Here is a 125,885-nt window from a genome sequence, read left to right on the forward strand (position 1 = left end):
ACCATTTTTTGGATCGAGAGAACGCGCAGTAATATACAAATTCGTCGAATCGAATGATTTAAATGAAAAGTCATGATATATCGACCATTTATTAATAATACATTTATTTTGCGAGTTTTATATGTTGGAAATATACGGTGCTGGTGCAATTTTAAATATTTTGATCATATATTTTCATTTATTATTCATGTATCGCTCAGAAAAGATTTTATTAATAATTCGCTCCGTGAGAAATCTTTCAACATTCAAAATGTCTTCACCAAAGTAATTAATAATAAGGATTTGTATAAGTAATCTCCTTGCACATGTAATACACGTGTATCTCTTATGCAATTGCAGTGCAATAAATCTCTCCTTCTCCTACTCGTAACGCTTTCGCGTTGAATTGCTTTTGATAAAGGTAAACAAATAAATCTGGTCTTCTAATAGCTCGAGGATAGTCTCTCCGACGAGTTGCGAAAATCGCGAAACGCACGGAACGATGCAGCACGCAGGCGCCCGCGTGGTTGGCGGCAAAGTGGATCCGATGAGCGTCGCGGCGCCCGGCGCGTTTTACTCCTCAGTTGACGTAGCCGCGTCGTCGACGTAACAATATGCTCCACGCTCTCGCGATTCCGGTGTTCTGCATCGCGACATGGGTAACCGCGCTGAACGATCCGTCATCAGGTAAATGTCCGAGTCAGATCATCATCTCCTCGCACTGCTCCGCACGAGACCCTCAACAGCGTTATATGCACGATATATTATGCAATTGTGATACGTTCCTTCTTAGTGAAAATTAGCTCGTAATACGTGACACGTGATCTAGAAATTCAGGATCCTCATCGCAATTTCCGCGATTCTTCTCTAGTGGGTGGACAGAGAAAAGGGGGTGAAAAAAGGTTGCGCTGTTTTATGACTGCTCCGCACACGACTAGGTTCTGCATGCGAGCATTAAATGCATTGTCGCGCGATCCCTCTCTCCCTTGGAGAAATTTTACGGGCGGCTTTTACGATTGCGGTTTGTTTATTACGCGGATGATAAAAGTCAGTAGGTGATTACGGGTCGGTCGTAATTTAAACGAATGAGATTGCCGCGATCGAGTCACCTATTTCCGCGCAACCCCAAGCCGTCGCTTGCACCGCGCTGCGTCGCATTGCTTCGCTTTGCAGGAGCTTTGCTCCGATCCCGCAGGGAACGATTGTACCGCAGTATCGTAACGCGAGTTTACGTTATTCCATTGATAGAGAACGTGGGACTGCGTCGTTCGCGAACGTAAAGCTCTTCGCGACGAGTTTCGAATCATAATCAACCGCGATTCTTCGTCTAATTTTTTTTTCGTCGCGACACTAGAACGGAACCCTTCAAATCTATAATTATTATTTTAGGGCGAATAATCTCTCTTACTATTGAAGATTTCCTGGTATCAATTAGGATCGCGGATTTGCTCGTAAACGCGAATAATCGAAAATAGATGCGTTCAGACGGAAAAATCTGAAGTCGACATCCCTCTGTGTCTTCTCTCTTTTATATATTTCTCTCTTATATTTCTATTTATATATAATATCTCTTCCAATTTGTGTTCTCTCTCCTCGGCATTTATTTTAATACCCTTCCTTTCGTCTGTTTTCTGCTTGCCAGTCCACCCTCGTCTGCAATCGCTTATACGAATCGCGGCAAGTATAAATTATCGCACGGCACATGAGTGTTAGTCCAACGAACCCTCTTTTCCCTTATCCTCTTTCGCGTGATAATAATTATTCTCTCTTTCTCGGCAAGTTGACTGGGAAATGGGTTCTTTAGCCATCGGACGGGACACTTCGTAGATCGTGCCGGAGATCATTCGTTTATTCTCGCGCCCGGGCGATTATTCCTACGTCCCGAGTGGCGAGACAAACGGCAGAAATTTCAAGGGGGAGTAATCGCGAGATTTCCGGACGCGCGGCGCGCGTCGGCACGTGGTATGCCACCCGGATTAGATGCTACTGAAATACGCCGGCGCCATTATGCGCGGCTTGCGCCGTAATCGCGCGAGGAGTCTAATGACTTAACGCCGAATTATCGCGCCGTCGACCGAAGGCTCCGTAAATCTACTTGGCTTCGCTCGCCCGTTAATCGTCCGCCTCTTACCTGCCCGAATTAGTCCCGAATTAGTTGCAAATCCCCGCCTGTGATATATCGGGGGAGGACGATGGAAGAACGCCTGGGTTTTTAATCAGCGTCTTCGGATTGTGTCAAGTTGCTCCTCGATACGGCGTGATAAGGTCCGTAATAAACGCTCGCACCCTTAAATATAGTCGTCACGTGAGTTACTTTCATTGCAAAGAGATATCGATAAAAGCCGCATACGCTTATACGCGAATTACGATTCTCAAAATTGTTACAGCCTTAATTTATGCACGGCCCGGCGGAGTAAAGCTATCAGCGAGAATTGTTATCGCGAGCGAATAAAATAGATAGATATCCTGGCCGAGTGTATTTTATGTATATTTTGCGAATAAATATAGGACTTCGAGCTCTATTCTCTGATGCATGAATTTTTTATTTTTATTTTTTTTTTGTATGAAACAGTTTATTTCGTGCAGTTTTTTTATGTACTATCGGAGAAGGTTCTCGTTCGACATTCGATTGAAATGATATTTTTGTGAAAGCTTTATATGTTCCTATCTATATACTTTATTAAAAACTAATATATTTTGTTTCTAGAATTGCAATACTTTGTAATGTATAAAAATTTTATACGTGAAATTTGATTTATAACATTTTATTATTATAAAAATTGCTTATATACTGATTTTGTGTCACAATTTAATTTTTATAAAAATTAATAGATGATATAGGCGCATCGGAAATATATGTTTAAAAAATTATAAAATACAATGAGTAAAATAGAAGTTTTTATTACTTATACTATAAAATTAAATATTTACTATTAAAGATATGAATATATTAAGGTAGTTCTATCGCTACAATATCAACTAAAAGTTTCGCCTCTAATCGATAAGGAAATTCATCGTTTATACAATGTTACCGTAGCAACAATTTTAGTTGAGTCTGTACAGTCTGAACCGCTTCACATAGAAACAGCTCATGTATGAATACACATCATCATCGCAATTTCTCTCCATGTTTTGTTTGGAAAAAAATTTATTTCTTTAAAAAGTAATATCTTTGAAACTAAACGGTGGAAAAAATTTATTTTTTTTTAAATAATCCCACACTCATATTGTATACCCCACTGGTTTTTTTATTAAAATCGTAAGATCCGTTCTATTGTTATATATTAAAATGTGTGATGAAAATGCCATCCTTTCACGTGGTGTATAGAAAAAATGCTATTTTTAATTGTAAATAACTGTTAAACTAAACGGTGAATCGACTTCAAAATTTCGTAATCGATAGATATTAACTCCGTCTACAACATATTAAAATTTCTAAAAATTCGTAAGAATTGTGAAAAACGATAGAACTACCTTAAGTTGTGAAATCCGAATTTCTATATATGTCTTATATATATAATTTATTGTAATTGAGAAAATGTGACATATAAAATCATAAATATTCTTTGTTCTAAATGACTTAGATTTATCATAGTTTTCAATAATGATTTATTTATTCATAATAATGCCGTTGAAAATACGGTTTTAATTGTAGTATTATCTCTAAATCTCATTTCTCAGTTCTCAGTCTTCATTCTCAATCTTAGTTTATCTCTGAAATTGCATTTATTATTCACCTTAGTCATAAAGCCGTTACTATTTTAGATCAATGTTAGTGTATCTATTCTCTACAACGTCACATTTATGTAAAGTTATCTTGTGCTTTACGCTTTTATTAGATAGAAACAGATAAATTAGATAGAGATATATAAATTAGGCAAGACCGATTAAATTTCTTAATTAATGAATTCTATAGACTTTTTCTCCTATAACTGCGTCGATGAGTTAATCATTCATTACATTATCTTTATTTGCCGTGATTTGAACTGATCGTAAAATTTTGTACTTCGATCGAAATGATGTTCGCAACAAGCAATCTGGTAATGGGAAGGCTAAATTAATTGCTAAAATAAGTGTTCCTCAAACACTAAACGTCAGTTCGCCGACGTTTACAAGGAGCAATTTGATTTGTTAAGTACACAGTTTGAGAGAGTGGAACAATTATCGGATATTTCCTATTTCGAGGTGACGGTTGACGGTGGCATGATTGACGCGTAGACGGATATTTTATTCATACTGAAAAGGACTTACGCTTTTATCATAAGTTACTTCCTGTCATGTTTTTATTAATACAGACTGTACAACTTTTCTTACATTATTTATTAATGATAGATTTCTTAATGAGTCTAAAATATTTTTATTCTTGTTCAAATTTTGATCTATAAGATGGAAAACTATTTTCATTAAACTTCAATATACAATAAAAATTAAATTATTAATTTTTAATAGATTGAATCTTGTGAATATAAGAGAATATGAAAAACTTTTTTTTAGTTTAAGCAGACATTTAATTGAGCTGATATTTCATTTAAAGCTTAAAGGTAAAGTTTTTATATTAAAAATTGTACAATATTGTGATTTTCTATAACATTTTAATATTTTGTTAAAAATTTGATTAATGTATGTAAAAAAATTTGACCAAAAGAATATGAATGCAACATAATATAAATATGCAATATAATATAAATATGCAGTGTTTATCAATTTTTATAAAATATTCGAGTGTTTGTATTTTTCAAATTTTTATTTTTTGTTTTTCACATTGTGCATAAAAGATAATAATCGAAAATAAATATTGAGCGCAATCCTTTTAGACGCGTATGATAAATAATTTTTAGCTTAGATGTGACAAAATGCAATAGGGAAATGCAATTACGGTGACACGTAATTACGACGTGTTCAAGAGTTCATCCTTTCCCATCTCAACGTGGCGAAACTGTCTTTTGCTAATAACGCATCGCGCCGAGCAATTAATTGCGGGAATCTGTGATTGGTAAATCGTGTGATATTTGCCAGTGTGATTTTGCGTTTGATTGCACCTAATTCGCAAACAGCAAACCACCGTCGACACACCCCTCTTGTGTATTTGCACGCGGAATCGGTATTAAACTAGCAACTCCGTGCTTCGCGCGCTTCGAAATCTCCGTAGTAGCGAACGCATACGTTAGATAAATATGCGCAGTCAACACACACACCTTGGCACACTCCCTAGCCTAGTAGGTACGTGCGGTTCTTAGTTTTTTCCTATTTTTTTCGTTGCACGCACCGTCATGTCTCATGCATCCATCTTTTGGCATGAGCAAAGGGGAATGTATAATGACACGCGCGGTCCACAGCCTCAAAGTGCATCAACGCTATTCGGTTACGATAGAAGCGCTTTCTAAAGACGACGATAAGCCGGAAAATTATATGTTTCTCATAGTTCATATTTAATCTGAAAATATAGTCCTCTTGCTTATATTTGCAATTAGCGAGTAGGTGACATTTTAATTGACAGAATAGAAGAACATTCACTAGTAAAACGTAATATAGTTTAAATTTTACTAATACGAATAAATGAAGTGCCTTCATTAATTTGAAATCAACGTAACATTTCTTAAAATATATTAAAGAAATATACTGAATATTTTAATTAGGATACTATAAAAATTTCTGTATTTCTGTATTTTAACGAATAAGTTTCGCCTTATGAAGTCTTTTAATTATTTTGCTCTCATCATAATTCACCGTTAAAGTTGAATGGTGCATTTCGAGAGCGGAATTATTTTGAAGCTGCTTAACTTATTCGACTTATCATTTTAATGCTATTGTTATGTAAAGTTTTATTCCCAAATTTAGGAATAATACGTGACCTTCTCGAATCTCTCTCTTTTCTTCTCTCTTTTATATTATTTAACTCTGTTATTTTACTATTCAAAATGTTAGATTTTTAAAAATTATACACAGCATGACTGCTCTGTAACTAAGAATATAAAGAAGCAATCAATTAACATAATAATAAAAACGTAGATGTAACATTTTCTATGTAGATGCAAATTCTAAGAACGAAGAACGATGTGATAGTAGATACGTTGAAGCCGCTCGGGAAACTCATTAGGATAGAGAGCAGTGATATGTTTATGCATTCGGTGCATCGTGATATATCGAGGGCGACTTCAAAGTGCAGCTCACAATTAGCTCGGGGCTATCGCGAAATTAATTTCTTTCACGCCCTCGGCGTGGGTGCACAACACGAGCGCGCTTAGACTCCTAAGCTAATGACTTAAACGAGCCCCATTGGCCGATAAAATCCTTCTTCTCTCATGCGTCTAACATTGTGACGTTATCAGGTTTTTTATTCAGGTGTATATAGAACGGCTTAGAGATTTACCATTTACTTTGCTTTTAAAATCCATGTGTAGATAGCATAATATATAAAAAAATTATAATTTTTATATATATATATATATATATATATATATATATTACTCAAGATTTTTTTTGTAAAAATAAAATTTGAATATAAAATAAAATTAATTAAAAAAAGATATTTGATTGTTTAAAAACTATCGATTGCGTATGTACACATGCAAGATGAAATCACTCTCGCCATTTTGCTTTTCATCAGTGTTATAATTAGTTTTCTAGATATTTTCAATTTTATTCCTCCACACACAGAATTAATATGATGACATTAATATTTAATGTATCGCATATCTTAACACATGGAAATTTTAACAACAATTAATCTTTTTAATAATTAATTAGATTTAAAAAATATGAATGATTTAATGATTCTACAATATCAAATATTTGGATTAATAAAATTACATGAGTTTTTATTAGGCTTTCATATTGGTCTTTTACAGAGAATTATCCGTTTGCCCTTTGATTGTTAAGAGCCAATATTGAATACAAGCATACAAAAAGCATATAAAATATTTCGAGCACGAATATTTTGACTAATTGTCAAATAGAAAATAAACGAAGGAAGAGGTGCAGTGAACTGAATAGTAGCACATCCCCGATATATTGAAATATATATCTTTTTGCATATTACAAAATTGTGAAACAATTCATGGATTTTAATATGTACAATTTATACTATAATATAATATAATATATTTATATACATCGAAAATTTATATTTCTTGCGTAAATTTATGGAAAAAGAAATGAAAACGTTAATATTATTTTCCAGAGCATTAAAGTGCATAATACTAATTTCTTCTTGTATTGCATATCGTAGTAGAATTAGTTAGATACAAACAACACGGCGCGTGGAAATTGAAGACTTACTCTCTTTTATAAACTCGCATGAGAGTTAGCTACGGAACTGGGCGGAGAGAGTTTAGCGAAACGTTTTCTCAAAGCAAGAATGGAATTGTTAAACAGCGTTTCCGTGCTTGCATGTCCTTTCGCGAGAATGCAGGCTAGACACCTGCGAGATGATACGATCTCGCGACGGGGTCGAGTGGGACACGGCCGTGTAAATTATGGCGGTGTTTTGAGTCCGCTGCCGCGAATTCGCAGCTAACGACCTTTTAACTTCTCACGGAGTGATGCCCCGCGTGTCGCGAAAGAGTGGCGCTTTTCGACGACGATGACAACAAAACGAATTGCACGCACCTCCTATATAGCTACATGTATTGGCTTTGGCTCCCTACATTTGTCTCCTTCTAATTGTCACGCAAACAGCCATCGCGCAAACGAATGGGGTGCCACATGCTTTTCTCCCACGATCGACCGATATGTAGAACACGACGAAATTGGATCGTTTCATTGAATAAGCGGAAAAATGCAGAACGTGCTATAACAGTAACGTTATTGGGAATCCTGCTAGGTGAACGTTGTCATCGGTTTTAATTCAATTTTACGGTTTCGCGACCTTTACAAACGCCTGTTACCGCAATCACCAATTTTATCATATTCTGCTCGAAACGATGTTCATAACATCGTGCTAGTTCGAATATACATATTATATCTTTGGATCATACTTCATATTACGTCTATTATACAGTAAAACTGCAATATAGCTGCAATACCCCGGAAAACATTTTTTATATACGATATAACAATATAAAATTATATAGAAATATATAAAATTATACACATATAATCGCAAAATTATATATAAAATATATTCATACATAATTTGATAAAAGTGCTTTTTATATATAATTATATAATTATATATATGTATATATATATATATATATATATATATATATTAAATAAGTATTTCTTCATATATATAAATATATGTTTCATATACATATATAATTCGACATGATTATATATGAACCCTTATAATTTATTAAGAAAAGAAGAAAAAAAGCCAGTAAATATAATCACAAGGATGAAAATTTTTGAAAAAATTGCAGACGATCAAACTGGACAAAAAATATATTAATTTATTATTAGATCTTCCTCATTACGTTTCGACCTTTGGTTCAGGTCCTTATCAAATGAACAAACGTTAAATATTAAAATGCAAGATTTTTTGATGTCATTATAATAAAATATGTATGATAGTCTATTATCACACTTGTTAGCTAAACGTCTCAGTAGACACACGTGTTTTCACACATATTCAATTTTATAGTAATGATTATCATACATATTTTATTATAATCACATCAAAAAAATCTTGCATTTTAATATTTAACGTTTGTTCATTTGATAAGGACCTGAACCAAAGGTCAAAACGTAATGAGGAAGATCTAATAAATTAATAAATTTAAAAAATATATTAATAAAAAATATATTAATAAATTAATATATTTTTTGCCCAGTTTGGTCGTCTACAATTTTTTCAAAGATTTTCATCCTTGTGCTTATAATTTATATATAAATTTATATAATTATGTATAACAATAGACATATTTTCCACATAAATTTTACTATTATATGTATAATTATACAATTATTTATATATAATTATATATAAAAAATTTTTTCCCGGGTATATTTTTAACCGGGTATATGTTAACCTCGAATAATGCAGGGTTCATATTAACTTATTATTATTAAAAAGACTTGATATAGTAATCTTAAATTAATTTATAGGTCATATCTATTAATTAATATCATGTGACACAATTTTATCAATGTGAGATAAAGCGCTATTTCTGATAAGACTTTAAACTAAATGCAGATGATATCTTGAGACCCAAAAAGACATTTGTTACTATAAAAGGATGGACATGAAAATAGATTTCTAGAAAAAAATCTGCAAACATATAACATCTTGTTAACTAAAGTCTTTTTGATATTCAAAAAATTAGTGCGACAATATTGAACATTGTTTGACGTAATGATATATAGAATCATTTCAGAATACTTATATTTAAATAGAAAGTATAAATTTGAATTTTTATGTCTAATAGAATACAAAAGTCAATGCAAATTTTATTATATGTTATTTGTTTTGGATCTTCGTTTGACAGGTATTAACACTGCAATCTGATTGTTGTTAACACAAGTTTAATGTTCCGCATTTTTTTCCCATATCTTTTACCCCTTATCGTTGTTTGTCGCGTTCAGACTCAGATACGTGTAATTCTTCATATTCTCTCAGTCATGCTAAGTACTTGTATGTTACGAGAGTTTCATGGCTAATTACCAATGATAAATCGTGGGGCAACGCTAACGACGTTCGTTCGAAGGAAAAAGGAGCATTTATCATTGCCGCATTTTCATCATCGGCCTACGACGTAATACCGATTCGTAATTCTGACATTGTTGTACTGTTTCTCTCGTTTTCCTAACGTATACGTTGCTTTTTATGACAGAGAGTGTTGGTTGATCTATAACGGACATTAGTTACATTTTGACGTTTTGTTTCATATGATTATTTCTATTACTTAAGAATTAGATTTTCATGTATTTTTGACAAATTTATTATGCGTGACTGTATATATTACTATTATTTGCACAAATCTGGCGAAATTTTAATGGTATTTTTATGATAAAACGTAGAGAAAAAGACGGTATGTGTCAACTTTTTATAGTAGATATATAAAAGTTTAATATCAATATTTATTATAAACTTAATTAATAATAAAATGTAATATTTTAATATTTTAATTAACTCCAAGAATAAAAATTTAACGTTTTAAAAATTTATAGATTTATCTATATACATGTGCACTCAATTATTTACAATTAAAAATACTATTGACATTAAAATAGTTTTATCACGCAAAAATGTAGCCCAAAAATTCATATATGAAAAATAGTGCTCCAGAGATTCGAATCAACTGGCTTATTTATTTTACCTAACTTTTTATGTTAATGTTGCATGCAAATGCAAATGTGTTCATGTAAAATAAATGGTTCTATAATGTTTATTTTTCTTATATTTAAAATTTGTAACATTGATTAGAAAGAAATATTACTATTTAAATAAATATCTTTGTATACATTCGCAAATCTCACCAATTGTAATTGTAACGAAATTTTATCCGCGATAGTGTCTTAAGTAAAATCTTTTGTCGTTCATCTTAAGTAAATAGCTCAGAATTTCTTGGATGCATTAAAAAAAGAAATTTCTCAATTAATAATGTAAAAGAGAAGTTGTAGAAAAATGGGTTACTCTTAAAAAATAATATATCGCTAACATTATATTGCAAGAAAAAATATATTGGCAGATATATTCGAAATTTGTTAATGACAGTTGTATTTTTCTCTGCATTACTGCAAATTTTATTAATTGTAAATCGAATACTATTACAATACATTACGTCCTAACCGTAATTCTTATTACTTATTGATGAATAAAACAGCAATAGCTATATCGTATATCACGCAAATTTATCGCTTGTCCGAACTAACTTCATCTTTGTGCTACTCATCATAGCATGGTAACTCTTTCGCGAATTAACAATCGTAAATTAACGATCTACCCGGGGAGAGATCTTGACAAATATATCCCACATTCTCTATCTCTCTCTCTCTCTCTCTCTTGTCCGCGTTCGACCGTCGCTCCTTTTCGCGCGCAATCAATCACTTTATTTCGTAGGCTGCCCGATGAAAAATCACCGAGGTCGCAATAAATCACGAAACCGAGTTATGAAAGATCCGCACGCTCGTTCGGTCGCTGACCGAGACGGCGCGTGATCGCGATAGCTATCGAAAGTGCGCGATCGTTCAATTTTTTTTTTTTCGCAACAAGCGTGCAGTCGGGATTTTTCGGGATCGAATATTCGATCCCGATTTGACGAGTTTACACGGGGCGATGGAGCGAGACGAATATATGTATGTATATACATGTAAGCGGGCGCATCTTTTAGCGTCAGTGCGAAAGCTCGCCTCGTCCCCTGCGTCAACAGTTGCGTTTCCGGAGCGCGGAGACGTTTGAAGGGATGATCGAGGCGTGAACAACTTTTGCGACGCTGCGCCGCACGTTCACGCTCGGGCGGACTTGGACTATATCTCGTCGTCATCGTTGGATTGTTCCCAAACGTTGTCGCCAAGTGTGGTCAAACTTGTCGCCGACGTTGATTCGAAGCTGGGAGAGAGCGAGAGCGAGAGAGAGAGATTCGCCCTTTATGCCGGCATTGAACGACCAGTTTGACAATTCGCGCGGACTATAACGACATCACCGCTCGCGAGAATGAATCTATTCGCGGGCGTCGTTTAGACGACGACGACGACGACGACGACGACGACGACGGCGAAGACAAGATCCCGTTGTTTTCCTTGACATTTTACAACTACTGCTGTTTACACGCTTCCGCGACCTGAGCCCTATCTGCGCTTTAGTCACGGCGCATTACACCTTTTCACGTGGTAAAGGAGCCGTGCGAATGAAGAACACTCGATTATTCATTCTTAACTCGCGAGAAAAAAGAGTGGCGACGTATCCTCGAGAAACTTACGAATATTTTTACAAGTGGATCGCGCGGATTGAAATAACGTCGGCGATAATTGCTCATCCAAACTATGACTTTTTTTTAACAAGACCCTATCGCGTGCAATTGATTCGATACAGTTTTATTGCTCCTTTAAATCAGAACGTCCTCGAGCGACAGTCGTAATTCGTGGAATCAAAGATTGTCTTAAAGAGCGTCTCTTCTCTCGCAGCACACGTAGAATCGCTATTGGATCCTTTCGAAACTGCCGTGTAAAGCTCGAATCGAAGAACTATATATAGACAGGAAATTTCCCGCGTTTCCACAGAGATAAGTGGAATCAGGAACTTAATTAACGGCATATTTTCCGGGTGGGAGTGTTTAAACTCGAGTAAAGGCTAAAAACCTGCTGAAATACGAAATTCTCGTGGCGCGATTAACCCCGCTGCGCCGTGAAATCAATGAACGGCAGCGGGAAGAAAGGTGAGCGAGATGTAGAAGCGAGCTATTGGGCCGAGACGAGGGACTATATAACCACCCATTATCAACCTCATTAATGGTACGATGCAGAGCCCTCTACTCTCTACCGATTTGGCTACCGATTCTCACAGTAGCTACCAAGACCTGCCTCGCCAACTTGTTCCCGATTTACGTTGCGGGCGCGCGCTCTCGCGAAACTACCGACACACCGAGTATTTTATAGCAGTTATATAGCCAGTTATTTAACCCCAATTAATTAGTCTACCCGTGCCGGTCCAACTTTTCTCTTAGTTGCACTCGGGTCTGCTTGAACAATCATTATGTGAGCGCCGCGTGCTGTCGGTATCACGCTACTTCGTTACAGATTATCACTTCAATGCTCGTGAACGGCCTCGCGCACCTGGTTTATTCTTGTTCCATTTGTCCGTAAATTTCGCGGGCGCGCGATCATATTTCACTGTGGTTAATCGTCGAACTTGTAAGGCGGTATACGGGGATGTTGGCAGTATTAGAATGAAGTCTTCAGTTCTCTTCTTTTTGCACGCTCAACTCTCTTGGTAATTTATGTTGCCCCCCACTCCTCTTTTTTTCTGATTTTATATTTTTTTAATCTTAGATTATATCTTAATATAAATTGTATAATTTGAAAAATTGACAAGCATATGGATATAATTATTCTGCAGAGTTCTCTTAAGCTTTATTAGTTTCCCCATATACATCGTCCTTTGTAGACTCTATAAACTAATTCATTTAGTGTTTCAAACTATCGGGTTATTGCAAGGAACCGACGAGTAACCGTCTACCGCAAAATTATTGTCCACCTGGTTAATTGAATGTGTTGACGTTAACATAAATCATGCTAAAGCGACAATCTATTGTCGTAACATTTATAATTAACTAAGTTGTAATTGATTTTTGTGCGTGACCAATAAATGAAGTATCTTCTTATAAATCTCGGAACTCGACAAAATTCTGCTATGCCGATTTGCTTGTACGTACATAAAACATCGCATTTCGATCGATCGTTCATTCACGTTTCACTCTTTATTCGCGACTACAATAAGAACAAATGATTTCTTTCAACAAAACAACGGATGCACACAATAGCGAGACGCGAATTATTTTTCTCGTGTCAAAACGCAGATGATGAAAATGAGGAAGAGCTTCCTCTTCGATCATTCTCGCAAAAAACCCAACAGTTCGAAAGATTTTGATGCACCTCGTGCGTGTGTGCGGTCGTTGATCTCTTCGTCGCATTCCTGTTGGATTCCTTCTCTTTGCTCGATTCTTCATCGAAGTTACCCCAAACCGTTTCTCGCCCCTATCTCTCTCGAGCGCGATTTTACGACATCCCGGAAAGTTCGTACCCTTTTTCTCCGCGTCGCCAATGCCTCATATTTTCCCGGCGTCGCCCTTCCTGTCGTGTCATTTGATTATCGTCATGAAACTCGCCGGCTATTTTCTCTCGAAACGCCCGTTTTCTTATTTCACCCTCTAAACGTATGTGGCACTCGGGTCTCAACGGCGTCACTCGCAAATAATCGCAGCTGGCATTTTCTTCGATCTCACCCTCCGACCGGTTCGTCCCATTTAATCTTCCGCGATATTCTGACCGTGTATGTATCCTGATCGTGATATACTATGTATGTATACAGCTCTGCCATCCGTGACTCTCGGTCGTTGAAAATCATTTGGAGTGTCGGGGTCGTTGGGTAGAATTCCGGAAATTTATTCACGAGCGAGAATTTTTTGGCCGATCTTCTCTCATTTCCTCATTTTGTTCTAAAAAAAAAAAACAATGAGTTTTCCACCGAAAAAACTTAATGGCAGTCAACATAGTGTAGATTTTTTATTATACAGATACACAAGCTGAGTTGAAGTTTATCGTTCGGTCAATGGTAGCTGTTTAAAGCTGTATTGCGTATATCTTTGTATTCTCGGGAAATGAGGGATTGTCTTGCAAAGTCCTCCTTTCTTTTAAAGATTACGCATGTCATTCGCACGAGATGATGGTCTCTCACCGTATTGTCGCGTGGGAAGTTACCGGGTTTACGTCATAAAGCGCGTCATTCTAAATTCTACGGCGGCATCGTGTGTCTTTGGTGCTCTTTTCCTTTATTTCTTTGTAGAGAAAAAAAAGGTGACAGCGAATCCGCCCGGAAACGCTTCAACGTTTTGTAGACGTTTAATATCCTGGCTTAATATTATAGGGGAAAAGAGGGCCGCGGAGAGTTGAGGAGGGGGGGGGGGTGGTCTTTGTCTCTCCTTCTCTCTCATTCTGATTGGTTCACCCGTTCTACTTTACGATCCACCGCAGCTGGCCACAGCTCGTTCTTCAGCGGCAGCTTGGTGTCCCGCGAACGATCGAAATCCCATTTTCCACTGTCACAGACCGTCCACTTTTTCTCGGAACGAGATTTCTGGGTTTGCGAGAGAGCGACGTTCTCGTCCTTAAAGTCTAATTTCGCCTGGATATTATACGACATCGTATTAACAAACGATATCCCCTGGATTTCAATTTGCAATGAAGAAACGATTTATTTATCTCGCAATGATGATTTTCCTTTAAATCTATTGTTAGATCTCGAGCGATTTGACATTTTTCCTTTTTTAAAATTGTCTCTGTTTCAAATATATCTATATAGGTAAAGTTAATAGATTAGAGTTAATAAGCAATAAAATATATATCACTCGAAAACGACTGACAGTGAGTGCTCAGAATCGCTTTTATAAATAATGGAAATTGGTCCTCAAAAATAAATTTTATTTCTCTCAACAGAAACTATATTAAATAGCATTGTATATTATCATTTGTATATAAATAATATTTTGATAACAAATTTACTTTTTCTCATTAAAGAATAATATCAGGTGAATGTTATATCGTATTATATAAATAAAGAATAGCAAATTATTTTTGAATAGGATATCGGATATCGGATATTATTAACATACAAAGTTCTGCGATTACTTTAGTATCTAACCGCTATATTAATTACAAATACTGTTACAAGTGGAATATTTAACTGTAAATTTGAAACATCCATGCTTTACGATTGGATAATTAATATAATATTCCGTGCTTAATCGAATTCCTTCGTGTATCTCACATTTAATTATTTATTTTTACTCTTTCAATTAAAACGCGCGTTTTATATAACATATTGAGTGCTATATCTTTTGTGAATAATTAAAAATGTCGTGAGGCAAATGAACTAGTCGATTGTGTCTATTTGGTGTATTTAGCGCAAGACATGAAAAAGTTATGAAAGAAGCCAGCACATTCGAACCAGAATTATTGGTACGCCAAACTGAAACAATCCGCTCGTATAGTTAGACCGCGGAGGCCCATTATCCGCCAATTAAACTCGTCATTAACGCAGATCAGTTCTGGCTGGCTGGCCCTTGGTTCTTATAAGGTCGAGCGGAAGGGCCACGTGCTCGCTCACCAGAGCGATCGAAAATCCATTTTCGCCATTTCGACACTGTCGGGCCGTTTCTCCTGGAGAGCAAGACAAGTGTTTCCAGGAGGATGGCGAACAGGAACGTTGGACATGTCTGGTGTGCCTTGATGTACCTCCAGAAGTCCGTTTCTCGAGTGCCTGTTCGTACACGACTTGTCACTGATTTGCGTATGTTCAAAGGCCAGGATCTGCGTGCTCGTACCGTCTAATGGGATCCTTTGTGCGAGCACACGCGACTGTCGGCCGCAATACATGTGCGCTCGTGCAATGTGTCTCGCACACCTACACATACATATTTGGGAGAGCCGTTCGTTACCTGCGACAGGTGCGTAAAATCGCGTCACGTGGTTCTGAACATTTTTCTACATTCTTTGTCGCGGTCGAAATATGTAAATGATCTTATTGAGATGGCAAAGAAGATAAAAATTGCTCGATTTTATTCATGAAAAGTGTGAGGTGACATTGATTAACGTTAACTATTTAAATGCGCGAAATGAGGCATGAATAAAATAATGATCATGATTAAAAATTGTTATCTTCACGATTATATAAAAATTCATAATAATGACTAAATATTAAATTGGATCTATCGATAAGTACATGCTAATAACGACATATTAGCAATTATATATAAGTATGACTATCAGCTACCCTTAAACACCATTAAATTATTAATGCTGTATATACAGTCATTTTCAACGAAGGTCGCGAATATATACTTACGGACGGCACACCGATCTTTAATATAATGCCATAAACACGAAAGTCGGGATTCTGATTCACCGTAAGAGGGATGAGAGGGTGCAGATAAACGCATGGTATGCGCGCATATGGATACCATGGAGAACTCGATAAAATAACCGAAACGTCTACGTGGCGCCAGTCAGATCCACGTGACGGCATCAAGTTTTCATTCGGTGCGAGATCGCGTGTCACAAATTACCGGTATCGCGGACTCCCCACCGACACGCCAAATCGATTTTCGTTCGGACGTTCGGATTTCCCTCGGTCGCGGCAAGGCTCGTTCTACGGTCTGCGCAACGTGCGCAGGTGTTCTTTCCGCTGATGATTGTAAGCGAAACAATGGACGCCTAAAATAGTTGAAATTGTTTTACAAATTAATCGTGGAAATTAATAGACAGATATATCCTGTCTCGATATAGCAAAATTCACTTTGCGCATATTGATAGACACTTGCGGATTTTTGCTTAAATGTAAGACGTGACAGATATATTTCCGAATAACCTGATTTTAATTCTTTATTAGTGGAAGATAATTTCGGTAAAATATATAAGGTTTGAAATACATCGAATTTTGAAGATGAATAAGACATGTCAGATTCAGAGAGATTTATTTGAAATGATTTTTTTGAAACAAGACATTTTTTTATTTTTACTACTTCGACTAATAAATCTTTTAATAAAATTGTAAATGGTGAGATCGATGTTTATTTTCAAAAAATTTTTGCTAAAAGTATTTTTATATTTTTGAGAATTTATAAATAATATGCTAAGATTATTTAATAATGTAAAATACGCAAAGAGATTTCTTTGAAAATAATACTATGAGAATACTTAATCGTTAATTAAATATTAGAATTAAACGGTAGAGATAAGATTTTGAGTTAAAATTTAGAAGATATGTGCGAGTTATTTTGGATATTTCGCAATTCAATTAATTAAATTTTCGACCTCTCTCGTATCAATTTCGTTATACTCATATATTTATCCTAATGATTGTAACTTCGTGCAAATAAAATTACAATAAAATTTGATGTGACTATTTTAGAATTGTATAATTAGAACTTATATCATTATTCGAATAAAATATTATTTGTAATTACACATTATCAGACATTAAAGTTAGTTTAACAAGAATTTATCTTTTGTAAAAAAAGACATAAATTGATATATTACATGGAATTATTCATTGCATCGAGAGAGTGCATTTAACAGGAAAAATAAAAAACATTTTCTTAAAGCTTTGCATAGTAATTACAAATAAAAATCTCAATTACTTTATCTTTTACAAATACTTGTAATCATTTTACGATAAATTAAACTCACAAATCATTATGAAAAAATATACCAAGCTTTACTTAATATGCACTCTGAAAATTAAATCTTTGCAAAAAAAACGGAAAAAAATCGGCAATAATATAGTAGGGAAAATATTTGAATAAAGAATCGCGTTCGAAAGAATACTGGTACGCGCTCTTAGAACACTATTTATTAAGGTAAGTAAATAAAGCTCGACGATGCTTGCGCGATGCGAAGCACAAGTGCCTGTTAATTGCTATGCGCCGGCGAACAGAATTTTTCTCCGGACGAGGTTTTTCCCAGAGCAAAATCTCAAGGCGGAAAGGATGCTACGTCGAACGAGTTTCCTCGCTCCACCTGTTTCCGCAAACTATCTTACCTATTCCGTCGTGGATATAGAAGACACGCTGTCGCTAAATTGTGTTTTAAGCTCAAACTTTACGTCGTTCTCCACCTCGAGATCTTACGTTGCTGTTATCCGTACTAAGTGTACCGCCAGGATGTTCCCCTTTACAAATCCCGAACTGGTGACACAACGCGTACTTCTATATATATATATATATATATATATAGAAGTACGCGTTGTGTCACATATATATATATATATATGTTACACACATATATATGTATATATATTATATATAAACATCTGTACCGGCATACACAAGCCGAAGCGGACGTTTCTTTGGTGGCGTGAAACACGCGGATCTCCGTAGTAATGAGATGCATTAAGTTTCAGTATAGTTCTCCGGCACATGGCGATTAATTATTATTCATATCTACATTACTTCGCCGCTTTGACGGTCCCATACATCAATACGTAAATTGGATATTCAGATGCGACCGTATTTTGTTACGGATGCACTTTGCAAGCTAATTGCTAATTAAGCTATATTTCACGCGAGTAAGGATATTCGTTCGACCGTACATGTAATTTCATTGCGCCGCATTGTGCATCGTAAATTTTTAGAAGGTCTGTCGGATATTCTAAATATACTAATATATTTTATGTACGATTTATTTTATTTTCTCTCTCTCTCTCTCTGTTTTTCTTTAATGTGATTTGCTTTGTGAACGACATAATTTTATTAGAACTTATATTAAAACTTAATAAAAAGGGAAAAAAATTGAACGACTCGATGAAGTTTCCCGCATCGTTGCATTTTCGTATTCACGAACGCAATTAGTCGAAACTCTGACAACTTCCCGTTCATTGCTCGGATCCCCGGTGGGATTAACACTTTGTTAAAGAGTCGGAGAAATTAAAAAGAAAATGAGAAAGGGCACGTTTCCCGCAGAGCGCGGCGATCTTTTCCCTTACGGGAATTACGTGGGAACGGTTTCGCGGCCTCTTAAAACTATCTTTTAATACTTTGGAACGGCGTCGTTTGTTCCGCGACGGTCGTTCGCATAAACCCGCGGCGAATTAATAGAATTTTTAATTAAAATACGCGGTAATTGTTCTGGGAAAGGAAAAATACATATAGGCGCACGATGGCATGAACAACGAAATTGTGTGCGGGATACAAACAAACGCTGTGTAGAAATGGAGAGAGACGCGCGTGGGATTTATAGATAGAGAGTTTATTACCTGGATCTGATTACGACACTCGTAGAGGATTTAATCTCACGACAATTTCGTCGTTGCAGGTGCACCACTTAAATTTGAATGCGTCGTTATTGCTGTTGACGTTCGTCAGTTGTATCGCATCAAGCCGTCGCGTCGCGCTTCCCGAGTACATTTTTTATCTACTGTCAATTTTTTAGTGCCAAACATTATAGAAATCTCTTATTTTATCTCAGTTATGTCAAAATTATGATAGGAAAATCCAACGTGAATGATGAAAAGCATGCTAATGAAATAATGTTCTCTCTTTAAAAACACTGCCAATGTAAATTATTATTAAACACAAGTAATATATACGTATAATAAAAAAGTATAAAATATTACAGGACATATATATGAGGAAAAGTTTGTTTAATTAAAAAAGTTCAATTGAAAAGAAATATTATTATAGAAAAAAGGCTTCTGAATAAAAATTTTTCAAGAATTTTAATAAATATTAATACTGCTGCGTAAAGTGCTCTTTAAAGTACGAAGCATTTCTATTATATTAGAAATGCTTATGCATATTTTTTTGAATATGCAAAGTATTAGGATCGACGTTTAATTTCACGAATTTATTCTCAATAAAATTATTCCGAGAATAATTTTCTCTCAATTTCGATTTATTTTATACATACAATAGATAGTCCGAGAATTATATAATTCGCAGCACGAGTAGAATTGTGCTGTAACGACGAAACTTTTCTCCTTGAATATTCTCCTGTTTCGTGTACGCAAGTTCTCGATGTACTATGCGAAGCGAGATTTATCGATAAACAATAGACCTCGATATTCATTAGTAAATTGCATTAGTAATACCCAAGCTTTCCCTTCTGACGAAGAGTTGTATCGTTCATGCTGAAACAACATACTTTATAGTCACTGTACCGGAAATAGTTGTACGTGGATAAATGATGAATAAATTAAAGCGCATCGCATGCGCTCCGTTAATTTATTTCGCCAACAATTAAGCCTCGTATCGTGATGGGTCAATTCTGAAAGCGACTTATCTTAAGCGCGCTTATAGATCACAATGATCATGAAAGATCCGCGTGAAATCTGACTTCGAAATACGTTTTTAGAAGTAAGTCTCAGATATTATAAATACCAATTGTGTCAATAATTTTGAATTTTTATTTTTCTATAATTGTGATTATAATATGGTAGCAAATAGTGTATTTCCGTGTATTGAAAACAATCTGAAATAATATTGTTAAAATTATGAATTTCTGAAAATTTAATATTATATGTATAATTAAATTCGAGATAAATATTTGAGGATTCTTCTTTCAACTGTATATCAATTTTATTTTTATCCAAGAATATATAAATGTGTAAAAAGTAACCAAATGCTCTTTAGATTATATTGAAAAGAATGAAATTGGACTCGTACGTTTTTATGACGAGTAAAGTGCAAAACAATATATAATACATGAACTTGTATTTGATGCATACACATACGCACACACACACACACACACACACACAACGTCGACGAATATTCGAAACGGAAAACGCAATTCCACAGATAGGAAGATAACAAAAATTTTCTGTAAAATGTGATGTGAAATCTACAAATTTTCTAAGAATAAAAGATAATGCTTTCCTTGCGATACAATCTATTTTACATTATACGTTTTCGGTAAGATTAATGAAACTTCCAAGAATTCGTCTGAATAATATAGTAAAACAGAAATCAATTATTAAAAGAGCACATTTAGTAGATGAATGTACTCTTTTGTGTTAAACTACTACGGAACTGGTGGTTTCGCTGCTATAGTTCCGTCTTTACTTTATCTATGAGGTACGAGGTGAGTAACGGAAACTTTTGGAGAAACTAGCAACTAAAATTAATAGAATCTCGATGACTTATTTCGGTAAATTGTTTTTATCATTATTATCGCGCTTGACTTATATATTATACTCTTCTTTTTTTACGCGCACAAATAATATGTTTAAAATTAAGTTTCCGATGTATACGTTAAATTTCGAGAATACAATTTTTGTCATATCAGAACGAAATTATAATTTACTTATAACATTTTTATTTCCAATATATAAACGCAAAACAATCTAATTACTTACATCAAACATAAAAGATATAACAATTATGGTAAAAAGTAAAGTGGAAGTGTATTAGTAAAAGATAATTTACTCAATTGAACTCGTCTAACTACATGAAATCACAATCGTTTACGTTCCCCGGTAGTCTTCGATCATTTCGATCTCGGTAAGCCGCCGATCGATGAATCGTCTATAACGATCGCAATGGCGACCGCGTTACGTGGTAGTCTCGTGTGTCTGCTCGAGAATAGGGAAACCACGACTGCTACAGATAGGTGCTGGCGAAAGACCGCGATAACGCTTATCTGCTTCCTGGATTTATTGCTGGCGCAATGAAAACGCACCCGCCAGCCGCTCTTCCCTGCCCATTCCGATGTTAATTAGCCGGAGCGTATTCTTAGGGTGTTATAGATTATGGTTACGACGTCTATCAGCGCTAGCGAGAACAATGCTGAAACGAAGTGACGACGCTGACATACTTTTGATGCCAACGACACGTTACGTGGCTGACATTATATTTACTCGTTCTACTAATACGTGCGCGTGCGACTTTTAAGAGCGCTCGAGCTTCGAAAATCGAAGTCTACGAATCAATGAAAAAATCGGATCATTAAAATATATATTTTATCTGAGAAATTATTGGGTTTGATGAGCGATTTTTCAATCATCCCTTATTCTCTCTGTTTACAGTCAAGCATGCGAGATCTTAAACTTTGACTGTTATATTGGTAATATCGGTAAATTCATATACGAAACGTCGTCAGTCCCGTTTATCAGCGCGGTTACGTTCAGCGAACGACCATCAAGGATTCAAACTATTCATGTTGGCAAGTTTATTACACGATTCAGCAGGTAACAATGTTGCGAATAGCTAGCAGCATAATCAGGTATGAGTCTCGAGCGCCGATTACGCAGTGGATCCGAAGCGCTTAAACTCGATTAGGCAGACGACAGCTCAGATTCTAGTTGCGATTAGGATCAAAGCCTAGGGTTTATAGGACACGTGAGATGTCTAGTTTAGTGCCTCGAGCTTCTCGGAATTCTATTTACTTCCTCAATCTCTTTCTTTCTTTCTTTCTTCCTCTTTTGTGATCACCTTCGCCAGCATATCTCGATGGTTCGCGCAGCCACTCGATCTCTCGGCGCGGCGAGACCTTATCGAAATGAGGATTCGTCTAAGATAGCACCATGTCTAAAATGCATGCATAAGTCATCATTAGGAAATCTTTAAGAAATCTTATGATATGATATCCCAAAGACATATTGAAAACATCTTAAAGATGTCTAATGGGTGCATTTTGGACATGGTTCTTCATTGGCTATCTGGGGTGCCTATGGATTTGTTGGCCTTCCTCGTTTCTCCGCGCCTACGTGCTAATTAATCTGATTTGCGTACGTGATACACACACACACACATACACGCGCGCACACGCGTCGCGAATCATTGTCGTCGCGCGAGCACGCATTTCCAGTTTACGTCGTCACGGCGTTATACGCAATCAATTTTCGTCCTCACGCCACTACACCCATCACAGTGGAATCTACACGTGATGAAACCGCTTCGCGCGTGACTTCCTTCCATATCCGTGGTCCGTCCGAGATCGAAAATCTCTGATACTCTCTTTTTTTTCGTCTGTTCAAGCCAAACCTTATTTAAGTACGCATTACCAAGACACGTAAATTATTCACTAATTATAAAACGTAGGAAACTTTATAATCGTGCTTTATATCTCACGATATAAACACTCGGTGAAATAAATAAGTATTATATCATTCTAAAGCTATTTTCATAGTTTAGTAATAGAGCGTTTACATTGATTGAATTGTTACTATTTATATATTTATAATATATGTATAAAAGAAGTTAAAAACAACTTAGACAATTAGAAAAAGTCAAGATAAAAATAGAGAGATAGATAAGGAAAAAATTGAGAGAAAGAGAACAAGAAAGGTATAATATTATTAATACGAACTGCACAGTTACAGCGATTTAATTTTTAATTACACGTTAAATCAATTTACAATTCGAGCATAAATTTACTCTTCAATGTCCTAGTTTTAATAGAGCTATATTAACAGTTTAGTTAAATCTCGGAAAGTTACTTTTATATCGTACCTCTCGCAGAAATTGGAATGCATGATCGATTCGATAGAAACGGTTCAACGTTCCTGAATATATTTTGACTTACTTTTCAAAGTTCATTTAATTATATATATACATACATACATACATATATACATACATACATATATATATATATATAATGTGCATAGATCGCAGAGATATGTGATAAAATATTTGGATATAGTTCCAAATGACTCCTGCTTCTGATAGGTCTGAAATATTAAACATAAGTGGTTTTCGATGTTAAATAAAGTGCGCGTGTTCCCAACTTCAAAAAATGAAAGGAAAGAAAAAAAAACATAATAATGTTATACATATAATTTATATATATGCACGCTTATGAGCCTACTATTTATAGGGGGGTTCCACTATTGAAAAACTAGACACATAGATTTGGATTGAACCTCTCTTCGCGTGGAAAATTACATATATATTATACATGTTATATATGTATGTACATCATATATAATTAATTTTAGTCAATAAGATTTTTTATAAAAAAATTGTTTTCTTTAATTTCCCGAAGTTAGGAACACACGCACTTTATTCTTGGCATCGAAAACAATTTATGTTTAAAATTTTAGGCCGATCGGAAGCAGGGGTCATTCGAAGCTGCACCCAAATAGTTTATGACTTATTGAGAAATGATAACGTGCGTGGAAAATAATTGATTTATGTTCACTCGATAAAATGCACGGCTGCTCGAAGCTGCCGCTCGATTGCGAAGATAATAGGAAATATTGCACGAGAAGGCGCACAGAAACAAAGATACAACCTTGCGCATAATATTCCAGAAACCGTTAACCATTTAGCTTGTTATATGCAACGAGTAAATTTCCGCCGAGTCTTTGTCCCTCTTCAACTTTTCCGCCGGCAGAGACGCGAGAGAGGATCGCACTTGGAAATAATTAAGCCCTGGAACGTGCTCCGGCGTGAAGGGAGGACACTGAGAGAATGCCCATTGTTATTCCGAGAAGGAGCCCGATGCTTCCTCCGTTATCGAGGAATTAGATGGTAACACGAGGAATTAAACAAGGGGATTGGAGAGGAAGGCGTAATAAAATCATTAAATAAGTGACGTACGGACAAGAGCTATCAGGGATTACGGTAAATGGCCAATTGTCTTATTAAGGAATTGTCTTGTGAAGGAATCGTCGATTCCAACACGTGGTCTAAGCACGTTTGACTTCATTAGGGAAAGTAAAACTGCCCTGGATGTTTTATAGTATGATTTAAATAATGCAGTGGAGAAAGAGATACAATTATAATTTGCTGAATATATAAGCGATACAATATTTATTATTCTATATATTTTATTTTACTTTTTTTATATTTTGCATATTTTTGGCTCTTTTAATGATTCATTTTTTTTTACATTTTTTGTTTTGATGACGTCAATATATACTGTTAAAGAAACAATATTTAATTGTTATATTTAATTATAATACATAACGTTTCATAAATTAATTATTTTTATAAATCGATTATTTATATGAGAGAATATTTAAGTATTACAATTTGTTCACATGTAATGACTGGATATTCTTATAAATTGTTGAATTTACTTTGAAAATATTGAAAATATTTAAAATTTTAATAGCATAATTAATTAGAAATTTAATCCATTCATAAATATATAAAATCTGTACAATCTACAATAATAAGCTATGGGCTTTTATATATGTCAACTGTAATATTGGAAAGATTCATTTTAATATAATTACCAATGAATCAATCTATAATATTCATTACAGTCGATTTTCACTCTCGTATCTTGATCAATATTATGCGTAATAATCACTTATTTCATATAACGTAGGTATATAATTGTGCACAGTATCCATATATAATATCGTACGATAAAAGCTGTGGATTACATTTTTGTTTGTACGATTTTTGTGCAAATTTATTTTTGAGGCATTTTTTTCTCGGGATGTTATATGACAAGCAATCCGTCACGTGTAAGTGACTACTTCATTTTCTCCGAGTGCTTCGGAGACATGGTTTTCCGCACTGTAAAGGAATCACGCCGACTGAGATTGTTTTCCAATTTAGGAGATACGATTTATATAACAGCTAGCGATCTCTCGAGATACTTGAGTGCAAACCTCTACGGAATCCCAATAGCCCTAGGGGCAAACAGCGAGGTGAAGTGCTGTGTCTACGCTCATTCTTTTTCTGGGCTTGAAACAGTAACGATATTATAGATACTAGACGATTTTTATATCCGCACGAATAACGGGAACTTCTCTAAGATTTCGATGCCATTCATCCTCGGACTGTCATAAATTTTCGACGATTAGTTGATCATCAGCTTTAGAAATGTCATGAAGGATGAGCGTGAGCCTCTATTAAAATATTGCATTGCATTGAATCGTATAAAATTATAATATACTTTATATAAACTAATATCTATAAATATAATTCTAATTTTTTACGTTTCCCTTTTTTCTTATTAAATCACAACTTTACTTAATTCATTGCATCGCGCGCTACATTTTTCAAATATCTTCCGTGCTATTTATCATCGTCGCAAAGTTTAATAGCGTATCGTAATAGAGAGTTACTTCACACCAGCAGCGCAGAGTTTGCACCACAGCAAAATAAAGATCGTAGTATCAGTTAATATCCAAGAAAAAAATATTTTGTAAACTTTAGTTTCGATATTTATAAAACTGATATGCAAATTCACATTGTTGCTTTTATCGATTAATTTATCTGTAATTAAGCGATTGCAATTTTTTTATTTCAGTACATAATTACACTTACTGATGTAATTTTATTTCATTTTTAATTTTAATGCATTAACAACATTATGCAGCAGAAGGTATTTTTTAAAGTTAAGATATACTATGCTAGCAACCTATGTTCTGCGATCCACAGAATAATTATATTCAATTATATTAAAGATGTTTGAAGTCGAAAGAGACAGTTAATTATGACATTTTTATTTTTCTGGCTTTTTGCATTTTTAATTAAAATCATATATTTAATTTGATGGTTGCTATTAACTTCTTCATCTTTCTCTTAAAAGAGGTTACACAAATATTTTTTTAATTCTGTTTAATTGAAGATATCATTTAATATAAATAAGTTGAGAAAAATATCTTGGTCATTTTTTAATTACATATGTAACTCGTTTTTAGTAAGATAAACATATATAAAACTAAATTATTAAAATGAAAAAGACGTTTAATCATTCCATTAATATATAATATTAGACGTACAGGAATTATACTAAAATGTATAAACATATAAGTGTATAATATCTTGTACGAGAAATGTAACGCCAAATTGAGATCCGTAACATGTATAATTAAAGAGCGACGAAATGTATTTTCGCAAATGTTAATGACATGACTATTAGCAATGCGTACACGATGGCCACAATAACAGCATTGCTTTGCGTGCACGCACGTACGCATTTGGTTATTAATCAAATTTATTGCAATAAAATATGAACATTCTTTTACCGTGATAAAATAGAAATTTCCATTGCGCACGTATAAATATAGTTTCAGACAACGCTGTAATTTAATGCTAAAATGTTTTCATCATATTTAATTGCTTTATAAAATATAAAACCAAAATAATCTGGCCCCGCATTTGGGAAATGGTTTTTATAATAAAATAAAATTGCGCGTTACGTTTTACGTAATCGAACAAATCAACTTTCGCAAAAGTCGAAATTCATATTCTTATTTAATTCGAGGTAAAAATTCTCGATACAGTTATAACATCTATTCTGTGATACCTATAACGTTTCCATAAATATTCTTTCAATTATTTAAGCTTATTTTAAATGATCTATAATTTGTAACAAAAATTGGAATAGAGTTCCATGTGCATACATGTTCCCTGTATTAGTGGTACAATTTTTGTTACGAATTATAGATCATTTAAAATGAGCTTAAATGTAAAGAATTAAAAGAATATTTGTGGAAACGTTATAGGTATCCAGAATAGATTTTATATATATATAGATGTATGTATGTACATATGTATGTATGTATGTATGTATGTGTGTATGTATAAAGAGAGAGAGGTGTGCATATATAAAATATATAATATGCTGTACAAGAATATATGGCACATAAAATTAAAAATAAAATTCTGTCCTAAATTTTGTCGCCAAATTATAAATCATCTAAAATGAGCTTAAGAAGAATGTTCAACTTTATAAGCTTCGGAGAATAGTTAAGCAAAATCATAATGAAAGTCACTATATACTATATACATATAGTTAATAATATAATAATAGTTACAGTAGAGACAAGTTAATTTATATGAAAATTTAATTTTGGTATATATATTTTTATTAATTATCTTGTCTGGTAAAAATGAACATATCAACTTCCACGAAAACTCAAGAGGTTGAGTTTGAAAAGTCAAACAGATGGGATCACTTGACATAGAATGACCTAGCTTTAGTTTCGAAGTTGTAGAAGTCACAAAGAGAGTTGCATAAGTTTTAGAATTCTTTTTGCTTTATTTGAAACAAGTTTGTTTGCCAAATTTGCAGAAAGTTTAAACAGGTTGATTTTTGAATGTTTAATGTAAATTTATTCTCATATTTCTCTCTCTTTTTTTTATCTCTCTTATTCATAACAGATATATTAAATGAAATTAAAGCGGTATAATCAGACAACTTATCAGAATATTTGCTGACGGATAGGATTCACCAAAGTCTTCCAACATGCACACACATATTTATGTTGAGATTGATTGATTCACAATTCAGTATCCGTTTATCTCGTATGCGCGAGATATATAGAAAAAGGATATAGGTTTAATCTTGGTTACCGATGCAAGAGGGAAACAGATCCATATTACATTTTCGAAATACACGGAAATCTGGTGTTCTTTTTACGTTAGGATGAAGGAATGATAGATAGTATCGCAAAACTTCCAGTTACCGGTATACGTGCAAGTTTGTCTCATACGTGGCCCGGCTTTAGACTGTAGCCACACCGACACGTAGGATTGATGAGCTTCGCGGTCGGATATTGTGCTCGAAATAAGAGATACCCGAATTCTGTCACTCGGCTTGGATGAAGCCGTCGAGTTTACGCGTCCCGCGGTCGCCCATTTCGCATCGACACGAAGCCGGATTAAGAACCCGCCGACGCTTGCATTGTTCATGAGTATAATTCTGGAAGCATGGTTTGATTGCGCTTCAAGACCAATCGGTTTATGGGTCATCGCGGCTAGTATTGATCTCGCGATCTTAGGACGGGATCGTTACGTTTATTTTCAGGAAGAACCTTGATGCCTCTATCAATGGTAATACGCGAACGTGCGAGGATTCAGGAACTCGTTTCATCCACTATCGTTTCTTCTTTTGTATGTCCCTTTTCTCCTTTATTCTCTGTTTATCTCTCTCGCTTTCCTCGCACGCGTTCGAATCCTCCTCCTCATCTGGATTTACATAGATCTCAGGTCAGACTGAAGATTACACGTGAGTCGGACTCTATCGCGGACTCGCCATGAGAACAAATTCACAATTGAATTGTTCGCGAATGTAATTTTCATTGCATATTGCGATGCAAATGGAATATTTAAAATCGTTACACGGGTTGTTGATAAGATTACTTGTGCTTATTGTGAAACAAATATCAAAAATTTATAAATGCAAATTATAAATGAATGCGAAAAAAAGAAACATTGTAAGAGTCGAATATATGAATTCTAGACAAATTTGATTTTATTCTCGAATTTATCGCGAATATTTAACATTTTTTTTTTTCTCAAAAACTTGATTTTTGCTTTAAATAGGAATTAACTTGGACCACCATTTATTCTCTAAAAACTATATTTTCCTTTTATGTTTATGAAATATTCTAGAGAATATTTTATACTTTTATGAACTTTTTTATAAAAAAAGTTTTCTATTATATAACCGTTTTATACAAGACTTTTCAGGCTGTACTGGAAAGTACTGCAGGGAAGAAGCATACTGCAAGTTTAATTACGTATATGTATAGAGTGGAATATAGCCGTTGTAAAGAGGAGATTTAAGTTCAATTAAAAGTGTATTACGGCTGTGTGTACCTTAAGCAGTCTCGCCGACTAACGATGGATTTTCTACGTGTTTCTTTCCAGAATAATTAGTCTCAATACGATTACCACGATACTATTGATCCGTAACATTTTTGTGTGCAAGTGTGTACGTGTTTATGCGCGTGCTGATCTTTATTTTCCATTTACTCGGTTTACCAGAAATCAGATTAGATGGTTATTTGAAGGCACAGAAGGGAGTGCGCTCATTATTTTTCATTTTAGTTCTTCGTGAACTGAGCTATATTAACACGTGATTTATAACATCAATTTAATCTTTACTAGTTTGCGGTGCACTCGAAAGATTACTTTACAAAACACGTCATATTGCTTGCAAGCAATTTTATCTAACTCCAATTTTGACGTGCAATCGTGTATTTTTGCTACAAAATGATCAACTTTTCTTATTTATCAAGAAATCTGCAACCATAAATAGACGTGTTTATATACTTCTTGCGTATTACATTATTGAAATAATTTGGCTTATTAAGCATATTAGCTCATAACCGAGAATTTCATTTAAGTTTTTAATCGAATTAGATATAAATTGCATTATTTATTTATAAAGACCGAATTATATAGATGCTAGTGCGCGCAATTAAAAAAATGAAATTTTTTAATTACGATCTAATGATCTAATGTAGTTACAATTGGTTGTAAACATATGCATATATGTATATGGGTATATAAATGCAGGAATGCATTGTTTTATTAAGCTTAAAAAGTGAAATTATTATTTTAATAAAACTATTATTATTTTAGTTTTATCTATGAAAAATTTTGTTCTATATGGTTTTTTGTTTAACAATTTGTGACAAAAAATTTAAGCTGTGTTAAATAATCTTATTAATTTGTTTTTTTAATAAATTTAAATTTTTTAGTTCTAAGTAATAATTTTTGTTAAATAGAAACCTAAATCATAAATTTGTATAAAACAGCTTTAAAAGAAAAGTTAAATATATAAGGTCTATATGTTATAAATCGGAGCATGGAGGAAGAAACTTACATAGACTTTCATTTAGAAAATAGATGCGTCCTAATGAAGTTAAAAACTTGTTTACACGCTTCCATTAGTGTAGATGAGAAATTTGATTACTTGAAAGTAAATAGCGCGCCTGTGTGTATTAAATATCCGCTGCTGCTTTCACAGAGCTTTTTTGAATGCAAAGATCTTAAGGATATACCGAGGAATCGACATTCGGCAGTCTTAAAATCTTGGTTTAGCAACTTCTTTCATTGCTTCTTCTTTCAATTTTCTTGCATGTAGATGTCTTAATCTTTTTTCCTGAATAAGAAAGAAATGTAGTTTGAAAGAGAAAAATCGTGCTTTTTCCTACATCTTGTCTTAATTTACATATAAACGTTATAAATTAAATATTCAAAAATATCTGTAGTTCGCGAATAAACTTAAAAGACTCGTAAATTATTTATTATTGAATTTATTATTGTATATGAGACATTAAAAAAATATTAATTATTAAAAAATATAGGTACATATACCATATATTAAATAAATGATATTTACGTTGCAATTATTAAATGCGTATAATTTGTGTTCTATGTAAAATTATCATATTCATCTACTACAGTAGCAATTACATTTATCGGTCTAAAGGGTATAAGAGGTCACACGGTTATATTTCTAAATGTGTACCAGTGACTGATGCAAGGGAGAGTGATATTCATTGCATTGACGTATGTATACAATGTACCTGTGGTCTGTTAACCGACTATAACTTGTTGCAAGTCATGCAAGTCGAGCAATTTGCAATAATTGATAGATCTTATTTAGCTTTTGATGACGCAAGAAACTTATATAACAAGCATTTAATTAATATCCACCGTACGGTTATATTTTAGGCATTTTGTAATATTTTAAGAACATGTAAATTAACTTTGACGTAACTATTACCTATATTTATAAATAAAATGTTCTCCACTTTAGCAACGAATTATAGGGTTACATTTAAATATATGAGTATTCAAAACACAGACGCGCGCATTTGTATGTATATTAAATTGCATGATATGATGACTGATAATAAAACAGCTGAAATTTTTACGTTTCACCATTTTACATATAGATTGTAATAACGTAGCTATTTGTTAGTATATTTGTTTGAGGTTATCACATTTGTATAGAACATCAGAATTTCAAATAAGATTCCACATTTCGAAATGATAGCTTCAATACGGCATACCAAGCGCAAAAGGTGAAGCTAGTTTCGCTTGAGAATTGCTTTTCGAAAAGATCCAGTCTGTATGTAACACTATAAAAGCGTTAGAATAATAAAAAATTACATATATAAATTATTGATAATTTAGCATAAAATTTTGACTTTTGAAAAGTTTTTAGAGAGTTCGCTCGCCGATAGATTCAAATATCTCACGCAAAATTGAGTATGCAAATATGATCTGGGATAACATTGATTCTCTATTAGATGAGAAATACTTAAGTACATATTAAATTCCGAACTAGCAACACGATGATGCACGTACCATACTATAAACTGTAGCTAACTTACTTCGTATCATCACGCGTAGTTTCGTAAGTATACTATCTCGTCTTGAAAATTTTCTTTGAAGTAGTAATTGGCTTGCTTGTTAATGGCCTCTTAGAAGTTTCTAAGTTTGACGAGTAGACCGTCTATAAAGCTGAGCTTAATGAAAGGAATTTTGTTACATATTGTACAAATTTAATTTTATCACTTTCACAATAACATTTATTTCATTACCGCGATAATGAATCTCACCGCAAGATAATTTATTAAGGCCAATAATGAGAAATGAAAACCAGCGAACGGTTTATGTGATATAATTATATTTAATCTTACAGTTGTTTTCTTATCATAAGATTATTTTAAAAATAAGTGTTTATCTCCTCGCATATGTAAAGAATTCATAATCTGAAAATGTATGTATTATAAAACAATGCAAATTTTATTTTTCGTCCGAATTTAATTAAAGATAAATTTATTTATTCATTTGCATTTTGAATATTCAAGGTTATTATATTCTGTAAGAACGATTGCGCACTTAAGTCGAGTCTTTCTGACTTACTTCATGAACGTCTATCTAAATTTTGTTGCACGCGGCAACGATAAACGTATATAAGATTGTTTTGAATAATTCTTTTTTTTTCAAAATCAAGAATACAAGAACACCGTAGAATTATAAAGCGCCAGGCTTAGTCCTAGCTTGACCCGCTTACGTTAACTCGCGCCATTCAACGCTGAGTTTCTCGAGTACTTTGCAAACTTTGGCGCGCACGTAGGTGGGCTATAAGTATAAGTACTAGTAAGTAAGTAAGTAAGTATGTATGTATACCGCTGGTTAACATAGAGTTCGTTCGCGCGATGGCGTGATACTTAAGTCGAGGACGTTCCGTGTTACAGATTTACCCAGGTTCGGCAAACCGTTGAACAACCTTACAGTCTCGGTGGGTCGCGAAGCCATTTTCACCTGCATCGTCGAGACTCTCGGACCATACAAGGTGAGAGACACATTATAATCCCTATCCTATTTCCACGCGCGGTTACAGTTATATATATATATATATATATATATATATATATATTGCGCCATACTGCTGCTGCAACTGCACATCGCGTTGTGCACACTAATGTCTCTTCGTACGATTGAAACTGGCATTGATAAGGGATATCGGACTGTATACATTTTCTCAGACGACAAAATTGCGGAGCGATATTGTCCATCGAAGTGATTCTATTTGCTCGAATTGAAATCAAGATCTAATAAGATTTTATAAAATTATTATCACTGTAGTTTTATAAAAGCTTATATTAATTTTTTAGGGATTTTATTAAACAAACACAAAAATCAATATATTTAAACAATTTTTAATATATATTTTTTATAACCAATTTCTTTTTTTGTGCACCTAAAGCCGTAGACGTAAATACGAGATGTGAGAATTACACAAGATTAAATCAAGATCTAATAAGAATTTTTTTTTCTCACATCAAATGTGCAATACGCAAGTACGAATCTCTAAATTATAAAATTATGCGGAGGGTATTATACTATTCTGTTAATACATAGATACGTTGTAATTTGCGATTTAGAAAATTGGCGCTAAGATAGCTCGAGAACTGTAGAACGACGTCATTACCGAACTACATTCGCAAAGTTCTACAGGGACGGAGAAGCTAACGAACGGTACAAATAAATTCGAAGCGAGGGATTGTGCTAGGATCACAGTGCATATCTGAGGCAACTCCATTTAAGTAGAAATAAAATCCCGTGGGGTGTGAGTTCAGCAGTTTGTTAAGCGGCTCCAGTCCTCTCTCGACCGCCGTCTTCCAGCCGATCGTTTCCCTGTCGTTCGTCTATCTTCCTTCTCTCGTTTTCTCCTTATTTTCCAGCCTCCTCTCGAAGGAAGTCTCGGGAACTCCTCCTGGAGAGAAATACCCTTTTCAATTCTCTCCTCTGCTTACTTTCTCTCTTTCTCTTTCTTTCTATCTCTTCTCTCTCTCTCTCTCTCTCTCTCTCTCTCTCTCTCTCTTTTACCAAGACCTGCGCTCAAACCGCGCGTATAGGAGTTATAGTTTTATAGATAACGTCGCTTCCGCGAAATGTTTTGGCGATAAAAATGCGCAAGATTGTTTTATGGCGCCGCAAAAATATATGTGTGTGTGTACGTGTGAGCACGTATGAACTCTGTGCGTTTTCGAACGGAATCGATGCATTATCCTTACGGGGTTGGTCAACGGCACCTCTCAGCGGAAATGAAAACGGCGAGTCATACGCGCCTGCCGCGATGCTCTCGCGGAAAGCGATGGTTGGCGCAAATAATAAAAAGCGCGTGCATGTATATATGTATGTATTTCACTTTGCTCGGGATACAAAGGAGTGCGCTTTCGATAATCGATGCCGACACGGTCGCCGCAAAATTAACGCTTTTTAGCGTAACTCCCTTTAGCACATGGCAGCCACACACGGCGCAGCTATAACCGATAGCTCGTGATTGGTTCTCTACGCTGGTGTAGTATCGCAATTCTCTCATTAATAATATATTATTAATTTTTTATAATGAGACATGCGCGATTAAGTAAAGCGCAAATTTATAGTTTTGTTAGAGAGAGAGATAAAGAAAGAGAGACGTAAGTATATACTTTCGAATGGTATAACGATACGAAGGGAGCTTATACTAGTGTTGACATCGAGTGTTTATTTATATTTCAAGTTGCTGCATGAGTAATGGTGGATTTTATGTATAGTGACTTGAGATAGGAAAGGAGTACCTCAGATACTCTCTGGTGCTTTGAAATAATAAAGCGTCTTATTACGAGTTGCGTTAGGTGTTACCGTGTTGCATAATATATGAGGGTACTAATTTTGCTAATTAATAACAAACATGTCATTTATGTGTTAGACTTTCTTCTTTGGGAAGTATTTCAGAAATTGTTTGCACTGATTTGCATCTTCAAGACAAGTTTAAGATTGCATCTTAAGATAATAAAGAAATATATTTAATAATTAAATAGAAAGATATGTAAAATTATTAATTCATTAATTATATTTTTATTTCTTATTTTTTAGCTACTTAAAATCCAACAGATAGAAAATGATTAAATATATAAAAATTGTTAAAATACTTAATAATTCGATATTATATATATATGTTTTGTACAAAATAAAGAGAACACAATGTAATATTTAATTATATTAATAATATAATATTATATTTCCCCAGAAAGCAGAGTTAAAATATCAGAAAGAGATATTTATAAATTTCAGAATTATTTATGAATAATTGTATTATAAAATTACATTATGCTTGTTGTTGTTATATTAAAATTATAAATCTATTAGCAATTATATATAATATGTGCAAAGTATATAAAAAGTGACACAAATCTTCATATAAATATATTGTATAAAAATAAATATTTTAAGCTGATTAGAATTAAAAAAAATAGTTTTAAAACTTTCTACTGAAGCTCTATATATTCCAAAGTTAATCATGCAGCTCGTCAGTGATCCAGTATCCTTACGCTAACTTACTGTGCAGATTATGCCGCATAAGTTACCGAGTAATCTACTCATTTTTATTCTTTGTTTAGCAAGCCGTACTAATTTATATAAGACTAATTTCTAAAATACCTTATTTATCAAAATAAAATGTTCTTATTTAAAATGCATTGCATAATGAAATTTATCAGTAACTATTGCTAAAAATTATTTTTATTAGTTGAAGTGTTGTAAAATACATTTTTTTATAAAAATATGTTTTACCATATATATTAAAACGTTTATTCCTAATAGTAATATTATCAAACCAAAAGATGATTACAAATTTATCATTAATATTACACTTTGAATATAAAAATATATATGTATAAATTAAATCATCAAAATCCATTATCATAAATTATATGCATAATTTTAAAAAATTAATTCTAATAAATTATAAAATAATTAACAATTGATAAATATTTTGTAATATTATTATGATAAATTCAGTTATTTTCCCTCAAAAATCGACTAATATATTTTTGCCAATTCTCTTATTGCACGATAGGGCTCATTCAATGCAGTTATAATATTTTCATTTCTTCCGTTCTTTCATGAAGTGCGGAAATAAGCTGCGTACTTCAAATATAAAACGATTTATGTATTATCCCGACTATGCGGCAAATTTTAAAATTTCATTAAAGAGCCGAAATTGCTTCCTGCGGAAGTGGAAGCAGTAAGGAAAGGAGGCACCCCAGCGAAGTATTTTTACGATCCTAAACCTAATTGAAGCTGGGTCCTTGAAACTCGCTGGGTTTCGTGGAGATTAGTGTTCGCAGACAATTTTTCTCTTTTTAAATAATCATAACTTTTAACATATTATATCAATGCATATTTTTATTTCTGTTACGCGGAATCGCGTATTATAAATTATTATACATTTATGCAATATATAAAATGCTGTTATATTTATTTATGAGACAATTTTCAGTTTGTGTTTACGGAACAATAGATATTTTTTTAAATTTAGCTTTTACATAACAATACTGAGAGATATAAATTAAATATACGCGCGTGTATTAGCGAATCCGTTCCAAAATATACAAAATTTTTAGTAAATTTTTGCAAGTGAAAAATAACGTAAAAAATTATGTACATTGATTGTTTTTTATTTTATATTATTTCTAGTTATCAGTATACAAACATATTTTTTCAATTTTGTATAATTATTCGGTTACATAATTTTTACTTTATGCGATTTGTATCTATTGGTTATGTTTGTAACTATTGGTAAAACGTCCATATGTTATATTGCAAGTGTTTCCAACTGCCCCATCAGATTACGAGTTTGATCTCGCAAGAGCCAACCGAGGTTGCCAAATGGTTACACGCTGTCATGTGACATCTATTACTATACTTCGAACAAAAGGTAATCTCATTCTTCAAACAAAACTTTATTTCCTTGAAAATGAATATTATAAAAAATGAACAGGATATCATAAATCATGCACATAAATACAATTATGGATTCATAATTAATCAATATATGCAAATTAAATAGACGTAACAAAAAAAAGGCACAAAGTGACATATTTTAATAAATTAAGGAAATTTATATTTATATATAAATAAAAAAGGGACAGTTTATGATTTATGTCAATTTTCAAATTTTTCTACGTAAAAATATTGGGTTCTAAAGTTTTTTGAGACTTTGGACTTTAGCCAAGAAATATATATATATATATATATATATATATAAAGTTGACGTTTTGTTTTCGATTACGATAAGGTGTCGAATTTAGCGCGACCTTATACGGGTTGTCTCACACACCAAGTAACGCTTACGACTAATATTCTCTCGAGGGAGCAAACTCTCGAAATCATTACGGTCTGTTGCAAAGGCATTGTGTACTTCCTCGCCGTAACATTCGGCAAATTGCGCATCTACCAGAGGCACGGTAGCACGAATATTCCACAATCCCTTGACGATCCTTGATTACCCAGCGGTCCTTACCGACACGACGCACGATTTCCCGCACATATCTGACGTCGGCCTTAATGGACTTTGGATCAAGGTGCTTAACGTTCGGAGAATGCTGGCGTATTTCATGTCTCGCAGTCAATAGTTGAAGCGGGAGAAAGCGGTCACTGACGCGAGCAGGGAGGGAAGCTCTCGGCTCTGTGATTGTTCGTGCAAACAAACCGCAGTATTAATTATTCGTGATACCGACGCGCGGCGGTTGCATCGAACCGGACAACAGACGGATATCTCGTAGAAGAAGCTCGTGTTTCGGGAGTTACTATCTTGTCGACGATAATTCCCCGAATCTCGAGAGAATGGATACGAGCCAGCTGAAATTTCTCCTCGCGAGAGTAACGACATGTCAATGGCCAGGGTCGCCACTTCTATTTCGCCGATCCTCTTTTCTCTCGTCTCTCTTGCCACCTTGTGTTTTCTCTATACGACCTATGTTGTATCCGTACACAGACACAAAAGTTCTACGTGCTTCTCTACACTTTGCGCTATCCCGATGAAGAGGTCACCGTCTGCTTTTTCTGCAGTACGTTTTAAGACGCCAAACAAATGATCAATTTGCCCTAAACCTAGTTCTGCGAGATAAAAGGTATGCCAAGTAACCGGCGCGCAGTTCCGACAAACTGTTCCACGACGAGTTAAATCAACACGGATGGAAAACGAAGACGAGAGATGACCGAATTCGAAATTCTCTGGTTTCGATTTAATCTCCTCTCTTCTCTATCTTGCTGCCTTCCACTGGTTTTCAAACCTGCCGCCCAATGCCTTTGCATTCTCTGGGGTTTGTATTCCCCATTGGCTACACACGGAAACGGACGTATTAATATCGCGAGGGCACTAATTGCCCTCCAGCCAAATATACGTAGAATTTGCGCAGGATGAGATACCGAGATGCTCTTTGCGTTACACTGTGCACATTGTGTGTTGCGCCATTGATCGAGGAAACCATTACATTTGGAGTGGATTATAAGTGAGCAAGGTCGGAAACGCGTTTCCTTCCGCTTATGGAATATCGACCTGGGATGCAAATTTGAATTTACCCTTGATTCCGCGTAACATTGCGCCGCGCTATACAGTGCTTACAATTTACCGTATATAATATAAGAATGCATTAAAATCGATGCGTTTAATACGCGCTTCATTCGATACTCTGAAACACATATAATATACATATGCGTTAGCAGCTAGTTAGAATCGGATATTAAATATCACGACGTCAAGTTTATGTTCTCTTTAATATCTTGTTCGCATGTGAATACTAAATAGGCGAGCACCTATTATCAAACCCATTGTCTTCTGACGATGTGAAATATTTGCTGATATTCGCTGAATACGCGGTTTAACGACCGATGCATGTATAAAATAAACCAAGCACGCATATGTATTTTCAGAGGTAAATTAAAGAAGCTAGCACATATTAGCAAAAAATATTCTCACTATTTATTTTAATATTACATATTATATATTGCAGAGGTGTCGCACAGATAATGTAAATTATCAGTTAGAAAATATATAGGGTTAATATCCGCGGAACACAATATAAAAGTCTCACTTATTTCTACAGTTGCCGCGCGACATAGAAAAAGACTCCAGCGTTTTCTTCTTGGCTCTCGCCAACAGATGATGGTACTTATAAAGTTCAAATCTTGTATAGCTGTTTGAGAGGGATCGTACTTTTATATAATCGGTCATCCAAAGTAACTGCTTTCAAGCGTCGTACAATATAGATATAATATAATACAGCTTTTGTTTTCTACAGGAAGATAAGGATGTTCTTTTTATCTCTATACATTATGTTTTTTCATAATAATGTTTACATATTTTCGAACTGCCTGATATTTTTTCAATAGAAATATTAAAATAATAAAAATATAAAAATATAGATTAGTAAGACATTGCTTTTATAAATAATATGAAAAAAGTACCAGTGGCAACAAATATAAATAAATAAAAATAATATTTTTCCTATATTTTATATACCTAAAAGAAAGTATGATTACTTTTATCTTATGTTTTTTTCAATTTAATAGTGATCGAACATTTGTGCGTTACGTCTGTTTTCGTTTCTTGGGATGTCACGTATTGGTTTGTTTGCGTTCTTAGGGAAAGCTTCTTTCTGTTTTCAAAACAACTTGTTGTCAATTGCTACGTTTTATTATGAATTTTTATATAAATAGTATGTAAGAATAACCGATACAAAAATATTTGCAAGCAGTAAAACTTACGAAATAGATACAATTTAATTGTTTTTTTATTTTTGAAAAATAGTACGTAGCTATTTTTTTTTATTTTCTTTAGATGCTGACATATTAATAACATACAATCAAAATATATAATATATACGCATCTTATACAAATAGACAAATTTTTAAATACACTTGTTTTTGGATCAGATATTGACATATTGATAACACGAAACGAAGATACACGCGTTATATATATATATAAATAGAAAAATTTTGAAGTCAATTTGTTTCTGGATATAGTAGAACATTTTTAGTATTTTGACGAGGTTCGGATTATGTCAAAAAAGATTTCTAATACTCGAAGCAAACGAAGCGGACATGAGCAATCTTCCGCTAATGGATCTGTGCATCGTTGAACACGCTGAAAGAAATTGGCCGTATTTGATGCAACCGTACTTATTGCAACGAAATGATATTATCGACATAAAATATTTGAGGAAACGCGCGCTATTTCTTTCCACCTCTTTTTCCGATGCGCGTGTGATAGGATATGCGCTTCAATTTCATTCGGTATCGTTGGGCTTTCTCGTGTGCATTACGATGCAGCATTCGCTGCAACAGCGGCAACTGCAACTTGTAATCTAGAAACGGAGAACCGTGAGAATCGAAGGGTGAAGATGAAGCGCGGAAGTAGTCAAGGAAAGTGGGGTAACGCGTTTCCTCGATGCATATCTATATACAGGATGCACACGCCTTTGCACATATGTGCACATATGTGTATGTGTATACGCTCGCACACCGACGTAGCTTGGACGAAAACAGCTGGCTTCGGAAGGAAGCTTACCCCATTTCCGACCTTTCATTCCGCTTACTGTTTTTCTCCGCTTCTCATGGTCGCGTCGTTGCACGGCAAATCTCCGTGTCGCTTCTGTCCTCGAATACATTCCGATTTGAAGCGGGCTACGCTGTCGTAGAACCATGCAACAATTGCGAGGAGAGTTAATTGGACTTTATCACGTCAAACGATTCGGCTCGGTGAAATTACTTCACGGTTGTTTAGTTTGGGATATCGCGTGGATGACTGGTGGAAATCGAGCGAGTGTGGTTGCTATCAATAGCGTTATATTCATCCACCGTGGATGCAGTATTCCTGCCTTTTTATTGCACGACCAGTGAGAGTCTTTCTCTGAATATCACAAAAAAACTTTATCCTCTTTCCAACATTGCCATGATACAGAAAAAAATATCGTGAGAGTTTTTTTATAATTTAATAGTTTGTAACAGGTGCACACATACACACACAAATATATATCAATTGAATTTCAACTATTAAATTATTAAATTAAAATTATTTAAAAAATTGGAGAATGTTATATAGTGTCTGCAAAAATTGCATATCGCATCTTAAATAAACATTATTTTTTGCGAAAATGTTATTTATATTTAATACACCAACTGCATTCAAATATAAAAATTAATTAAACTACAAAATTGCTACCTCTTTTTATATCAATTGGATTACTTGATATATGTACACTCGATATGCACAATATCGTATTAAAAAGAATTTATCATTTAGCAAAAATCGTATGTAAGTAATTTTAAAATTAGAATATTAAAAATGTTAATAGTATAAGTGGTTGTATTTCTTTGATGTAAGTTTACCACTGCTTTTAAAAAAATGGAGAAATTTGTGATATCTCTTCTTGAATTTGCAACAATATAATGAATAATAATTATTATTGTAGAAATTTCGTATTTTGACATATTTTTTTAAATTTCAACTGAGCAGTGATCAAGTCCGTTCGTGACATGTTGTTTTTGCCACCAACGAAGTAAAATATTAAATATAAAAATTATTTAAATAAAATTATTAAAAATAATAGTTCGAAAAATATAAAATGTCACTTGAATAAAATCGGTATTATATATATAATTGATTATGAGTAAAATATGATAAAAAATATGAAAAGATCTATTGAAGATATTTTTGCAGATAAAAACTGGAAGGATGGAAGTTTGTAAAGTAAGAGAAATGATCTTCGAAATCTTTTTACATACTTATTCTTATTTAATAAAATAAACATTATTTCGCAAAATGTTATTTATAAAACTTAGTTTAATCAATCTTTTAATGTTTATATACATATAAAAATAATATAATAATTTTTATATATTTATATATAACATTATTAACTAAAATAATAAGATAAATACATAAATAGCGCATTATGCAGCACGTACTGTATTTATTTAAAAACATAGATATTTATATTGCTGATTATTAATTGAAAATACATATTTACCAAAATAAATATTTACGAACTATCAATACCAACTAGCAATGACATATGTGAGATCGTGTTTGAAATATGAATTATTAAAAAGATATCATGACGCGTATACGCTGATATATCAGCCCCTCTTTCTCAGGAGAAGTCAAAAAATATATATCTGCGAGTGTATTTCGATTCAGGGTACGTCATACTAAGACTTCTCAAAAATGAGTTTATAATTATGTCATTTATGTATTATAAAATAAACTCGATATATGAAAAAAGTTATATATTGACAGTACATTATAACAAAAAAATAGAAATTATTTTATAACAAAGAACAAACTATGATTTGATATGTAATAAGTTTTGCTATTTATTTTTTGATTATAATAACAAATAAAAATTTATGTCGTAAATTCTATATATTATTATATATAGATAAATTAATTATGAAAAGAGAGTTGATATTATTACATCGGTTTCTGCAGAAAATTATTTTGCCAAGGTTAAAAAGATTGAGGAAGAGAAAGATTCGCGTGAGAAATAAATCTTCAAACAGTATGTGCGCGTGTAATGTGTATGTGATTCTCAGGATGGGTTACGCAGCAGGAGTAACAAGCGATCAAGAAACTGTAAGATAAATGTCTATGAAGAACATTGGGCAATAGATAACATGGCGATAGAATAAAAGATGGCCATCCAGTCCTTATTATTTCATGTTGTGATAAAAACATATAATAAAAAGAAAGTAGACACAAATTTTAAGCTTTGTATTCTTTACTTTGTTATATATACGTGATAAGTTAAATGGTGAATAGGATAAATCAAAGTAAAGTAAATAGTTGCATTTCGTAGCAGAATTTTAGCTGAAATAATTCAACAGAAATAAGTAAATGGGATATATGTCAGTTAATGTAATATATAATGCTCGTTATAAAAATTCTTCTCGAAAGAAACATTCAGAATATATTCAGGAAATCAGAGGTTCATTAGATCGCTATTTAAGATTTGTCCGTAAGTAAGAAGAAATTCAGTAGAGGGAATAAATTATTCTGTCAGATTGGTTCATTCCGTACGTCATAATCGTTTGATTAATGATTCGACCATTAACTATACTGCGTCGCATACGTATAAAATATGCTTATTGGTCGGCAAAATAAACGGCACACCGCCTTGAGCAAATTGTAACATCATCTGCAGGTCACCGCGCCGAGTTTCTGCATTAAGAAACTTCGTAATTTTTCTGACGTTTTCAAATAAATGCATTCTCCAATTTTGTCGTAAGGAGAATTAACGGTACCGTTTGAAATTGCAATTCATATTAATTTATCGCCACTCTGAGAACTGCAGATATCCTAGAGAAATCGATAAAACGCCAAATAATGGTGAATCTTTTATATTGAAGCATTTTATCTGTTAAAACTTTCGTCAAAGTATTTTTTCAATTATTATTGTCATTGAAATATATAATTACATAATTACAATATTCACACAAGTGTAACTTATAATTTAAATTACATTCTATTATTATTCGTTTTAAATTTAGAAAAAGGAAAGATTCTTATATTATATATTTGAAAGATCATTTACTCTTAGAAATTTCATTATTACTAATTAATATTGAAATCTATTTATTAAAATTGTTTATTTGTACAATTAAATTGTTACATTGCATTACTTTTAAGTTAGAAATTTTTCCAAAAATAAATTTATTCTCGCTTACTAATTATGCAAAACTAATGAAATGCTTTATTAAATTTAATTTATTCTTTTCTGCTGTACTGCATTAACTGACTTTTTTTAGCTTTCCGTCAAATATAGTACCTGTAATAATTCAACGATAATTTATTTCATTTGCTCTTTTCTTCTGTTGAATAAGAATTCTCATATTAAGCAACTCGTTGCATCTTTCTCTCATTTAACAAAGGCAAATATCTAAAACTCCTTTATCTGCGTGCCGTTTATTTCTTGTCTCCTCTCAAATACAAGGTGCATCATGCCGGCGGCATACCTCCGCAAAACGTATGCAGCCGCGCCTGAAAATAAACCCGGACTGAAGCGTAGTGAGCTCGAAAAATGCGAAACGACATTGGCTGGGACGGTAGGGACTTCGAGACGAAGGTATGACATTTTCGTAAGCTTCTTGTCGCGCGACGCGTCGGGTTCGCGGGTGACATTTTGTGGGTAAAATGGCAAGACGACGAGCCGGTGAGTAAAGTAAAATGTCATTGTGGGGATCTGTCGCACGATCATTGGGAAATCCTACGGGAAAGGACGCAAACGGTCAAAATGAAAATTTGTTAGAAAATAAAGATCCGTAACTAATAGAGTTTCGATAATTACGCAGGCACGATCTAACAAATTATTGAGCATTACTATTATTAGTGGTAGTTCTGGGTATTAAGATTGCATACGGGTTCCAAAGTAAAATGCACTGAGAGTTGTGTAAAATAAAACTGAAGAGAATAGTTAGCATGATTTTCTGCGAAGCACGTTTTATGCAATTCTTTTTTACATTACATCTTGATTAAAATATGAGCATTAAAAAATCTCAAGAGGCAGATTTAAATAAAAAATAATTTTATTATTTTTTTGTATTGCATTTTACGCGATATATACAAGTAAGTACAGAGTGCAGTGTATGTTATGCTGATTCACTTTTGTATTATTAATTAGATTCTAAATCATATAAATGTAAATTATATGTTATTAAGATTTATGTTATGTCACTTTGGTCGTCAGTGTTGGTTGGCGATTAAAATCGAAAATTTACATGTTTGAAACAATTTTAAATACAATATATTTTTATCACAAATTGCAGAATTCTTTGCTTTATTACTATATTAAGCATAATTTTTGACGAGGTTTTGAACAATCTAGATAAAAATATAAAGATAAAACTTAAATTATATTATAATTATATAAATTATATATGTGTACAAAATTAATGATATTGGTTGATGCACAATTACAACGGACGATTGTAATAATATTATAAAGAAGAAATAAATAATGATGGAAAGCTGTATTTATCAAGAGTCATTCGACGAGCAACAAATTAATTTTCTTGCTTATCGAAATATTGAATATAACATACGGTTTTTACCAAGAGAGAAACTTGATTGCATTCCATAAAATTATACCTTGTTTTAATGAATATGAAACAAGTCCACAATAAATGCACTAGCTATTAACCATGCTAGCAGTAATTGCCGTCTCCTTGTGAAATTTTGCGCGTCCGTGTCGTGCTCCAACTTGTCTGCGCGAGAGACAAATTAAGAGAGAACCAAATGGTGCACTAGTGGTACCGGCTTTTTTGTCTATTTATACTTCATTAAACTAGGATAACGCCAAAAACATCGCATACGCGCATTTATTTTAAAGAAAATATACTTAATATGTAAATTGATATTTTATTGATTTTCTTGGGCCATATGACTAATAAAATTTGCATGGCATTTTATTTATAAATGTAGAAGAAATATTTCGTTGAAAAAATTAATTAAGTCTTGTTATTCTTATATATTTTTATTGTATACGTTGTAAAAATAAAATTATTTTCAAGAAAGTATAAATGTTGTATATTTAATTATTATAATTTTATTAATTAATTGAAATATTGTGAAGTAGAGTACACATTTATTATTTAAATATCTGTTCGAAATTTGAACATAAATATAACATTTTCTTCATGTTTTACTTACTTTTAAAATTAATTTTACATTAAATGAATTAGAAGTTGAATAATACAGATTTCTCATTTTAGTATATATCTTTTTCTTTCATATATTTCCTCTCGAATAATATAATAAATAAAAGAAATAAAAATTATACATCGTGTGAAATTATACATAAATAAAATTGATAAGCGAATTTAAAGATATTTCTCTTACAGCTTTAGCCGATATACTGTGCATTGTATTGTGAATATTGCATTATTGAAAAAGATGTCGTGCGTGCACTGTCTCCCGCTTAATTGGAATATCATTCTCAGAGTTTTTATTTCGACCGCAAAACCCGATTTGGTTCATAATTCTGAGTACGTCGCACTACAAAGGCGCAAAAAAAGTGTCAGTTACAACGAAATTCCATTAGCGTCAGTTTTCATCGCTTTTAAGTATTTCCTTTGAATTTCTCTTGCGAAACCGGTCGGCTGCGCCGTGCTTGCACGGCGAGTTTACGTTCAAAGCAAAACGGAATAAGAGCAGATATATATTTTTATGTCTATCCGACTTTCCGCTACACGACGCAACCTTCCGCGCGCGCAGCATGCGATTACAAATTATTAAACGCTTAACGTTTCACGGTGGAATACATTCTGGGACCGGAGAGAAGAATGCTCGCGCGCGAAACATCTCCAGCGGACTTGGACATTAAGTCTTTGTTCTGACAAAGATGGACCGCATGACTAGTAAAGGAATACAAAACGCAATGGCCGCTTCTTCTTAGGTAGTACGTCATGCAGTTTTTCCTTTCTTGGTCAAAAGAGAAAATTAATGTGGACATCACGCAGGGAAATATGTATACACGTTTCAGTACAATCCTTGAGAAACAGCCATTTCACGACAAAATATATCACATTATTACAATGAAAAAATTATTTTTAAAATTGCAAATTTAATTAATTTCAGCTTGCACTGTTATTATAATAATACATTTTATAAATATAAAAAGATAAACGTTTCTCATACAACATAATTAAGAAAAACTATCTGAAAGAGAATATGCAAGAAATGCAATCATACAAATTCAAAATGTGAAGCTATTCACACAATCATAGATAAGTATGATCCAGTAACTATTTCAACGCAATTATGTTGTTTTTACATGTTTTATTTTTACGTAATCAATATTGTTTTTTTTTTTTTAATTTTCTAATGAATTTTATTTATTATCTTATATACCATATCATAAGTCATCCGACATCGTACCTGACTTAAACCAAAACTGCGACATTCTCTACTATGTCAACGTCGAGGGTATTATTGGAAAGCATTTTACGATGATGATCGGTGAGGTTGCTATGCGATAAATATCGAGATTGACCGCGTCTTTGGCACATCAAAGCAATTTACGTTACACGAACGGTTGCGTCGCGTGAATTACTAAGCGAGATCTTACTAAGGATTGTGATTCGAGGTTGAATCTCGGTTAGGAGGAAGGCAATGGACTGGAACTAGAGAATGGAATAGAGAGAGAGAGAGATTGAGAAAGAAGGGAAGACGGAATGACTAAGGGTGAGAGGAAGAGATAGCTAGAGAAGAAGATCGAGGCAGAAAACGTCGAACGCCTTGACGTTCGACGATTCAATCAACGCAGCACATTGTCGACGTCAGAGGTTGGAGAATGTCACCCCTCGGCGGATATTCTTGGGGGAGGAGGTTGGGATATGAAAAATGATGTCTGACGGACGGAGTGAAAGGGGAAGGAGGAAATAGCGGGGAAGAATACGCGCCGAGGTACGTCCTGGGACGCTTCCAACCGAGGGATGTTTGACAGGTATCTTGGCGCTATCCGTACGCGAGCGTGTTTTGCGGCGTCACGAGTTTTCGTGTAAAAGGAATATAAGCAGCTTGCATGTTCGTATGTATTTAGCTGGCAATACTAGTTGGCGAGACAATCCGAATGTTACCAAACTCTTGGTTCGCCTGCATTTTAAATTGATTTATCAGGGATAAATAAATCATAAAAGAAAGTGAGGGTATTTTTCTCTCTCTTTCTCTCACTTATTGCTTTTTGATGATCTTTATGGAAATATTTTCTCACGCATTAGCGAGAGAAGATTTAATCGATAATTGGTAATATAATAAATATTGAATATTAAACATATCCAGTTGGCCGAAATATTTCGCGGTCAAAGTTATATTATTCATAATATATAATTAATGTGTGAATTAATATTATTTTCAAATTACTGGAATGCATGCAAGCGTTTTGAATAGTGTCAGATTATTTAAAGATCGATCGCATGATTTATCTTGTAGGCATTAGGACTTCTCACATGTTACATAGGCGATTGAGAAGCTATGTTACTCGTATATTTTTTAGTGAAAGAAAAACTTTGAAATTTGTGCGGTCCGGATAACATGTGTGCACAGTTTCTTTATGTGCAGATTGTTTTTTGTTATTCGTGGCGGACTAGCTATAGCTTTTAACCGATAAAAAAGCATACGGGTCAGTTCATTTTTTTTAAATACACATAAAAACTAAAAGACAGTTTTAAAGATAGCTTGTCCAACTGTATCTCTGATGTAATAAAAATTAATTGCTTTTATTTTTTTATAGACGTGTCATAAACAATGTAGTCACTTTTTTCAAATCATGTACAATATGATTGCTTGAAAAAGACCTAGAAAAGGACACGTATAAAATGTTCTGTCAATGTCACTTTGCGCGATAATATATAACTTGCCTGCTTCGTGAGTTGACCTACTAAGCTTAACAAACCAATAATATTAGAAGTACAGTTTGCTTTCGGACCTGATAAATTTCGATCGTTTTAACGCAAAATAATCTGCAATCTTGAACAAAAAGAACGTTTGTTTTGAATAATGTGGAGAGTAGTCTAAAGTTTATTATAGAATTTCAAGTTTGTTATAAACAAGCAAAGATTTTCATGAGTTATAACTTAAGCACTCAACTTTTATGATATATACTTGTCCAAAGTACGAAGCACTTTTAACAGATTGCGGCAACTTAAACTAAATAGCGTTCACGAAGTAAAACTCATATATAAAATCTTTTATATATATATATATATATATATATATATATAACAAAATTCTTAATATACTTTTTTTATTTATCAATTATAAATAATATATCAATTATAAAAATATCAATATATAATTTGTATCTATTTGTGATTCATCCGACAAAGTTTTGTTTTCAGAAACAAAATTAATTATCAAACGTATAAAAATAAAAATGTTCTGTCGACATTTTTCACTTATCGTTATGAATATCATACGCGAGTGTGCGCGTGCGCTTACAAATTGTTCGATAAATTTTATTTGTGATAACAACTCTAACGTCAAATGTAACAGATGTGTTTGCGAAATACAGCGTCATTGCGCATTAATAATTTATGATCGTTTCAAAAGATATGCGACTGTTAACCGCAAGGAAGACACCAGGCAGATATATGTGCTATTTATTAAAACGGTTGTCTTTGCAATCAGCACGACTATCAGCGACAGGAGATGCACATTTCAGCTTACGTAAGTAGGAGGCACTTCTTCTTGCATATAATCAGGTTAATAGTAATGCGCTAGACAAACAAGTCGTAGAGCGCGAGCTTTAGAAATTACGTATCTGTCTGTCCATGGGAACACAAACGACCGGGATAGCGTTATCTGTATTTGACATTCGTTACGATGATTGCCTTTGTAATTAGCGCGTCCGTGGTTGACGAGCGATTACAATTAACAGGGCATTCCTTGTTTAGGCAAAACCCGTTCAATCGGCTCTTGTTGGGCTCATTAATGTGATCGTGTGTTTTGTCGGTGGTAGCAGCGTTTGATAGTGGTTGTAAAACATTGAACCAAAGAGAGAGGGCGAAAGAGAGAATAGGGTTGGAACGGGGGAGAAGTGGTTGAACATTTGCTGGAGGAAAGTGTGCGGGGGTAAGCCGCAGTAGACAATAATTATGCCGATTGTACCACTAGGTCTAATTATCCGTCTGTACAACTTGCATCGAATTCACCGACTATTTCGTCCTCTGTCCAGGGTAAACTTTGACGTTACGGACAGATGCTTATCTTTGAGTTCTCTGATAACATGTGAAACTAACCCGTAACCTGACCCGGATTAGATAGCCTTCATGTTGCTCGTATACTAAGGGATATGTTTAATAGTTAACCGTGTGCCAGTTTTTTAAAAACAAAATATCATTAAGTTTAAGACAAAGTTATTAAAGTTGATGACACATTGTCGTTTGAAATTGTTACATTTTAAAATAATTCTACTTGATGGCTTCTTTATTGCACAAATCGTAAACATCGTTTTTAGAGCAAAATGTAATTTAGTAAATGACATTTTAATTAAATTAATGTAGAATTCCTTTTGTCAAGCGCCGCATTATATGATGAGACTAAAGTAAATATTTTTATAGTAAAAATTTGATGGCGAGTCAAATCCATTTATCACCATTTTTCAATCTCCATCTCTGAAATAATAGCTTCCAAATTAAATTTTGACAAAGATATATTTGAAGTGAAATAAAATCTATTCATACGCATAAATATACACACACACATACACATACTAAAATTTTATCTATCAAAATTATTTAACTTTTAATCGCTTATAATACTAAGGTTATAATGTCGAGAATATGACGACAATTTCTATGTACATTATAGTCGCTTTTTATTAAAAATAATGGTTAATCTGATACAATCTATACCTGCTTTATAATTTGTGCAGTTAAGTCTCGTGAGACACATTCATGCAAAAAAATAAAATTTTAATTGCATCAAGGCAAAACAAAAATGAACACTAATTGAATCTACCTTTCGTACAAATGCAATAATTATTAGCCTGGAAATATGTACTAACCCAGCTTTTTTAAGCAGTGCAGTAATTATTTAATAATAAAAACATACAATAAAAAGCTGAATATTTTTTTTCTCATACAAAAATATAAGCAAAAGAATTAAAAATAAATGTTATCGCTACATTACGCGTATCATGTCCGTTTTATTTTTCTCATACGTTATTTTTTTTTAATTTTCGATATGGTCATACACATGTATCACGATCGAGGGGTGAATGACGGGCGTTAGACGTTTAAACCGCGAACGTTATATACAAGCGTGATTATTATTACCATATCATAGCCGTCCGACGATAACTGCTATCACGCTTAGAATTTTCCAATATTTGCACATTGGAATATTCAACGTTTTTCAGCATGCCACTAGAAAACTTGAATAACCAATGCTTGTTTTGTTGCCGGATACATTTAATATATTTGTCTTTAATAAACACGAACATGCGCGCGCGCTGACTGATTTTCAGTCCACGTTTAATGATGCTTTGTTTTACGAATTAGCAATATAACATATATTCGTCAAATATTGTGATACACACAAACATCTCTCTTGCTTTATACACAATGGTATTATTTGCCTTTAAACAAAGCAACCAAATTTTTTTCATTTGTTTTATAAATACAATATATCAAAATCAAAGAAATATAATACAGAATTTTAGGAAGAAATCGAGCTAAAAGACAAACGCAGAAATTAGACATAATTAACATGCTTTTAAAATCTTCTTTATTTAATTTAAATTTCAGTCCTTTCTTTGAACCTTTCAATAGATCGAATTAACACAAAAATTTATCTTGATTTGCATCCCCGTTTTATGCTTTAGAAATCTTCAAGACAATCAAAGACGAGACGAAAAAGCAGAATATTATATAATTATATTTTTCTAAATAGTTGGTAATAGCGTTTGTTTTTAAGGGGAAATTATAAATATATAAGATTCACTTAATTTCTATTGAAATGTAAGAATTTTATCTATATTTATCCGTTTTAAGATATATCTAAATTTATCTATCATTATTGATTATCTTTCCATAGATTGCAGTTGAATTGTAAGATTTTAAATAGTACATGTATGTAAGTATATTTATCTATATATATTTTTAGCACTTATGTGACAGAGAGATATTTTCTCATTCCGCGTTTATATTTGTCCTCTTTAAATTAATTTCTAATTAATTATTAATAAGATCGTAAAACGGGATTTTCTGGTTTTTAATTTGCTCTAATTGCAAACGAGAAATGCGACAATTATCGGAAACCTTATGTGTATGTATATATATATATATATATATATATATATACTATTAAGTTATACGAATAATTTAAAAATATAGATTAATTATTTATCAAACTAATGTATTATGAAACTTATTTTTATTTTATTTACTTGATCTGATTATTTTATTGCACGTTCTAAATCTGAATATAGATCTCTCGCTGAGAAGTTATACGATAAAGCATCGGACGAAATATATTGTAAGTATTGTGGAAATAAATTTGATTATGACATATACATTCAATCGATCGCGCGGGCTGATAATTACTCATTTTAATAATTATATGAAATGATCATGCATTTCGCATGATATTACGTACGATAATACAATAATGTATGAAGCTTTTACCTTCTCATTCGAGTCTCACTGTGTGTGAATGACAATAAGGCTGCGGAATGTATCGCAGAGTATACCCCTACCAACATTTCAAATATTTCGGCAAGGAATTTTATCAATACAAAATATTCGGCTTTGCTGTCGCTTAGCGCGCTATTGTTGACGTGCAGCGGCTCTGTCATTCGCGCGTCGACACTCGAATAGGAAAGTAGTGACGCTAGACGCTCCGTCTAATTTAAATTTAAATACACAACACAATTCAGATCAAAAATGCTCAGTGAAACAATCGAATCGCAGGATTGAATAAATAAAAGTAGGGACATAATTTCGATTCTTTGCAAGAAGAAAAAGTGTGCGTCGAATAGTTTCCTCTCTTGATTTATTATTATATATTGAAAAATTGCGTTGCTTAATAAGTCGCGCTTATTGTTAGTTGCGTTTGCATTTTGTTAAAATATTTGAAAAATCTTGAAAAATGTGTAGTTGGCTAAATACAAATCACTGTCTCTCTATTTCTCTTTGTAAGCCACGAATAATTTACGTGTGTTGTATATAAGTGCGATAGACGTTGGCGAGAACACATTTTTTTATATTTGTCCCGCTTGTAAAGACCATCTCTTTAGACGATAGCCAGGCGATATCGGAGAAACGCTCGCAATAACAACTCGTAACGTAGTTTTAATTTCACATCGTGCCGTATATCATGACATTATAGTACTACATGTTTATGCAGCTGTCTTTCTGTCTGTGCGCTTGACATTTTTATTTTCTCCTAATCATTGTAAACTATTGCAATATATAATGATGCTAATAGATAAACTTAATTTGATATTTGAAAAGAGCAATACCATTATTTTAAAGATTGTTTGTGTAAAAAGCGTGTAAACATTCTTAAAACAACATATGTATAGTTGTTATATTGAATCGTTATATTAGCATGTGAACACATATTAGCACATTATGCAATCTAATCATTCAAAAGCACTTGGCAGTAGCAATTGACACAATTTTGTATGTCCCAATTAGACAAAATAAATATAATTGTATCAATGTATTACTGCTGTTATAGAAAGTGCAATACTCAATAATAATGAATATTGATTTCATTAATAATTCTACAATTCTAAGATATCTTGTACTGCTATATCTAAAAGCAGCTAATAATAAGTCAACCAAATTTTGATATATAATATTAATGTTGTAAAATAAATTTTTTACAATATTATTACGATTTCAAAATATTTAATATACCTTAAGGGAAAATATCTTAAAGTATCGTACAAAAAGATATGTATTTCAAATTGATCTTATTTGAATTTTATTGAAATCTCGTCGGCATTATCGTCGACTCGAACTACTCAAACTCATCGCGCCGACGTTCTCACTTATGGTCGACAACGATTACGCGAGCGCACGCAAACGGAAAAGAGAAATCGAAGGAGAAAGGATGAGCGATCGTCCGGCGGGTCAGGACACGATATACTCTCGAGGGGAACTTGCTCGAATCATTTTTCACCGTGCGAATCCGAGTCGCGAAAGCTCTCGGCCCCCGAGAAGATATCTCGCAGAAATTAAAGAACACGCGCGGATACACACTCTTTTCCTACTGTAGGTGCGACTAAAGGATGAAGCGAGTACCGACTAGACTAGCGAGAGAGAGAGGGAGCGTTAAGAAAATAGTAGAAAAAAAAGAAGTAGGTTATACAACAGGTATCGCGTCTTGTACTCGAGCGAGTGACGTAAACGAAAATAAAGAGTCGCCGCCAAGTTCTGATTTCCTCTCTCTCACTTTCTTTCTCTCTCTCTCTCTCTCTCTCTCTCTCTCTCTCTCTCTCTTCTCCGCTCTCAACCACGAGCAGATTGGCTGGTCGTGTTTCTAAAGCGGCAGGAAATACAGTGCGCGAAACGCGAAAAAAGATAAAAAGGATGTAAAAGTGATGTTCCGTGGAGAGACACGAGAGGAGTAAACACGGCGGAAAACGAGAGGAATATCCATGTAGCGTTTATTCAAACGCGCGCGCACGCGTCCGCATGATTACGGGAACGCGCAATTACATCGTTATACCGCAGCGAAACGAATCATTCGTAAAAGCGAAACGTGTCACGCCGAACGAATATGCCGTATGCGTATGCGCTACCCCGGTTGCATTTCGACCCTGAATACGGAACTTGAGTAATTGCCGCGACAACTCTCGCGGTCCGCGAGGGATAAAAGAGGACGACTACGACGACGACGATGCGTTTCCATTACGTGTTCATGGAGCGTGTTCATGGAACTCGTTATGCATTATACGTAATAACATATGCATACACCGATATCGGCATGTTCTCGAAGAGAGAAAGGAGAAGAAATATAGTATATATATATATATATATATAATATATATATATATATATATATATATATATATTATATATGATATAATATAGATAGACGCGTGCGCGCACGTCTTCTCTATCAACCCCCGAGAGCTTTCGCACCCCCGTCTTGCGCGCACAATTTACAACCGCCCTTGCTCTCCCTGTCGTTCGCGCTCGGCTCCGGCACCTTCTTTTCCGCTTCTTTCTCGCGGCAGACGTAACCGCCGTTTTTCCACCCTCGTTCCTCGTCCTCGAGAGAGAAAGAGAGAGAGAGAGAGAGAGAGCCGCGCTCTTCCTGAAATCATCCTTCCTTTTATTCGTTCCTCGACTAGACCGTCTCTCTGGCTGTCCGGCACACACGAGGCACGTGGCGCTTGCAACTGTACGCGACACATATCGCCTACGGGCCGTGGAGAAGCTCTGGAGGAGCGGACGTGCGCGCTCTAAAACGACGTCGAGTGTATTACGACTTTGGCGTAACAAGTTTTTTTTTTATTTCCTTTTCTCGTTCTTTCCTTCTCTACCCCGCTCTTTACTTTCTCTATTCCCCCATTCTGGTCCTCTTTATGTTACGAGCGTAGTTGGTAAGCGTCGAGCACATTGTCGGTAGCACTTGGACGATGAGACGCGTTGACAGCTTCCGCGATGAGGACGGGAAAGACGGTAGTTGCGGGGATTGCTGAGAAGAGAAGGGGATTGGGGGAATATGAAAGACTCAGCGGCGGACATTCATAAATAAAACCGCGTGCGGCGTCGTTTCAGCGAGATTTTGATGTGTTCTTTTTTTTTTATCTTTTTTTTTACTCTCTTTCCCTCCTATAAAAAATAAGTACGACGAATGTGCTATCTACTTTTTTAATGAGATCTCTCAACTAGGTTGCGATGTAGATTGCAGTATACAAAGCGATAGGATGTGTTCTAAAGTGGTGCTCCCATATATTCAGCGCGAATATTGGATCAGATAAAAGAAGAATTGCTTTTATAGGCAATGGGGTACAAGACAGTGAAGCGGTAACTAGGTCGCGTACATTATTATGCCCTTTGATTTGGTTCCTGACAATGATAGCTTTATAACTTGACACTTGTAGCTATGATATTTCTTTGAATGTGGTATTTGGCTTTTAGGAGATATTTAACGTAATGAAACGAGTTCTGAAACATATTCCTGACTCGATATGTGTTTCAGACACTTTTTGTGTTATATGACATATTAAAGATCAAATTATAATTTTCTAAAAAAATTATGTTTTTTATATGAAGAAACGAGAAGACATGTAAAAATACTCTAAATGTAAATTGCTGATAATAAAAAAAGAAAATTTCTTGATTGATGTATTAAAAATCAACATTCGATTGCCGAAATATTTTACGAACTATAACATATGCATGTGCGGATAATTAAATTATACAAGCATTTCAAAGCATAGATAAATTATTTATTAGATAATTCATGTAGTCATGAAGATTTATACTCGATTATTCTGCGATCGGTTTACTGTGCATTATAAATTCAAATTATACATATTTAGATCGTCGAAAAAAATCTAACAATAAAACATTGGGAATAATATATTTGACATTAAATAAAAAAAAACTATTAATGTCCGGAGAGATCGGAACGAAACAATTAATTTATAATTTGGATTCCTGTCACTTCAATTTATACTTGTTTAAATGAATAAATTGCGCGAAAAAATGCGATTCAAAATCTATCGTCGTGATGTACGTAAGTTACACATTAATTATAAAAGTCAATTACTCCATTACTCATGTATTATCAAAGCAAATAGGTTTCCGATATTGATCAGCGATTGCGTTTAAAAAAAGAATTCGACGGAGAAAAACGTATTCTCGCACCATTATTTTCCTGCCAAATATCGACGTGCAAATGACAAGACAGCCTAAGTATGTCAATAATACAGAGCTAGACGTCATCTAGACGACCAGTTATTGATAATTTAATACCGAAATATTTTCATTAGCTATGGATATATGCGAAGTTAATTAAATGAAATTATACATGCATTTTGAAGTATTATTGCGAAGATCGCAAATAGATAGAGGACTTCTCTACCCGATTTAATCCATTCTATAATATCTGCACGCGAGGGATGCGGTGATTATTACCAGATATTCTATATATGTAGATGATAAAAATCTATGTGCATATATGCAGCAGTTGTACAATTTATATGCGATATTATTATTATTATTATATTATAAAGCTAATTTAAAAATCCATAATATAAAATTAATACGAAATTTATTTAACATGAAATTATAATGCGCTTTTGTCACTTTTCTTTAGTAATACGTAGCTTATTACGTCTAATGGAACTAGTTGAAAATTACTTTCCGAATGCATTTTTTTCATTCTCGTTAAACGAAACTTGCAATGTAAATCTGTTTTACACACGCTCGTATAATAAAATATTAACTCCTTTTGCGTAACCGGCAACAGGCGAGAAGAGCATGAAGTATCTACATAGCACTTGTCATTCTGGATATGTTGTGGGAAAGTTGGATGTATATACATCACGAAAATTTAATTTTGTACATACTGAAACATATGTTTCAAAGAGCAATTGTTTTTATTTTAAATAAAGAAGTAACTATATTTTATTTTTTTATTTATTTTCCTGACTCTTCTGAGATAGAAATTAATATATATGATTTCAAATAATAATAGCATATTATTAAAATAATTTTATGGAATTAAAAAATATATATAGTAAACATTTAAAGATAATTTCACAAATGCGTGTTAAAATATTTCTTTTTCATAAAGAAAGTCAATCAATATGAAAGACTTTATTATTGCAGACTAACATTCTTACTCTTTTATATATTTCTTCGATATTTTCTCCATTTTACTTTCCACAATTCGTCTGAGCTGTCAGTACGAATTGATTTATATCTAGGAAGCATTGCATTTCGTGTATATAGGTATTTACATAAAACTTTTTCTTGCTTTAAAACCTTCCCCAGAAAGTTCTCAAAATACTTGGAAGCAATAAGATGCAGTTCTGCGTATAATACGAAGCTCTTATTCATGTCGCACTTTTCACGTCGTGGATAGTAACTTTGAAATTCTATTTATGTTATACACGTAGTGTAAACTTGATATAAACTAACTATTATATGCATCAGAAGTGTTGGAATACAAAGTATTAGAACACAAAATCATAGACAATGATGTCATACCAAGTTTTACAAATAATAAATTAATTAAAATAATTAAATTATACTATATAATTCTTGCTCGTTATAATTCATTATCTAATTGTTGTGTTGCAGGTAGCGTGGTTACGAGTCGATACGCAGACGATTCTAACGATATCGAGTCACGTTATCACGAAGAATCATCGGATCGCAGTTACACACATTAGTCATCGAACGTGGGATCTGCATATAAGAGATACGCGCCAGAGTGACAGCGGTTGGTACATGTGCCAGGTTAATACTGACCCGATGTCCAGCATTACTGGGTTTCTCGAAGTTGTTGGTAAGGATCAAACTCTTTTAATTCTCCTTGAAAAGATCATTTTTTGTTCTACGTCCATATTAAAAACGTTAATAATTTTTTAATACAATATAATATTACACATATGTTGCGTACATTTAATATATTACAAAAGAGGATAAGCAATGTTATAATTACACTCACAATCAATATCATTTCAACTTCTGCGCGAATTCTAAACGCGAAGCGAGAAAAAATCTCAAGTAAAGTAAAATAGTTTCAAACACATAGCTAATATATATGCAATGTGCACAACATATGTATAATAAAAAAACAGAATTGCAAAAAGCGAATTAAAATTACACTGCAATATAAAAGTTTTCTAAAATTAAGTGTACTAAATAACATTATTACTTTAAAGTCACACATTATATAGGTACAAATATTAGAATTTTATTTATAAAATATTTATATATTATACATAATAAAATCTAAAAATATAACTATTTAATTCAAAATACACTATATAATTATTACATAGATTTTGTATTGAAAATATTATCACATTACCCGAATGGACGTTTATGACGTGTGCAATATAATATAACATAAATTTTTATTTGCACTATTAAACTCGGACGTTTTATTATTATATCAAACAAATGATAAATCAATTATTGAGTAAGCTTTCGTCGGGCAAAGCGTTACCACATTCGCCGTTGAGAGAACCTATCACACACATCGATTGAATATAATATCATGCGCAGCATTATTATCTGTTCGAAAATTACAAATGCTTTCTCTACGTTGCACTCCGCACTCAATACAGATTATCATGTTACACAAAGAAACTGACACATCCAGCTGCATAACTGGTGTAATTTCACTGATGAGTGGCAATGGAACGCGATCCTTTGAATATACCAACTCTGTATGGTACGTTCATTTGTTTTATAAGTGACAGGATTTCTTTGATAGAAACTCATCGCATTACAAGCCACTCTTTCTTCCGTGGTGTTATACTGTTCGCTAATTGTGAGCAACGTCAAAGGTATAAAGACTCTTTAAAGAGGATTGTATATACAAAGGCCTTATTAAATATAAAGTGATTTGTCTGTATTTTATTTGTATTTCATAAAATCGTTTCTCATTGTAATATTACATAATTATTATAACTTTGATAATTGAAAATTAAATGATCACAGAAGACATCAATAGAGGTATTTATATGAAGAAAATGTGACTTCACAAGAATTGGTTAATTTTGATATATATATATATATATATATATTTTTTTTTTTTTTTTTCTATAGCTCTTTTCTTTTTGGATACAATATAATTAAAATATAACTTATAACATATAATATAATTATATATATTTCACACGAATTATAAAAATATATAATTTTAAATTGCTTGTTTGGATAATTACATTCGTCACATTTACATTCACATAATTGCATTAGAAATCTTTTTGATCAATCAGTATAATATATGAAAAAATTATTCTCCCGTAATTATTGGTTAAAAGTAATTATATCGAATAAAAGTAATAGTACCACATGTTGTGTATATATAATTTGATACCGACATAAGTTTATATATATATATTGCGCGTAATTTCCGGCTTTTCGAAAGCCTAAAAAGCGGAAAATTGTGCGGGAAATGATTTAAGGATCGCTACCGACAAATATTTGCGAGCAAATCGTGCGTTCGGGATTGCTCGTGAATTTGTAACCCACGCCATCAGAAACTCTAAGATCCTCGACTAGTCGTTGCGAAACTCAACTAAGCACAAGGCGGATTCAGCGTTTTCCATGTATACGTAACTCGCGATTGTCCCGCGGAACACGTCCTTTGCTGGCAGGGCGCATCCTTCTTCCCGCGACTATGCATCAACTGATCCTTCCTCGAAACTTTCTTGGCACTTGGTACCACCGTCCCTGTTACCGCCAACTTGTCAAACTTCGCCAACTATGGTCGTCTTGGCGGACACCATAGTACCTCTAGAGGAAGCCGTGATTGCTACTACAAGACACCGATATTCAATCCTTGATTATTTGTTTCGCGGCACGCCAGGAAATATCATATACAACATTATGAGCCCTTCAAGGCTGATCTTCAACTTAATTAACCAGTTTGTAACCGGAAATATATTATCCTTTCTTAATTACATTTTATATAATAATATGAAATGATGACTTGAACAATTCAATTGTGTTATAAATTACATTATTACATTATTATATTTCTGTCTCTTCTAGAATTATTTTATTTTAGCTTTTATATTAAGTTATTCGTAGCAATTTTCTTCTTAATGTGACACGTTATTGATAAACAAATATTTGCTCATAAAAATAATAAAATTATATTATCGTTTTTACAATACTAAAGAGATTTGGATATAAAATACAGTTGATCTCAATAAAAGATTTGAATATTTTGCCATTTTGTATGTACATTGTATATTACGCTTGATAAAATTGCCCCGCGTCTTTATTAGATAGAATATTATTCAATCTTGTTTTTTTAGACTAACGAATATATCTTTTCCTCTACCAATTATCGGTTGACTTGACGAAGGTCTGGCACAAATCCTGATCTCTGGAGATCATTGGTCAACTCTATCGCATTCTGGCGCAATAGCATTCGGGAGATGAATATCGGACTGCCGGAAATTACCAAATAAATGCTGGCATTCTATACTCTTGTGGAAAGCTAATGTATCTCCATAAATACCTCAGCTGAGCTTACTGATTTATATCTCTTAACAAGCTCACAGATAGTATCCCATTGATACATTGCAAAGCTCACGTTAACTAGGATTTAAGTGAGATGGCTGAACGTTCATAAATGGACGTATAATTAAACATTTATTTTCACGAAAAATTGTTTCATTTATCGCGGAATATAATTTAATACCTTATTGCATACTAATGATACGGATATTTTATAATTTCATACTTTACGTACTAGCATGTTCTTGTCTCGATTTATTTAAAAAAATTAGATAAATTTGATAACGAGAAGCAGAGCTACAGTAGCAACAGCTATTATATTTCAATTATTATCTATTTAGAAAAGCCAAGATTAATGACGTTATAAATAAATATAAAATAAAAATAAGGTATATATGAATACAGATGGTTTAAAATAAAGCTTAATTGTATATAATTAAAATATTTTAATAAAAATGTTATAATAAATATGATTTAAAAAAACTCATCAATAATATTAATACATGTTTTACATTAATTATTTTAATATAGATTATGTGCAATTTATTTCTATTTGTATAACTATATGTATATAATTTGATACTTTTGTATATACGTTAAAAGAGAAAACTGTTGTGTTGAACTTTGTTATAAAAAATTTTAAACAACTTTTTGCACTGAACGCGAGAAAGAAGAGATTAAAGATTTCACACCTCAGCGAGCCCTTTCGGGTGGTTTGCCAAGATAGAGACGCCTCCTCGCGTTGCCCGCAACGACCTTCCGCGATCGGCTGGATTTGTGGCGACGGGATGCAAATATATGTAAAGTACGTACCTCCGCATCGAAACCTTTCGAGGGCGATTGTACTCTTGGCGGGCTATTAGACACCTTCTCGGCAATTCGTGCTCTACGTTCTAATAACCGGTCGACCTCCTCACGCCGTAAACCGCCCTCTAACCCGTAAAGGTTCTGTATAAGCGTATAGTTTAACCTCACCTGCAACCCCTCGTTAAGATTCTTCTTTATCGGTTCGGCCTATCGTCGACCATATCGTCAAGAAGAAAAGAAAAAAGCGATGTGCCGGCTTCATTTTGTTTTATTGGATGACACATCGTATTTTTCAGTAGTTTGCATCGTTCGGACAGGAAGGGACAGAAAATGGCCACCGATGCAAATCATTATGATAAGAATGAGTCGTAAAGTTTTTAATCATATAAATATTTTCATCAGTTTTCATTACTTTTTGTTTTGTCTGTTTTTGTTCTTTTTCTGGAATTATATTTTACAGTTTTTAAATGGACTTTGTACAATATATGACTTCAAATGTAACGATAAATTACTTAGTTTTTATCTAATAATAATCGTTACTGTATATTTTAGCTAAACGTGAGATACAGATAAAGAGAAAATGGAGAAATTAGTTGTTTATTTCTTTTTTGCGTTATCAACCATCGATCATATTATAATTTGCTTTAATTTGCATCTAAGAAGAAATGGGACGCAAGAAGAAAAATTATACTTGCACGAATTCGTTGTATAGTCTTTATTGCACATTCTTGAAACTATCGCGCACGTTTGCATTGTTGAAACAACGATATTGCTTCTTTGATGCATGCGTAATAAAAAATTTGTTGTAATTATATAAAATTAAAAATCAATTGATACAAAGTTTCGCTCGTATATTGTAAATACAACTAGTGATAGATAAAAAGGCTAACTTATCGAGCAATTATTAGAGTTGTTCTGTCAAATAAATTTTATTCCATGTATAAACTAAACATAAAACATTATGTAAAAGCTACAAACATTCTATACTCAAACTTAAGCGAAAATTACAATCATTATAAAATAAACGTTTCAACCGTACGCGGTTTTTCTCAGTATTATATTACAGTAATTATTAAAAAATACAAAATTATACAAAAATTCCACATAATATCGAAATATATAAAATTATTTTAACGTATGCGCGAGCAACTTATCATGAGTTAAGTGAAGTAACATTAAATTTATACTAATAATAAAGAAATTATTTTGCAAACTAACTACAATAATCAAAAAATATATAATAACCAAAATAGTAATAATTATATTTTTCTTTGTGCTAATAAACTCGTGCAAGCATACAATTTGTAAATCGTTTTTGTGCCTTTGCGATATAATATGACTTTTCGATAATTCAACTTGTTGAGAGAATTCATTCTCTCAGCTTGTTTAAAAATTCAAAAAAAAATACTGAAATATGGAAATAGTAAATATTGCATACAGATTCGATATATCGTTCAAAATATTTACTTGCAGAAATTTTATCATTGAATTTATTTTTTACTTCGTGCAAATTTGATTATTCACTGCAGATTGCGCTCAACATAGAGATTGCTGTTATATATGATATATATATATATCTTTTTTAGTCACAACTGTTCATTTATCTTTATACATAAACTTTATTCACCATCTTATACAGAGCTTAAAATGTTGTACATTGCAATTTTAGTTTATTTGATTTTTTGATGTATAAAATAAATTCAAGCTTATCGCATCTAAAATTTGTCAAAATTTTACCGTTTTGATCAAATTGCTTTGATGTGATATTATATGTTCTTACATATGTGATCAATTACTGAATTATAGTCTAAATCTTTTCTAATGTGAATATATGCAAATTTCTATAGAGTGCCTATAAATATATCGACCCGCATATAATTATTTAAAGAATATTTGGATCTTTAAAATTTGAATTTATATTCTTTCAGTAAAGAGAAATATTTATTTTCAAAATTTTTGAAAAATTTGTATTTATTCAAGAAATTTAAACTTTGCATATTTAAAGGATTTGATTCTGCGGTGTACAATCTCGACACAAGTTTATTGATTTTGTACATGTATCTTTTTAATTAAATTATAATAATTTACGAGAAATGTACATATATTTTTTGAAGTATAAAATGTAAAAAACTAAGAACGCTTTATACAAGAGAAATATTTATTATGAAACACTGTTATGAAACACTTATAAAAAAAAATAACTGCAGAAATAAAAGATTGAATATATCGCATTACTCGAGATTATTTCACGAGTGATGCGATAGGGTAGAGAGTTGACAGCGTTTTTACTGCATCTTTGCGTAATTCATTCTCCGGAGATTGGCGCGCATGCATCAATTTAGTATCACGTTGGTCCAGGTCTAAACGTTCGTCCGAACCGATCGAACTTTTCAAACGTTATCGGTATGTCGCAAAATATAGCGGCCATTCAAAAGGACACTCGAAGATATCGGCGGTATGAAACGCGGTGTGTATGTATAGTCTACGTGCGAATATATAAAACTGGATCCGTGAAAGCAAACAAAAACAACAGCGCGCGTGAAACGGTGCGCGGGCACGCGTGAAATAATAAATTCGACCCAATTGTTTTCCCGTATCAATAAATATACTATCTGCGGATACGGCGCTTTTTTTCGCCCCGTTTGCGCCCGTCGCAGTCCGGGGCAAAGCGCGAAATGAATTGCACGCCGGGCCCGGTGTGATATCTCTGTGACCTCTGATGGCGCGGGCGTAGAGCGAAGCTGGCGCGGGATTGCTTTTTGCTCGATGGCCGATGACCGCTTAATTCTTTGGAAGAATTCGCTTCGTCCCGCCGTACGCTATTTGACGATTCTGTTCCGCTGTGATTTGCTGCGTCGTCAGAGCGCACCCTCATTTCGATCTTCCCTTTGTTGAATCACGCAACATTATTGCGAAAATACCATTGCTTTGATCTTACTTAATTGAAAACGTGCTGCTGCTATATGACATCAGTTTTATTTTTATGTGCAATTATATTGGGATTTTCCACTTAAACGAAGATTTACGCCAAACTGTCATTTCTTTAAAAATAATTACAATTTTGACTGTATATTGAAATATTATATATGTAAATTACAATGTACAATTAAATAATAAGTAAAAAAATTTACTAAAGCAGATGAGAATAAAAAATTAACACTACTTTTTTTTTAAATTTTTATAAATAAAAATCAGAATTGGAACTATTAATCTTAATGTTTAAATGAAGAAAAATATAGAGTCTACACACATTTGGAACATAAAATAATACAATTATATATATATATATACACTTTAAAATTATTATGTTATCGCATAAAAATGAGAAAAAATACTCAGATATTTTAATGATTGTTTGTGTACTCGAAATAATCAGCGCAATCGAATGCTATGGATAATTATAGGTTTACTTGTTAATTATTAAAAGAGACTTGTTATTACTTTTCGTCAGCAGATAAACAGCTACATTTGCGTTTCGTCTATGTAGCTTTGTGTTTCGAATTTCTACTGTTATGCAATCGCAGCTCTCGTCTATCTTCTCCGCCCCGTCGTTAGTACACGGAAGTACTATTCACGTCGGTACTTTTTCGCGTTCGCGGAAACTTCGTCCTGGAACCTCTTTGCCTTCCGAACACGTCTTTCGTAACTCACCAGAGGGACGCGACGTCGGTCTCTGAGAGAGGACTATTCACGAAGGTAGCCTCTTTCGTGACCAAGAAAGAACTCGGTCCGCGTAAGCCGTGGGAAACCATTCCAGACCAGCCGTCTTTCCGGTACAAACTGCATGTGCACCGGCCATATTCCGGTCTCTATTCCGTTTCGAAAGCAACTCGATAATGAAATTTTTCGCATTGTTGTCGCGGAAAATGTATCAGGACTGGTGCTGGTCCCGCTTTATCCTCGTGCGGTAAAGATTATTTTTGCGAAAAAAGAGTGGGTCGATCATCGCGAAGTGCTGGCGATGACGTAAACATTGTTCTATATTCTATACACTGTATTGAGAAAGATCAGTCCCGTGTGTATGCGCGAGTAATCTTTGTGTTGCTAACACTAAGGTAAAAATGTTTACAAGCTACGTCAAAAAAGAGATCCCTTCCCGCATAAAGTGGTATAAAAAGATAAAAATACAGAGAAGAATTTGCTGATACAATATTTTTTTTTAGTGAGATATACCTTATAGTTTGTTATAGAGCGTATAACAATAAAAGTAAATAATTTATTATATTAAACGAATTTTATCTACGTTTATGAAAAATTCTCTTTTCTGCGTAGGAAATAATATATTTTTTATGACAATTATAAATTAGCTTGTTTTAATTGAAAAAAAATTATTTTTTTATTAAAATAAGTTCTTTCACGAATAATTAAAGACTTGCAATCTTAATAATTATTTTTTATTATTAATATAAATATAAACACTAATAGTACCTACATGTTTGTTACAAATATGTATGATACGTTATAAGAGAATTAAGTTTTATATATACACGTTTAAATAAAGCTTAAAATAAAGTTTAAATTTTCAACGAATTTATGTCAATATTTCAACGAAATAGTAAAAATAATTTATTTTTCTCCAAAACTTTTTATGACATGTTTTTTTATAGTTTGAAAAAGAAATTATTATTCAGAGTACAGTATTTTACAATTAGATGTTTACGGTATTTCAATAATTTATATTGTCATTTTGTCATCTTGTCTATCTTGTCATCTTGTCCATTTTGTTATTTTTGTCTATTTTACTTCTATTTCTATAACCATCTCTTCTATATTTCAGAGATAATAATTGATTTAACTTTTGAAAATTAGCGCGCAAATAAATTTGTCCTATAGGAGCAATGATCTTCCTTAAATTTTGATGTAAAAGTACAAGAAGAACTATATTTCTTCGGAACATTATTTTATGGAAGAATGCATATTATAAAACTTATATTATCAAAAATATAAAATTATAACAAATAATAATTAGATAATAAATAATAATTAGTAATAATATAATTAATAATAGAATAGAGATTAATATAATCCGGGGAAAATAATTCTTACATTAGTGATAATTTCTGCAATTAATTACGAAAAAATATAATTAAAATAATATTTTTCCACATAAAAGCGATTTTTCTTTAAAAATTTATTTGGCATAATAGAAAAATTTTATATTTTGATTTAATATCTATACACTTTTTGGATAAATATAAATAAAAATTTTAAAATAAATAGTATATACAATAATCTGATCAATAGTTTTATATAAATACAAAAAATCTAACCACAAGAGAGAGAAGATTTTTCTGAATTTTTGTTCCTATTGAGGCGAACAGTTTCTCTAGAATATTTTCTGCGTTTGTCAAAGCAAAAGAGAAAATTGAACGGTCCCATTCTCATCTGTTTTATCCTTTATATATTTTTCTACGTTCTATATTATCATATCTTTTAAAATGTTTATGTGTATGTAAATCGGTAAATAATTAATTTATATATTTTAAGACATGTTGAACCAGTTAACTTGGTGAACCAGTTGAAATAGAAATTATCGGTATATATTAAAATACGACAAAGAGGAATAGTTTTGATATTTTAGTTGATTTATTTACTTAGATTAGAGGAATAAGCATAGTTTCTCTAAACTATCAATTATATCTCCTAAACATACAGCAATCCGCCATATATATCCGACCATTATTTACTAACTCGGATAAAGTTATGCGATGGATTTACTTTGTATGATATATTGCTTGCTTATGCAGTTCGAGTAATTTGAATAATTTACTTACGTTCTCTTAGTTCAGATTCTCTGTTCAGATCATTTATATATTATATACAAAGATGTTACAAAATTTAGAATTATAAAATTTTCTCCGTAGCAATTAGATTTTTCAGATTGTCATATATATCAGCATGATATAGCAGATGTATGTAAATCTGATAAATTGTATGTTTAAATTATAAGATTACATAATTTTTTATTTAATTTACAGCTCTTTAAATTATATATATATATAACAGACAATTATATAATATATATACAATTATCTCGTGTTGAAACACAGTACATTTCTAAAATTGGCTCGTATAAATTTTACTAAAGTTTTATTGAGCAGAACTTGTGGTCTCGCGTTCAAAGACTAATATATGTGTGAATCGTAAAAAAATATATTCACTACTCTAACATTGTGCACCCTTTCACAACATCCTACAGAGTTTCCAGTTGCGATTCACAATAAAGCAACGTGAGTTACGATTCGTTAAGTTACACGCGCCGAAATCGGTGAAAAGCTTCTTCATGGGATAAAAAGATTTTATGGAATAAAAGGGTAGCTCACGTACAAAAAGCGAAGGCTGGCACAAGAAGAGGCGTTAGAGAAAGAAGGATGTTGGACCTAGATCGGGATGCTGCGAAGGTTCGAGCGAATTCGAGCTCGACGATACGAAAACGCGGGCACTGACGGGACGGAATCGAGATTTTACGAGCGAATTCGCCGTATACACGCGAAGCGAATGGGGCGCAAAGCCTCACGAAGGTTCGCGCGCGTGCTCTCGCGGTACGTTGTGCACGTAGAATATTGCGACACGGTCAGAGGGTGACAGAGCATGATCGGCCAGCGAGAGATAGCCATCTATCTGGCCGTAACTGGGCGCAATGTTCTCCATGTGTTGGCACGCATACACGCAATCTCCGGGACGTTCTCGTCGCAATGTGGTCATTGTTTCAGTGCCACCGGATATCCTGGACTACCCCACCAGCACGGACATGGTGGTACGGGAGGGCAGCAACGTGACGTTACGATGCGCGGCGACAGGAACACCGGAGCCGACGGTCACGTGGCGTCGTGAGACGGGCGGCGCGATCAGCTTGTCAAACTGGCAAGGTACGTGTATCTTTGCACTATTGCTGCATCACTATCGCTTCGGACGTGAATTGGTTATATTCCGTCGCGCCGGTTTGCCATTCCGGATCGAATCGCCGCGTCGCGCCGGTTCCGTTTTCCTTTCGCCTCGGTCTCTGCAACCCCTTTCAATCCTATTTCGTTGTCTCGTGTCTCTTCGCATCGCGTATATATTGAACGTAATCCGTTCGCGAAACGTTTGTGCTGCGAGGCTTTCCCTTGCTCGCGCTAAAAGAGAACGACGGAAAGTCGTCTCGTTTTGTGTTGATTGAATGGAACGTTTATTGTAAGTCCGCTCGGATCGTTGAGTGCGTTTTGATGAATGTGAATCGATACGAAAGAGTTTTGTTGTTGAATTTATTGTAGGTTTATCGCAATGGATGAGAGCAAACTTGCTTATTGATTAGAATTGATCCAATGTGGAAGTTAAGTTAATTAAAGTATAAAATGTCCTTGTTTCTAAAATAATATGATAAAGAAAGAAATCTTAAATAACGAGAAATTATATTAACAATATCGGATTATGCCATCCAAATAGTACAGAAAATCTTCAATTCATCAATAATTTTTTATCAACTTACAAATCACTATGTATATTATATTTCTTTATAATTATAAAGTTTTTAATTCTATTGACATTTTTTTATTGCTTCGACAATATAACATTCAACAATAATTTACTCTTTCACTATTCTTCCACTTTCTACCATCTCTCACAACTGGCGAGAAAATTTAACGATTCGTTACACAAAATCATTTCTTTCTTGATGTTATTATCAGCAAACTGCCGCCGGCGCAATGTCTATCGAAATAAAATTGCCAAGCATTTATAATATAAACTCATTTACTTAACCCATTCGACAAGAAATTAATTTTGTTTACAATTTTAAACAAATTTCTGTTGTTATGCCATCTTTAAGTAAAATCTAATAATCAACATATAATTTAATTTCTCAGTTGTTTGTAAATAGAATGCTATACAAGCGCGTTTGTGATAGAATATTTTAACTTTCTATTAATGACAATTCTACAAAACATAATGATTGCTGGTACTAAAAGTTAAACTATTATTATATCAACTAATTTATAACAATGTTCAAGCTTGTATGTAAACAAACATAATGATAACTTACTAAATATTACGAGGCCATGTGAAACGAGCAATCAAAAATTATTTTAAACTTGGAAAAATTTTAATTTAAAAAAACCAATTACAATACAAACTCTAATATTCTTAATTACAAACGTTTCGAACTATACTTAGTCTTCCTCAGTGCGCAATAAAAAAATAATAAAAAATATTCTAATAAAAAGTCGCAATACAATAGTCAAAATAAATTAGATAATTATGTCAAAATTAAAAGGCGAAATACGTTAACAATAAATTGAAATAATTACAAATAGTTCAACGCAAAAAGTCCCAATTAGAAGCAAAAATCGAATTAAAATAATTTATCCGGCTAATCAATAATTTTTTTAATTATTAAAACCTCGGAGTGGCACTTAAACATTCGTCCAAACCAATCACTCATCGTTAGTCGGCGAAAGGCTATTAGTTTGGCAATGACCGTGTCCATCTCCTCTACGTTATTTAATATTTGTTATTATAAACTGAATTAAAAAAGAAATTTTATATTATAAAATAGAAATCCACTTATGTATATGTAAAAATTAAAATATTTACATACAATATTTACATCGTAATATTTAGTAAGTTATCATTGTGTAAACTATTATTATATACATTTTTATATAATTTATAACTAGCGTAGCTAACATTTTTTCCAAAAGATTATAACATATATATATATAAATTTATTACAAAATAGTTTCAATTAATTCTTTAATTTTACGTAAAACTGAAATTGAGAGACACAATTTTATTTAATTTAAAAGCATCTTTTACAAATTCTCTCAAGATTTCTATTGTCACAATCCAATCACTCACACGCTTTTGGTTCCCGGCTTTATTCAATAGTATCTTTCTTGTTTTCCGCTTTGTGTCAGGATTGTTCAGATCTTTCGCTGACTAATTGCACAAGCAAGTGCCACGGGCACTCTTGATTGTAGTCTGCATTAAGTAGGGTAGCTGAAGCGTCGCTTTAATCCCTTTCTTTTTCGGCGCTACAGATTCTCTTCTCTCATCCTTCCATACTTTTTCTCCTTTATTTTATTTCTGTTCGCCGAGTATGTTACTGAGTTATGTACTTCGGAAACACTGACGCGACGGACCAATGTGCAGCACAGTTGTATTTTTCGTCCTTTCGTGTCAAGAAGTGCAAAGAAACATCTCGCGGTAAGACGTTCGTCGTGCGATCGTGTTTCCATCCTTCTATGCTTTATTCACTGGATGAACTTTTTTATTTTCCAGGACCGATTTTAAGGAATCGCTTTAAGCATTTTGTCACGTTCCGTTGTTCCTTTATTTGTCTCTTCATTCGTCTCGCGTTCGTTTTGCGGGAAGGTTCAGTCGCGATTCCATTAGACGATAAGTACCGGAAAATAGAGTATTCCATCGTACAGCTGTGCGCCATCGCTCTTACGATTTTCTCACTGAGTCCACCGCACTTCGTTTGACTCCCAATAATAGTTGAAGAGACGAAAAGAGGTTCTTTTATCCTTTTATTCTTATACGATAATCCATACTAAGCGAGTCTGCTTTCTGAAGACGATAAAAATTTGATGTGCGAATTTACCTTAAAGATCTCAACAGGTGCGCGCGAGGGAAAACGCTTTTCAAGATATCGTGCAGACGTTGTTATGCATAAATTTCATAGTATTTATTCAAATGCTACAAAGAATATGAGGGATAATATATAGTGTTAAATAAATAGGACAACGCGATGCTTTTAGAAAATTAATGGCTACTATAAATTTATTAAAATAAAATACACATATTCTACGCACATCTATTAATTTTATTAAACATTTTTTTATATAAAACATTTTTCCTACCATATATTGTGCACTCACATTTATATTTATTTTATAAATATTTTATATTGAAAATAAAGTGTTCAAATATATATTTGTACAAATTATTTTTAATATTATATATAATTATAATACTTAAAAACTTTTTTACATTGTGTATAGTAAGTTATGGAGCATTATTTTTTTTTACAATAATATATACATATATGTACACATTATATATATATATATATATATATATATATATATATATATGTACGTGTACTATGTGTACATCAATAGGCCGCTCTGGTCTATAAAAGAATAGATATGTAAATTATATGGTAATCAATCTGTGGAAATAAATTTTGCTAGTTTGTCAATTTAACTTTATTACGCACTCGCGATGTGGAACTAATTGCGATTTCAATATACAAATCGATTAGCACGTTTAATTATATAATATCGAAATTAAGGAAATACACATTTTAATTAAACTTGAAATCAATTGTTTCATAATATTAAGCTAGTCGACCGTATTGCAGCATATAAAACAGAAATTATTGGAAAACATCAGAGAATAAATATTAATTTACAACACATGAAATTACAACTGTGACATACATATAATGAGTACTACTTTGTTCACTCTCATGTATTAATATTTATATTACATTCCATTTAATACAATTTACAATCTAATACAATTATGTTATTTAATGGAATTAATGCTTTATTTTTTCACTGTTAATATTGCGAAATGTTTTAATTGTTTTATTGTATTTTAGTATATGGTGGAAACGTAGATGGAAAAGTATATTTAATGTGTTTTATCTAAATTGCATATTTGAAAAATTCTCTATATGCAGAATGTTGCAGGGAATTTTACATTTTTGCCACTTACATATCACGTAATTAAAGTGCATGCTCTGATTGATACACATTTATTAAGCATACGTTATATTTGATATGTCAAGAAAATGAGAAGAAAACCTATAAATATTAAAATATTTTGTGTAAATATCATTAAATATTATGTTCGTAAATAAAATTATTAAAAATGTAATATAAGTATTTTATATGAGAAAAACAGATTTTATTTAATTATTATTATAATATTTGCTAAAAAGTAATAATTTAAAGCATTCAATAAATTTAATTGGTAATATTAAATTGGTAGAGTTACATTTCTGAGACTTTAAGAAAAACATTTGATAGAAAATTTTAAATTACGAAAAAGAATGTGTGATAAATGTCTTTACGAATTCGGGATACTTCGTAAAAAATTAACGTGACATTAATATGTACAATTGCGTTAGAATTGTCAGATGTGTTTCTGAGCGATGAATGTAGCGACGTACATAACTCACACGCCGTAATTCACGTTTATATGAATTTATATGTCTGCATCTCTGTATAAACTGTTGCAGCGACGAGTTTCGAAGGTCCAGAGCTGGAAATAACACGCATCACGCGTCTCCATATGGGACCTTATCTCTGTATAGCATCCAACGGAGTGCCACCAACAGTCAGCAAGCGAATCCTTGTCACTGTTCACTGTACGTAATTTTGCTGCGTGATCCTAGATCTCGTTTTATTATCAAGAACCACGCTTCCATTGAAACAAAGTGGAAATACGCATAAATGACTTTTTTATTGCAATCGAGAGAAGTATTAAATGCATTTTTGTTTTATTAGGTGTTAAAAATATTATATACGCACAATTCAGATTTACAATTTTAAAATTATACATTAATTTCATTTTTAAAAATAAAAATTACAAGATAACTAAAATAATAAAATGTATCGCATTATATTATTTTAATTTCTGCGAGATAAGTATTAAATGCATTTGTTGTTTCATTAGGTGTTAAAAATATTATACACGCACAATTCAATTTTACAATTTAAAAATTATATATTAATTTTATTTTTAAAAATAAAAATTACAAGATGACAATAAAATGTATCACATTATATTATTTTAATTTCTGCTTTGATACCAAACTGTTTCAGTACTATTGAAAAAATTTGGCATTATTCATGTTATATCTTCTATGTACTTGCACATGAATGATTTTATGCAATTCTGTATTTTGTCCTAGAAATTCTTTCTTATACGTTGCGCTTGCCACAAAATATAATTTAAATTGTCGTTCTCGCGCGTGCTGTAAGCGATCTCGCGTAATGACGCCTTTCGGAGTGGGCATGGTGAATAGCTGATCCCGAGGGCCATTGTTCCTGAAAATGGAGTTAAATCTTTCCCGCCGTTGGCTACGTAATTTTGCTATGCGATGTCACGAGCCGGGGACAAGTGACGTTTCTGGATTGATTAAAAAATAAGAGAAACCTATTCCGTAGAAAAATAATTTTAAAATGAGCACCTCCTTAAGACTGCGTCAAATGTCAAATACTTTGATGATGAGTTGACAATCTCGATGGACATTTCATTAAATTTATTTTTTTGTTATGTAAAATTTTTCAGCGTTACGTACATCTATGCCGCAAATGTTGTTATAGCAAAATTAATAATTTATTAATATAAAATTGGTGACGTATTATTTATTTTCTATTTTGATGCAATAAAAGAATTTGATAATAAAAAAATACATGTATACATTTGCATAAAGTACACCATAATAGACATTAATTATTAACAGTATAATATTTGCATTTTAACGCAAATTTTATTAAACCATATTATTTATTATAGTTCAGCCTATGGTTTGGATCGAAAATCAACTAGTGGGTGCTTACGAAGGGCAAAGCCTCACCTTGGAATGTCACAGCGAAGCTCATCCAGAGCCTATCACTTATTGGACGAGGGCAACAAATGAGACTATCGCCAACGGTGAGAGCAAACATTTCTATTACTTATCATAAAAAATATTATTCAATTTTATCAATAATAAATGATAAATTAGGAAATACATAAAAACATATTGATTTTAATATAATTTCTTGGAAAACTTTAAATTTAAAAATTTGACAATTGTATTTTTATATTATTCACATTTTAAGCAAAATATATTTATGGTTATTTAAATTACTATTATTGTGTTTCCATATTAATTTTTTGAGGACAAACAGAGCAAGTTTGTAGCTGATAAATTTGTGATTGTTAAGATAATGTTCCATGTTATGTTGAAAAATATTTGCATGAATATAAAATTCGCCATCTGGAAAAGGTGGAAAAATGAGTTTCACTGAAACCGAGAGCTCGTTTCATTCCAATTTGAGATAATTATTATAAGTTCCTTTCTTTTCTTTTCGCGTGCCCACACCGGGAGGTGCACGCACGAGCAGTTGTAATGCGATTCGCCTTAATTACACCGCGCTAACGCGGCTGTTTCACTCTAATTGCTACCATGCATCTTTGCGATATGTCAAGGGGTTAAGGGCAAGGGCACAATGGCATTAAAACTTAAGACGTGCGCATACCATCTCGTGTCGGCTCGCTAATCCGTGACAGCACCCTCCCTATATGTACACGCGGTAGGCTGAAATTTTTCTGCAAAGTGCTGTAATGAAAAGGTACATTCGAATTAATTAAAAGTACACGGACTGTTTAGCAGTTTCCATAATCCCGGTTTTCATTTGCTATCGCAAGTTTGATTTAGTCAATTAACGTTTGGTAGAAATTTTCGTGCAACTGGAGAATAAAATTACGGAGAGAATCAACGAAGAATAAAATTACTGTTATAATTATTATCGATTAATTTACAGACGCAAAAGAGTCTCTCTTCATTATATGATTGACGTAAATGCGGATATTTTTAAATGCAATAATCTACGAAATGTCATATATGTATATATATTATATAGTATATGTGCATGTGTTTTATGTTTCTTTGCTTTACTTATCTAACAGAAAGAAAAAATCTTGAGAAGTTTTATGTGACATTAAGCATTCATATGCATGTGCATATCGATAGAAATCATTTTGCTAATTAACTATTAACTTTGATACTAACTGCTATTGTGTCGTATATCATTTTATTATTATTCAGTATAATTTTTATCAGAGAGGTATTCAAATAAAGATAAATAAGGAGATTTTAAAAGAGAGAGAGAGAATATGCAAAATATTAAGCTATATTATGCAAAATGATGCTACAAATTATTTTTATGAATAAATCAATAATTTTTGTATTTAATATTTAAATTCAATATTATTATTATAATATGCAATTTATTATAGATTATTTATTATGAGCGAGTAATAAATCAATTAAAATATTCAATCAATAACATAATTTTATTCTTTCGATTTTAGGACATGAATTCATGTATCCAATTTTGTTATTGAAAGTAAACTGATAAGATGTGTGTATGATGAAACTTGTTTTTCGATTGTACCATGTTTACGCTTTTAAATAAAGTGTAAAATTACATATATTTTTTTATATAAGCTGCGATACAATAAATAAGTTTTTATAGAAATATTATTACGGACAAGGTGATATTGTATATATGTACATGCACACTTGCATCAATAAGATTAGTAAATTTTCTTTAAAGTAACATTTCCGCGCTGACAGGGTCACCGTTTCTAAACTAATGATATAAAAATCGATATTTGTGCCGTTTCCTATACGCCGGAACGAAAATGACATTTGCACGAATAACATGGTCCGCTTCATGCACACTTTGCACAGTTCTATAATACTTAAGCTGCTTGGAACATAAATACGAAGTTTACTATTGCTCGCATCGATCAAGAATTTTCTGTTATTCCGGGCTACCGTGAAAGCTTGTCTAGTTAGTGCTATTCCATTCGCGGCAACGAAACGGATTAGCTTTTTAACGAGGGACAAGTGCAATTACATCAACGCGAAAAAGCCGATTTTGCGCGTCATGCGCTTCCGGTTAACAAACTCTCTCGAATTATTGACTTCGATTAAAGAACTAGTATATGATTATAATCTACGTGTTTATGTGCAATTTATTTTTGTTTTATTCATCGCGCTATTGAATACCGTTAATCCACATTTGTGATATGTAATAAACCTATTATATTTATAAACAATGTATGCAATATTATTTCACCGTATCAGTTGAAAGCAACTGGCTTACTATAATATATTATACATAATACATATAATTATCCAATACAAATGGAAAATAATTTAAATATAAACACATATCTATATAAAAAATCATATAAGAAGCCTAAATATCCATACAAAAAAATTCCATCTGTTTGAATTATATTTGACAATACAGAAAGTTTGTTTTTTATTAGATGAATTATACGTATTATAAAATGAGATATAATGTTAATTTTGATTATACAAATTTCTCTCAAATTTCAATTTCAATAACGTTGTTATTTCAGCATATGTAATGTCCTTAGTTTAACTGTCGTCATTTTCACTCTTTTCAGACGAGAACTATAAGGTCGAAGCAATCCCTAAGGGATATGAGGTGTTGATGAAGCTTATAATAAGATCTGTACGAGTCCAGGATTTTGGATCCTTTCGGTGCGTGGCAACGAATTCTCTCGGAGAAACTGATGGAAAAATAAAACTTTACAGTGAGTAATGTGTTTATAAATTTATCCATTTTCGTAATACTTTATGTATTTTTTTTTATTATTTATATAATGCATTTGGCTCTCTATATATGTATAGTATGACATTTAAGCTGCAACAACGTAATTGATAATATATTAAGAATTATTAAATTTACGATTTCGTTTTTCACAATTTTTTTTGCTTCAGTTTCTCTTGTAATACGCATATCATGCGCGAAGAGAAAGACAACGAAAATATTATATTTTAATAAATTACAAAAAAAAATATTGAGTTTGTATATTTAAAATTTGTTTTATTATTTTTAATAGCATATTAAAATTACGGAGATTCGTACGCACGTACATACGAGGAAATTAGTTTAATTTATTATTGAGGAAATATAATGTAGGACAATTTTGCGTAATTAAACTTTGTAATACAAATAAAAATGTGCATATTAAAAATTCATTGCGGCGTAATGCGTAAACGCGACGATTTATACAGCGAAGAAAAAAAAAATCTGCATACTTTTCCGTGTACATATAATTATTTTCGAGCAGAGCCCGAAACATCTCGTCTCGGAATTAAAGCAGGAGCGCGCGCTCGTGATTCTTAAGCGGATAACTTATCGGTTTATCGCCGATCGATATAACCTTCTCGACGTAATTGCCCCAATCTCAGTGTACCAATGCACCCCGTCTCTCGTTCCACGACGCCATCGCTAGACTCCATCATCGTTCCGTGCATACGAGAACTTTGGCAGGCCAAACAACCTTTCTCCGTTCCTGTTTACCCCAGTCCCTTCGCTCTCATCCTCTCGTGATGGAATAAAAAGAACCGGCAATTACTCGCAGGACGTGAAAGATGTTGCTCGTTAGCTAACGACATTAGTAGCCTTGTCATTTCTTCCCGTACAATAGAGAACGAAAGTGCCTTCTAGGCTTTTGGGAGAGAAAATGCTGTTGTGAATCAAGCCAGGTCGAAGCCACGTCGCGTCGCGTCACGTCATGTCATCTTCGTGCCACTACGTCACGCGCGTCCATCCTGCTTCGCCGTCATTATATTTCATTGGATCTCTCGGGGGCGCGAGAGATTCAAGTGGTAAGCACACACCAAATACGTAAAGCACGAGCCGTCCGTTCCGTTCGACCTCGCTGATGTTAATTGATCGCCTCTCCAATTAGAGTGTCGACGACGGGAGTATAGAAGCGGGTTCGTTTAAAGAGAAAGGAAGGGAATGCGATGGTTTTAGCGAAAATCGTGCCGTTCATGATGATTGGATGGGGACCAAAGGGAACGCAAGGGAGAAGCGTAACGGAGGCGCGCGCGAGGCACTTAATTACCGACAATTGCAAATAAAACGCTGCGGTGGAAACGACACGGCAAGAATGGCGGGACACGCCCGTCACGAATTTCCATTCTCACGAATCACTCTCTTTCAGTAATTAGTCCGATAGTTTAATCCAACGGGTTGTCTCGCGTTCTCCACCGAAATCACCCTGTCTCTTTTTCCGGTGACACCCTGAACAATAATTACCAAGAGGGAAACCAATCGTGAATTATATGGCATTGCCCGAAGTTAGTTAACTTTGCAATGAGAATTTTATTTGAGCTGGAAGACGAGGAGGTGAAAATGGACGAATTATCGGCGGACGTGACGCGGTTCGTGCGTGGAAAAGAGACGAAACTTGCATGGAAAGAGGAGCTCGCTTTAAAGGCGGCTATATAAGGACTGTATAAAACACTTTGTGCCCGAGTCGCGCCATCGCTTCGGTCGTTCCGAGTCTGCACAGTGACGTGCACGCATGGCATGCAAAGTTCTGTGCATGATGGCCTATATTCAAATTGCATTATATCGCCGGATGAGGGTGCGCGAGCGCGCGCGCGTATATAGATGTGACCGATAAATGCGCCGTATAGAAGCCCATGGTAGTTAGTTCACTTTTGCTACGCTGGTCGGTGCGAGCGAATGTATACCTTGAGGAAGAATTAAATCGCAATTGGTATATCCCGTAAATCTGATTTTACAACGCCCGGAATTACGGTGCAATAATTTTTAAAGATTATTAGCAATTAGTGATGTATAATTAGTATTCTCTATTATTATCGCAAATTGGTGCATTATAGTGTGTTATTGTAATAATTAATTGTAAATTGAATCAATAGTTCGCGCAGTGTTCCGTAAAGTTTTATCTTCTCTTTCCTTTAATTTATATAATTGTCTGTACATTTCGACGAATAAAATAATTACAATCTGTTTCTTTTTTTCTTCCTTCATCTTTTATCACTTTTAATTTCCCGATGGTGATGATGCAGACGAAATATTTCTAACGTACGTATATTTATAATTCTCTGAGTTATTCTGGTGATTCTTTGTGAAATAATTCAGCTAAAAAGAAAATGAATGGAAAAAAGACGAGTTGAATTATTTTATTCCCACGCGCTCGCTCATTGCTCACGCTCAGACGCTATTAAGAGTGTTACCGTAAAATGGCAGGCATCATCGGTAGTGAAGTGAACAGAATTGCGCGAGCCTTACGAATGAAATACATTACTGGCTAATTGCAGTGAGATGGAAGAGAGCTCTGAGCATCTTAAACCACAGTCGCAATATTCATTGCCGCAGTTACAGAGCAAAGCATCAAAGAAAATGATATAACGGCATGCTATAATAAATGTAAATTAGCAATTGAAGGTATTTGGAAACGATAACCATTTCAACGGTTCTCGGTAACAGTGCGGTACATAAAGCTGACCACAATCCCGATATTTGGCTGAAACGCGGTGTCCAAGCGTATTAATTAATGTATTTATTAAATTACATTGTTACAGTAACTGTCAGGATAGCCGTGAGCGCGCATTCTGTATCTCCTACTGTATACAAATATGCAAACGTATATGCTTTCCTAGATTTGTAAACAGTACTACAAGCAAACATAAATGCATTGACCTTGCAGAAGTAAACACAATTGTCGTTGGAAATTGAAATCAACGTTACAGTAAGCTTCTGCACATCGAACAAAAGTTGATTAGTATTACAATGTTTATCTCTCTTGAATTTACTCGCGAGGATAATTTTGAGATTATAAGGTGTACAAGAGAGAAATTGAATTTGAAAGATCAAACAAGAGGAAAATATAAAAATTTTGTGTACTTACATTACAATGATAATTATAAAAATTATTATTATTGATCTATTATTGAACGATATAATTGTTAAAATAATTAACAAATATATATATATATATATATATATATATATATATACCTTTCGTTTTCACTGTACTTTAGTTTCAGTCAGTTTACGCTAAAATGTGTGTTTAATATATCAAAGTTGAAGGAGAACTGCATTTTTGCGACGTATTGTTCTTGTCGCAATCTGTCGAGCGGATATTGACATTCACTTTTGTGTCCGGTAATCTCAGTTGTTTCCGGTTGTCACCTGAGAATGTTGCGCGCGCTGTCATCCCGCGGGTATTAATTAGAAAAAGTATAGTTTTGTCTCTCGTAACGGCAATGCCGATGCACGCGCGAGGGAATTAATATCGCTTTCGAACTCTCGACATTTCGACGGAGCGTGCAAGTGACAAGAGCTCTCCGGGTTTTGCGGGAACGCGCGCCGTTCGGACGACATTCCAATACGTCAAACCCGGAGAGCATCGCGCGGAAAGTCCGACCGCTTGGCCGATTATTTTTCCAGTTATTACTCGCGGACAGGACTTTACTGATATCTCGATTCGCCATTTACGCCCGTTCGTTTTTCAAACACGATTCGATTGTAAAAGCGACTTTCTACCGCGTTGTTGTTTAACGGATGCTCAATCCCCTCTACGATGATCAACCCCGAATTTTCAAGCGCTCACTTTTGTTTATTAATAACAAATTTCAGCGATTAATTATAACGCACGCTTTATTTATATTATCACGGAGTTTTCGACGTCACAAAAATCACTGTTATTTATTTGTTGTTGTTCCGTATTTCTATATACTTAATATAAGGATCTATTTACAGATGCACATCAGTTACGAATATTTTATATTGGAACTGGTTAATAAACCCGATACTATTGAACAACGATAAACGTTGAAATTAAAGAGCACGAGTCTTTAGCTTCTATAATTAACTTTGAAATTGTGCTCTCTCTCTCTTTCTCTTTCTCTACATATTTCGTCGTAATTGTGCACATATTTGAATGTATATGTTTAATTATACTGTATACTGTAATTAAGATCAAATGAGCTGTTTTAATTTACTCTTTTAAAATTGATACATTATTATTGTAATTATTTAGACATTAATGTAATTTTTGACGACATGACAATTAATTGAGAAAAATTCTTTTAAAGCGAAATAAATTTAAACTGCATAATGTGACACTAATATCTTCAGTTAATTCTAAATAAAATATTGATAATTGATTGTAAATTTATACAAATATAATTACGGATTTCTTCTTGTTAAACGCTAGCATATTACAAGAAAGAGCGATGTGTATAAAACTTTGTTTATGGAAACGACTTTCTTATAGAGTTTATAAATCAGAGGAATTTTTCTAGAAAATCTGTCTGGAAAAAGGAAGCACGAAATGTGTTCTCTCCTGAAACCCAAAAAACTTCTTTCAAGTAATTTAATTCACAAAAAGATCTATATAGAAACATACTACAAAGTATTTGATTTCTTATGAAAAAAACACATCTAATTTTTCTTGGTTTCTCTATAAAAAAAAAAACACATCTGATTTTTCTTGGTTTCTCTAACTTTGATTACTAAATTTATTGTATCGGCGCATATTTTCAGGAATCGATAAGCCAACTACCCGCAGACCGGGCTCGAGGCGGGAGTCGAAGAAAACATGGAAGATCGATCATAGCCATGAAAAGAAGGCCGCCGGTATGAAGGACGACCCGATGCTGAAAGGCGATGATATTGGCGACGAGCAGATCGATTTTCAGTCGGCGACGGCCTCATCGGCATTTCATCGCCACTTGCTTACAAATTTTGGAATTACTGCCATAACCGCGATATTGGCCGGCGGTTTATCCACGTAGGCCACCGTGTTGTTTCGAAGAAAACTATACGTAAAGAAGATTAAAGTAATATAGAAAGACTCTCTGGATGCGGGATTAAACATCGCGCGTGGCAAGCATCGCAACGAAGTAATGTCGATAAGAATAATGCTGCGAAAAGGGTCGCTGTTCCCGATAAAAAGTCTCTTCCTGTTGTACATGAAATTTGCATAAAATGGACGTAGAGTGAAGACCTGTTTTTATATAGAAGCATGAAGGGTCTGAAGTATCTGATTGATCAGAGTGACCGGGGTACTTCGTGAGGGAGCGTAATTAACACATTGCAAGCCGAACGTGTACTAATAGACTTTCCTCTCTATCTAAAGACGTAGAAAGCCACCAATCTATTAACCCCTTTACGCTGAAGGCGTCAGAGTAGCTGGCTTTTACCGTTCCCATTCCGAGCGGTAACCTTGTTGACCTCGCCATCACTTGAAGAAGAAAGTCTGTAAATTAAGTAAAAAGGGGCACACATTATTTGCAATCGCACTTTCTGATAAATTGTTAAAATAAATATTTTTTTGTTTGTTTTATGTATTTAGGTGTGTGTGTGTGTGTGTGTGTGTGTGTGTGTGTGTGTGTGTGTGTGTGTGTGTGTGTGTAAATGAGAGAGTACAGTAGCATGATGAAATTAAATTTTAACTTACCTTTTCAAAAATACGCTTTATGCAGGCGTACTTTTTATTTTCATACAAAATATAAAATGTCTGCTCGTCAATTCGTTCAATCTTTAAGTTATAGTAATAATATAGTATTATTATATCTCTTTCTCTCTTTTCATACATACTCACATATCGTAACGTAAAAGTATTGATGTGTGAACGTGATATAAGAATATAACAATATCTTTCATTACTTCTGCATCTCAAAATATTAACAGAGCGTACATAGCTTGCAATTTGCTAATAATGTTTAAATATATGAAGGTGCTTAATAAGAATACGTATTGTGTATTATGTGGAAATAATTTAATAATTTTTGTACAAAAAGTTGTTTGCTGTTTTTCAGAACCTGCAATTTATTTAACATTACGTTTAAAAGTTTATTTTTTTATTATAATGTTAAAAATGTAAATGTATTTTTTTTGTGTATGTGTGTGATTGTCTAATTTTGAATTATATATTAAACTTTTAAATATTTATTATACTCTCTTGTTGTGAGAAATGTACATGTTAGAAAGTTGAACTTAATTATGTCTTTTAAAGTACGTATCATTAAAGAATAATAAATATTCATGTATATATGCAGCAAGGATAATAATAAATTTGGAATAAGATGTAATGGAATTTAATTATTAGGAAATTAATAATGTATAAATGAATATATACTTTAAATGATCCTCCACAATAATATCATTGTTTATTATATTAAATTATTTTATAAAACAATATATTTGAAATATTTTTACGGCAGATTTTACTAAGTTCCATCTTGTTTCTTGGACGCATAAATTACGCCGTAAAAAAAAGGAATGTGCCTCACTGAAAATATTTCCATCGAGAAGAGATTTCGTTTAAGTACATCGTTTAAATAGCTTTTAAACAGAAAAAGTTGCAAAACGGACTTATGATATTACGTTATGTTATAAGTGGCCATTTCTCAATGATCTATTATATATATGTATAATATTGTTAAAAAAGACTACTTTACTTTTTATTTTTTATAAACAAATGATATGTGTTTTTTAAATTGTGCATTTAAAAATAGGGTAATAATTAATAATATTTTATAAAATCTGCTTATTGCATCGTTAAAGATTCTTTAGATATATTATTGTGATATCGAAGACATATGAGAATTTTATTTTGCCATTTTTATAATTATATCGTTATGATACATCTAATTTAAATAATGTATGAGATTTTGTGATAACAACAAAAATAGATTTATCGCATCTTAAAGCGTTATAATATGAGTACAGAATTATAACATATAATTCTATTTATATATAGTTACATTTTATATTTACCTAGTTGCTCGAATATGTTCCCAATTTTGTATTTTCTGTATGTTTACGTAAAATTGCTAACTTAATATAATTATTGCGCTTATGTTACAGGATGACAATAATTTTCTGAAAATTTCCGTCATTAGCGGAATAATCAATAAATAATTTTTAATTCAAATACCTCGAAACCATGAATATGGTCTAATGATAGGCTTATTGCGTGCATTGTACATATTAATGATATACACACATCTGTAGAAAATGTCAGTAATGAGGAGAAAGAAAAAAAGAAAAAGAGAATTTTGCTCGAGGTTTTTATCTCTACATAATTTTATTTCAATAGATAAATTTAATGTTTTAGATGTATAAATAATAGTCATACATACATCAACGAACAGAGATAATATCTTAAAGTAATATTTTCTAAGTTGTAGATACGTTTTTGAAAAAAATTACGATGTTCTTATAAACAAAACATAGCACTGCCAAAATTCGTTAATAAAAAAATTTTATTCATTTTAGAAATTTTATGTAATGTTATTTCAAATAATTAATACATAATTTTTAAATTGTCTAATTTATATATAAAATAAATATATCTATATTTAAAATGTATATGAAAAAAGATTGAATTTGTGAACCTATTAAGAATTTTCAATGTGAATATATGTATTTGGACTTTTTATGTGAAATATTTTCATTAATTTTGAGATGTACATTAAACATAGGTAAAATGAATCTGTAGATTGCTACGAATACTAATACACACATCGCTTACAAAAATATTGAATATACAATATTTTCAATCGTTAAAGCAATTTACCAGTGATTTATCTGTCGAGTTTTCATTTCATTTTCTTAACGAATTTGTTATCGATGAATCATATATGCACTGCCAATCGATTACAAATTGCTAGTCTGATTCAAATTTTTGAATTGGATTCATCAATTTCGCAATACTGCTTGCGTACGTTTGTGATGACCCTATGTGCTATGTACATATACATACGTAGACGTATAATAACCGGTAAATTATTGTACGGCGCCGCATTTCTTCAATGTATAGAGCTACTGGTATTGTATAATAGTGTGTGTACGATATTGTAGAATAAGCCTCAGGGACGTGTATATATGCTAAGCTGTAAGTTATATTAGTTTTTGCATTTGTGTGGTCACAATAACTCTTCCCTCCCATGTAAATATAATGTACCTTATCGTGTACTTGGGCAATAAATGTTAGACAATCGTGATAATTGTATAGATTGTTGTGTTTTGTGAATTTTATTTCTATTTTTTTTTTTCATTGAGTATTCAGATTTATGATGACGCAAATTTTATTAAATCGGTTTTATTAGGCTGAGTTAACAGATTGTATTAAAATAAAAATATATTATACTTTTTAGGGGATCCTATTCTTCTATATACTCTTACCGTTCTCTTTACGTTTTTATTTATAACAATCTTGCGATATTTGTTATGAAATAATATTTTTTTTGTTATTCTTTTAAATTAAAACGTTAAAATTCGTTATTACTTATGTAATTAAAATTTATGTTTACACAAATTGTTTGTCATAATTTATTATGAATTGTATAAATGCAATTGCAAGAAGTGTTATTACATAAATAAAGATAGAGAAAAGATATCGTAAATGTGAATAGATCTGTGGAATATTTATAAAATTATGTAGATTATAGTAAAAAGAAATTCTTAATTTATATTATATTAAAATTATATCAAAGTTATATAAATTTAAAATAAAAGACAATAATTAGCGCAACTATCTTACTGCCTACAAATAATATAAACAATGTTTAATCTCTACTATGTCAGTAACCGATATCTTACCGAATATCAGCAAGTGATAACTCAGATAAAGTAAATCTCTTCTGGTTGCCATATCGTTTATACGTACTACTGGATGTACCAACGAGAATTACATTGTAACTTACACATTTCTCTCATAGAGAGCAGATACGGCTACAATTAATTCTTCCAATCATTCGATCTCCAAATTATATCTATATTCTTCTTAGCAAGTTTTATATAGATAAAAGATCGATAAGTTTTAGTTTAGATACTATAGCTATTATATAGGAAAAATATCCTTTAATAGCTTTTTGTTTTAAAGTCTTTGATGTAAAATTAAAAATGTTAAATAAATAATCGAACTGCTTTTTTTCTATTCTTTTAACAATTTATAATTATATAAGGATTTATAATTTATGAATGTTTTTTATGATTATTTTATAACATAAATCTGATGCTTTTTTATATTTTATTATCATAAAATTTAATATAAAAATAATTTGTTTTCGAATTTTGATTGATTTTTAAAATATCATTGTCTTTAGCAAATTATTTAAGTGCCAGTTATGAAAATACAACTTTTTAAAATATGCAGTACGTTTGATACTTAACATTGTTAAAAGTTGACATATTATCGATAAGATTAAAGAGTCTACCCCATCATTTTATATAAAATATAAGTACTGACGAGTTATAATGGGGTAGAGAGAAACTTATACTGGCACTTCTCTCTTTCTCAGCCCATATATATATATTCATTCTGCTTTGTTACGTTCTTGTACAGTTCATTCCGAAGCTACGTAAAATTCGGGAGATCGACTGTAACGAAGACCCGACGGTATAATAATGATATTCGGGAAAGAATTATTATGGAACTTGGCAGCGCACTTTGGAGTAACGAGGGGAAAAAAGGGCTTTTCTCCATAAGCTAGCTCGTACATCATCGGCACGAATCCCTTTGGACGGTTATAGAACGAAAGAGGCGGCGATAACAAAGGCGTCTACGTTGAGCGATACTAGATGCTTCGTAAACAAACGAGTCTTCTAATATTAGATCGTATAATAAGATATATCTAAATATCTGTAATACATCACTGGCTATTTTAAATAATAAACTTATATTTTAATGATCTGTGAATGTCAAATGTTAAACGTGAAATATGTATATTTATAGTTACTTTTCACACATAGTTAATTTGATATAAGTTATATATTAAAATATATTTTATTGCGTTCTGTACTTCTCTTTTTATTTGTTTTACTAGTAATTTTTTATTAATAAAATAGTATGCATTATATAAATCAGAAGAAAGAGATGTTATATTTTTTAAAACTCATACATTTCTTTTACCAGTTTCATTGAAATATTCTCGATATTTTTGTATATTTGTATATTTCGTATATTTGTCTATAAAATCAATATTGCGCACACATATCGTCAGTGATTATGATAAATTGATATCGGTATAAATTATAACTGAGTAAGCCAAACATAGATTTGCAAATGGATATGCAAAAATCTAGTTTCGGTGTGTACGTTTGCAAGCTTTTTCAATCTTTAATTATTTCAGTAAATTTAATTAAATTATTTCTTCGTGTATTATTTTTTATGCACCTTATTTAAACAGCTCTGTATTTCCATAATAATACTGCGAAATAATCTTTGGACCAATTGCCATGTGGAAAGTCATCAAATATAATTTTCCGTTCTCTGTCGAGTTGTGTGTTATTGTAAACGGTAACGTTTTATGCGGATTCGGATTGTCAGTAGTACGAATATAGCGCAAGGCAGACATTTCAGCTGCTCGCTGTTGCTTCAGGAAACACAGTCTAAATGCAAATGATAACAGGAAACGATAAGAATCTGTACCGGCTCATCCAACAGTTCCATCTAGTACGTAGCGATTCCTCCATTTGCACAATTGTAAAGGGACATCCTTTAAACATGTTCGACGTGTTATTCTTCGATAGTATTATCGCAAACTTACACGCGCACGTAGATCGCCCATCGTGTCCATATCGCCATAAGTACACAGGACCACGGTATAAAGCGCTCGAAGGAGCCAGAGCCTTATACAGAATTGTTATTTTTATCGCTCGCGATGTTTTCATATTTCGCTCAAGGCTTGCTAATTTCATTTTATACTTCATATTTTTCTAGACATTTTCTTCAGTTGCCGGAAGCACTTTTCAAGTAAGTTCTCTTCAACTCTTTAAAATCAGCTAATTAGGCAATCCCTTTTTCCTCACAAATAGAACAGAGCCACAAATCGTCAAAGCAGCTGGATTATCACAAGCAGCTTCCGAAAATCCGTAATATTTCCTTCCTGGCCATAAGATAAAAAATGTAGAAAGTTCTTAATTGAATAAAGGCAAACCTGTTATCATTATAATGGATACCGAGTATCGAACTATTAGAATTGGAAATAGTTACACAAAAATGTACAAAAAAAAATGAATTATATGTGCGCCGAACAAATATGATTTCATTTTCAGTAACGTAATAAAATATCTCAATCAAACAGAATATATAAAAATTACATGTTAAATATATATCTATTATTATCTTTCTTCTTTACATTAATTTTTTTAAAACTTTTTACCAATTGTTTAAAATAATGATGTTTTATTTTATTTTTATTTTAACTGATAACTAATTAATTAAATCGTAATTATAATTGTAAATCAATATTGATAAAGGATTTTAATTTTGTATACAAAATTTTTTGTATACTTAATTATTTAGATCGACGAAATTAAATTTTGTTTCTTTTTATAACGTAAACATTATGAAAAATTTTGGTTTTGTGTGTGAAAAAAGGAAGTTTATCATTGTGTATTTTTGTTTAAACTCAAATAAATGAATTAAATCAATGTTTTCTGTTTTTAAAGACAAAAAAACAAATTTTATTGATTTATCAATCAGCTTTGTATAAAATTGGCACGTTGCTATCAATGTTTTATTTAAATCCATTGAAATGTATCTTCCCTTTCTAAACTTGTGTCATTTTCCAGCAGTTACTACGCAAATCTTCATTTCATCGAGCTCATACGATACTCTACAACCTTTCTCAAGATAATCAATTGCCAACGTCGCACAGCGTAGCAAATACTGTTGCCACAAAGGTAGACGTCTGTGTGTGCGGTTTAACCTCGTACAGACCGCTTCACGAAGCACCCTTTTTGCCTCGTTTGCGAAAACACGACCCTTCTCGTATTCGAAAGCTCCGGATATCTTTGGCCAAATCGTAACTATTCCTCGCGGTACTCGAGGAATAAATTGTCCAGCCTCGTTCTTCCCTTTGGCTGACCATGTTGTTGCCAAATGTGAATTGATTGTGCTTCCGAAATGTACAATTTACATTTAAATCTTCTTCTCGTTTACGACGAAAACGCTCTTTCGCTCTTAGTGCATTCAACGAGCAATTATTAAAATAAAAAATTGATGACGACTATATGTGTAACTTTAAATATTGCGCTAGTATAAAAAGGAAAACGTCATTGCATGCATTTATTTAACATTTTATTTACTATACATTTTATTTCAGTAGAGAGAAAAAGAGAGAAAAAGAGAGGAAGCAACGTTGAGTTTATCAATCCCAGCGGTTTGAGTTTTTAGATATAATAATCGTTGAAGTCTGAAAAAAATATTTTAATAGCATGTAAATTTAATATCTATGGAATAATTAAAAAAGTGATATCATGCACGAGTTGGTTGAAAAATTAAAATAATTTTTCACATTTATGTTTACGGGAAAGCGCAGAAAGGTGATTAAAATCGAAAATCACGCTGCAGGCTTTTCACAGGTGTTGCCTAACGGGTTTTAGAGACGAAGTCATTAAAAATATAGCTACGAGGAGGATAGTATTAACTGTCCGCTGGAAGAGCGATATGGACCATGCAAAACTAAATTATTCCACCCGTTACTGACTCTGCTTACGAATAACAGCTTGTCAACGCATGAAACAGTTTCGCTATGAGAATACATTGTCATGAAACATGGCAAATATGACGCAGAGAAAGAAAAGTAGAAACAAAAAGAATTATTACTATTGTAAATTTCCTAGCAAAGTGTACGAGTTAGTGAAGCAACATTACGAGAAATAACTTACAATTAGATACCTGTTTTCTAAAGAAATATTTAAAATTAAAAATATGTGATATAAATATATATATATATATATATATATATTATTACATTAAAAAAAAATATAATTTATATAAAAATGCGTGTGTGATACAATAAATAAATTTTTCTGATATAATTATTTCTTTATATACTAATTATCGCAAAAGCAATCGTTAAACTTGCATATGTTTGTTGCATTGCATTGTAAATCTAAAATCTAATTAATACCCCCGATTGTCGAATGTGAAAAATGCAAATATATGGCATTAAAAAAAGCGCGAGATAACATCTACCTTTTATAATCCTCTTATATCCGCTTTCGGTATAATAGCAACGAGCGTGTTAATTAACCGCTTGTACTTTACAAAAACTCATGCTTTCAGGGTATTTTTTCGTTGGACGAAAGGCTAGGGGATATAAAGAGGGTTCTTAAACCGTTTCTCTTTTAAGGAAAGCGTAATGAAGCACGCTACGAAACGAAGAAAATAGCACGTATTCTCTATATAAATCGAAAGCGGTAATTTTCGCCGTTAAGCCAAGATATACCGGCCTTTTTTTATACAGAAACGGTCAAGTAAGTGAAACTCATTCGATTTCCGTTCATTCACGGGTCAGCGCAAAAATGTACAGAACTTTGTAAAAACGTTACGTCATAATATAATATCATAATAGATACGTGATAGATTTCTTTGAGAGATTAAAAATATTCTGGTTCAATAATATTTAAAATACGTACAAAATTTAATGAGAAATTGATTTAATTCATAAACTCTCTTTTCCATTAGCCTCAATTTGATTGCGGGCAGATTTATCGTTTTTCCAGATACAGATTGCTACATGAAAGGGAAAAATAATATTTCTAATTGATCTAAAAAGACGATAATTTTAGCGTTTGTATTTTACAATAATATTTGTTAATTGGCACATTTTTCTCATTATATAATAAGGAATAGCAAAGCTTTTTTATAAAAAATATTCCGTCAAGTTTAATTTTCGCAATTTAAAGATTTTATCTTTGTTCTGATTATTTGTTAATTCTTTACTAACAGTACTTGCGTGTAAGTAGAAAAATAAACAAGAAATAAAATTGACAATACACTCGGTTGTCATCGCTATCTTGTCTTCGAGACACTGTCGGTAAACATGCTGAAGTGCGTTTTCGGAGGGCCAGTCCGAGAACATGGCGCGTTTTAAGATGCTCGTAAACGGCGTGTAACAGCAGTCACGAAGATGCATCTCTTAGGGTGCGCCCGTTTTCCAGGGACAGGCGAGAACGAGAGGAGAGATGCAGCGAGAGTGCAGGTGGCAGGACCGGACGGGAATTGCAGAAGACGAGGACGAGGAGAGACACAAGGAGAGCGCGAGCTATGGCGTCTTAGATGGCAGATAGCAATTTTATGGAAATTCTTCGCGGTCGAGAGCATGCCTAATGCTCTGAATAATATTCCGCAACCTAGCTAGCTCGCGAGGTCGTATAAAATAGGCGGCTCCGGGACCCCACGTGGTAATTGATGATCTTTTTATTCTGCCTGCACGATGCACCTTATTACATCGGTGCGCCTTCACCTTCACGAGGTCCTCCCGGTACCTTTCGGTCGGATTGCAGCAGCCTCAGCAGCTTTATTTCCTTCGCTGCTTATTTATCTCCCGCCCACTATTATTTCTCTCAGAGTACCGCCTTTCCGTCTGTATATTAGTAACGACAGTAGACGCTAGAATAGGTCGTATCTTGAATTTTCTCGACGTCATATCTCGCAGCGTCTCCGCAGGATTTACATCTCAGTGTGTAAGTGGATTATTAAACGCATCCCTTATTTCGCGGCATGATTAATGTTCTACATAACACTGCGTCGTTATATGAAAGTTGCATGTACCTATCACATAAATTTGATAAGTACGCTCATCAAGATTACATTTCAATTCTATATAAAAGCATTATTTAACTTTACATTCAATATATATCAGTACTGAACAATTTATAGAAGATAGAAACTTTAACGAATTAAAATTTTCATTATCTTCATATATAATAATAATTAAAAATGTTTAATAAGAGACGATGTAATATATTAATTTAAATCACATTTTAGATTGATTCGCGGCATTTCTCTCTCGAGAGATCTATATATCAGAGTAACACGAAACTTTTTATATATAAAATTAATATATGTCACATATTTTTAGAATCCTACCGTCACTTGTAGAGAATATATCGCGATAATATCGGCAGATAAAAGCAGTTTGATATCGCGATTACAATTTATCGCAGATTGGATTTATATCGCGAGGTCGAAATAAACGCGTTATACGAACGCTCGTTCGATTTCTACTTGTCTTTCCTGGCGAAAACCGCCGCGCCGCGCTGCGTTCTGATTCGCGAAACAAGCGTCTCTGGAATCGGGATATCCTTCGCCGCAGGCATTTCTACTGCCGTCGTCGCGGGATCCCGTTTTCCCCCTCGTATTTGCTTGAGAACGTGTCTCTCTCTCTCTCTCTCTCTCTCTCTCTCTCGCGTGCGCGAACGGTTCTTGAGTTCGGAAAAGTTTTATTATTGCCCGTAGGATATCATCCCGCCAAGCAGTAGACATAAAGGATCCTTTATACATATCCCTGTGGTCGCGCGCACGAGGAAGGAGTAAGATTTTGCTAATGCGCTTACTCGTCTGCGCGCTCGAGCCACTTGGAGAAACGTCTTCCACGTATGCCTTAATCTGAAATTCTGTCGCTCTTAGCGAAGAGTACTACGCTAAAAGCGTAATAAGACATGAAAGTAAGGATTTGCGTCGTTTCAATTTGCGTGTTCGATATATATATATATATATATATATATTGACTTTCGGACTTTTATTGCTCGAACGCACGGGCGATGTTTCTTATAGACAGAAAGAGAAATATTTGACCTCGTCGATAATACAATTTTAATGATCAGCCGGAAACTTTGCACTTTACTTTAAACGAGAGATATTGACGTATAATGAAATATATTTTGAAGTATGTTTTCATGGTAAATATCGATGCAATTTAGAGCCTTTGATGAAGGTGTATTATATTGGCAACGCGATGCTCCGGATCGATACGATAGCACTGCATCTAGATGATATTACAGAGATTGGAATGGAGACCGAATACATATTATAAGGTGTTTCAATTGTTAGTAAAATCTGTAAAGCATACAATTATATTATACAAATTCAGAATTATGTATACAATGCGCATATTTCAATTTAATAATATTGTGTTGCTTAATTGAATCATGTTTAAATTTTAGATTTTTGTCAACACAAATGAGATGTAAAAATTATTACATAACGCACGATCTTTTTTTAGATCTGCCAACTTTAAGATATAGAATTTTATAGTAATACGTGAAGATGCAACGAGATATGCACACAATGTTTTGTAAATAATGGGTTGCATGAATTTATACAATATTTGCTATCAAGAGGCTAATATTTACATGATGCAGACGAGAAACTCGCGCGTTTGCTATGCACTCAAAATCGCATCTTTTGACGATGAGCAAACGATAGCTGACATTGACGTAAAGCTTGTTTGCTTCTTGCAGATGAAGCACGAGATAATTATTTTTTATCGATCTGGCCCTCCCCTCACGTCACAAATGTTCCAGACTACCGAAGAAAATGGAGGCACAGTAGTTTCCTGCTTGAAAATTTATGGAGTACTACCTGATGGAGACTCATGTTTTATGAATGATCGGAACTTCGATGCAGCAACGTCCGACATCATTGCCGATCAATAAAGAAAATTCGAATCCTCACGCAGACAACATTGTCTCGTAAAGAAAATTGTTTGGCTGTTTAGGATAATTTAATTAGAAACAAAAGGCACACAATAGTGGCTCCCGGCTCTCTGGGGCGGTTGCTTCCCGTGATTATCATAATTTTCTTTTACGTATCTCATCGCTGATGTGTATTATTTTCAAAAAATGTGAAATATAAATTTATGTGTTATTAAAAATATTATGTCCATGTGCAAATTGGTATGTTTGATATTAATTCTCTCTTTCGCTTCCTCGCGCAATGCGTTTGATGACTACATAATATGATTTTAAATATTTACCGTGTTCATAGCCATCATTAATACTCGTGTTACAGATGCGTGTATATTTTCATGCGCAAACATAACGTGTATCACATATTTCCGCTAACAAGCAACATCTTACGCTATAATTTAATCATATTGCACGTGTATGCATATACTCTGCAATATATTCAAGATATTGATTCCATCTCGGCTGAGAATATAATTCATTTCACATCGATACTGTACATATACTTCCGAGAGAAACCGTGGCATTCGCAGAACAAACGCTTTATTTTCCACGGGAAAATTCTCCTTTAAACGACCGCGCGTTCCGCGATGCGGAATACGTGCAGCAATGCGTATTCTCGAACTCTCATAAATATTCTCGTCGGAGTGCCGTGGCCAATTTTCTGAAAAATCTGATACGAACGCGTATAATTCCGGAACGAAAGAGGGAGAAGGCGAGCTCGCTTTACATGCACGGTCTTTTGTGCTTTCCACGAGACACTCGCCGGTAAAAGGGTAGTTTCGCCCTAATCATATTCCATTCTCCCCGACGGTCCTCGGCGGTCCTCGGCCATTGGAATGTATTCTTTGAGGCAATCGTTCCATTAAACGAGAGAGCGTCGACCTATCTGCTCCAATATCACATTGGGGGAGGATGGAGGCATTTTTATCAAACTTGCCGCGTTCGTCCATTTCCCCAGACGCAATATAGAGAAGGGATTTAATAGGATTTGTCAGAGGCGACGAACGATGCGGATGTATCTTCAAGCATTCCCATAGCTCACGGGAGGACCGTGTTAACGTGCCTGGAAATATGTACGGCGGTCGACCGATTATCAAACGATGACGCGAATGCAGCTTAGCCATCCTCGATATGCTGCCTCCTTATGGCACGCGGCCATTTCGCGGCTCTCGCGTGTCATCATCTAGGCGAGCGACGAAAGAGAGAGAGAGAGAGGAAACATGTCAAGGAGATCTAAAAGTGCCGCGAACGTTTTTGCGCCAATTCGAGAGATGAGAGCAAAATAATATTTAATCGTAGTAAGTTAAGGCTCTTATTAAATTATAATAAATTTGGTAAAAGGCTGTTAAGAGCAGTAAATATAAAAATTTAAATTATGTTTGAAAGTGAAGTTATATATAAAAATAATATTCTTTAATCTAATGTCTAATAATGAATTACAATAAAAGATTCCAATAAATGAGGACTATTATTTAAAATAATATTTGTCTCTTTTTAGGATATATTGCTTATTATGACTCATTACAAGCTATTTTTAATGAGTAGCTATAAATATAGAGTGCGAACAATCACTTTTTCTTTCTTTATTTTTGTTAGATTATGCTCGAATATTTTACTTAGGATAAAAATTAGTTAATATTAAAATAGTATATTTTCTATGCACACAGGATTCACATGACACTTTTATGCTGCGAATACTCCCAGATTGTACAAGACAGTCGCGTATTCGCGTTATATCGTCGAATTGACGTTGGATGTCCGCGTCACGTACAAAGATATTCCGCGACCGAGCAGAGTGGATTTTCAAAATTGAATATGCATTTGGCATATTGTCAGTGCGTGAGATGAGTCGGGAAGAGGAGGTAGAAGATTTGGGTAATGGAGCGAGGGATGTCTTCGAACGAATCACGGTGCGTCTCATCGCGAAAAATTTTCTGGGAAAGAGAAGCATCCTTTAATGCCGCTGCAAGTCGCCTGAAAAGAATATGAATTTTCATTAATGCGGAGCGGTGAAGGCGCGCAGCTTAAGAAGAGAAACGGCTTGTCTATTGCTTACGCTGAATCACTCAATTTCGCTCGCGGATGGAATATGAGCACGTTTTTAAATTCTTGACATTAATTAATAAAAATGGTAAGATAAAATACTACAGAACCAATTAAAAAAAATAAGGTATTGATTTCTTAAAATATTTTAAAGGCCTTATATCTTAATAGATTTTGAAAATTTCTAACATTATGCTTGTTTTGCTTTAAGATTTTATATAGAAATATTTTTAAAAAACTCGTTTTATTATAATACATTTTTATACTACTATTGATTACTCGCTTTATTAAAACGTAAGAAATAGATTGGCAAATTACATGTCAATAGAGATTATTAATATTTAGACTTAAATATAACAAGATATTAATAATAACTATAGCAATATCAAAAAATTATGATCAAATTAATTAGAAATTGAAGATATTGTAAATTAAACATGAAATAAAAAATCGTTAAACTTTTTAATTCGTATTAAATTATAAAATCTGACACGCTTTGTCGATAGTTATTGTTATTCTTGACAACATATGAATTTACAAACACACAAATAAATTATACATTGTTGATATAGTTTACTATTCTCAAGTATATTTATAATTATTATATTTGCTTTTTTATTATTGTTACCTCTCGTGTAACAAAAGTATATTGCATGTTCTTAATCTTAATAATATCGTAAATTTGACATTTTTCTCCATGTAACAAAACTATAATAAACTAAAATAAATACTAATAATATATGAATTTTAAATCGGCCAATAGAGCCCAAGCGCGAAAAATTAATTCTTCGGAACTGTATCTCTTGGTTTGAGATTACTAAGTTCCATATATAAATTAATCTCGAACTTACATATGGAAAAAAATATAGTATACTGATCTAAAATTCATATATTATTATTATTATTAATATTGAGAGCCGACATATATTTCTTATCTAAAATAAATACTGTTCTAGAATGTACAATCATTGTCCGACCGTTGTTTGTATCTGGCGCGAAAAATCCCCTTGTTGATTCTGGCCTTCATTGAATAAGTGCTCGCAGCCGGCGCGTGGATCCTGGCGCAACTACGACGATATATCAAATTTCTTTCTAATAACAGCACCGTGGGCCCGCGCTACGCCAGAGACCCCGAAAGTATCCAATATGGTGACACCCCGAGAACGACACCTGAGAAACGAGGGACGTCGCTAAGTTAAAGCGGCTGGTAATCCATGGGGTTTACTTGAAGAAAACTCAGATTCAAGTTGTCCCCCTTTCTTTTTCTCGTCTAGGGCATACAAACCCGGAGGTAGCGTCTCCTCCTGCGAACCTCCTTACCCACCCCACTCGTCAGCGTTGGCGCGACCACCCCCTCAACGCCACTAAGAATCGCCTTCAGTCTCCGTCAGAACGAGCCCTGTTCTCTCCGTTCTCACCCGACACCCTTTCAACTATATTCTCGGCTCACCGAGGTCAGCTTATGAGAAATCCCTCCTGCCGCGTGCTAACATTACGGTTCAGTTCTCGCTCGCCCGAGCAACTCCCTAGAGCTGTCTATTAAATACCTAATATCAACCCATGCTCGCGCTTCCCATCTTCCATCAGTCTCGCCATATCCGTCTTTCTCTCTCGCGTTTAACTTGACGTCGCTCCTTCGCCATTCCTCCATGCTCCCTCTCTCTTTCTCTTCTCTCTCTCTCTCTCTCTCTCTCTCTCCCCTCATCGTAATATCCCCTTTCTCATTCTTGCCAAACATGCGCGCGAGCTTGTAAACTCGACTCCGCCACATTTCGCACCTACACAGTACCGAAATGTTGGTCTCCTTGCTTTCTCACCTCTATGCAAACGCCCTACTCTACTACCTTCACTCTCAGCAAGTGTGCTCTCCGTCACTCTTTCGATCTCTCACAGTCTCGTACTCGAAACCTAATCCAAAACGTGCCGAACGCCATCCGCATTATCATTCTTGTAGCAGACAACGGAAAGTTTGTTTTAGACCCGGCGTTCATCCTCTTGCCTGCCCCTTGCCATCGTCGCCGGCGTGCTCCGGCACGCATCCCGGCAACTCGCACCTACCAGAGGCATCGAGGCGCACCTTCATCCAGCGCAGTAATGTTATACGAGTTTCGAGCACTTTACACGTTAATCTCTACCGTGGGGATCGCTTTCTACGCGGGACGGAGACGTTATAGCTCCGCACGCGTCGAATACTACCCCCTTAACGTGGCGCGATCGACAAACATCGGGAATCGATTCTCCGTCTAGGGGTCTCTCCTGGAAAGGCGTTGTCATTAAGCCGTCATCCATCGTGAAAAGTTGTCGTGCCGAGCAGTAATAAATTGCTCCAGTCTCCCATCAAAACGTTTTTGCAGTCTTATAGATTATGTTTGAATTAAGCCGCTACACACCACAGCAAAACTGAATCCGATAAACTCGTCTTATAAAGTCGTGTAGTTGATGTATACAATCGATAACATAAGATTTATGTACGTGCACGGGGTATAATAGCAATAGCAGCGCGGCGAACAGGCAGAATGTAGTGAGAAATCGTTGACTTGTACTACTTAATCTATCTATATTCTTACCTTGTACACATAATAAAATTATGATAAATAAAATGCGTGCTATTTTTTTATTGCTTTGACTCGCGTTTATGATTTTATATTGATGGCAGAATGATTGCGAGACGAAACGATTGAATATAGTAGGACATTATTGACTCGTACTACTTAATCGAGCCACATTCTTACTTTGTGTATAATAAAAGTATGATATATAAAGTGCATATAATTTTCTTTATGATTTTTAATTCGCATTGATTATTTTATGCTAATAGCTGAGTGATTGCGCGACAAAAAAGCAGGAGACGAAAGGCTTATTGAGAAATTGTTGACTCGTACTACTTAATCTAATCTATATTCTTATATCGCGCATAATAAAATTACAATGTATGAAATGCGTGCTATTTTTTATTGCTTTAATTTGCGTTTATGATTTTATATTAATGGCAGAATGATTGCGACACGAAAAGACTGAATATAGTAGGACATTGTTGACTCGTTCTACTTAATTGATCCACATTCTTACTTTGTGTATAATAAAATTACAAAATATAATGTGTGTGCTATTCTTTATTGTTTTTGATTTGCGTTTATGATTTTATGTTAATGGCTGAGTAATTGCGCGACGAAAAGGATAACGTAGTAAAAAATTGTTGACTTGTACTACTTAATATATCTACATTCTCACTTTGCACGTAATAAAATTACAAAATATAAAGTGCGCGCTATTTTTTATTGTTTTTGATTCGCGTTTATGATTTTATGTTAATGGCTGAGTGATTGCGCGACAAAAAGGCTAAACGTAGTGAGAAATGGTTGACTTGTACTACTTAATCTATCTCTATTCTCACTTTGCGCATAATAAATCTACGATGTATAAAGTGCGTGCTGCTTTTTAATGCTGTGACTCGCATTTATAATTTTATATTAATAGCTGAGTGATTGCGCGACAAAGAGGCTAAACGTAGGGAGAAATTGTTGACTTGTACTACTTAATCTATCTATATTCTTACTTTGTACACATAATAAAATTATGATAAATGAAATGCGTGCTATTTTGTTATTGCTTTGACTCGCATTTATGATTTTATATTGATGGCAGAATGATTGCGAGACGAAAAGACTGAATATAGTAGGACATTGTTGACTTCTCCTATTTAATCGATCTACATTTAATTCTTACTTTGCGCATAATAAAAGTACGATATATAAAGTGCATATAATTTTCTTTGTGATTTGTAATTCACATTTATTATTTTATGCTAATAGCTGAGTGATTGCGCGACAAAAAGACTGTAGACAAAAGAATATTGAGAAATTGTTGACTCGTACTACTTAATCTACCTATATTCTTATTTCGCGCATAATAAAATCACAATGTACAAAATGGGTGCTATCATTTTATTGCTTTAATTCGCGTTTATGATTTTATATTAATGGCAGAATGATTGCGAGACGAAAAGACTAATTATAGTAGGACATTGTTGACTCGTACTACTTAATCGATCCACATTCTTACTTTGTGCATAATAAAATTACGAAATATAAAGTGTGTGCTATTTTTTATTGCTTTAATTCGCGTTTATGATTTTATATTAATGGCAGAATGATTGCGAGACGAAAAAACTGAATATAGTAGGACATTGTTGATTCGTACTACTTAATCAATCCACATTCTTACTTTGTGCATAATAAAATTACGAAATATAAAGTGTGTGCTATTTTTTATTATTTTTGATTCGCGTTTATGATTTTATGTTAATGGCTGAGTGATTGCGCGACGAATAAGGCTAAACGTGGTGAGAAATTGTTGACTTGTACTACTTAATCTATCCATATTCTCATTTTGCGCATAATAAAATTACGATGTATAAAGTGCGTGCTATTATTTGATACAGTGACTCGCATTTATAATTTTATATTAATAGCTGAGTGATTGCGCGACAAAGAGGCTAAACGTAGGGAAAAATTGTTGACTTGTACTACTTAATCTATCTATATTCTTACTTTGTACACATAATAAAATTATGATAAATGAAATGCGTGCTATTTTATTATTGCTTTGACTCGCATTTATGATTTTATATTAATGGCAGAATGATTGCGAGACGAAAAGACTGAATATGATAGGACATTGTTGACTTGTACTACTTAATCGATCTACATTTAATTCTTACTTTACGCATAATAAAAGTACGATATATAAAGTGCATATAATTTTCTTTGTGATTTGTAATTCACATTTATTATTTTATGCTAATAGCTGAGTAATTGCGCGACAAAAAGACTGTAGACAAAAGATTATTGAGAAATTGTTGACTCGTACTACTTAATCTACCTATATTCTTATTTAGCGCATAATAAAATCACAATGTACAAAATGGGTGCTATCATTTTATTGCTTTAATTCGCGTTTATGATTTTATATTAATGGCAGAATGATTGCGAGACGAAAAGACTAATTATAGTAGGACATTGTTGACTCGTACTACTTAATCGATCCACATTCTTACTTTGTGCATAATAAAATTACGAAATATAAAGTGTGTGCTATTTTTTATTGCTTTAATTCGCGTTTATGATTTTATATTAATGGCAGAATGATTGCGAGACGAAAAAACTGAATATAGTAGGACATTGTTGATTCGTACTACTTAATCGATCCACATTCTTACTTTGTGCATAATAAAATTACAAAATATAAAGTGCGTGCTATTTTTTATTGTTTTTGATTCGCGTTTATGATTTTATGTTAATGGCTGAGTGATTGCGCGACGAATAAGGCTAAACGTGGTGAGAAATTGTTGACTTGTACTACTTAATCTATCCATATTCTCACTTTGCGCATAATAAAATTACAATGTATAAAGTGCGTGCTACTTTTTAATGCTGTGACTCGCATTTATAATTTTATATTAATAGCTGAGTGATTGCGCGACAAAGAGGCTAAACGTAGGGAGAAATTGTTGACTTGTACTACTTAATCTATCTATATTCTTATTTTGTACACATAATAAAATTATGATAAATAAAATGCGTGCTATTTTATTATTGCTTTGACTTGCATTTATGATTTTATATTAATGGCAGAATGATTGCGAGACGAAAAGACTGAATATGATAGGACATTGTTGACTTGTACTACTTAATCGATCTACATTTAATTCTTACTTTACGCATAATAAAAGTACGATATATGAAGTGCATATAATTTTCTTTGTGATTTGTAATTCACATTTATTATTTTATGTTAATAGCTGAGTGATTGCGCGACAAAAAGACTGTAGACAAAAAAATATTGAGAAATTGTTGACTCGTACTACTTAATCTACCTATATTCTTATTTCGCGCATAATTAAATTACAATGTATAAATTGGGTGCTATTTTTTTATTGCTTTAATTCGCGTTTATGATTTTATATTAATGGCAGAATAATTGCGAGACGAAAAGACTAAATATAGTAGGACATTGTTGATTCGTACTACTTAATTGATCCACATTCTTACTTTGTGCATAATAAAATTACGAAATATAAAGTGCGTGCTATTTTGTATTGTTTTTGATTCGCGTTTATTATTTTATGTTAATGGCTGACTGATTGCGCGACGAAAAGGCTAAACGTAGTGAAAAATTGTTGACTTGTACTACTTAATTTATCCATATTCTCATTTTGCGCATAATAAAATTACGATGTATAAAGTGCGTGCTATTATTTAATGCAGTGACTCGCATTTATAATTTTATATTAATAGCTGAGTGATTGCGCGATAAAGAGGCTAAACGTAGGTAGAAATTGTTGACTTGTACTACTTAATCTATCTATATTTTCACTTTGCGCATAATAAAATTACGATTTATAAAGTGCATGTCATTTTTTATTGTTTTTGATTCGCGTTTATGATTTTATGTTAATGGCTGAGTGATTGCACGACGAAAAGGTCTAATATAGTGAGAAATTTTTGATTTGTACTACTTAAACTATTTATATTTTTACTTTGCGCGTACATAACGATATGAAATGTATATATAACTTTTTATTGTGTATAATTCGCGTGTATAATTTTACGCTAATGGAGTATTTGAAGTTTCAAATTATAAAATTATCTTCCAATTTTGCTTATCCGCATTATACGGACTAACCATATATAACGCTTTGACGTTCGATGTAAATTTCTGATCCGCCGTCTTTTCCGGGCCTCTATCCATCATTCCATCGTGTTAATTCCTAGGAGCGTACAGCAACTATTAAATGAGAGAGAATAATAATTCCTAATTCTCTACTACCACACGGATACGAGTCTAGTCATCAATGTCTGGCTAGGGATTTGTGGATGGAGATTGGCAAACGTATTACGCGCCGGCTGCGCGTGTAATAGTCCAGGATTATGGACATTGGAATAAGGAATTGGGAATCAATATTGCGGGTATTTACGGAAGGACTCACTCGAGCACTGCTGTCGCACCTCTTCCACTGTCCGTGGCATTAATTGCGCATTTCTCTCCCTGTCCGCTCCTCTCTTCTCGCCTCTTCTCGCGCTTCTCGTTCTCGCGAAACGCTGCTCCTTTAATTAAATCGGTTTATTAAGCCTTCGAGTGGATGCGCCGCATCGTGAAGTCCTTCGTCTTCTTTTCTTCTCCCTCTCGTCCCCTTCCTATCCTTCTCTCCCCGCATTCCTCGGATGGTTTCTTTTGTTTCCCGCGGTCGTTTCTTTTCTCTTTCTCTTCTCACTCGGTTTCTGTAAGAAACGTATCGCAGTTATATCGCCGACGGGCACGTTCGGCTTTACGATCCGTGTTAATACCTCGTGGATAACCGCGTCGGGAAAAGGGCGATTCAACTTTGCTGAAAGTTTTTCGGGGATTCACGCAGAAGGCCAGGTTAAGCCAGGCTCGCTCTCTCATAAAGTAAAGACCAGCGTTTGAATTAAACATTAGTCTATGGATGGTATCGACGGATATATCACGCGCATCAAACTGTAACAATTACTTCATATGGCGATTAAAGCGGCGATGCGACTATTATAATTTTAATATTGATGGCCAATGTTTTAAATTGCGATCGAATGTCTTAAAGCTGATTATCATGCTGATTTATCACTTTTCTTTCAGATTCTTACATATTTTATAGAGTATCATGGAGAAGAGAGAAAAGATATATAGATGTAAAAATAGAATGATAAATGGAATTTGATACACACAATAGAACAATGAATAAAAGATGTTTTTAACCTCTTGAATTATTTGTTACTTAACCCTCAGTTACCTCTCTGGGTTACGTTAACCCATATCAAAAATTTAAACGTGTGTCATTGCTAAATGACTAGAAATTTTGACCCGGGGCTTGGGGAGATAAAACTTATTTATCTCCATTACAAATCCCTCAACATAGCAACTTTAATGTAATCGAAATCTCTTAATGCGAGAGGCGTCAAATCTGTTAATGGGTTACATTTACCCAGTGTGGTATTAGAGTTACTTTTCAATAATTTAATAATAATAAACAATTTAATTAAAATATAATTTAATTGATTGTAATATAATTAATGATAATTAAATTTTAATAATTTTCAATTTTTTGCTCAAACGAATAGTGTATTTTATCGTTTTTACGCGTTAAAGCCGCGTCTTCTAGCAGTGTAGGAGATGTCCATGCTAGTACCGCGGAAGTAAACCACGAGTCGTCACATCGCGTAAAACACGGCAGTTGTTCGAGCGCGTCAAAGTACATCAGAATACATTTACGAGTGAAGATAAATTTTTCAAAATTACGTATAATACGTATACAAAAGCTAAAAATTTTATTCAGAGAAAAATGAAATATTTTTTAGGTAAACAGCTCATTAATAAAAGTTTAAAATTCTTCAAATTCATCTCGTCAAATAATTATTCTTTTTAAAGCTAATCGTAATAACGTATTTTTTTCGTAAAATTTGATTCAAATCCTTTACATTTCTGTATATTTAAACGGTTATATCTTTTTTTAACAATAAATTATAATTTTTTGAAAAAAACATGATTTTTGGGAAATTTTAGAAGATCACTTTTCATTTTTTGTCAAATATCTCGAGTCGTAGAAATCTGGTGACATTTGTACCAATATATTCTTTTTTCTTACTGTCTAACGTATCAATTGAAAAAAATACTTCAAAATAGCTTCATTAGATCCAGAAATATAAACAAAAAAAAAGCTCTGGGTTATTCTAACCCACATGAGTGGTAAAATAGGGTGGCCAAAAATAAGTGGTAACTGAGGGTTAAATATATTCTGTTGCTAAATATTGAAAATTAAATATTATACTACACTAAATTAAGGTAAAAATTATTGCATTCATATATTTTTGTATTTCAAATTTAATTCAACTTTTAATTCAATTTAATTAGATAGTTTTAATTTAATATTAATTTAATTGTATAATTTTTATTGCTTTATTATACATGCTTTATTATAATAGTTTACAAAAGAATATATATTTCATATATGTAATAAATGTATAAGTGTGTATTAACACATGTAAATACCGTCAGCAACATTGTTCCAAACACGTGCATCCTAATGCAGCATTAAATACCTTTATTTAACAAGTTACATGAACCTGCTCACACAAGCGCAACTACACGAGCTTAAACCAAAGCTTAACTAAGCTCTCGCTTATAGGTATTCTCGCGTATTGTTTAATCGTCAATTACCACGCTGCAAGGAATAAATATACGATAACAATTCCAAATTTCATATAGTTTAAGAAATATAATTTGCTAAGACAATATTTTTCAGATATTTACATTTTTTAGACAAATATATATATATATATATATATATATATTAAAGTTATATTAAATACACAAATATTATTGTATTATCAATATAAATACACAAATATGTGATTATACAAAGTATCAAAGTATTCTCAATAAAAATACGTAAACCAACTAAATAAACTATGCAAAATAATCTTTTGAATATATTTAGTCGTTTAATATAATAATTAAGATTAATTTACAGTATTTTACGGTTGGATGTTTATATTATAATGCTGTCTGGAGATGTTAATTTCGAACATTGCAATTAAAATATTACTTGCACTTATCAGAAAAGTTATTTATCAGTACAATTATGCACAGCTAAATATACCGCAGACTATGTAGATCCAATATGAAATTTGATAGTCTAAATTAATCAAGCCAGACATGTTCTCTTACGAGAATCGTGATCTATAATTCAACATCCTGTTCTAAATTTATCACGTCTCTTCGAGCCTGCGACGATGCCAATAATCGATGTACTTGGAAAATCCCAATATCCTTTCTTATATTATTTTTCTTTTGTTTAACTCTAAGTGTGACCAATTTGGTTTGATTACGCTGGCAAGTGCATCTAGCTTGGATGCACCATAGACAATAGAGTCGTTACTTTTTAAACGACTCAGAGAAATGAGAAAGCTCCTTCTCTTCCGCTTCTTTTCGTCTTATATTGCATTACGCGGGCATACATATTTATTCAGCGTACATAGACTTTCCATCGTAAAACGACGCGACTGTCGACGTATCCCCGCATTCAGCATGATACCTGGGACGTTTACGAAATCCAGGATGGCATGCCGGAACGTTTCGCATATTTGGCATGTGGGCAATCGTCGTTTCCATCGCGGAAAATGCGAAAACGCTCCGGAATTGATTTATAGCAATTTTATGCTCATAAATTCATACGTAATATACTGTTTGATGTATGTGTATGTATATATGCGCACGCGCTGCAAGATTGACATTTTGCACGACTGCACATAATCGAAAGGGATGCTTTCCAATATTTCTGTAATAGCGGTTAATAATGCAGTGCCAATCTGTTTATATTTTATATGCAGGATTACGCGACATTAATAACCGCATGTAATGTCCTCAAAGAATTATGAAGCAATTTTGCAAATTTGCATTACGTTTTATTCTATCCGATTGAGTTTTTTATTCTGCAATTTCTGCTTTTAAGTACTGAAATAATTTAATAAAAACGCATATCTGCGACTTATAATGCAATTTTGATCAGGTTCGGTTGAGTCTAGTTTTATTTGTCTGATCAAATACATATATTTAATTAGAAAAAAGGCATTCAAACTACACTGAAATATTTATCACATCGCGACATTTTCAGCTTGCGAGCAAAATTTTGTATAGGCTAAAGCAAACGAGCTCGTCGCCCTCGAACTCGAGAGAAAGAGGGAGGAAAAAGAGAAAAAAAAAAACATGCGCGAAAGAAGAATTTTCGGGGAAAGCCGATTGTGCGTAATGGTTGCGCGTGATTCAGCAGATGCGATACGATTTTCCGCGTGTGAATTGGCATCCTTCGCGTCGTTCCGCCACGACGACGACGGCTATTTATTTGCCGCGACACCGCACGCGGATGACTCGTTCGTCAAAGCGTATACAGCATCGCGATACAAAAGACAACGACGCTACCTTTGCGATAAGACGGAGAAGGCGGATGAGCGCGTTGGGTCGTGGAAACGGTTGGAGAAGCCGCCGGGAGGGAAAAAAAGGAAGAAGCGAAAACTGCGAAGGGAAGAAAAAGATAGAACGGAGGATACGGAAGAGCGAGGACGATAGCGAGAACGCACGAGCGAAAGGCTACGAGATGAAATTCTCAAGTCATCCATTCTGCGTGTCAGAGGGGATTCCCGTGCGGCAAGAGGTACCGTCGCGGAACCGAAGAAAAGGAAAAAGTAGCCGGCTATAGTGGAAGAGAAAAGAAAAGGGCAGAGGAAGCAAGAGAGATCGTATAAGAGATGAGAGGAAGAACAAGGACAACGAGCAGTGGAAATGGCGATAGAGCGAGGCCGTACAAGGGCAGCAAGACGTCGGACGAAGGGGTTTTCATGGCGGGGAAGTCGAGGGAGCCAAGAAAACTGTCAGCAGAGCTCAGATTGTATCGTCGCTCCCAAAGGGAAGGTACACCGTCCACTCGAAAACCTCCTGACATATGGTAACCGCGCAAGCTTGTCGTTCACGCTTCTGTTTGTCGCTCGATGATGCGCGCAGAGTAAACATGTTTTTTTTTTTTTTTTGACAATATGGAAAATAATGGAATAAAGAAATAATCTTTTAAAATTATCTAAACTATAAATAAATTAATAAAAATTATAAATTTAATGAAAGACACGAGAGAAAGTGAAATTTTTGAATTTATTTTAACATTTTAATGAAAAGAATTAGAAGGTGAAAATATATAATATATGTATTTAATTATTTATTTAATTAGAATATAACATAGCTATTTATTTGTTTGATCACATTGCTAATTTATTTACTTCATCATATTGTTGATTAATTGATGATCTTATATATGAGAGAGTAATTAATTCATTTTGCACAATTAATTTACTAACCACAAATTTATGAAATTCAAATAATTTATGAAATTCACCTCACTAACTGCAATACGATACTCCTAATTATAAAATAATATCATTGAAAACGTTATTTTAATATTTTAATAAGATTTATATACATAAAAACAAGTTATTATATATATCTAAAGTCACTAATTTTTCTTTAATAAAATTAACAATTTAAATGCTGTGTAAAATTAAACATTGTATTTTTCTATAGCCAAGTTATTTATTTCTACCGCTTCTATTTTCTAATGTTTTTACATTATTGTTTCTGTTTAAATTAGAATATGATTTTTTCGTTGAAAATCTAGCATTTTGCATTAATAATGATCTAATTGAGATAAGTGCACTTTGAGAGAACAAAATGTATGTTTTAAGATTATTCAAAAAATTGATCAAGTGGAAATGCTATTTTCGGTTATGTGAGAGAATTTTTACTTAAAATATTGTTTTTTCCTACATATTGTGTGTTAAAAGATTAGATTGTTCTAAATCTATCCATTAAATTGCATTAACAATACGTTGCAGTAACAATTGTAGTAATAAAGTTATGACACAGAAAAAATAATAAATAATATATAAAAATATCATATTGCTGTATAAGCTATATAATGTTATATAAAGTTTAGCTGCCAACTCAATTAAAAATTAAAATAAAGAAAGTAAGGTGCTCTTTTCTGGTTTAGTTGATTTCCTTAAAAAAGAGAAAAAACTTTCAAATCTGCAAGTTGTTTCAAGAGAAGGTTAAAAACATTCGGTGGGAGAGAGAGAGGAGAAGAATCTGTCCCCTCGTAAAATGTGATAAATGTGTTGTGAAGCGACGAAAAGAGTGATTAATTTACGTTGAGATCCGTAGACGATTTGAAGAATGTTAGATAAGAAGAGTAAGACACATTATTGATCGACTTTACTTTTATGTATAATACAATATTGATTATTTACGTCAACTAAAGTAAGTTTTCTGATAAAATTGTTAATAATTTACTTTGCATAACATATAAAACTTCTACTTTCTTTATATATTCTTCTTTTAATTTTTAAAAATTAAAATTTGATATAGCATAGCGAAAGACTCGTATATCATAGTCTATATTAAAACATCATAAAATATTGTATTCTTTAGGGGAAGAATAATTTTGTTACGTTATAAATCTACATCATATTTATGACTTATTTTTATTTATTAATGCATCATACGTAGCAACGAGATTAATAAATGTAACAAAATTATTTTTCTACAGCAGACAATTTGTCTAAAATGTGTATTATATATTGTTTATTTTATAGTAGATGCTGAAAATTAATCGAACTTTTGCTGCAACTTTTATACGCGCATAAAAAAATCATGTGGCCTCCATTCCTTTCTGCGCCGCATAAGAATTGCCTATGAATTTATTATAGCAATTCGCGGCAGAGTGCACAGAGTGTTGAGCCGAGACTTCCGCGAATGTCTGGATCCACGATGCGGAATCCTACAAGTTGCCCGACATCTCGGCACTCTTGAGAATTGCGGCGAAATCTTCCCGTGGTCACTACGAAAGTTCGGTGTAAGTGACATTTTGTTGCTAGCTTCCGCTACATCGACAGTTACGCAACTAACTGCAATCCCAAATGCACAACTGACAACATATTGGCAGTTTTCGTTTCGACTACACACGTCAATAATGCGGCTGGATCTTGGTGAAAAATTAATGTAAATGTTTAAATTGTCGTAGTGCTCAAAGAATTGTTTATTTTAATATTAACGAGAGTTATATATGTATATATTAAACACAGATATAGATATTAAATAAATATTTAATTGTTTTGTGAAAGAGATATATAACTTTTTAGATTTAATATATATAAATCTTTTTGTGAAAAAATTTTTTGAAAAAATCAGAATTTATTAAGATTTTCAAAATAATATTCTAATTTCACAGAGGCACTTTTTATACAATAATTAATATTATAAATTAAATATGTTTAAATACGTTGCACACTCCAAACATTTTGGAACTAAATTTCCTTTGCAATAATCGTAAATTACATATCGAACATTCAGTAACAAATTATTACATGATTTGTATCGTCATCAAAGTTAGATATGTCATACGAACATATGTCATAATGATTTACATCGTTGATTTCATATTTTGCACAATTAGGTAGATTGGTCACGTTTCTCGCGCTGTACGCAAAATATATGTGTTCGTATTCGACATTAATATACTACTCAGCTTGCTCTGTGTACATACATATTTTCTTGGTAAAATTGATTTCGACGTAACTAGCAATTTTATTCAATACTTTCACGACGTTTCAACCATTTGGTTGTGGTCCTTATCAAGTGAGAATTCCATCAATTATAATGAGATTAACGCAACATAAAACCGATCTTATTTAAAATTAATAGTTAAAAGAGGAACACGTCCCATCGCTATGATGTTTCATCAACGACTGACGAAACATTTTAAATAAGATCGGTTTTATGTTGCGTTAATCTCATTTTAATTGATGGAATTCTCACTTGATAAGGACCACAACCAAATGGTCGAAACGTCGTGAAAGTATTGAATAAAATTGCTATAGTTACGTCGAAATCAATTTTGCCAAGTTTATTTTCACCACTAGCGTCCAATATTAATTTTGATTGATCTTATACATATTTTCTTTAACTTATTTTTTATCTTCATTTGTTTGTTATTCTGCCTTGTATTGTTTATCAAGTTTTTCCTTTAATTTATATTCATACCTTTTCTTAATTAATTTATTTTCTCAAGCTTTATTCGCAATATTTTTACAAAATTATAATTTAAAAAATAAATGTATTAAAAAATGTGTACACCAGACAGCTAAGAAACAAATTGAAAGTATATTGTTTGCATTGAAATCAAGACTCGTTCATGAGATAGATATGTACTACTATTTAGATTTATATAATGATAGCCGTGAGTGAATTTGCATAATAGTGCTCTACATAGAAATTTATACAAGTGAGTCACATAATTTCACATCGGAAGTATTACAGGTGTACACTCGAGATACGGTGCGCCGTTATATTACAGTTTGATTATTAGTCTCATTGGTGCGATTGCAAATATGGTGTGCACTGTAAACAAAGGGTCAGAATCAAATATTCTCGCTGTTAATTAAACGAGGAAACTGTACATAGACTAGTTTATTTACCGATATGTATTTCCATCCGAAGTTGGCGTGATTTGCATACGTTATGTTTCCTGCGGGTTTTTTTTAGAGCTGCTGAATGCTTCGTTTTCTTTTATGCTATCTCATTTGGTCTCAATAACATGTCGTAATTTAAAATTGTGAAGACTCAATCAATGGAACGAACCGCTAATGAGAACGAAGAATAAGAGCAGAAGAAGTATCGATATATCTAGCAAAGTTATTAAGGATATAATGAAATGTATATGTGTTTGTGTGTGCATTTAAAGAGGAGAGAATAGGAATAATAGGGAGAGAGAAAAAGTCAATTAAGGCTCAAATGTTCATTAAGACTGTAATAAGAAAACGTTAAACATGGAAAGTGCTCAGCTTATAGCATCTTAAAAAAGAAATAACTATGAGAATATTCAGATGGAAGTGCGTGTTTAATAAGATTTATAATAAATCGCATTAATATTTAATTAACAACTTGTCGATATGAATTTGTATAAATATATATATATATAAATTTATATTATATATTTTTATGATGTTAATACTACTGTATATATTTTATAATCAAACTTTATAGTATAAAAAAAGTTTATATTTGCGCGCGTAATAAACTCTAATCATAAAATGCTTAATGTAATTATAACTACAATTTATTTAGATATATAATTAATTTATTGATTCAATAATGTCTAGATCTGGCGAGCTTTATAAAGTAATAAAAATTTAAATTTAGAATTATACACGACATATGGCGGAAAGATACGTAACTATAAAAAGTATATATAACTTTTATTAAATGTCTCTTCCTAATAATTCAGTAAGTTTTGGTACCCATTTTAACTGTCGGATATTGCGTAATTCACAGCCACATAAGTTGAACCGTATTGCGCAACTGGTACGAAATAATGTGCATATAAGGTTATTTATGTACACGACAGAACGTGATTTCGTTGCTTCGCTCGATCTCTCTGAGAACATAAAACGCATTCGGTATCGATATTCGCGTTATATTCGGGCAATGTATTCTGCTTGCTGAATATATCTCGACCTGCGATCGAAAGTGCCTCGGAAAGTTTTGTCAGGAAGCAATGCATTCGAAAATTCAGGATAGTCATCTTTTGGGCTCCAAGTATTTTTCAACAAGGATTTTCAAGATACTATGCATACATATATATTGCGTAAAATTAATACTATAACAACATAATATTATTTATATTAAATTAGTAAATCATACTTGAAATTAAGATAATGTGATAGAATATTATATATAATGTTTATTATATTTAATTAATATTTATATATAATTTTCTTTATTGTATTGAAATATAATTCTCGGTGCAATCTTTTTTACATCTTGTATACTATACATATAATGTAATAAACTTCTTGTACAAAAAGTGAAGTAACTTGAAACATCGTCACGCGCTAACAGATGTCAATAAGCAAGAACAATTTGATCGCGTTTATCAAAAAAATAAAAGAAAATATGATGAAAATGGCGTTCGTCGCTCGTTATTACCGGTAGAAATAATGAAACGGATCGATTAATCCTTCGGATATCGCAGGACATCAAAGAGGAATGTCCAAGTAATGGATTTTCATTCAGCTTTTTATGATTGCATTCCAAACCGGGATGGCTTGACATTCTCTCCAACACGCATAAGAGTAAAACTTCGTTATGGCAGGCAATCACCGTAAAATCTGAGCTATCGTTAGATGCGTGCACTTTATCAAGTTCTGCAAAGAATCGAAATACCTGAGAATTCTCATACTGTCAGGTTTTATTCTGTTGTAATTTTGAATTTTTTTATTTTTTGCATCCTTTTTCTTATTTTTCTTTTAGCTTATGGATATTTTAATATTATATAATTTTTGTTATATTAATTTCTATTTATAAGATATATATATATGTATTTGCTATTTAAAAAATTCTATTATTGAAGCTATAAAAGTAAAATATTTTATAAAAGCGATAGATTGTTCTATATAAAACGATATTTTGATTTAAAATTCTAATTAATTTTATCTTTAAATTTGACTATTTTGTGACATCTATTCGACTAAATCATATATTTTTATATTAAAATTTTAGTAAGTTAAAAAAGAGTTATATTTATAAACAAATTTGCTAAAATTATCAAATATCATTTAATATAATTTATGTCGAACATTCACAAGGTTGAAGAGATATTTCTGCGGTATCTAAATTCATCAAATCAATGAATAAATTAGCTGTATAATTAAATCATTAAATTATATTATTATTAACATATATACATAAATATACATATTTACATACACATATGTATATATGTGTACATATATACATATCTATATATAATATTATACAACTTAATTTATTGTTAAAGCATCACTTATCCTGTAATATATAATAAATAGTTTATTCGTTTTTTAATAATTACATCTCTCTTGTACACGAGCATTTGAACAATAGTACGATAATTTCGTATCTGTTTCGTGTATTATTGCATGTACGTCGCATGCGTTTTACTCGGATCGTCGTTTCTGAAAGCTTTCGACCGAATTCGTGCGATTCGAGCGAGATTAAAGCGATTTGTTGAATGAGAACAAACTGGGTTCTATGACGAGGGAGGTGCGCATTTTCCAGGAAATCTGCAGAGGGTTCGTATTATTTTGTAACCGGTTGGTTCGGTCGGCCATTGTATGGCATTATACGGATAAAAGCTTCGACCGTACCGGTATAACGGAGAGATTTATTACGGATCGATAACTTCAGTCCTTGTCACTACTCCGATGAAATGTTTGTTGCGCAACGGCCGAAAATAAATCCCCTCTTACGCGGTGCGTGCAAACTTCGATGATGCAGCGATATCTGCGATTTTGTTGCAAATTGATTCGCATCACAGTGAAGCTTTAAACGGAGTCTAATGTTTCGATGTAAATTAACATTTAACAGGTATAATTATCTTGCCTATATTGACAATTATTATTTACATTATAATATTTGATTTATGTTGTATATTTTATTTGAGTTATTTTTAATGAGAAAAAAGTACATTTCAACATATTAAAAAAATATAAAAAAATGGTACATATCTTATTTTAAAGACAATTACATATTAATGTAAGTTGATGTTGCATTTGTATATAGAATTCTCAGTCTTCTTTCATCGAAGAAATGATGCTATGTAATGTCAGTATTATAAAAATGTTGAAAATATTAATGAAAGATTTGAAAGATCTTAGTGGTTGTCATTTTTATCCATCCTTTTAATATTAACGATCTTTACTATTGATTTATGCTAATAATAAATATCGAATTTTTCTACTCAAGTGGAAATATTCTACCATTTCAAAAGTGATAATCGCGGTCTTTCGCTTTTTTTTCACTTTTTTCTAAAACATGCATGGAAGTGCTTTTTAAATTTTATAGTAATATAATTTCAATACAAAGATGCGATTTATTATGAGCTAACAATAAGCTCTCTATGTCAAGATTAATTACATAATCTTCAAAATAATAGTGCATTTTAATGCAAATTAAATATCGCACAAAAAAGCTTGAAAATTATGTATTACGTATAATACCTATATAATTTATAATACGTATTACGTATAATATATAATTTAATAACATAATTTAATAATAATAATCATAATAATTTAATTAATTAGATTTCACTGTTGTTTTATATATTTTCATATATTAGTTAAAATTAAAAATAATTGAGACTGTAAACTGATATTTATTGACTGATACATTAACTGATATAAAATTTAAAAATTTAGTATTTTATCAGTATTATTTAATCAGTAGACAAATCATTTTTGATTGTGTCTAATTGCTTTATTCTACCGTAGGCTTAATCCATATATCGTAATGTTGGGCGGCCGGGATGGAAGTCATGGATCGGCCTTATCTATCCTACCTATTGTGCGCGCAGTTAAGGTAGTTAATCATTCCGAAGTTTACAAGGTGTTAGGTGGTTAGCATCGCGGGAATTAATTTGTCGTGTGCGACGTCGCGGTAAATTGTCGGCGTGGAGTTGCCACCGTAGAGAACTGCTACTCGCTGGATAGTCCTAGTAGTCGGCTTGGGGTGCCTGGGTAGCGTGTGGGCTCTTTAGAGTGTCCGAACGTGCATAAACTGGCGAACAATAGTTCGCGCTGTTATTTCGCGCCATGAATACACGCTTTCACCTACATCTTATATGCTGTATCCCGCAGGCGGTAGAATCGCGCTGAGCAAGATCATCTCGACTCTCGACATGATCAAATACGGGAGCTTCCTCTTATCAAGTCTAGCGTATACACGGTACCTTGAAAAGTTTCAATCCAGTCTGCGATACGGTAAATATAAATTCCTATTTTTTTTTCTTTTTTTTACATACGTATGTACATACATATATGCGCGCGCATACATACAATTAATTTAACTCGACGAAATGTTTTACGCTTGCTCGCGCGCAATGTCGCTCGCAGCGTGATAACGCTGCGATGTCGCAATAGTAGTCAGAGTATCAGATATAATAACGCATTTGTCGCGGCGAAATTATTATCTCTCGCCGCGTTATTTCCTTTCCATCGAACCACTGTCCGTCATGCGGAAGATCGCCGACCGCATTCGAACTTGAGCGAGCGCACCAGCTCTCGATAGCGAATGCATTACTAACCATCGGGAGTCCTCTCCGGATAGCAAGGATATATCACTCCCTTCGAATCTCTCTCTCTCTCTCTCTCTCTCTCTCTCTTCCAGCATTGCACGAGGGATCGTTTTCTTTCTCTTTTTTTTCTTATCTCCCACAATTGTGGCACTTGAACGCATTCACAAAACTATACCAACCCGAACTTCTTAGCGATTTTGCTCGACTGGGTGGATCGGCGCGGGAAAATGGGGTGGCAGTGGAGGAGGAAAGGGATGAGGACGACGAGGGCGCGTCTCCTCCGGGTGTAACTTTCCCGCAGAGCGTTACGTGCTACGTATGTACGACGGATTTCGAGCGCGGAATTTTCGTCGATCTCCCTGTCTCTCCTCCTTCCTTTCCCTCTTCACGGCACGAAAACCTCCACAACGTGCGCAACACGCGCGCCATACACCACGCTCGTAGGTCTACAGTTATACTACCCCGACGACGAGGGTAGAGTGTGCGCCGGGTTGTGTGGGTTGGGTTAATCGCAGGTGCAGCATCTCTCTACGGAGTTTCCACGCTCGAATGGAAACTGGTTGCAGCGGTTTGCACGTGTTGTCGAGAGAGTGCCTGCGAACAGTTGTAAAGGCGTGGTCGATGATTATAATGCCGCGGATATTGTCGTTCATTGCAATTTAATGCGGTTCGTTGCGGAGTTGCGTCCGTTCCGGAGCTATTTAACATCGAAACATTTACAAAGTGATTTATGTCTCGTTTTATTTTTCATGCAACGTGTTAGCGGAATTGCGTTTTGATTTATTCAATGCGGGAACGCAAATCTCTTCTTCCGCTTATTATAATCGGCTATTTTATTTATTTAGTATTTTTTTTTTTTTTTTCATTTACGTTATCCGTATTTTTTTTCTACGACAGTTGCGAATATCCGTGCAGGAAGAAATTTGAAGTTGAATCAGATTTTATATATATGAATTGATCGAAAGAGAGAGAGAGAGAGAGAGAGAAAGAAAGAAATGGATCACGTGCCACCGACTTTCGCACCTGGCTTAAGCTCCCTCGCGGAATGTTACTACTAGAATTTAGAATCGATAGATAAATTATCGTTTAACTCGCGCGCAAAAAGCGTCACGTTCTATCTGGAGCGGGAAAAAGTTGGAGAATTCTAGATGTGTGGAATAGTCGACTCGCGTTTGGGGATACCAGGTATAGCAATTAAATTTCATCAAACTCTGAAATGTCGCACACATCTGCGTAAATGATATCGCGTGCGTGGATACTCTGTACCCTCATTTCGCACCCTAACAATTTTATCCGTTAATAAATCATTTTATGGACCGACTCGATTAACCGAGAATCTCTATCCAACGCTCTGTATTCCTTCGATATTCGATATATATTATCCGGCATCAGCGACGCAGATCACTTTGCAACGATCACCTCTCGGTTAGCCGAGAGATGTGTGTTGCGTCGATTTATCGATCGCATAGAGAGCGATTCCTATCTAACGAGAAGTAAACGTTCGGAGGATGTTATGCATAAAGTTGCGCACAGACTTGTGGAGGAATAATTTAGTAGTTGGCGTGACACACAGTGACGTAGCGAAATTGGTCGGGCGAGCAGTGTGAAAACTTTGGCAATGGTAATCAACGTGGTTCTCAAAATCGATTAATTCTCACGTATTTATTGTTCCGCGCGACATTAAGTTTCGCCAACTCTACCCTTTAAATAATTGTTTACGCGTCGACAGATTTATTATCCGATATCCGCGCCGAAGGAACGTAAACACACTCTGAGCAAAACTCTAGCCCCCATATCATCACGGTTTACGGCTTTCTCGATTTTCGATACGAACGAAGATATAAATAAATGCAACACATTCTTACGGAAACAAGAAAAGGACACGACCGAATCGAATTCGCGAAACAAGGGTCCGGTAATAAATGCTCTTTGAAAGTTTCTTTCAGAACCATCTCTGTACACGCTCGAGAGAGTTATAAGTTGTATGGAATTTTGCGGCACACACACACACACACACACACATATATATATATATATATATATGAGAGGTAGCATACTTCGTAAAGTACAGTAAGGTTTATGTTTCTGCGATCTCTTTGCAGTGTGTAATGGGCGAAATATTACGTCTACCGGTTTTGAAGTTAATAATACGCTCGCGGGGCACATGTCATCCTGTTTCCTTTGTACGAGAATCGTGTATGTACTCTTTGCATGTAAGGGTGATATATACATGGATCGAACCAGGTCGACGTGTAAGAGGGTTCTCGTGTATTCACTTGCCAAAAAAGCGTAGTACGTAAACTTTTTACCGATAACCCGCGCGAGATCCAAGCTTCTTCGAATGTGTAAGAACCGACAATCTCCATGTTCATGATATATCCATCTCAATAATTGCAATGTGACTCTGATCCTGCGAATGTGAAAAACTCTGCTTTTGTCTGATGGCTTTTTATTATCCTACCTCATGAACTGACAATTATTAAATTCATATTTCATGTCGTATATAAGAAAGTGGAAAATCAAAGTGAGAAATTAAGTTACAAGCTAAAATTATAAATTATATTAAATATAATAGGCTTTTTAAATAATTATATTTTGCTATTTAATATTATTAAGTGAAATACGATAATATGCTGCATTTCTAACAAAATTAATATTTTTGAAAATATCACATATATATTCGGAGCTAAAGTTTACTTACTGTACAAGTTTTATGAAGAAAGCTTCCAATTAATTGATGAGTGAATTATAAATGTCCTGTATCTTAAAATGGAATTGAAATTAGAAGAATATACTGCTTTCAAGTGTGTCGGTCTATAAATAATACAACCAGGAGCTATAAAATTATCGAGAGTACAAAATATCGCTTTGCTATATAACTTATCGCACATAAGCCCGCGATATATGTTTTATTGCAGTTCAAATCGATTTATTTCATTCCAGCAACGAATTTCAAGCGGGATCGATGCCAGACGGGATACACGTAATGGTCGGGTCTGGACGTGACGAATTGTGCGCGGGCCACATATATCTACACGTCTCAGGAAGAGAATGTTCATTAAAATATAGATACTATATATGTACATGCACATACATACGTATATATTTGCCTACATGTGTTTGAAAATAGTGGATCGTAAAAGCCAAAAAAGAAATAATAAAAAAAGAAGGAGAAAAGACACGAGAAAGAAAAATCGCACGTCTCTCTCTACTGTTAGCTCAGTGGTGCATACCTATTTGCGACAGTTGGTACGCTGCCAAGATTGCTGATTCCCCGCGGCTATCGTAGTACCACTGTTCTACCTCTTTTACTCAAATACGTAAATCTATTGTGTCGCTGAGGACGAAGCGCATATATGCGAGCCAAATATTCCGGCGCTGTTCGCCGCTGGTCTGAGCTGTCGACGACTGTCGGTCTCGACAGTCTATACATACATGTCCGCATACATATGCATGTGTATGTGTGTACGTGAAATATTTCAATTTTCCAAAAATTTCCATCCCGCCGTTATCTGTTACTGGTTAGCCAATCTGCTGCTGTTCGTCGGCCGTACAAATGAGCTGCGAAGTGGAGACGACGACGACGACAACGACGACGACGACGACGACTAATGAGCTATGGCAGTAAAAAGTGAAGAGAGGACTTCGTCGCCGAGTACGAGGTGGTTTGCCGCTCAATTCCGAGACTCAGCTCGGAGATTATTAGAGAAAGTTAGTTTCCGACAAATACTTGGAGGGTAATCCTGTGATTAGTAATTATTTAATGAATGCAAAAAATATTTGATTTTATAATAGGAGCTTTTAACATGCGATGATCTATAGATTCTACAAAATTTCTTATCTACCTTTTGATAACTGACAATATAATGATTAAAATTTATAAAATGTTTTGCTTACACACATCGCATATCTATCTCGTATATATATATATATATATATATATATATATATATATATAAGTATGCGATGTGTGTAAGCAAAACATTTTATAAATTTTAATCATTATATTGTCAGTTATCAAAAGATAGATAAGAAATTTTGTAGAATCTATAGACCATCGTATGTTAAAAGCTCCTATTATAAAATAAAATATTTTTTTATTATATTATCTATCTCGTATATATATATATATATATATATATATATAAGTATGCGATGTGTGTAAGCAAAACATTTTATAAATTTTAATCATTATATTGTCAGTTATCAAAAGATAGATAAGAAATTTTGTAGAATCTATAGACCATCGTATGTTAAAAGCTCCTATTATAAAATAAAATATTTTTTGCATTTATTAAATAATTACTAATCACAGGATTACCCTCCAAGTATTTGTCAGGAACTAACTTTCTCTAATATATATATATTAGATATAATATATATATATATATATATATATATACATATATATTGACTGATTTATATCTAGTAATAAATAAAATTTGTTTTCTATTATTATAAAATTTATTTTGTGTATATTTAGATATTTTTTACGTAATTACACAGAATACTTGATTCTTAATCAAATAACGCGTAATTTTATAATATAATACATAATAAATTCTTGAATTTAAATTACATTTTCAATTATTATTGTGTATAATTCTAATTATTTCTAAATTTATAGCATCTCTGTTATATATAAATTATTCTAATGCTTATTGTTAATTTAGCTAATATTATGTATAATATAATAATGAACAAATTACTATTTCAATTTACATCATATTGAGAATTTAATAAAAGGGATATCAAATTTTGAACTTGTATGTAAGCATATATGTTTTTAGTTGTGCTCGGGAATAATATTATATTATTATGAAAGAGAAAAACGTTTCTCATAATCACACAATTATTATACAATTATATTCAAACACTATTGAGGAATTACATACATTAGATTACATTTTTAATATTATTTTTTGATATTGATAACATAATTTTTTAATATTATATTACAAATCACACGAAAGATAACATTTATATAATCGAAATTTGTAATATGATTTAATTGAAATTCTGACGATACAGATTTGCAACTGCGATTTATCTCAATGTTGAGTGAAACTCGATCCTAAAGATTGTCTTAGAGGAAAATCGTATCTTAATAACTCTTCGCTTCAAGGGTTAAACGTTGAGCTTGGATAATCTCGATTCAATTAATTCAGCTATTATCACAGTAGATTTATAATAACTAACTTTCCGCGCAGATGGTTTCTTCAACGAAGCTTTTACTTTTCTTCTTTCGTACTTTTCAAGGTATTATCTGTTCCTCACCGCAATTTTCTCTATGCTTTTAAGAAGCATAGTAATTGTAACTTTAAATCCCGATTTCAAAATGGAGACATGATTTCGTGCATATTTATTTCTTTCCTATTCGCTCGCGACGAAATACTTATGCTGAACAAAATCGTAAATTGGTATGATTATAATTTTCATTATTATTATTGTCATACTCTTTTTTCTCATTCCCAATGTAGCGGACTAAAACTTTAGAAGTCGACGTCTGCATTGATTAGCATCCGCGGTGGAAATTTATCGAGTTCAGAGAACTGGAACACGTGAAATGAGTTTTCCTCCACTTATTTTTTTTTTTTGCAGCCTCGAATTTGTACTTTCGCGTAGGTAGTCACGAAACATTGTTCACAGAGGCATTTGAAAAGTTAATTATACCTTTTGTAACTAACATGCAGAGTGCATACCACATTTCCACTTCAAAATGTAAACCACTGCTTTTGCATATCTAGCTTAAAAATTACATCGCTCATTTTACTTTGCTATAGAATGCGTTTAGTAAGCAAAAAACTTAACACAGTATTAATGTACTATATATAGATATATAATACTATTCTTATACAAGATAATATATTTTCTATATTTTACTTAACATGAATAAGTCGTTTTATTGATTAAGCAATTATTATCAAAACGGAACTCTATTTATATTTATACAACCTGTATAAAATAAATTTCGAAAATTTGATTCAAATATTTCACATTTAGATATTTTATTCAAAAATATTCAATATTAGGTCAAAATGTTTATTTTATCTTTTATATTTATAAAAATATTTATATAGAATATTATTCGTATCTTTAATTTTCATAGCTTATAGCTTTTAGTTCTCATAACTCATAGTTCTTGCAATAGCTCGTGAAAATTTATTAGCTCAATTTTTTGATAATAAATTACTTTATACCATATAAAATCCACGTTTTAATCTGGTATTAAGTATTCTGCATATTGTAAATCTATAAGTATTAATATATGCACGCTCAATCGCAATTCGTCAAGTTTTTTCAAGTCTTTTCTTTACACCTTACTACATATCGATTAAAATAATAAATTATCTCTTGTCATTTAAAAACGATTTTAAAAACATACATTGCTTGAAATATATTTTTCTGTTTTATCTCTTTTTGTTACAGAACTGGGATAAAGATCAATAGCGCGAGCTCATTGAAGGCAGGTATTTAAATCTACGTCGCGTATAGAGTATCGATTGTTCGCAGTTGCCGTGCAAAATCCACTGATACTAAAATCCACAGGAAATTTCCTCCTTCGCAAAGTCGTTTTCTGCACGTCTTAGACCCTTGCATCCTTGAAATGTCAATGAAAATCACGGTAGCTACGCGACCAAAAGCACAAAGGCGTCTTGATGCGAAGAGCCTCCAAAAGACACTCGATAAAAGGTCATTTCTGAAGTCTTGAGTAGGTGCGTCCATTTTTATGGAGGTCAAGGACGAATTGCGCAGATAAGAGCCGGTCGGAGTCTGTCGAAGAGCCTTCCCAAAGACAAGTTCTTCGAAAGAAAAAACGCACTCTTGCGACAGAGGACGGAAAAAATGTGTGCGTGACCGATTAATGACATAAAAAGGGACGCTTAATTAATAAATTCACTGTTGAAAAGTAGGATAGAAGGTAGTACAAGAGGTGGCCTCGTTTTTCGCGAAAATGCCGCGCGCAAGGCAGTCTCCTCCAGATGAATAGCCACCTCCGTTACGTTAGGAAAGTGGGGTAACTGAAGTAGCATGATTAATTAACGTATAATTAATGAATGGCTGAATCTAATAAGAAGCTTGCGGTGTAATCACCTGGAAATTTATCATGCACGAAAATAAGTACGATCCTGCCTCGCTGCGCGGAAGGAAAAATTCCGCCAATTCTTCGTACTTTGCACTTTGCTACATTGTTTAATTCTCGCGAAGAATAAAGAGTCTAGCTCCTGGCGTCATGACCGTATAATCAAGATACGGCGCTTCCTTCTTATATAATGTTTCATGAAAAATGGGTTTAATATTACTTCATAATATTTATACGTAGTATCTTAATAGAAATATATTGTTACACATTTACATCTCCATAATTTGAACTCTGTAGTCTTTAAGATATCGTGAAAACAATATACCGACTTTATTTTAAATTATGATAAATTATTTGAAAGAGCATATTTATGATATGTGATGTGTTTGTATGACTGTAGAATTATAAATATTGGAATATATCACATAAAGACGTGAATATCTTTGAAACAAAATACGGCTTTTGTCAGCATTACTATCCAAACACACAAATGTGTATAAATACGTATATTAAAGTCTATATTCATCAAAAACTAAAAGTATATAACATTAAACTAAAGTATACAACGATGATTTAGCAAAGTAGCTTACCGAGGTTCTTGAAACTCTCAGCAGAAACTGCAATATCAATGGCGTATGGATTTGTTCATTTAGAACTTAAATAAATGCCAAAGTTGTTGGCAGAGATGTTGATCTTTGAGACCTATTACACTCGGTTACACATATCCTCATTTAGCTTGCTGATGAATAAGTCTTCTTGGAAAATGTTGAACAAGCTTTTCATAAATAAAGTTTACATTCTAATATGTAAATGTTGAATCTAACAAATTTGCCACATTGTATAAACTGCAATTATTATTGAAAATAAACATTAATAAACTGCAGGAATTAAATATTATTGTATTAAATGTGATGTAAATATATGGAAAAATTATAATATTTCTTCGACGTTTATTATATTATATTGAAGTTAATTTATTCCTTACTTTTTATATTTAAAAAATATGATACATGTATAATATAACAGCACATTATATATGTTAATATATTAATATTTTTTCGCTAATAGATTAGTTGCGTTATATAATTAAATGCTAGAGACTGATAAATTTATCAAATTTATGTTTTCAAAATTATTTATATTTCACTAGTTGCATATGTTTTTTGTATTTCTGTTTTTTATTTTCGATGAAAGATAAAATATATATATATATATCGCCTATATATTTGCTCACCAATTTTCAAACAAATTCTTCCCAATATCCAATAGCTTTCATATATATAGGTATATATATCTATTTTTACATATATAAAATATATGGTTTTGTTCGCTCGATAGCATTTGTATTTTCGTACTAAAAAATGTATAAAATGCATAACGTTTTTTTCCATTTTACATATTAAAACAATTGCATTAAGTCCCGCGAAATCCCTTATTTTATTCTAATAATACATTATCAATGAGTGACTTATCTTCACTCACTGTTCAGAGCTAAGTAAATTTTATTCTGATTTTGAAGAGTCTTCTAATTTGATATCCGATTATTCGACCACTATTCTCCTTTTGTCTGACAGTATTAAAATTTATTATCCGACTGCAAATATATGCAATGCGCTCCGAGATTCCTTGGAATTGAAATGTAAGAAACAATGATGGTTTATTTATTATTGAGTTGAGATATTATTAGGCCAGATGAAACGAACGAGCAGCCAACGACTCAACGACCAGGAATTCATGTCGCGCGTCTCCTTCTTGCTTGATTTTCTTTCGGCTCGCTGTAACGCACGAATGTAGTATTACATGCGGAAGAGAGTGCTCTTAACCTCCACCTGGATCTCGAGAGGTGGTCTCGTAGAAAAGAGAGAGAAGGTAGAAGCAAGGAGAAAGGAGAGAGGGCCGAACGGGAAAGGGTGAAGAAAAGGGTGAATACAAGGAGATCCGCCATGGTTATCATGAAAGCTCCAACGAAACTCGAAACTCCACCGCTTCTTATTTCTTCTCGCTTCACGTACGTGGATTGCATCCTCATGCCGAGGATATCCTTACCTCTTGAAGATCCAGGACTTCGTCATATTTACCTCGTTAGTCGAATGTCCTATGTGCAGATGCAGAGAACGAAAAGTGATGATAAGTTTCTGCACGGAGATCCCGGATATCGATTCGATCTGATCGAACTATAGTCCATGCGTCAAGTTCTTTATATCACGATTGGCAAATTTATTTCTAGGTCAGTGAATTGCAATCTGTTTCGATAAATAGATGAGAACCGAAAAAACAGGTAAAATATATAGTTGAAAAAACAAAAATATTAATGTTCAATTTTTTTATAAATTGCAAATGTAAAAATAAAATGAGGTTTAATAATTTTATTACACAATGCACACAGTATGTTGATACTATGTGTGTATTTTTTTATATTTATATAAAATTTTAGACTATTTATTTTTATTATATACAATTTTTTTAGCATTAATAAGGGGGCGAGAGAGAGAGAGAGAGAGAGAGAGAGAAAGAGAGAATAGTAATAAGAAAATGTAAGAAAAAGTGAGATATTCTTCAGAGTTCAACGCCTTACATACATAATAGAATATTATTACAATTTCATGAAATATTTTATACAGAAACACATTACAAAGCGACTTGATGAAAAGATATGAAAAATATTGATCCACATACATATATTGTATATTGGCGTCTGTGTATAAATGTACATAAGTATATATAACATTATGTTACTTTACCGTTTTTAATTATGCACAAATCTTCTGTCGATTCTACTAGAATAACAACGACGCTATTAAATGTTGAAGCTCGATCGCGAAATAAAATATCGCGGTGTGAAAAGTCACGGTCAGTCTTCGCATCGAGTTTCGCGTGCTGTCGAACGACAAAATGCCGGATGTTGCTACGGAAATATGCAAATGTTCCTGCATAAAATCTGGACGAAAAATAAATGCTACGTGCATATGCATACGCGCTGAAATATCTGCTTCTGCCACGCTGTCATTCGCCTCCTATACGGAAGGATAATGCCTTCGCAGATTTTCTTACGATGCCGTATCTCGTGGAACCGGCTGGCACTAGTCTTTTGATATAGAGACATCGTCGTTCTACAGATAGGAGGGAAGAGAGGGAGAGGGGGGGGATGAGATTGTCGTCGTCGTCGTGGGTGGGTACACGATAACAATGCAAGCGGAGAAACCGATATCGACTTCCCGGCCCGAAACAGGTTCGGATTGATGAGCTCGCGGTCTACGTTGTAAACGTAGTCATCGAGAAGCTCACCGCGGTATTGGAGATTTGAT

At 33.1% G+C, this 125,885-nt stretch overlaps 1 protein-coding gene across 1 annotated transcript; it reads left to right on the forward strand.

Moving 5' to 3' along the window:
* Positions 1-579: 579 nt before the first annotated feature.
* Positions 580-85,251, forward strand: LOC114940225 (neurotrimin). The gene is made up of 8 exons (XM_085487799.1): positions 580-666; positions 33,044-33,141; positions 57,951-58,158; positions 68,375-68,530; positions 72,892-73,020; positions 74,175-74,312; positions 76,848-76,997; positions 81,776-85,251. The coding sequence occupies exons 1-8, from the start codon at positions 594-596 to the stop codon at positions 82,024-82,026; spliced, it is 1,203 nt and encodes a 400-aa protein (XP_085343925.1). The 5' UTR covers positions 580-593; the 3' UTR covers positions 82,027-85,251.
* Positions 85,252-125,885: the final 40,634 nt, after the last annotated feature.

Source organism: Nylanderia fulva, unplaced genomic scaffold (assembly GCF_048542155.1).
Source record: "Nylanderia fulva isolate GAGA-0341 unplaced genomic scaffold, ASM4854215v1 Scaffold6, whole genome shotgun sequence".
In the NCBI taxonomy this organism is placed as follows: domain Eukaryota; kingdom Metazoa; phylum Arthropoda; class Insecta; order Hymenoptera; family Formicidae; genus Nylanderia; species Nylanderia fulva.

Bases quoted from the DNA above. Each gene is read 5' to 3' on its own strand.
- LOC114940225 (XM_085487799.1), top strand. From the start codon at position 594: ATGCTCCACGCTCTCGCGATTCCGGTGTTCTGCATCGCGACATGGGTA. The intron at 58,159-68,374 runs GTAAGGATCAAA...TCATTGTTTCAG, and splicing joins TGGGTTTCTCGAAGTTGTTG to TGCCACCGGATATCCTGGAC. The intron at 68,531-72,891 runs GTACGTGTATCT...AAACTGTTGCAG, and splicing joins CAGCTTGTCAAACTGGCAAG to CGACGAGTTTCGAAGGTCCA.